The 124,794-nt window shown below is 37.1% G+C and overlaps 1 protein-coding gene across 5 annotated transcripts; it reads right to left on the bottom strand.

Moving 5' to 3' along the window:
* Window positions 1–11,728: 11,728 nt before the first annotated feature.
* Window positions 11,729–86,819, bottom strand: ANO5 (anoctamin 5). Of its 5 annotated transcripts, none has more exons than XM_088145839.1 (22): window positions 86,688–86,819; window positions 69,708–69,778; window positions 63,860–63,907; window positions 60,815–60,859; window positions 57,916–58,029; window positions 45,112–45,180; window positions 42,847–43,131; window positions 41,493–41,606; window positions 40,492–40,607; window positions 39,680–39,814; window positions 39,251–39,356; window positions 39,099–39,159; window positions 38,212–38,363; window positions 36,378–36,455; window positions 34,881–35,103; window positions 33,931–34,100; window positions 32,968–33,065; window positions 31,846–31,976; window positions 29,099–29,304; window positions 27,924–28,105; window positions 26,101–26,206; window positions 11,729–18,404 (listed from the first exon to the last, which is right to left on the bottom strand). In XM_088145839.1, exons 1-22 carry the CDS (start codon window positions 86,746–86,748, stop codon window positions 18,180–18,182), a joined length of 2,796 nt encoding a protein of 931 aa, XP_088001965.1. In that variant the 5' UTR covers window positions 86,749–86,819; the 3' UTR covers window positions 11,729–18,179. The 5 variants fall into 5 exon arrangements, with proteins under 5 accessions (XP_088001965.1, XP_088001961.1, XP_088001962.1 ...); XM_088145835.1 differs by lacking the exon at window positions 36,378–36,455 and adding an exon at window positions 35,840–35,914; XM_088145836.1 differs by lacking the exons at window positions 36,378–36,455; window positions 63,860–63,907 and adding an exon at window positions 35,840–35,914.
* Window positions 86,820–124,794: the final 37,975 nt, after the last annotated feature.

The following is a 124,794-nucleotide window of genomic DNA, read 5'->3' as shown; positions in this document are numbered from 1 at the left end:
AAAAATTATTAAACGTGAAGTTTCGGGTAACCCCTGCTCCTTTATCACATAGGTGATCGGCTTGAATAGCATACAGGTTGATATAAAATATGTTCACACTCTTATATTCGAATTTGTCTCCTGGTACTTAAAATACAGCTTGTTAAGATATTTTATAATTAATAAAAATCTTGTCAGTCCTCTTAATTTGTTGAGATGAAATATGGCTAGAACCAAAAATCTACTCACAAAGTTATTATACTCCTGAAGGCTCAGCCTCATTTCTTGTTTATCCAACAATGATTTTCTGTAATCTCTTCTTATAACATTGATATTGTAGCATTGGGGAAAGTGAGATTATGCCTATCAATGTGAATATTCAAAAATTTGGTGCTGGACATAATAAAGAAAGGGGAGCAATAAGTGTAATTGGCCTTGTTGATATATTCTAAATAGATATTTGTTTCTGTGATAGAAAGATTTTACTAAGGATGCCCTCTGGTGGAAGGACAGTGGTGTTTGGCAACATTCTCTCTCATTAATTTACGATGGCATTGATTCTGACAATTTTACCCGGCCTTTCTAAAATGGTATACATAATTACATTAACATGTGAAATGGGAACTGTTTAACAAAAAAACAGAGTGGGAAAAGTTTTAAAGTTCTATGCATCATAGTTTCCAAGCAAGTGATTTGATTAATCTTATTTATTTAATATCAGATGTTTCCTACTTTAGCTATTTCCTTAATTTGCATTTCCTTTCCCCCCCCCCCCTTAATTTGTACTTAAGTGTCTGCATTGGGGCCCCTTTAGCAAACCTGCAAACAAACAAATCTCTGGATGCTGGAGAGTATAGTGTATAATTCTGCTAAACTTTTAAAAATTATAGTGCTATTGCTCAGTTAAAATAATCTAAACTAATTTAATGCACTGCTTGGGAATATGGGGTAATTCTTCTCAATTGGTGCATGCCAGCAGCATTATTTTGTACATACTGATATTAAGAAAAATTGAAGCATTGTCAGAATTGCTGTATGATTAACTGGGTGGCCATTAAGATTTTAGGAAATTATTCTAGTTGATTACTAGTTGTACATGTAGCCCATTCATATATTTTATATGCTGGAATATTCTCTCTCTCTCCCTCCCTCCCTCTTTTATGAAGTATTTAATACTGAAACATTTGGACACATGCTGTTTCACAAGTTACTATAAATAAAAAAATGTTCCTAATTAATTGACAGAGGAAGAGGAGAAGACAACAGATGTCATTGTATATCTTTCATTCTGGTAATTCATAATGCAATAATAAAAATCATTTGTTTCTAGATGACTAGGGTTGCTTGTACTGCTAGTGTTCCTGTCTTTGTTTCTACAACAGGAGCAGTGATGCAAAATCTCCATTCATGGTAAGAATATCAATATCATCTTCTAGGAGTTCTTAGACAGCATGATTCTAGATTCTACTTAATCCATGGACCCTTTTCAGTTTAAGAATAAATTTTGGAAGCAATTAAGCCTGCAGAGATATACATATTTGCCAGGGAATAAGATCCATCATTATTGTTCTTATTTCTGAGTAGGACAGATTGAGAAGGAATTTTCCCTTGTATTAAGCAATGTACTGTTTTTGCTGATTCATTGTTACCAATAGCTCTGTCCTTGTACTTCTAGCAGAACTCAATTTTTTAAAATTATATGGGCTAGTGTTTGTTTGTTTAAACTGCCTACCATATATGTAACAATTGAAAAAGTCTCATTTATTCCATGACAGGTTACACTGAAAAGAATAGGAATAATAAATAAGTAGTCAGTTGCATAGAAAATGCAACACTGGGCTCAATCTCTGAAAAGACAAGGCTTCACAAGGACAAATCCATCAATTAATTGAGCCAATGATGCACCTGATTTCCATCTTTGGGATTTTTTTTTTAATGATTGCATCCCCAAGATTTATAATCCAATAATTTCTCTGATCTGTGATGCTCAATTGTGGAAGAACCTGGGAGTTTCCTTTTCACTACCCCTTTTTAACATCGATGTTGCTCTTTAGGGTTCTATTCAGAAATGCAGTTTATCATCTGTACCTGGTGAACAGAATTCTTTGTCCCTTCACCACTAAAAAATAAAGAAGGTTATGATAAACAGTGCTCATGCTGCAGGATTAGCTTATTTTTCTAGCCTGTTTATCAGTCTTGTTTACACATTCAATTTGAATGCAGAGAATGAAGAATCTTCAGGTGCTAAACATGTACATGTGATTTACTGATTAATCCCTGTGTGTGGAGAAGAAAGAAAAATACCTTGATAATAGTAAAACATTTAAGAGGTTCCCCCTCCACCCAAATACAAAATTTGTGATTGTACTGCATAGAAGCTGCAACAGGCTTTCCTAGACTCCATCATAGTAATCTCTTAAGTGATTGCAGATCTCACTTAAGTCATTTAACCAGGACCGAATAACAGTGGATTTAACAGTTAAAACAACAGTAGATTTTGAATGTTATGTTTTTTTAAAAAAAAGATAATTACCAGCAACCATAAAACATTTGTTGTTTCTGTTTTGTCTTATTGTTAGATCAAATTTGAAAGTTTAGAATTCATGTTCTCCATATAATGTAGAAAATGTTCCTTTTCTGCATCCCCAACTTTTATTTCTTGGTGAGTCAAATGCTAAAGTGGGTCAGTGCTAAAGCACATATTTCTAGAGAAAGGAATTCATATATCCAAAGAAACAAAATGAGTCAATGTTCTTTCCACGCAATATAAAGCAACAAAAATGACAAGTTTTAAAACGTTTGAATGAGTCTGCAATTCAATAATTATGTATGCTGCTCTCTTATATATACAGGTAGTCCCCAGTTTAACAACAAGTTCCAGACCCATGTGAGTTCTTAAGTCAAATTTGTATGTAAGCTGGAACAGTATTATTGTATAATAATGTATGAGTAGTATTGTGTAATGAACATGAACCATTGTGTATTTCACTCAAACCATTGTGTATTTAACTCGAATTCTGTTACAATAGGCTGTGTTTTTAACTATGGGTCATCCATAAACAAGCTCTGCATAGTCAAAGCTATGGTTTTTCCAGTAGTAATGTATGGCTGTGAGAGCTGGACCATAAAGAAGGCTGAGCGCCGAAGAATTGATGCCTTTGAACTGTGGTGCTGGAGAAGACTCTTGAGAGTCCCCTGGACTGCTAGGAGGTCAAACCAGTCAATCTTAAAGGAAATCAACCCTGATTGCTCATTGGAAGGATCGATAATGAAGCTCAAGCTCAGATATTTTGGTCACCTAATGCGAAGAGAGATCTCTTTGGAGAAGACCCTGATGCTGGGAAAGATTGAAGGCAAAAGGAGAAGAGGACGGCAGAGGATGAGATGGTTAGATAGCATCACTGAAGCAATGAGCATGAAACTGAGCAAACTCAGGGAGGCAGTGAAGGACAGGAAGGCCTGGCGCAATATGGTTCATGGGGTCACGAAGAGTCGGACACGACTTAACGACTAAACAACAACAACAACATCCATAAACCTGGTGTTCTTAACCTGGGGACTACCTGTATCTACCCAGTATTGTTCCTCTTCTCTTCCCAAGGACAATGTTTAAAAAGTGCATTGTTAAAAGTGGTTGGAGGAATATAATTGATTTTTTTTTAGATCATCAGTAATGAATGCACCAGAGTTTTATATAAGTACAAAATATCAGGGTGGCAGAGATTTGCTGGCTTCTAGATAGGGCATAGCAAACTGGATGGCAAGAAGAGCTGAAGCACTAATTGCTCATTCAAGTGTCCCAGTCACTGTCCAGATTACTATTAACTTGTTCAATCTGGAATAAAGGATTTTTGAAGTGTTTGTGGGAGATTAGGACAAAGCACAAAGCAAATATGTCATCTGAATCATGGGATGATAATTATCCAGATTTTGTAAAAGGGCTTCATGGGAGGGGTGGCGAAGGACGAAACTGGTGAGTTCTTATTCTCTTTTGAACTGTTTCCATATTGAGAATCCAGGTGTTTGAAGGAAGACAACTGATGTTTATACTTCTTGGAAGCAGATCTTTTGGCTGCTATTGTCAATCATCAGATCTATTTATTCTGTTTCCATAAGGCATGGCATAGCAATATAATCTAATTTAATTATGACTGTCATTTGCAGTTTTCTGGTCATGTTCTGTCCACTATAAGTAATAAATCATTACCTTCACATCAGCTGCCAACAATTATATCAATATCAAATATTCCTCCTCATCACTTAGCTTCATGGTAACCCCAAATTTGAGGGGTAGGACAGAGGTAGAGAAAAACTGACATCCAATTAGGTACAGTGTAAGGGATGTTTGAAGGCCAAATGCTGTAGGATTGTGACAATATCTGTAACTGTCCTCCCCCCACCCCAAGAATGACCCAAAGAGCCACAGTTACATCCACAAAGTCATTGCCACCCTGGCTGTTTTGGGCTGTGATAGAGCTGCCTGATACAACCTGCCCCCCTTCCTTCCAGAGTTCCATTAGAGAATTCTCAGAGGCTTTAAATATGTTTTGTGGATAAACTATATCACATTTTGGACACTCTGGGCGACACGACCGATGCATAATCAATTATGTGGGTGTCTAACAACTTTTCTTGTAGTTGATTGATATTGATGACAGTGTGCCATAAAGATGGTGTCTACTCTTAGCAACTATATAGATAGTTCTTCTCCAGGATCCTTCAGGTCTTCCAATCGTGCACCCATCATTGCTGTAATTGTGTCCATCCACCTTGCTGCTGGTTGTCCTCTTTTTGTCCTCTTTTCCACCTTTATAATACTTGAATAGAGTTCTCAAGAGACTTGTATAGTTAGATTGGATGAATTTCAATCTATGACATCCAAGATGTGTACAACCTGCTTGAAGCATCATACATACCCTTACATACATACATACATACATACAACTTGCCTTGTGGATTCTTGCCCTACTTGACTTGTAACCTCTGGTCAGGAGATTATTAGAGATACCTCAATTATCATCATAAATCTCTCTTGGAAAGAGAATACAAATGTCTCCTTGTTTAAACCAATTCTAAAGATGTCTTCATTGGATCTCTCAGTTGTAGGCAATTATAGGTTATAGGCCACTGTCTAAGTTTCTGTGAGTGATTTCTGTGTATTCAGAAATTTTAGCTAGGAGCATTTATCACCTCTGGAGTATGCTATCAGACTTCCCTTGAGGCAAGTCTCTTGGACTCATAGTATATATAATTATCTTTAAATCTTTATCCATGGCTAAATGTGTTTTTCATTCTTTTTACTAAAACACAAAGTTAGTACAGGTTAAAACAGTCTAATACAGCCCCCCCCCCCCAAAATCAAACTTGGATACTATAACTGATTTTCTGCAACAAATCTTGTAAATTTAATTGCTTAACAGGTTTATTTGACCCACTGAAAATTTGAACAAAAAAAAATTCAAATTTGGATACCATCACTAATTTTTCGCATCAAATCTTGTAAATTTGATTGCTTAACAGGTTTATTTGATCCATTAACAAATGAATTAGGGGTACCTGAGCTTGTCATTTTGGATAGTTGAAATGGCTTCAGCATCAGTTCTCCTTTTATGCTCTTTCTATTATATTATTATTGAATAATTTGTGTCTTACGTTTCACAGAAATGTACGAGCAGGTCACATGAGACTTTCCCCCTCAAACTGTAAAAGGTTTCTGGGTTATTTCATAGGTAGGGGTGTGTGTGTGTGTGTGTGTGTGTGTGTGTATATTTATGTATGTATGTATGTATGTATGTATGTATGTATGTATGTATGTATAATCTCATACTCTCAAATATGATCTGTGAACTGTTACTTTTATACCACTTTTGACTTTTGGAGGTGTGCATATTTAAGAAACAATTTAAAAATGTATAATTGGCACTCCTGATTTCTAGTAGTACAAAGTCACAGGGTCAGGTTGGAATGTAGGATGCTCCTCCTCTGACCTACTACATTTTCTATATTTTATTCATTAATATTCTCATCCAAATTGAATTGTGTATGTAGGGGGTCCTATCTTGTCATACTTCCATAACTGAATAAGGTGGTTGGTACAATTGTGGTTTCTCAGCTGTAGACAGTTGTGGAGGAAAGATATTACCTTCTCTAGTTTCAAATTGTCCTCAGAATTGACTAAGGCAGGAGATTCAAACAATTGTAGTACTGTGGAACTCCCCCTGCCCCAATGATAAATGAACCCATATGACCATCCCAATAAAACCAATAATTTTATTGGGACTAGGGCTGGTAAATAAAATAAAATAAAATACCCTCCCCCCAAAAAATCAATGTTCTATCTTTATGACGGATGAAACAATGACAGAACTTTGCAACCTCACACAATCTTTTCCTTGGAAACAAACAACAAAGCAGCTAAATTCAAAACCATACCACTCAGTGTATAGGATGCACCCATCCAGTCCTGTAGAAGCCCTAAAAACTGAGTCTCATCTTTCAGCCAGCCATTCTCCTGAACTGACACTTTTTCTCCGGACCTGCAACCATGAAAACATCTCAGCCTCACCACCAGATTACCCAGGCAGAGGAGGAGTGAATTCTGATAATGATCTGCTCCTGCTGAAAATGTTACATTGTCTAGGATCTGAATCCTTGCAAGACCATGATCTGGAACTCTCATTTCAAGTATGATCCAGTTTCATGTGCAACTGTCACAAATGCCTGGGATTGGATCCCTACAAGACTGGAGTCTTGAGACTTATCTGTCTGGATAAGTGCCTTTTTAAGCAGAGTTCTGGAGATGACCCTCCCCAGCATAGCTCAAGTCACCAAAAACTGTGATTCTTTCAAATTTAGTCATAATTGGAATTGTGACCCACAATCTGAGCCCCCCCTGGACTGTTGAGACTGACTTGGTAGGCTTAACTGATGATCTTTGGGGGGTCAACAGTGTGCATGTACGTAGATGGGAAAGATCAAGGAAGCATGAACTACAGATTTCTATAAAGTATATTCAATGCTACTCTGGGCTTGGGGTCTGGATGTGTGGTAGGGCCTCTGCAGTGGTTGTGTTAATTGCTGCTGGTGGTTTTCTCTACCTTGGCTGCTGACTGTACTTGTATGTTTACACACACACACACACACACACACACAGAGTACTGTGCAAAAGTTTTAGGCAGGTGTGAAAAAATGCTGTAAAGTAAGAATGCTTTCAAAAATATATATTGTAATTGTTTTTATCAATTTACAAAATGCAAAGTGAGCGAACAGAAGAGAAATCCAAATCAAATCAATATTTGGTGTGACCACCCTTTGGCTTCAAACCAGCATCAATTCTTATACTTGCACACTTTGTACACTTGCACAAAGTCAGGGATCTTGTAGGATTAGACTCGGGTGTATGATTGACCAATTATACCAAGCAGGTGCTAATGATCATCAATTTCCTATGCAAGTTGAAACACAGTCATTAATTGAAACAGAAACAGCTGTGTAGGAGGCAGAAAACTGGGTGAGGAGCCAGACTCTGCTACTAAGGTGAGGCTGTGGAAGACAGTTTCATGTCACAGGTCATCCACCATGGCAAGACTAAGCACAGCAACAAGACACAAGGTAGTTACAGTATCTGCAAAGTAGTTAGCATCTGCAAAGTCTCTCCCGGGCAAAAATTTCAAGGCTGGGGTTTCAAGATGTGCTGTTCAAGCTCTTTTGAAGAAGCACAAAGAAATGGGCAATGTTGAGGACTGTAGACACAGTGGTCGGTCAAGGAAACTTAATGCAGCAGATGGAAGACACATCATGCTTACTTCCCTTCAACATCAGAAGATGTCCAGCAGTGCCATCAGCACAGAACTGGTGGAAGCCAGTGGGAGCCAGGTATACCCATCTACTGTCTAGAGAAATCTGGCCAGAAGTTGTCTTCATGGAAGAATTGCGGCCAAAAAGCCATACTTCTGACGTGGAAACAAGGCTAAGCAACTCAACTATGCACAAAAACATAGGAACTGGAGTGCAGAAAAATGGCAGCAGGTGCTCTGGACTGATGAGTCAATATCTGAAATATTTGGCTGTAGCAGGAGGCAACTTGTTCGCCGAAGGGCTGGAGAGAGGTACAATGATGAGTGTCTGCAGGCAACAGTGAAGCATGGTGGAGGTTCCTTGCACGTTTGGGGCTGTATTTCTGCAAATGGAGTTGGAGATTTGGTTAGGATCAATGGTGTCCTCAATGCTGAGAAATACAGGCAGGTACTTATCCATCATGCCATACCATCAGGGAGGCATGTGATTTTCCCCAAATTTATTCTGCAGCAGGACAACGACCCCAAACATACAGCCAATATCATTAAGAACTATCTTCAGCGTAAAGAACAAGGAGTCCTGGAAGTGATGGTTTGGCCCCCACAGAGCGCTTTAACATTATCAAGTCTGTCCAGGATTACATGAAGGGACAGAAGGATTTGAGGCAGCCTACATCCACAGGAGATCTGTGGTTAGTTCTCCAAGATGTTTGAAACAGCCTACCTGCCGAGTTCCTTCAAAAACTGTGTGCGAGTGTACCTAGAATTGATGCTGTTTTGAAGGCAAAGGGTGGTCACATCAAATTTTGATTTGGATTTCTCTTCTGTTCACTCACTTTGCATTTTGTAAATTGATAAACATAAACAATCACAATATATATTTTTGAAAGCATTCTTACTTTACAGCATTTTTCACACCTGCCTAAAACTTTTGCACAGTACTGTATACATATAGTTTATAAATAAAAATGTATAGAGTTTTTAATTGTTAGCCACCCAGTCATGAATTTGAGATGGGCTGTCATTTATAAGGAAATACATACATACATAAGCTTGGAAACTGCAAAAGGAATTTATCACCCTTGTGGTGGTGATTAAGAGTCTCTTTGAATTATTTGAAATACTTCTTCCCAGGCTTGTCATCTGGCCTGAGTCGATTCCAAAAGCAGCTCGTTTTTGATGTCTATTCTCCCTTCCATTCCCTTCTCAGCCCTCCCTGCAATCTCTCACCATTTATTTCTACCGATTCTTTTTGTATTGACAGCAGCTTTCAATAACGTTGCCCATAGTATGTTCATGCATCATTTGGTAGATTTCAGAAGAGACATTGCTTTCTCTCTCTATCCCTCTATCTCTCAGAAGATTTCAGCTAGTGTCACATGGATACATTTCCTCCTTGAAACTGGAGTTTTTGTAAAGTCCCTCCATTCTGTCTCCAATGCAAAGATTATCAAAGGAGTTGGAATTGCAGTATTAGCTATTTACCAGTGACACTCAAAATAATTTTTCGGTATCATTTTCAAGAATGCTTTCTTGAAGGTCTGCCTGCAGTTGATGCTGACTGGTTACTGGATAATGAACAGAATCTAGACAAGACAGAGCTGCTTAATGTGAGAAATCAGTTAGAGAGAGAGAGAGAGATCCCTGTTCTGGACAGAGAAACGTTCTTGCAATGGAGTTGGTATGCAGTTTAGTCTATGCATCTGCGTCCACATCTTAATCTAGTTTCCTAACTGCTGGGAGCACCTTTTACCAGCCTCTACTGGTACAGCAAGGGCATTCCTTCCTGAAAGAAAATGTTCTTTAAAATGTCACTTGACTCTGGGATGTGGGCTCACATAGGGTAAAACCACGGGAGTATATGCTGACATAGTCCCCCCCCCCCCCAGGGATGCCACTGGTGGTACCCAAGCAGCAAACCCAACTGTTCCTTAGAGCCCAACTTCAACCAGAACATCTCACATCTGGTTATCTGCAGAGAAGAGCCTCTGATAGTCTTCAAAGACTCAGGGATGACCACAGCCACCTCCCCCTTGACCCCCCTTTCCCTGGGGTTTTGGATGATGCAAAACCTGAAACTCCAGCAGGCATAATTCCAAAAGAGGTATGCGCTCCTCCTGGCTCAACCAGATCTCAAACATGTGAGGTCAGCACCCTCATTCATAACATCATGAAGGCAGGCAGGTAGGTTTATTATGCATCAACCTGGCTTTCAGCAGCAGCAGCAATGCCCAGATCCACTAAGGATCCAATAACCAGGCATCAAGGGTAGAAGAGGCCAGACAGCAGGCTGCTTTCAAACAGTAGGCCCAGTGTCCCCGAGGTGACCTGCCCCATGTTCCCACCATACCTTCTGCTATTCATCCTTTGTGATTTTCCTGCGTATCCTCAGTTATTCCCACTCCTACTATTCATTCTCTACTTCCAGGCAGGGCACACATGCCCAATCACTCTCTCACTCCCCTCCCACCCACCCAGTACCCTGACAACCCACCCTGCTCCACAGGTGTCCAAACCTGGCCACACCTGCCCAAGCACTCGGTGGCTTCAAACGAAAACCAGGATCAGAACCAGAAAGCAAGCCACAAGGTTCAGTGAACCAACTTCTTGGATGTATTGAGGACAATTTATGAGCTGATCTCCTTCAACTCTGTGAATCGGGGCAGGCTGAGAATGAATTCTGCATGCAGAAGTACCAATAATTGGACAGGATAGCTCTGATTAGCCAAAATAATTGAATGACAATGCTCAACTTTAAACAGGAACTTCTTTGATGAAGCCCGCCCACTTTCTTCATTACAACACATGGGCTGTTGCGCTAGAACAGAGTCCAAAGTTCTCTCACCAAAGTCATGCTTAGTTACATATCCCAGGCTAATTAAACTTCCAGATCTATAGATAGGTTTCAACACATACTTTTATTAAAAACATTTTGTTCTCTGCTCTTCTACTAAGTCTCTAGACTAGTTTACAAATGTCAGTGAGATGGTGTGCACTCTTACAATTTAAGTAACATGACTAGAATGAAAAGGGATTGAGAGGGAAGGAGAGGGGAAAAAAATGAAATGTAATTCTTAATGTTACACTAGACTGAATTAGACCAACAAGGAAGCATCTCATACTCAAAGAAACTCTTTACATCTTCTTCCAGGTAGTTTTATTCAGCACCTATTCAAAACATCCTTTCCCCTCATGAAGATAAATACACTGTCTGCTCAAAAACAGAAGGTACATCTAGGAAGATGACATGTTGCAAGGTAAGCAAACACGTGTCATTTCTGAACTGCACATAATGTACGTATTGAGATTACTTGACAATAAAAAACCCAACAGAATGTTTATTGCATCTCTGAAAAAAACATTAACATTGCTGTAATATTTTACTTTGAACACCAAGATTAGTATCTGTAAGAGCTCTTTCGGGAATCATTTGTCAGACTTCTGTTTCTTCTACTCACAAGCTGAAATGACATCCATACGTGGAAGAACAAATTCACATTTGATGCAGCAGTTCTGTCTACTGCAACTATGTACTGCAGATACATAACGCACGGAATTTCTAAACACCAGTGGGTGTGTGCAGAGGTGGAGGGAAGTTGCTTAGCTTACTCAGAGCTGCTGGCAGTTAAAGAAGCCACGTTGCCCAAATCAGAAGACAGAAATCCACAATAAACATTGCAGAAAACTCCCACCTCTCTTTGGTTGATAATACTATAAGCAGAGGTAGATGTCTCTTCCTTCTCTTTTGAACACTTCTGTTCCAGCAAAGATTTTCATCATTGCTATCATTCACTGTGGATGAAGCAGGATGAGAAACTAGACAGCAACAAGTAGATTCAGTAGAATCAATGGATGGGTCTAAAGATCAAGAACAATTAATGAGATGGAATGGATAAGAAATAAATAGGAGTGTAGTTCTGTGTTCTTCCATTGTCATAGATCCAGAGTTTGGGATTTAAGACAGAAATGGAACTAAGAAACAACACAATCTTAAAACATGTATTGTAAGTATTCTATTACTATTATAAGTAGAAAATCAAAAAGCAGCACAGGAGTTCAACCCAGAAATAGCTTCTTCCTCAATATGAACAGAATCAACCTCTGCACCCTGTAAAATTTCACTGCTTTGCTGCAAGTTAGACTTGTAGTTCTCATTAACCACAATATATCTAATTTCTTTCCCTAACTGGGGGATCATTAGGTTAATTTGTCTAATACTAATTCATTAACTCCTAAAGTGCATCAACTTCACCTACACATCTTGCATGATTCTTTGGTGAATTTTATTAGCATACATTTACTACAAAATCCCTATTATGCATTTTGCTGGCATCTTTTCTGATGCTTTTGGAATCATGGAATGTTACTTAATATGTCTGTATATTAAGTTAGTATTCATAGGAATCCAATGTCATTCTATATGTAGTTATTTGGACAAATGATTGTTGCTTTTACTGAAATGTATTAGCACTGGGCAAATCTTTCAAGAGATGTTTTGTACATGTTCTTTTATGTTCTAAAGCAGTTCTTTTGAAGGATTTGCACAACCTTCATACTTATATAGCCTAGCAGATTAAAACACTGATTGGTATTTCCTAAGGTATTCCTTAGCTGTACCTTGCAACTACCCTTCTAATTATGCTAAAATTATGCTTTGTATTAGAAATAAGGAGAAAAGTGTTATCAGTCAGATATATTCATGACAGCACAGTGTCTTTCCTCCCCCCCCACAATGTAACCGACAGAGAAACAAAGGAAATCCTGTTCTAGCTATTTTCCTTCATTATTCTCTTGGGGATGGATTGATTTTCTCTATTCTCTAATGAAAGAAGGAAAACAGCATTCTGAGTAGTCTAACAGAGTAGCTTAGTATTGTTTGGAATACCTATTGCTCTGACCAACAATTATCAGACCAATAGTCTCATGATATCTCTAATCCAGATATTTTGGATAATTTGTCCTTGAATCCCAGCCATCATGAAGGCTCATAGCTTTTGCCAAGGGTGGACAGAAATGCCTTACAACCAGGAATAGAAGGGGTTACAGCGTCATAGGCAAGATTGTCTGCAGGGGGCAGTCAAGCATCATGGTGGTGGCTGCAATCACATGTACAACACACATAGAAAGGGCAGGCCTTTGCACAGTTCCAGGTGCCATTTTGACTTTCACCTCCTCTGCAAATGCCCTGATCACGGGCTATCTCCAGTTCTTCATTTCCTATAACAAGGCTCAGGATCACCATACATCCTATTTAGAAGATGACTGGACAACATGCAACTCTGGGTATAGCCCCTAAAGCCCTTCCTAAAGTTGCCACAAAGCTACAATGGCAAAGAACTGCAGATATAAACAAAATATTTCATGGTCAACATGTCACAGAATAAGCTGAACACATTTGCTACTGATGTCACTTCCCCCCTCAAAAAAACCTTACTGAATTATTTGCATTTTGAATCCAACTGTTAGCCAAAAATCCCACTCACTGTATTGCAGACCTTATCATGACAGCGACCAGTGTACATATTAGAATTTTTATAGGAAAGAAATGACACAGACCTCCTCAGCTAAAAAGCAAATATATTTGGGGTCTTTTTTCCAAGATTCGACCCCCATCCCCACCCCCTGATTTGAGATGGGTAACATAACATAACCAGGTTCCATTATAATACAATTAAGAATCAACTGTAGAAGATACTTTTGCTTTGCTCACATCTTGTAGCACAATCATTTTCTGTAAGAAGTATGTGACAATTCACAAATCATGCTAAGCCATGGCTCATTTAATTAACTATCTTTATTAAAGTAACTGAGTTCACGTCAGGCTAATCCATATCCTGTGATTTATAAACCACCATGTTTGGGATCCCCCTGCACGTAATAACCAACCAAACAAAATAAAGCTAGATTATGATTTTGTGTGATGTGTGAACTCAGTCTGGGTAGAGTATGACGGCAGTGGGGGGAATTCCTGATCATAAGCACAAATTCAAATAATCTTATCATGTACTGTACACTGTTTATCCTAGGAAAGGAACATTCCACATTAAGATGAAATATTTGGTAGTATCTTTAACTTCATTTGAATTCTACTTGATATATCATAGATTGTGAAATGTAGCATTTTTTTCTCATTGAAATATGGCTATTATAATAGTATTGACAGAGATACATTAAGAGTGAACTTACAAAGATTTATATGTTTTACAGCAGGTGTATGACTGGGTCAAGATTGGGTCTAACATGCACTAAAGGATATCATATGTATCCTGCTTGCTTAATTGTGGCATCTAGTACGTGAGCTCCATGCAGTTTGCATTGCTTGGATAGAACTGCAATTAGTGTCAAGATAGAGACTAAATCACGGTTATCAGATCTGAGCTAAAAATAACTGGGTGACCATTAGATGACAGCAAAGCAATACTGCAAACTAATTTTGCAGAACAAAATGCGCATATTTTAAACTATCATAAGATGGTGTTTGGACAGCATTAGTGTGAACCATGGGAGAATATGGATTAACAACCAAACACAAGATGACAAGTCGGAAATTTGTCCAAAGCAATCCACGCTAAAATTATGCAAGCAGATGAGAAAAAGTATTTAACTACTTTTACTTTAACTAATTAAAGTAAAAAGACACTGATAGAAGTGTATTATGTATGCATATTTAGGGCTACAGAAATCTGGATGACCACTAGAAGGCAGCAAAAAGATACAAAAATGTTGAACTCTGGTGCTAACAGTCAACTGGATGTTGGCAACCCAGATCTGGTGGTCCTAAAATTGGCATTTTATTCAATCACTCTTTTAAGATGTGATAGGTTGAGTCCCACTTTCTCCTTCTTCCCATTCTTCTCTTGAAAGCAGTTTGTTCAGAAGATGCATGCTGGCCATTGAATTAGCCAACTGCTGTTCTCAAGAACTCTGGGAGAGCTGCCTCTGGTTGCAATTCCATACACACAAGAAAGTGATTGTCAGTGAATTTAATGGGTCTCATTATAGACTCAGACATACAGATTCAAGGAATAAAGTGGTAGCATTTATGTACAAACTGAAAACCAATTATTCTTTTTCAAATGAACCAACTGAAATAATTGTTCAAAAATATGGTGCACTATGTAGCGACTGCTTTGGTTCTGGCTTTGGGACACACTTATGGCTTGTCCCATAATCTACTCAAACAGCAAGCCATGCAAATAAACACAGTCAGAATAAATTTATTTTAAACATTATTCACCCATTCCCCTGCTTTCAGTTACCCTGGACAGAGGACAGAGAAACAATAAGCATCTGCTTTTGTGAAATTTCAACTGAACTTGTCAAATAACAACATACAGTAGAATTTGATACAACCACATATTATTTCAGTCTTTTTCTCTGCATCTCGTTCCTTTTAAAAAAAAAAGTCAATGTAGCACAAAATACTTAGAATGACAAATTAAAAAGTCAAACAAACCCTACATACATTGACACCTGAAACAAGAATAGTTTTTAATGATAATTCATGAAACCAGGATAGTGTTGATTTTAAATGCACTGTTTGCTGCACTTTGTTACAAAGCATTGTGACGAGGATTTACATATGGCATTAATGCAAATAGTGCACATTCTCCGTTTTGCTTTACAAGAACATTTGTAAAGAAAGAACCAGTGATGTTCAGTTATGAAGTGCATGGGGTGATGGCTACATAGGTAGATTTCTGGTGATTGCAATGCATCTTTGGCAAACTGAAATGCACATTATGTATTTTTTTTCTTAGCTATACATACACTTTTGCACTAAAATAGTATTCTTTAGCACATTAAACTAATCACAAATAGTAACAAAAAAGTAAACAAGGCTGTTTAAGGATGCTAAAAAATGTTGATTCAAAATGTGTGAGAGATAGTAGTTAGTTCTCAGTACAATTCAGAGCACAGAAGTTATTGTCATACCATTTCCCAAACATACACCCAACACCATAAATTATGCATTGATTCTATGACCTATGCATAAATAAGATACTGGATGAGAGGGTAATGGTGATTTGTTCTTGTAGGGATTAGGCAGCTGGTTATACTAATCAGTACTCTAACACACAGGTTATGGCATATACCAAAGGTTCTCTGTATTTGCATATGAAAAGGTGGAAGGTTCTGACACATTTGATACCAATTTTGATCTAATCCAAATACTACTTTCCTCTGATGCTATGTTAACATTATTCAAAACCTATAAAATGATTTTAGTTCCTGGAGACTTGGGCAAAGAAAATCAAATGACAGACAGCATCACTGCATAGTCACTTTTGGGTCTTGTACAATTTAGGCAGCACTGTAAACATAAATCTGGGAATGCTGCGTCTATCAATCAAAAATAAGAGGGCTATTGTTTTCTCTGAAAGAACATTTTCATTGATTAAAATATTTTCCATAGTATTTGGAGCGTATAATTCACCTCTTTTACAATCAGAAATGGAAATTCTGGTTCACATGTTGCCTGGCATTTCTTTTTCAGTATTTAACAACTGAGCACAACTTACAGAGTACAAGCATTTTACCATCATGAAATATTATGATGTCCAACATGCTTCATTTTGACTGACAGAATCCAGTAAGGTTTGTATTTCTTGGTTATCATTCAGTTGGATTATAAAGAATTAACCCAACTGGAAGTTTGCAAAACTTGTCCTGTCCTGATAACTTATTGACAGACATGGTTAAGTATAAAAGGTGCTATCCTCATGATACCTATGAACTTATTTGTATATCACATTATGCTACATAGTTAAAAAAACTAAACTTTTTCACATCCATTCTTTCTTCCCGTAGTGAATATACACAAGGCACTAAGCAATGGTAAAACAGACTTGGCGATAAAATTGTAGTGAATTGTCAAAAATAGTTGCAATTCTTTAAAATTATATAACAAAGCAATGAAACCAAATGTAAAAGGCTTATAATTAGTTTTGCATATATAAGACACACTAAATAGATAAATAAGGCAATAAATCTGCAAAATCATTTCAACATACATACCCCTTCTAAGGATATATTTCTTGACAACATTCAAACAATCACAATTTCTTAGTATTGGGACTCTGGCTATACCAATGGCAGGATCTTTCATTCATTAAATATTAAGAAGACATACTCTTTACAAACACAAACAGATAAACTTTTAAGGCAGAGTCACAGCAAATGGCTCTGTTGATAGCCCTTCTTTGAAAATATAATGCTCTTTTAACTATTTAAGGATTCCTGGTTTAGTGGGCAAAAATTCATATCATTTCAGTGATTTGGGTTTTTATCAAATACATTTCCAACTTAATTTCATATTAATTTTGGTTTTGAGTTTTGATTTAGAGGGCAAAGTAATCAAATTTAGTACTCTAATTAATAATCTATAATTCAATTATTTAAGCCTTAAAAAGATCATACAAAATAGACTGTCTACCTCAAAAAGGTATTTGAAGGTGCAGATTTGTGTAACAGAAACACATTCATGATATGTGCAAGATTTTCCAAGTATTAAATGCTCAAATACCTTACGAAGACCAAAGCTAAAAACAGCATGACAGTTCCTATGAGCAAGCAGAGAATTACAGAATAGTAGTTCTTTAATACTGAGCAAGGCATCTGATTTTCTAACATTGTATTTAATTTACCTCTTGGTTGATGCTTTCCAAAAAGGCTTCTCTAAGATACATAGATTTGCTGTGCTAAACCCTCTCAATCGCATCAAAGTTAACAATTACTACTAGACTGACAGTGACTTTGAATTTGGGAACAGGCATATTAAAATGAGAAAGGGTCACCATAATCTATAGTGTACCTTAAAATCCCAAGACAATGATAAAATAACACAATTTCCTTTCCATCTCTAGCACCATGAGTTGACAGTGCAATAAGTGGAAGACTTCACATCAGACTCTTAGCCTTATCATTTGATTTATACATACATATATAAAAATCTGGGTTGGGAGAATTCTGTGTCTTTCTTGGCAACTCCCCAAACCTCATCATGGGGAAGCCCTCATCAGACTTGGCAGTTATGACTTTGAGCCCCTGCTTACAACATGGAAAACTGGGAGTTATTCATTACAAAAACACTTAAGACAATAGTATTTCCAAGAAAGCATACAGTTTTACAAAAGCAAGGCAGTGGAAGAGAGAATGCAGTGCCATAAGCTGCAGCCTGTTTTTCAAAGTTATAGAGCCAAAACAAAGAAAAAAAAAAAAGGTCTGTTGACTGCCCAACAGCCAAACCGTGTTGTCTCTTTCTTAAATATTTTTTGGTTCCACAAATAGATTGATTAAAAATACCGGATAGCTTTCAAGGCTTACTGAGCAGAGAGCTCATTGTAGATTCTGAACAACAAAATTTCACAGGCTGGAATTCCAGGCAAATAGTCACTCTTCAAGTTACATCACCTCTGATAACTCCACTCTTCCTTCACTAGCTATGACTTCCTTTTCCATGCTGGCACAGGTCCTACCTTCACACAACTTCTGCCTCAGTTTATTGAGTTCATACTCATGTAAGATTTTTTGTGTTAAGTACTTCTCACGCTTTATTTTGGCCTTCACCTCGGAGGGGACATCTGGAATCATCCAGGCCACAAAGAATTTTACAATGAAGACAACATGCTGGAGGATAACATAAAACAGAAGGATGTATGAAAAGAGGTTATGGAAACAAAGCATCATTTCTCCTCCCCGTTTTAAACATTTGCAATGTGCACTTGGACAAGTGAAGTTTAGCACCTCTGCAACATTAAAGAAACATAATGTTTTGTGTGATTGCCAACCTTAGTAATGTACCAGTGGCTGGATAACTGGTACAGTAATCTATAAAAGAATGCTCCTACTACCATAAAAGTGTACACTGAATCATTAAAAATTAAGTGGCCTCCCTCATTTAAAATCACTTCTGACTGAGTTCTTAACTCACAAAAGGAGACTATACAGATTCTGAAGGTCCAAGTTCAATGCAACAACTGCCATCTTTCACATACTAACAGCAAATTCAGTTGTCTAAATGCCAATCTTTACGTAGTGAAAATGATCGTGCTCAAAAGCAGGTTATCAATAGACTGTAGAGAACCCCTGACCTTGCAGAACAATGCATATGTATGTGCATGCATGGTGACTGACACACATACATGTGTTATAAATGTGCATGTGTGTCAGTCACCATGTATGCACATATGAGTGTATTAAGGGGGACTCTAAAATAGTCCAACAGGGACTGAACATGTTCAGTGACTGTAAAATTTTGACTGGCTGCTGAGAAGCAAGCCAGAACAAAGAAGGAATAGAATTGTGGATGCCAAAATGACACACACAGTGATGCCATCATGCAAATTCTGCCTTTATGTATTTGCATCCAAACACAATCACACATATTTTGTTCCCTTTGTTCCTCTACTCCTTCTGCCTCCGTTGTGGATACCCATGGAAAAGAAAATGATAGCTTAGAAATTGCATGGTTAGATAGCTAGCAGTCTGTGGAAAAATACTCCACAATGCAACTTTCTGTCACAGGTCTCATTTTAAATATGCTGTTATTTACTGGGCACCTAGAAAATTAAGGATAGTAAGTATGCATGTGTGTGTATATGTATATGTGTTAATGTATGTGTGCATACACACACACATGCATACATATATGTGTACATTTTCTGGAAATGGTTTGCCATTGCCTAAGGCTGAGAGAGAGCGACTGGCCCAAAGTCATCCAGCTGGCTTCCAAGCTTAAGGCAGGACTAGAACTCCAGCTTCCCCATTATTAGTCCAATACCTTAACCACTAGACCAAACTGTCTGTCTGTCTATCTATTTACTTACCTACCTACCTATTCATACATACGCACACAGGTGGCTCCTTGTTATATCCACGTGTCATTGCTGCTGCATGAGCTGCACTAGTTACCAGTCAGCTTCTGGGTGCAATTCAAGGTGTTGGTGATCATCTATAAAGCCCTTCATGGAATAGCGCCTGCTTATTTGAGGGACCACCTAACTCGAGTTAAGTCTGCCTCTCTGGCATGCTCCGGCAGAGTGGGTGCTCTGCAGGCCCCCTTCGTTAAATAGTATCTTCTTGCAGGAACAAGGGAATATGCCTTCTCTGTTGAATCCTCTGCACTCTGGAACAACATCCACCCCCCCCCCCCCAAGATATATATATGGGTCCCACTCTGCAAGTGTTCTGGAAGCCTCTTAAGACCTAGCTCTGTTCTCAAGCCTGAGATTAGGGTTTTTGTGATGCCTATTGAGTCTTCTTTACATTCTATTTATGTTTTGTCTGGCCAATCTTGTTTCTAAATTAGGCATTTTAAATATTATAAGCCACCCAGAATCTTTCTGGAGTTAAGAGGCCTCAAAATCCAATATGTACATATATACACATGCACACATACAGTCAGGTTCAGAAATATTGGGACATCGACACAATTCTAACATCTTTGGCTCTATACACCACCACAATGGATTTGGAATGAAACAAACACAATGTGCTTTAACTGCAGACTGTCAGCTTTAATTTGAGGCTATGTACATCCAACTCAGGTGAACGGTGTAGGAATTACAACAGTTTGCATATGTGCCTCCCACTTGTTAAGGGACCAAAAGTAATGGGACAGAATAATAATCATAAATCAAACTTTCCCTTTTTAATACTTGGTTGCAAATCTGTTGCAGTCAATCACAGCCTGAAGCCTGGAACGCATAGACATCACCAGACGCTGGGTTTCATCCCTGGTGATGCTCTGCCAGGCCTCTACTGCAACTGACTTCAGTTCCTGCTTGTTCTTGGGGCATTTTCCCTTCAGTTTTGTCTTCAGCAAGTGAAATGCATGCTCAATGGGATTCAGGTCAGGTGATTGACTTGGCCATTGCATAACATTCCACTTCTGTCCCTTCAAAAACTCTTTGGTTGCTTTTGCAGTATGCTTTGGGTCATTGTCCATCTGTACTGTGAAGCGCCGTCCAATGAGTTCTGCAGCATTTGGCTGAGTGTGAGCAGATAATATTGCCCGAAACACTGCAGAATTCATCCTGCTGCTTTTGTCAGCAGTCACATCATCAATAAATACAAGAGAACCAGTTCCATTGGCAGCCATACATGCCCACGCCATGACACCACCACCACCATGCTTCACTGATGAGGTGACATGCTTAGGATCATGAGCAATTCCTTTCCTTCTCCATACTCTTCTCTTCCCATCACTCTGGTACAAGTTGATCTTGGTCTCATCTGTCCATAGGATGTTGTTCCAGAACTGTGAAGGCTTTTTTAGATGTCTAATCTGGCCTTCCTGTTTTTGAGGCTCACCGATGGTTTACATCTTGTGGTGAACCCTCTGTATTCACTCTGGTGATGTCTTCTTTTGATTGTTGACTTTGACACACATACACCTACCTCCTGGAGAGCGTTCTTGATCTGGCCAACTGTTGTGAAGGGTGTTTTCTTCACTAGGGAAAGGATTCTTCGGTCATCCACCACAGTTGTTTTCCTTTGTCTCCCGGGTCTTTTGTGTTGCTGAGCTCACCGGTGCGTTCCTTCTTTTTGAGAATGTTCCAAACAGTTGTTTTGGCCACGCCTAATGTTCTTTTTTTTTTTTTTTATAAATTTTTTATTTTTTACAACAAACACAAACAAACAATAACATAAAAAGCATAAAAAAAACCATCTTCCATTTTAAACCGTGTGTCAGCCAGTTACCAATCATTTGTGCCATCCTTTCATAATCTTCACTCATCATTTATATAGAATCTCATGTCATCTATCTAACACATATTTATATATTTATCAATTATCAATTATTATTCATTTGTTACTAGTCTATAACACCAGCTTTCATAATAGGATTTATATCATTTTTATCCATTGATTATATATATATATATATATATATATATATATATATATATATATATATATAGTAATTTATATCAGTTTGTCAAGTTTCTATTATATAATTTGCTGATCTATTACATTACTATATCTTTTCATCCAACCATTGATAAAACAAATCCCATATCATATAGAATTGTTTATCTTCTTGCTCTCTAATTTCAAATGTTAATTTACTCATCTCTGCACATTCCATAATTTTCTTAATGACTTCCTCCTGCATAGGTACTTTTTCATTTTTCCAATTTTTAGCAAATACAATTCTAGCCGCTGTCAGAACATTTACAATCAAATATTTCAGTTCTTTACTATATGTTTCAGGTATAATTCCTAATAGGAATATCTCTGGTTTAAAGTCTATATGTTGTTTTATCATTTTTTCCAACCATGTGTGGATTTTAATCCAATATCTTTTAGCTTCTGGGCATGTCCACCACATATGGTAATATGTACCGGGCTTCTGATGACACTTCCAACATTTATCAGACTTGTTCTTGTACATTCTCGCAATCCTTGCTGGAGGTAAATGCCACCTATAAAACATCTTATACAGATTTTCTTTATATGCAGTTGACATTGTCATTTTATAGTTTTGAGACCATAATTTTTGCCACTTCTCTAAATCAATTCCGTATCCAAAATTTTTCCCCCATGCGATCATTGTATCTTTAACCTGTTCTTCCTCCATCTTAAATTCTAGTAAATGTCCATAAAGTTTTTTAATCACCTTTTCATCAGTACCCATCAAAATTTTGTCTAAAACAGTCAGCTCATCATAAATACCTTCTGCTTTAAAATCTTTATCGAATCTAGATTGTATTTGCAAATATGAGAACCAGTTCATTTTTATACCTTGTTCTTCCAACGCTTGCATAGTTTTAAGTTCACCCTTTTCATTCAATATCTCAGTATATCTAACTGTTTGTTCCTTTTTATATGTTATTGAATAAGAAAAGGCTTCAATAGTGGATATCCATCGTGGAACTTTTAAATAATATTGTCTTCTTGTCTTCTCCCAGTTTAAAAACAATGCCTCTCGAATATAATGCCTTCTAAAGTAGCCCTGTGTTTTCGTTCCCTTATACCATAAGAAAGCATGCCAGCCCAACAACAGGTCATGTCCCTCTAAGGTCAATAGTCTATTATTTCTTAAAGTTATCCAATCCTTTACCCACATCAGATTTGTCGCCTGATAGTATAATTCCCAGTTAGGCAAGGCAAACCCACCTCTTACTCTTGCATCTTGTAGTAATTTAAGCTTTATTCTTGCCTTTTTACCCTGCCAGATGTATTTCAATACAATTTTATTTAAATCATCAAAAAACTCTTTCCCTAAACGAATTGGAATTGTCTGGAATAGATATAAGATCCTAGGCAATATATTCATCTTAATAGTGGATATTCTCCCAATCATTGATAATTGTAAATTCTCCCATTTTGTCAGATCTATTGCAATCTGTCGTTTAAGTTTAACATAATTATCCTCCTTCAATGTACTACATCTTGGTGTAATATATATCCCTAGGTATTTAACCCTGTTTGTGACCTGTATTTCCAAGACTTCTTCCAATTCTTTCTTTTGCCTTGCTAACATATTCTTTGTTAATATCTTTGTTTTATCTTTGTTTATTTTTAATCCTGCTACTTTTCCATATTCTTCTATCTTTTCAATTAATTTAGGTGCTGTTTCCAGTGGGTCCTCTAGTATAAATACTAGGTCATCTGCGAAGGCTTGCAATTTGTACTCTTCCTTTTGATCTTCATTCCTTTTATTTCTTTCTCTTCTCTTATATTCCTGTTCAACACTTCTAATGTTAAGACAAACAACAAGGGCGATAGTGGACAACCTTGTCTCGTCCCTTTTGTTATGTCTATCTGTTCTGTTAAATCTCCATTTATCATAATTTTTGCAGTCTGCTTGTGATATATTGTTTCAATGGCTTGGGTAAATTTTCTACCAAAGCCCATTTGTTCCAATTGCAGTAGCATAAATCGCCAATTCACGTTGTCAAAGGCTTTTTGTGCATCTAAAAATATCAAGGCCATTTGCTTTTCAGGATGTGCCTCATAGTATTCCAATGTGTCGAGAATTACTCTCATGTTGTCTTTAATTTGTCTCTTTGGCAAAAATCCGTTTTGATCAACATGGATAAAGTTATTCAAATATCTTTTTAGTCTTTCTGCCAATATTGAAGCAAAAATTTTATAATCTGAATTTAATAAGGATATAGGTCTATAATTTTTAACCTGTTGTGGGTCAGCGTCCTCCTTTGGTATAAGTGTAATATATGCTTCAGTCCATGTTTGGGGTATCCTCTTCTTTGTCATAACCTCATTCATAACTTCCAATAGTTGAAGGCTCAATATGTCCTGGAAGGTTTTGTAAAATTCCACTGGCAGTCCATCTGGACCCGGGGCTTTCCCGACATTCTGCTTTTTTAGAGCTTCTGTTAATTCCATCATAGTTATATTCCCCTCTAACATTATTTCAATGTCTTTAGGTATCTGAGGCAATTTCGCTTTCTGTAAATATTGTCTTTCTTCTTCTTCTTGTACATTCTCTTGATAATGCCTAATGTTCTTGTTATCTCTCTGATGGGTTTGTTTTGTTTCTTCAGCCTAATGATGGCTTGCTTCACTGATAGTGACAGCTCTTTGGATTTCATCTTGAGAGTTGACAGCAACAGATTCCAAATGCAAATAGCACACTTGAAATGAACTCTGGGCGTTTTTTTTTTTATCTGCACATTGTAATTGGGGTACTGAGGGAATATCACACACCTGGCCATGGAACAGCTGAGAAGCCAATTGTCCCATTACTTTTGGTCCCTTAACAAGTGGGAGGCACATATGCAAACTGTTGTAATTCCTACACCGTTCACCTGAGTTGGATGTACATACCCTCAAATTAAAGCTGACAGTCTGCAGTTAACTCACATTGTGTTTGTTTCATTCCAAATCCATTGTGGTGGTGTATAGAGCCAAAGATGTTAGAATTGTGTCGATGTCCCAATATTTCTGGACCTGACTGTATATAGATACATATACACTAGGCTAACTTTTGTAGGTGCCTAGTAAATAATAGTATATAATTTAGCAATAATTAGCAAGTAGTAAATACTAATGACAAAGAATAAAAATGAGAATTTATTTTGCAATTTATTGACTTATACTTTTCATGTGTTACAGCCACCCATTCATAACAACTCTGGGTAAGTAGGTAATTCCTTCATAATTAAGAGTCAAGTTGCACCAGGATTTCAACTCACTTATTATGAAAGCAGCCAAAATTGTTAAGAGGTGGAAAACAAAAATTTAATTCTTTCCCTATTTTTCTTTCCTTAAGAAAAAAGAAAGGATTTCTTTAGAATTAATGAAAACTTTCCAATTACTCCCAGGTTCTAAGGCCATTCAACTTCTACTTTTATAATAAAAATTAAGCAGGTTAACTGCATTCACACAATTAACACGATAGTCTCCCCTTCCAGGGCAGATGGGTGGCATGTAAATTTAATAAATGAAAAAAAAATTGTCTTCTTTAGGCCTAAAACAGTACTAATTTTTTCTATATATTCCAGCTTCTTAGAAATGCTTGCAGTCCAATATTCCTGGTATGAATGTAAGTGAGCACAAATGAAAAATATTCCTTGCTTGTTTTAAAAATAGATTCCCTTACCACGATCAACATAAAACAGGAGAGTTCCCAGTATATTCTGTTTGCAGTGGCATCCTGTTTTACACTCAATGTATGCAACTGTCACAGCTCAAAGGCCACACCAGAGTTTCTGTGGCATGTGAATAATTGCCCTCTGAAGTTGGCAGAGCCAGGATCCATTATGAGAAGAGAATTCTCAGGAGATTAAAGGGGAAAAATACTTTTAAATCCATCTGTTCCCCCAAATGCAAAAAAAAAAAAAAAAGTCCTAAAGGTCCACAGTTGGGAGCCAGAAAATCATTCTGGCAGTCTACATGTGACCCCCAGACTACATTTATTTTACCTTTACCCTACACTGTATTTTTCTAGCACTATATGGTTAGTAGAATGCTGTGTGTAAGTCCTCAGCATTTTGTTCTGATTTTTAATAGCTATTTTCATAACCAAAAAAAATGTGTACCATCAAAAGCTCCACTTGCTTTCATTAAAATTAAATTAAAATTTAAAATTAAATTAAAATTAAAATTAAAAAAACAACAACGCTAACTTCAGACTGACACTCTAGCATATTGATTTCAGGAGAGGAGTAGAAGACATCAATTATAATAATAAATATACATATGCATATATATATATATAAAATTTGTCACTGCCCAAATGACTCTGGCTGGTTTACAGAGAAGATAAAATCAATTAAAAATACAATATAAAACAGTTCTGAATAAATAATAAATATTTATTTATATATTTAATTTGATATATAATTTATTTTACCTCCATAATAATTATAAAAGCCATTTTTGCAGCCAAGATGTGCCAGAATTGCATTGTGTGCATGTATTGCTTCTCATGGTCTGGTGGATATCGATAATCCCTGTACCTGTTGAATATAAACATCTAAAGGTGAGGGGCTACACTGAAACAGACAGATTACAATTGCTGTGGCATTTACATTCATATAAAGCTGACAGTTAAGAAGACTTTTGATCCTGATTTTAATGTTTTGTTTTTTTAAGTACAAGATCTGACTCATGTCTATCATTTGTTCAGGCATAACAAAAGCCAAGTGTGAGAATATATTCACAGAAAAAAAAATACACATATTTAAAGCTATCATAAGGTGAAGTTTGGACAGCACAGTATTGCAAAATGAAACATGGGGTGGCAAAAATGAACAACCGAAGACAAGATGGGCAATAGGAACTTTGTTCAAAACAGTTTATGAAAGTTTCCAGTGTGCAAGTTAAATAGGAAGATTTAATTGCTAAAAGGCAATGAAATGTACTGCATAGGACAAGTATATGACCATTAGAAGACAGCAAAGAAATAGAGATAGTGGTCACCAGGAGAGCTACGTCATAGATATGGCAACCCTTTCATGTTACACTAAAAGCTATGGGAAAAACTATGCAAAATCATGTAAAGTGGGAACCCCATTCTTCTACAGGCACATAATAAGGCATGTGTCCGACAAGAATGCTGGAGAGATAGGAACTGGGACTACAGGGGGATATCTGTGCCTAACAGTAGTTCACATGTGAATTATCTTTACAAAGGCCCTGGAAACATGCACTGTGCAACACCCATCTACCCCAATTTTATGTGCGTTTCCTCTTAGACCAGCTTGAGATGATACAAAGGATAAACAAGGTATTCCTACTAAAAAGTGCAAATCCATATCAAAATGCGTGGGGAAGAGGAAGGCGCAATGTCATTCCTTACATTTTTTGCACATTGCTACCAAAGACGGAAGATTTGTTTTGACTATAGCTTGTGGAATAAGCTAGAATCAATCTGGCACTTTAGCAAATTTGTTTGGCCAATTTCTCCAGACTCCTAGCAATAGTTGAGGATTTGTGTGGTTGTGGTAGTGTGCTTTTTGTTGACTGATGGATGGGGTGTCTGTAGAAGAGACCTGCAGTGGGCAACTTTTAGATTTGGGGAGGGCGGTTCTTAAGTGTGGGATTTTTAAGATATGGAATGTGTGTTTCTGAATTTTCTTCATTGGGTATATCCCAACTTTGTGTATTTTGTTGTAGTTTATGAGAGCAAATATGTTGTTTTGACTTCCGGGGAAACAGAGTTTAGCTTGAAGAAAATACCCTTTTTAGCTGTATTTGCCCTGTGGCTCTGTAGACTGACAAAGGTTCAAATGAGTTACAAATTCAAGCCAAGAATAAACCAGTTCTGAGTTCAAGATTGCTTAAAATAAACCATGGTTTGTAAACCAACTTCAAACTCTGCGGTTGTCAAACAAACTAAGGTCTGTTGTCTGAGATGGATTCAGATAATTAAGCTGAACAAACTGTACCTTAGCATTACATCTGAATTAAATGAATGAAAAATTTGAATAACTACATTCCCCTACTTCTATAATTGATACTTTTGATACTTTTCATATTAATTATTATAAACGCATCTTGTCTGCAGGCACCTCCGCTGTCACACAACTTGATGGCTAGAAAGCCTCTGATTCAGCTCATAAGAGGTCAACAGAACACAGGCAAAGATCAGAAAATCACAACCAATATCACATGTATAATTGTTAATTGTTACTATGAAAACATAAAGTACAAAATAGATTAATTACAACTAACCTGCAACTGGTAAATTTGCCTGGGTTCTGTTCAGGTCTGTGTTTTTCAGGAAAATCTGAGATTTGGAATACTGAAAGGCTATTATTAATGTATCCAGTCATGGGTAAACCAGGATCCGAAAAATAGGCATAATAGTAAACCAATCGAGGAATCATATCAGATGTGAAGGCTACAATAAATGCCTGCAGGAAACAAATGGTTCTTTATGTTAATTTAGGTATATTTTTTATGTTCTATGCATATAATATCTGATTAACTTCTGGGTGGCAAAAGATAATTTGGTTTACAATTGGATACACTGCATGCCATGTCTATGTTAATCTTTCAAGTAGGCCAGAACTACTGGCATTGAAGATTTAATAGGTTTTTGCCCACGCATACCCATACTTACCATTAGTGACCTACCATAATCACAGCAAGTACAGAAGAAAAACAATAACCTCCCAGAAGATGAAACAGTCCATTTTAATTTAAAAAGCCTGAGAAACACGAAGACTTGTTTCTAGTTCAAGGACATTAGAGTAGGAGATTGGCGAGCTCCATCCTCAAGTGATTTTGCCACATCCAGTTGGAGAGATAACTTAATTCTTGCTTGCTAACAATGTTGGTATTAATTTTAATTTTGTGTCTCAGTATTTTGAATGTTATTTTAGTTCTGTTACTTCCCTGAGTATCCAGCTGAACATAAAAGTGGATACAAACTGAATGAATCAATCTGTGGCCACAATTCCAAGTTCATTAAAATGGAAGCAAGGGCCTTAGGACTTCTGCTCTAACTGAAGCAAAAAACAATGAGATATGATTTATTCATGAATAAATAACATTTAGTTCAAGTTAAATTTATCTAGACAGAAATCCCATGGTTTACATTTGTTTCTGTAAGGAAACCTGATTATGTTGGAACATGCTCATTAGTCAAAGGATGGCAGTCTGTGGCCCTCTGGATGTCAGACATCAATTCCAATTTTGTCCTTACTCAGGGAGATGCCTGTACCGGACCAGTAGCATCAGAAGAACCACAGATTGCCTATCTCAGGGTTAACCGCTTTTTAGAACTATAATGATGAGGAATGGATAAATAAGAAATGAATAAAGAAGCACATTATTTTTAAACTCCAGCTGTTGCAAGTGTTCTTATTAATAGTTTTAGATATTGTTTGGCTTTGTTTACTTACATTTGTGACAACAGATAAGATAGCCATCCCATTTAAGATTTCTTGCCAAATTCCTATGCTATGAGCTTTGGCTGCCACAGGCCTTCGATACTGAGTTGTAAGTTTCCAAGAATCAACTCGAATCTCCAAGATGTTGTTCATCAGAGCAAGTAGGGGGGCCAAAGGAAAAGAGGCCACAAACAGAGTAATAAATCCGAACTGAATAACTATAGGAATAGAAAATAGCAAATAAGTAATTGAATGAAACCTATGAAAAATTATATTTGAGATTTCTATGGTTAATGATATCGGAAACATTCTTAGATAATCAATAGAGTTTAAATGGAGGAAATATTCCTACATGAAAAGCAGTATCAGATGTGCAAAATGTTTTGACCTCAAAGCAGGACATACTGTTCTGACCTCACCAAAGTATTCCAGCCTCAGAGTATCCTGTTTCAACTTTGAAACATTTTTCATACCTCCAGAATATATGTTCATATTAAAATAGATGAGTCTAAGTTAGCAGTAGTTATTTATTAATAAAACATATATACTGATTTGAACCTAAAACATATACAGATTGAAACTTCAGAATGTTTGATTTCAACATATGGTTTAAAATCTGTTCTCTGAAAACCCCCCCACTTTTTAATTGAAGTCTTTAGCATAATCACCCAGGATATCTGCTTAAAATTAAACCAAAACCTATTATATGTTGTCATATCCATATTCATACTTTATAAGGTTCCTTATTTTAGGTTGTAGATTGCAAGTTCCTTAAGGCAGAATAAAAAAACAAACCTGATCTTTGCATCGGGTTTTCCCTGAGTACCCTCCAGATGTGTAGACCATATTCCCCTAATTACTGCTGAGCTCTACTTGTTGAAGTCCACACATTTGGAGGGCACCAGATTAAGGAAGGCTATTTTGTACTCTTACAAGCCATTCACCCTGCTGCATAAACAAATACAGATTTTAAAGATGTCCTGAGCTTATATAATTCTAGTTGCTCTTGCTGCATCCTCACTATAAAACCATTATACAGACTTCTGTTTTCTTAAAACTGAGTGCCTCTGTGTGGCCAAACCTGGCATTATGAAAGAAAGTTCCATTAATCAAGGACATTCTTCTTTATCATGAATAAAGGGTTTAAAAAAAAAATTATTGCATCTTTTTCTGAATTGTTTTAAAAAACATTTCAGCTACTTTACTTTCTGCGTTTAATATCTAAACAGTTTGCAAATAAGGCACGATACAATGGCCACATTAACATTTTTTATATTTGTTCAGGCAAAAATACAATGTAAATCCTCCTCCCTTTCTAACACTCCTATTGCTTTTGAACAAACTGCATCCTTGAACTGCTATATTTCAAACATGAGAATCATCTCATAATTCAGTTATACCTATTAAATGGTATTTGCCTCCCTGCAATTAGAGTTCAAACTTATCCTATTTATTTCCACAATGAGAGCATTAATGCAAGAGCCATGAAATGTGTGAGTCAGTGTCCTGATTGTTCATTGAGCAATTTAAATAAGACCTGGTTTAGTTATTCTTCCACTCACTCTTGCAGTGCACAAGTTCTTATCTGATGTTATTATTTTATTATTCAATGTTTAATGTGCCAGCAGTTCACTGTCCAGGTTATACAGACCATTTCCCAGAAACCAAATCTCTTCCATGAACAACACTCAGACAACCAGACATTCACCTGGAATATTATTTCTCTTTCCAGCATCCTTCAATGGATTGGATGATCTATGATATTAACCCCATCTCATCCCCTAGTTTCTTCAGTTTCCTCCCTAGAACTTCAAAGTCTGCAGGATGTAAGTGTAGCTGCTTAGCATTTCTCCCCTTGTGGATGAAGAGGAGTGCATATCTTCCAGTTGACTTTATGAGTCTTGGATTTAGTGTTTCTCCAGTGCTATTTCTTAATGTATGTTTTTTCACCTTTCCCCCCCTAAAATACTTTTTTTTTTTTGAAAGCTAGTGCCCTTTATATTAATTTCTTTCAGAATCTCTGACCCTTTAAAAAAATATGAACTTGTATGTGGTATTTTCCCCCTTCAATTTGGAAATTAATATTGTTAGGAATAATACTCCCACTCCCAGTGATCGAGCATGAAACTGCTGTCCCAGTTCAATACCAATGCAGGAATACTGATCATTTTCCCTGCTCCCTAGACTGAAAGAAAAAGCAGACACCACTGCTAGAACCCCCAGAGATCCATGGAATCTCTGAGCACTCTATGCACATTACAGGTAGTCCTTGTTTTGTGACCACAACTGGGACCAGCAACTCGGTCATTAAGCGAAGTAGTTGCTAAGTGAAGCCATGACTGTGCTTATGATCTTACTTCAGTTTTCCTTTGCTTTACAGACCTGCGAATGTTGTAAATGCAAGGACAGGTCATAAAGTTATTTTTTTCATCACCATCCAAACTGTGAATGGTCACTAAATGAGGCAGTCACTAAATGAGGACTACCTGTACATCTCTTTTTACATACAAGGCTACTTTGGAGATATTTTGAGTTGGGCAGCACCTAAATCTAAAAAATAAATGCATAAATAAAGAAGAAATATTTTATAAAGAACAGATTTGGCCTCTCTTTATTCCAAAGAACAAGTCAATGCTACCACATGTAAAGGTGTATGTGGAATGCTCTTAATGCACATAGCATTTCAGCCAAGAGAAATGACCTAGAGTATTATCCTTATCCACTACACAATACTCCTTTTCATTGTCTTTTGTGTTTACCCATTTCTAGGTATTCATAGAAGAGCCCCAATGCTCCAAAGCTCTGCAAATCATGGTCCTGCTCCCATCGACTGTATAAATTCTCTGGGTTGCTCCTCGCCTTCCGACGACCCCACCAATTGCAGATCCAACTGAACAGTGGAAAAAGAGAAGTCACTGTTGCAATAGTTTTAGAAAGCAAAATGATATACTGCATGTATGACACATGTATTTTCAAATATAGTGGTACCTCGGTTCACGAACTTAATTCGTTCTGCAACTCTGCTCGCGACCTGAATTGGTCGCGACCCGAATCAAATTTTCCCATAAGGTTCAATGTAATTATGGTTAATCTGTTCTGACCCCTCCGAATTTGGTCGCAAAACCAATTTTGGTTGCGACCCGAATCAAATTTTCCCATAAGATTCAATGTAATTACGGTTAATCCGTTCTGAACCATATGTATTTTTTTTTAAAACCACAAAAATATGACACAAAGTACAGTACGAAGAGAGAGAACACTAACCTTGCTCGAGGTGACTTCTGGCATGGAGGACAGGAAGGCGGGTGGGGAGGCGGTTATTGCTTGGAGGGAGAGTCCCCCTCCCTACAGGAAGCCATGACCACGTGTCACGGCAGCGAAAATGGCTGCGGATCCTGTTCGTCACCTGATCCGGCGTTCGCGAACGGAAGCAAAATTTTGAGAACGGTGCTGTTCGTGACCCGAATTGGTTGTGAACAGAAGCATTCGTGACCCGAGGTACCACTGTACATTTGCTATAAAAATGACTATCCATCTTTCATGGTTGGAAAAAGTTACATTCTAACTCCCATGATTATGTCTATGTAGAACTGAACAGCCTAGCGGTGTCAGCTGATCCATTTCCTGCCCTCAAGCCCATGCCAGCTTCATTCTTCTATTACTCAATAATTTGGGGCAATGTCTGAAAAAGAGGCTGTTGCACACCAGTAGGCTTGTGATCTGAAAGCCTGATAATACAATAGTATGAAGACACCTGTAAAGATTATGTTGATACGGATTCCTTAAACTTGCTAAAAGAGATGGCAGAATTCACCAAATATTTAATTACCTCTGACTATTTTTTAAACATGCAAATAACTCAGTATTAAGGCATCACTTACGGGACTATAGCCTCTTGAATGTTACCCCAGATCTGTTTGCCAGCCATGATAATGGTGAGCTGGGTTGTCAGTTCTATCAAGCATCCTGCAGGATCACACTGATTGAAAAATAAAACAAAATGCAATTTGGTATGCCTATGTAGTGATGGGGACATACACAAGACAGAAATTATTTCAAAAACCAATAGGAAGTAGGCAGCTTGCCTTTCTTATAAGGCCTACTTCCCTCAACAACAACAAGAACAACAACATTCCCCAGGGTTTAGCTATCAAATGACTCGGCAACAGAGACTTCACAACTGATGTCAAGGAAATGCTACTTGCTACTGGATTCAGAATGGGCCTCAACCTCATCACTAGTTAATTGTCTACAATCATCAAAAGACAAGACAAATCTTTTGGCAGCTCTTCTTTTGAAGAATCAGAACATGTAAATGTGATGGAGCCAGGTCAAGGGGTATCTGAATATTGCACCAATAACCCATGCACACACACACAAAGACACGTTATATTTGGTTGTCTGTTAGAAATCTATGGATAATTTTCCATTTCTGCCTTTGTACTTTGCCTATTCTATCTTTAAGTTTTCTTTCCCATGCAAGTCTTCAGAGCTTCTGTTCTTGTCCTCATGAATGCAGTTGGGAAAGAAACTTGTTCCCAACATTTTCTCAGCCTCACAGGTGTTGCCTTTAAAAATGTCTGGATCATGTTGAATTTAGTTTAAAAAAATAATAACACAACGTCTGTTAGGCTTCCCCTCTGAAGGTACAACTGTAAAAATATTTTCAACAGCTTATATTTTTCATTTTTAGTAATGATGTAAGTATCTTATAAATCTGTGAACTTTCCCTGTTCAGAAAGTGTTTTTTTCCCCATAATGTTTAGTTTTCTAGACTTCAAAGCAAGACATTCAGAATGATTGGCAGTTTTTTCCCCAAATTCATTTTAAAAGTTACTACACACCTCTTCATTTCTCCAGCGACTGAACATGTATGTATAAGAACCAGGATATCCCACAAATTTTCCTTTGAAAAAGGCTACATAGAAGCATGAAGAATAGTAGTTGACAAACTGAAAGAGGAACATCTTCATAGTGAGTCTGTTTTCATATTCAAAATGGGTTCTTGGTATTTCTGCAAGATAAAATAAAGAAGGATTTAATTCTCTTTGTATCATGTACAGCATTAAAGTTTATGAAGCCTTGGGAAAGGCAGACAATATACTTCAATACTACAAACTTACTTCTCTGGGAGAGCAGTTGCAGAGCTATGAATTACATTTTGCCCACAGAAGGCAACATGTACAGAACAGGGACACAAAGTCACTGTCACTCCTAAGTGACTTAACTAGCATAAAATGGATTTGTAGAAGTGAATATTTGTTATAAGATTTTTCTTTCATACACAATATAAATATAAATAAATATCTCATTTACACAAGCAAAATAATATTTGAGAGCAATCTCATGAATGAACCTCCTTGCCTTTTGCCAAAGGACAAATCATGAGAAAACAGAAGCAATTTTGCCCAAGTTAACTCCTGAGTGCTCCACTTGCAGTCAAATAAAATTATTATTAACACTGTTGACCTGACAGCTTTAAGGAAAGTACAAGCTAGGATTTACAAATCACACAGCTGGAAAGTAAGTCAGATAGTCTAACAGCAAAGCCATAGGGGATAAACTAGCCTTCCTCAACCTGGCATTCTCCAGATAAGATAAGGCTAATAGAGCCGTAGGATCCAAGGTTGGGGATACCTGACATAAAACAAGAACCCAAAACCTTTTCCCAAGAATTTTAGGCTGACAGAGAAGGTTATGCATGTGCTGTTTTCATGTACTGATGAATTCAGCCTATACAGCAGAGGGGCAGAAACATATTTGTTCAAGCTCAGCCATCATGCAACATACCTACCCATATCTGTGATCCAGATGGCTATCCTCTCATATAGGAAATTCAGTATCATAATGATGACAAAATTGAGGAATGATGCAGTGACTGATGTTGCTAGTTGTGGTGTCAACAAACCTCGAATAGGTTGCAGGGTTTCTGTGGTCTCCATGATGCTGGCAAAAGCAGCATAGACTGCAAGGCGGTAAACTATCACAGCTATCATGCTTGCTATGATTAAAGATATCTGAGATAACCACATAAATTAGACTACTCAGGATTTGAAACCAGAGAAATCAGTTTCTCATGCAAACTGCACATTGTGAATAAACGTACAGACTGTTCCTATAAAGACTGCAGAATATAAGCAGAAGAAGTATCTCAATACTTCTCCAGTGCACATGCCTGCTTCCTCAATGGAAGTAGATCACTTGTTTTTACTTTTATTTTTTAAGTAAAAAAAATTAGTTCTTTCTGTTATCTTCTCCTTTCTATACAGAGAAGTATCAAACATGCAGTTTACATCTTTTTGCTAAGGCGCTATAGTCCCAATGGAGCTGTAACATTAGTTTTTTTAAAACTTTTACACTAATTTTAAATGTGCCATGCACATTCATGTAAAGCATACCAGTGCAATTCTATCACATAACCCACCAACAAGAGTTGGAAAAACATTATGTAGATGTAGTAGCCACATGTAGATTGCTATTTACAACACAGGTATCAGGTAAATCCTGAAGGGATTGTCATCAATAATACAAAATATGAAGTTATTATTTAAAAGGGAAAAAGGTACTTAGGCTGTATACTCTGTGTTCATTGACAGCAGGAAAATAAAACTGGAAAACATTAGTTTGAAATCCTTGAAGCAAGAAGCATCGGTGAAAGAGATCCAAAGCAAAGAGCGCGATTCATGCATGTTAAAATTCAAGCTTAAAAAGTGATCAGTGTCTTGTTAGGCTGATGAATCAAAAAGAGCTCACCCAGAACAACACTGTAGTTCCTGAGATGCAGAACCGTATAGCCTGGCTAGTTAGCGGTAAATAAGGTTCCAGCTCCTGAAACAGTCAAGCAAGCACAGCACTTTTCACCACCCACAGTCATAGTTGTACACAGACCACTGCAGAAAGCAATGTCAAACATTAGGAAAAAGCAAATCCTGTATCCCCTCCCCACGAATGCACAATATGGCACATTTCCTCTTATGGGAGAAAAACAGGAATGGAAGACTGAATGAGATGTTGCCCATTTACCAGGTAATCCAATTATCTTTTTTTTTTTTTCTTCCTCCTTTACAATGATTTTATGAACAAAATGGTCCTACTTGAAAGTTGAAAGCAGATTTCTTTTCAGTTATCAGTATTAATTGTTCAGGAAAAACAGATATACTGAATTGGGCTAGGTATTCCCATTCATCGCAATCCTCAATGTTCTTATGCTTCTTTTTCCCCACTTGAAGAAATGGCTCATTTTATTAGTTTTGCCACTCTAAGCTGCAGCGATTGCGCAGCCCTCTCTTACCCAAAACAATATTCCAAAGTACAACAAGCTCAGTTTTCCATAGTCATGAATGCTCTTCCTCTTAAACAATTCTAACTCCTAAAATATCAGACCAGAAAGTTGAAAAAGGAATAATTAAAGAATGAAAAAGGTTCTACGGAATATCAACTGATTTTAATGGGATTTTGGACTGGTTCAGATAATCATATCTTGGCTTGAAAGATATGCAGAAACTCTTGCCTATCTTTGCAATCTCTTCACATGTTTTATTTCTGGGAGGAAAACATTCCAAAGGGTGGATGACAAGGCCAATTGTGTATGGCCTTGTTACATTCTCTCATATAGATCAAGTATCCAGATCCCAAATATGAACATAAAGACAAAAAGAAAACCAAAACTTTGTATACCAATGGGTGAATAGTGGAAAAGTGATAGTGGAATTGTGACTGGACAGGAAAAATGAAAAGGCACAAAAATAGGATGGGGGAGAATTAATCTGGCAGTAGTTCATGTGAAAAGGATCTATATTTTTGCCCGCACCTAGTTAAACATGAGCCAGCAATGTTATGCAGCTGCTAAAAATGGCAAATGCTATCTTCGGGTGGGCGCTATCTTGGAGTGGGAAGTTATTGTTCCACTCTACTCTGCCCTGGTTGTACCTCCCTTGGAATACTATGTCCAGTTCCGGACACCACACTTCAACAAGGACACTGATGAGCTGGAGAGAGTTCAGGGCAGGGCTTCCAAGATGGCAAGGATCCTGGAAACCAAAACCTATGAAAAACAGTTTTAAAAGGGCTGTCTCACAGAAACGGAGTGGAATTCTCTATGGCCCCTGAGGGCAGAACCAGAACCAACAGGTTAATATTATAAGAAAGGAGGTTCAGACTGGATGTCAGGAAGAACTTCCTAATTGTGGAACAAGCTGTCAGGAAATGATGAGTTTCTCCTTATTGGAGGTGTTCAGACAGAAGCTTGATGTTCATCTGCAAGAGATGCAGTAGATCTGGCCCTGAGCAGAAGACTGAACTTTTCCAGTTCTATGATTCTAAGATTCTGTGACTCCCATTCAATCCATTATCTGCATGGCTCTTCTGATTCACATGTTAACTGAGAAACAGAATTGGATAGCTAATGTAATTATGCATTTATTTCAATCTGAATCGCACTCCCACAAGTCAACTGCATCCACTTAACAATGATAATACTCTGCTTCTTAGCTGGAAAAATATACCCACATTCTTGGACTACATCACCAATACCTATCCCACAAAAGTGGAAAAAGCAGTGTTCTGAATATCACAATTTGGTTAGCTTCAATGATACCCTATAGCAGAATTTCTCTAGATTTAGAAAACTAGCATGTTAGGGAGAAAATTAAATAGGAACTTTCTTCCTAATATTATATCTCTCTGTATTTAGGTCCTACTTTATAGCAGTAAAGTAGCATCAAAATAATAACTATATCTGCATATTCCTTTCTGAATAGCTGAACCAGTTTCAAGATAACAGCAAATTAGTTAAGTATCCCTAATAAATGATCACCTTTGAGGAAAGCCTGATAAATCCAGGGTGCCCCTGTTACTAGAGTTCCCAGATATTAATCTAAGCACTGATATTAAAAATGCATCTTGCACTTTATCAATTATATAATTATAAAACTTCTTAAATCAATACACATCTATATTTTGGCATAAATTCATATTCCTACAGTAGCTGGCATATTAAACTGAACTAGCATAGTAGGTGCTGAGAGCAAGCTCACTAAGGGTTTTCCAAAAAAAGCTACTTAAATCTTATTAATTCCACAACCTCTGAATGATTTTTGTCTTCTAAGTAAGCATAACAAAATTACCTGAGTTACTGGATTCTTCCTCTTTTGTGTACATTTTGCTTCATACTCTGGTCTAAGTTGGAGTTGTTGCTGTTCTTCCTCAAAATCAACTAAATCCCACTCATATTCAAGTCGGGCTTGTCGTCGCTTCCAAAATTCCAAGAAAAGTGTAACTATAATCAAGAGGGGTTAAGCAACATAACATTACTTAATAAATATTTTGAGACAGCATAATCAGAAATACAGTTTCTACTCTGTTAGTACTTACTTCTACAATTATTTATTTACCAAAAGGAGGAGGAGGAGGAGGAGGAGGAGGAGAATTATTATTATTATTATTATTATTATTATTATTATTATTATTTGCCCTAGAGAAATGATAGCTTTTTATTATGAACCTTAATATTATTATATCAACAGGATCTCAGCTGGTCAGGACTAACCAGTTGCATTAAAGCATGACTAAAATCTTATGCATCTAATTCATGGAATTTCACTTAATAAACATATTTAGGGAAAGGTTGCAACGTTATAGAACATGTTCAGCATGCAGGCAAGAATATCATGCTGAAAACCTTGTCCCTACCAATCAACTGACAACAGTGGTTTAACTCAACTTTCCAGCTTTCTTTCAGATCAGTAATGTTTACAATTTCTCAGAGTAGTTTAACAAAGCCTTGGATCCAGAGCTGTTTTTCTGTAAATGGAATGGAATCTGATCGAGCACAGAATATTCAATTATTTATTTATTCTGTGGAAATTTTATATCACTCATTTAAATGACTGTGAAGAGTGTACAAATCAAAACATAAAATATAAAATTACCTCTGGATAACTAACCCCCAACTCCTTAAAATTAATTCTGAAAACATTAACAATGAAACATAATGACAAATGAATATACTCACCCCAGATGCCCATAAATATTGCAAAAAAGAGGGTTGCCACATTGTCAAACAAATGGGAGTACTAGAACAGAAACACAGGCATTTCCATTGAGTAATACTTGAAACGTTAAGTGTGTATTTTTGAAAATACAAATGCAGTAATTGTTACAAACCTGCGAAGACTCGCAAGTAGAATTCAGCCTCCAGTAATCACATTTTCGATCACATAATGGACACATGATAATTTCTCCACCAATACTGGGACTACATATTTCTTTGCTAAAGAGGATGAACGAAGATGTGGCATATTGAATAAAACAGATTTAAGGGATAATAGTGCTTGTGTGCAATCAGAGTTAACCTCTGTCTTTCGATACATAGTAAGAAACTGTATCCTAGCCATAATTATGGCATAGGTTACATAGATTCTGTAGCTGAATCATAGATTTATGCTGAAATATATGCAAAACAGCTCATAGGATTAGGCTGGAATTTTTATCTAAAAGCACACATTTAAAAAAAAGAAGAAAGCAAGAAACGGAGACTTCATCATTATCTGATCAATATAACTTAGCTAATGATGCTTTGTCGATTATACTTACCTGCTCATATTTTCATTCATTGTGAACAAACCATACAGAAAACAAATAGAGCCAACAAGAGCTGCAAAGAACAGCATCTCAGTATAAAAACCCAACCAGGCAAAATAGATTCCAATCTTCTCTCCGTAATACTTCCTGCAGGAAAATAATCCAAGAAAAGCAAAGGCAAAGCTAAAAATAACAATAAAGGGCAAAATGTGGATATAATGCCCCAAAACATACCCCAAAGGATAAATAATCCTCAGTTTATTCATCACCAAATATTCTGGTGCTAGACCAGACTGAAACACTTTGAATTATGATCAAACCAGGTCTCGTAATTATTTTACTATATATTTCTTGGTCTTTTATACTAGGACTCTTCATACTTCAAAATGTTTTGAAACGATGGGCAAGCAAAACAACTCTTTGCTATCAAAGTGGTCTAACTTTTTTTTCAGACTTCCACATGAGCATGAAAAAATATGGAAGTGCTTAAAGGAGTCAACTCTGTATCAACCTTGGCAACTTTAAGGTGTGTGGACTTCAGCTCCCAGAATTCTCCAGCCAGATCCAGCTCTAAATGACTCTTAAAAGAGTTGCAATATTTTTCAGACTTGTGTGGAACCTGGGAAAGAGATGGATTAAAAGGTGCTGTGCTCATATATGGTCCAAAGCAGGTCTCCCAAATTATTTCTGAAGCATACACTGCCTGATTTTATATTATATTCCATATATAAAGGAATCGTTTAGAAAAAAAAATACAGGCATATAATATAGCATATTTCTAAAAGGGCCCAACTCCCATTAATATACCAGGGACAATCATTTACCTGATAAGATCCAAGGGCTGTTCCTTGTAAAACCTAGGAAACCTGGCCCATTCCCTGTATAAGGTATATCTTTCATTTTCACACTTTGGATCATTCAACTTTTTCCAATACTGACACTGAACCAGTGTGAAAAAATAAGAGAAAGAAGAAACAAAATAGATCAGTAAATTACAACATAGTTTCTCCAACAATACTACTGTAATATACAAAATAAATGTATGGATGTTTCAATGTTTAATACACTAACGTCATCCACACATCCGTACAGAAAGAGAATGTATGTATTTATTTATAGCATTTATATGGTTGCCCAATTCCGACAATGTGACTCAGAAAGAGAAGAGAAGAGAAGAGAAGAGAAGAGAAGAGAAGAGAAGAGAAGAGAAGAGAAGAGAAGAGAAGAGAAGAGAAGAGAAGAGAAGCATACAACAGAGAAACCAAACTACACATTTCTAGGTGAATATAAAGTTGGGGTGAGTGGCAATATTCAGCTATTCATAGCATGAGAAATGGTTTGTATATTTGTTATTTTATATGAAATTTGGAGAGTTATTCAGAATCACAGAGTTAAGTGATTCTGAATAAACAATTATTCCTTTTCACTTCCCTGGGAGAAGATTAGAATTAAGAAGACTGCTCTCCAACACAGTTATATGCTTGGGCTGTACAGTTAAAATCCCTCCAGTGAAGTGTTTAGTGCTTGCCACCAGAGGGCACTATAACACTAAACTCTAATCCTGCTGTTGTCCATATAAGTGGATATTGTTCTTTCCCTCCTCCTGATTTCACTTTTCCTGAGGCATTTGCACTTGTTGTTTTAGAATACGTACATGCCTTCACACATCTTTGATATAAACAATTTCCATAATAATATTCACAATTACAAAAAAAATATGGATACCTGCCTAAGAAGGCAAAGGCAAATGTATCCAAGTATTATTTACAAACAGAGAAAGAAATAGGAAAATACTAGAAACTGAACGAATGACTAAAATGCCTACATCATGAAGAGGGTAAGCAGCAGTGTAAGTGCCGTTATTTAGCAGCCTTTTGATTCCAAACTTCTTCTTTCCTTCTTCTGTTCCATACGGGCACCTTGTTAAAATATAAAAAACCTAAAAGAGAGGGGAAAAACAATCTCCGTATTTAAAATGATTGCGTCACCAAAATATGTGAATATAAAACTTTTCTCTTCTTCATGCTCCCCTCCCTCCCCCCAATCCAGTTAAAGGTATTTTATTTTAAGTAATTCATGTAAGATTGGGGCAATCAAACTGATGTTCTCTCATGATTTTCGTTCCACCTTATTAATGATAACAGATTTAAGAGATACATCTGGTGTATCTCAGGGTGCTGATGTAACTGGAATACAGATTTTGGTTGTCAATCAAAGACACTTCAGAGGGGCTAAAAGTCTTGGATATTAGGTGATATCCTGGGATGCTTATATCTGCCATGTTAATATTAATTGGTTACTCATACTAATTATTTGATTAAACTTTGTGCTCCTTTCTAAAGTCTACTTAAATTACAGAGGAAGCAAGTTTTCCCCAGATAAATGTTGCTTTGCAGAAATGTTATTGTTCTTGCTGTTTCATTCTTCCAGTTAGGAATCTAAACAACTGAATAGCCTCACTTCCTTATGTTTTTCAATACCTAACTGCGCGAAGAAGTAGAGAAACAATGTGAGTCTCCTATTATGGATATATTCATTTGATCCTGTGAAATTGTGTGCCTGTTAGGACTCTGCAAACCTTCAAAGAGCTGGCTTGTTTGATGGTGCTTCCTCCATTGAAGCTACATGGAGAAGCAATGCTCCTCCACGCTTCTAAAGGGCCAAGCTACTTGCTCTTCCATTCCAATAATGAGAAAAGACATGAAACACTCCAGTGAAATAAACTGTTAATATTGGCAAAGAGCACCATCTTTGCCTCAAATTCTGGCTCCGTCAACAGGTCTAGAAGTTATGGCAGTGTTTTGGCAACACAGTAAGCCAGGTGTTGGGCTTAGCTGAGAACCCTTTGCTTGACCCTGCTGAATTTTCCCATATATGGGCCTTGGGCAACTGCTAAGCCATCCCTTGTACCATCCCATTCAGGGTAGTCCTGTCATTTAAATACAAAGGGCGGGCCTTTTCTGGCTAGAATAACCAAGGGGAAGAAAACGTATGCTGTTTTAAGCTTGTGGGTTTTTTTCTCAAAAGAAAAAACACCACAAATCAGCGACACATACAGCATTAGGGACAATCTGACAGCAGTCCTCACACACGTTATGCTAGGTGGCACGTTCCCATCTAAGCCACAAGCCTGGCTTGCTGCATTGCATGATCACTGAATTGGTAAAAGAAGTACTCACTATTCTGTTTCTGACAGATGGAGAGAAAAACGTACTCTCATCATCAATGAGGTACAGTTCCTGTCTTTCTTTGCTAAATGGTGCTGTAAAGTAGTCGGGTTCAGGGTGCATAACAATCTCAGGTAGCCTAAATGGCCAGAATATGCAGTCCAAAGGGTTCTCTACTGCACAGGAAATATCATTCTCCTTGATGGGCACTTTGATGTTCAGCACTTCAGCGTATGTGATCAGAATTTCCCATGGGGCATGAATCTTCACAAAGTAAGTTTTGCCGTTTTCAGACTCCTGCAAATGAAATGATAAAGGCTTGATTGTAAACTAAGCAATTGGCCTCCAAAGGTATGGTGACGGCTACAAAGTCTAAGAAGTTGGGCATCTACTCCTTTCACCCCTAACTATGTATAACAGGGAAAGACAAAGTCCTGTGAATATTTCCAGTGTTCACCAGGCTCTACTTTTCTCCCAGCATGCACTGATCTTGCTGTTCTTCTGGGGTGATTCATCCACAATTGGAAGAGGTCTGCAATATTTCAGAAAGAGTCCAAAACGAACCATCCTTGGAACAGCCAAGTTGAAAACCATCTGGGGGCGGGGGGTGTCTAGAACATTCTGGGACTGGAACGTAGAATTTTGCAGACAATTAATACTTAAGACCTGCTGTGGCTTCTAAGCATATGCACATAAAATACACATCCTGAAAACAAGAATACTTCAATCATAATGGGGTAAAAGTGGCCTTCTAAAACGCATTGTACGATACATCCCTAAGTTTGCCATTCACTTCATTGTACCGCTTTTAGAACCTGAGACAGAAAAAAAGTTAACCACACTCAAATCTTGCTGAAATCACTAGGATTTACATTTTACTTTACATTACATTACATTTTGGATTTATCTCCTCCCATCTCCCCCAATGGGGACTCTGGGCAGCTCACAAAGTACACCTACAATTACACCTATTCTAATACAACTACAGTGCAACCCTATTCTATTGTGACCAGCAGCGGTCGCAAGGGAGTCAGCTCATCCGGGCTTTCTTCCACCAATGATCTTCCTGCCTGTCACATAGTCACATCGAGTGTCCAGGGTTTGTTCTTTTTGTCGATCGGGTCCAGCACCGGTTCCAGCTTCCCTGCGCAGGCACCGCCGGTTCCTCCCACCGAAATGGGAGTACCTACTCGCAGATGGTACGCTTTCAAACTGCTGGGTGGGCAGAAGCTGGGGACGAGTGACAGGCACTCACCCTGTCACACGGAGCAGGCTCAAACCGCTGGAGTGCTGATCATTTCTGGCCAGCAAGCTCCAGCGTCATTAAGCCCCTGTGCTACCACGTTCCCTTTTTTAAATTAGTTATCACTAACGTCATTAGAATTATGGAAAATACAGGAGAAAAACAAAGACTAAGAAAAGCCAATGTAAGGCTGTTAGATGAGAATTCTATAGATTGTCTTCATACTTGAAAAGATAAATGTAAAGGGTCCTAATTTTCAGCTGTCCTAGGAATTTTTTTTTCCCATATGGATGAGACTTGGGGACCACTGGGAGGGGGAAATCACTTTTACATGGTACCTTAAATACAGAATTAAGAATTGAGAACATTAAATAAGGGCAAATTAGTTAGTAGCTATTGTTTGGGGGGGGGGAAGGAGCAATTAACTTGTTAGATTATTCTCAATTACGAACTCTCCAACCTTCATAACAAAAGCCAGAAAACAATAAAAAATGCCAGCTTTTCAAATGCAGCAGTGTTCAACATTGCACTTTTTCACAAAATGTTCTCTGAGCATTTATGCTCAAATCCTTTCTCTCCATGCAGTTGCTGGTTATTAATCTATTTCTTTGAGATTTTAGCAATATCACCTGATGGTAACTGGGCAGAATTTCACCCAGTAACAAATACCTACAATCAGGCTTTCCTGCAGTGGAATTACCTCTGTTATCCATGACAGACATAAACATATGGTACAAAATGGTGCAGTCTCCCATTATCAGAAAAGCAAAGAATATTAACGCAATATCTCATAAAGCTGCAAAAGGCACAAATCAATTGTGGACTGCCCTTATGTACAATTGCTTCAGGAAGAAACTTATATATTTTTTTAATTATTGTCTATTACCTATAATGACGTTAATATAAAACAAACAAGTTAAATGTGGTACTCATGAAGCAAAGATCACATTGCCCAGCTGTTCCTAGTAATTCTCATTGCCCCCATATTTTTAATCATTCATTTTAATCAATAACAACCCACAATATTTCCTTACCTTCTTATCTTCAGTTTCTAGTTCCAGACCTGCCTTTACTAGATTGTTCTCAAACATTCGCCTTCGATCCTGAATAAAAGCAAATAGCTGTTTACTTTTTATTCAACCAACGTGAGTATTTAATACATATCAACTTCTAAGCAAAGCTATTTCGCATCACCTTTACGAATTATGAGTTACCTTTCTCCAGATCAAAACCTGTAGGAAGTCCATACAAAATATGCCTCCCCCCTCAATTATAAAAACAAATACAATATTAAGCACATTCTTGATTTTTGTGTTTTGTTAACAGGAGTTAGCAAATTAGTTCTAGTCCTCCCTTAGGCATATGGGTGGGTGACTTTGGGCCAGTCACTCTCTCTCAGCCCAACTCACCTCAAGGGCGATTGTTGTGGGGAAAATAGGAGGAAGGAATATTAAGTATGGTTTGCCACCCTGAGTTATTTATAAAAATAAGAAAGGCAGGATAAAAAAAAAAAAGAATGAAGGGTTGGAAATTAGGTCCTTATGAATGGATTTATAAGCCATGAAAGGAATAATACTTTTCTTTCTTCTTTGTCCCCTTAGTGTCTGGGTGTGACTGACCTTGGAGTCAGTACATTGCTATGGGTGCTGCTGGACTACAGATATCTCTTATAATGGTGCACTATGTTTTCTAACTGAAGGCTGCTGGTTTCATATTTAGTGTGCGTGTGTGCGCACGCACGTGTGCATGTGCACACCTTCGAGTCAGTTTTGACTCTTGGCAATTTCCTGAACTAGTCCCTGCAGTTTTTCTTGGCAAGATTTTTGGAAGCGGTTTGCCATTGCCTTGTTCTTCCTAGGGCTGAGAGAGAGTGACTGGCCCAAGGTCACCCAGGTGGCTTTGCGCCTAAGGTGGGATTAGAACTCACAGTCTCCCAGTTTCTAGCCTGGTGCCTTTAACCACTACACCAAAATAGCACTCTTCTTTAAACTGAGTCAGGTTTTTCAAATCATCTTCAATCTGCTTTGCCCCTATTTTCTTTGGTGCTGTTCCATTGTGTGGACCGCTTTCTCCACATAATGTGTAAGGAAGGTAATGTTTTACCATTCTGCATACATTTCCAAACCAAAACAAACAGTACTAAATATATTTTTATTATCTTCTCTTCATTCTCCCAAGGCAGCTTCTGCCGACATGCTAGGTTATAAACTCTTAATCTCTACCCATCCAACATGGCCAAGCAAACTGGAAATGGCTGAAAGTTTTATTCCAACCAATATGAAGTATAGCAGTTTGGGGATGGCTTCTCTAGAATATCAGTTTCCAGTAAGAATTTTAAATGTAGCATTTCTTTACAAATCTGTTTGGGAAGCCATTTTGTGAACCTCTCACTGAATTTCTGGTTTAAAAGTCCATAGATCTAGATGTTATGCTCCTTTTTTCTCTTTCCCTATATGTTTAAACATTTGTAAAGGATACCTGAGAATTAGATTCTAATATTCAAACATAAATTTATGCCCCTATAATTTCTGTTTTATACACACTCAACCATTCACTAGCAACATAAAGCATATGTGTTTTCAGACTTTTTTGATTACCACTGAGTTCACTTGTTTTTCTTCCTTAGAAGATTCGCTGATTTCTGTGGCTTTTATTCATCTGCATGTGTAGGTGCATATATATTTGTCCCACACATGCACTACTTCTCTCTCTTTATATAAAACAAAGCAATAAACACATTAAAAAAATAAAATAGGACTACGTCAAAGAAGAGCAAAACAGGATTATGTTGTACCCTCTTTAGTGCAGAGCAGGTGAAGGTCCCCCTCCCCCCAATCCAATATATTGCACAACAATATATTTGCAATCCAAATATATTGCACAACAAGCAGAGTACTCATGGGATTGTGCTGTCAAGTGAATCTTTATAGGCATCTATCCAGAAGGATTGGAAGTTTAACTTCCTTTGTGTAGACCCATTCCAATTTTTCCTGATGATAATAACTGAAAGCAGCTACCTAATAAAGCAGACAGAATTCAGATGAAAGTAGCTAAGACTTGTTTAAAGAGATGTAATCACACACTGCTTACAAACCAACAGTGTTAACTGGAATTTTTGGCCTCTTCTACCTCCTAGAGTGCTAATAACAAAGCAAGCTGTAGTTGCATTAATTCCCCATGGAGAAAGAGCAAAGTACCTGGTCATTCCTAGTCCAAAGACAAGGTGTGGCAAAAGTAGGTGTAGCACTGTGATATGGAATAACTATTTATTGGTGCTTATCTGCAATTTAACAGATAACTTCTTTTATAGGCATGCCCATCCCAACTTCATCCTCAAGGTAATAGTTAACAGTGATTCATAAGCACCATTAAAGTAAAACAAGTCTTTAAGTACAGTTCTGTACTTAAATTCTGGTGAAAAATTAATTGATTTAAATCTAAAATAAGTTTATGTTATCTAAATAAACTATACCTGCTGTCAGGTAGCAATACTATTTGTTGCTTACATCACAAAAAGAAATACAAAGATAACATCATTATAACCATAATGTCAAGGTTTCTTATACACTGATTTTCTTTGGATAAGCCTCAAAAACCTTCCACTCGTTGATTATTTAAGCATCCTACACTGTGAAGTATGCATTCCACTGACAATTAAATTAAAGCTGTCCTATTTCCCTATACAATGGCACAGTCTGGACTGCAGATAGCTACCATTTCATCTAGCAGTAGAACAACAGATGATTTGTGAGCTAGATTTTGTTGTTTAGTTGCTTCTATTTGAGATCACATGGACCAGGACTGTCAGTAATGGCTTCTTTGAATCTTGTAAGCTCCCGCTTGCGAAATCAGTGATAGTATCTAACTAACTTAGGTTTTTGCCAACCTCTTTTTCTATTGATTTTGTTTCTTCCAAGCATCAGGTTTTCTCCAAAGAGTCTTGCTTCCACATTACGTGTCCAAAATATTTAATTATTCATTTTTGTAATGAGCTGTTTCTACTTCAGTATTGAATTATTTATTCTTGCTATTCAAAATACTTTCAGCACTAGAATCCATTCATCTTCTTTGTTTAGCCATTCTACGATCAGCTTTCACAGCCATATGTTATGACTGAGAAGATGATGGCACTGATAATACTTGCCTTCCTTGGCAATTGAATGTCTCTTCACTTTAATACTTTGTCCAGATTTGTCAGTCTTTCTCTTAAGAAGCAGATGTCTTCTTATTTAGTGGTTAGTTACAGTCACTATTCCTGTGGGGCTTTAAGCCCAGAAAATACATCTTCACCTATTTGCACCAGATTGGTACTTCTGGTTGACATATATTTTGGGTTTTTTTAAAATAATGATTGGCTTTGGCACTCTCAACATTCAACTTTGACATTCTTTAAGTCTTTCTTACTTCCAGCTACCAAAGTAAGATATCTATAAAGATCTTATTAGCATAGCTGAACTACAATTTTAATTCCAACTTCTGTCTCTAGTCAGCATTTTTGCATATAAATTAAATAGATAGGGTGGCAATATACTCCTTTCACAATTTTTTTTTACAATCATTTTATTAAACATTTACAACAATATCAACTAATACAAACTAAAAAAGAAAAGAAAAAAATAGAAGGTGCAGAAAGGAAAAAATAGAAAAAAATAGAAAAAAGAATATAGTAAAGAAAAAGAAAAGAAATATATAAAGAAGTGACTTCCCCCTTCATCACAAGTATAAAAAAAATTAGTTGCTTATCTCCTCTTAAAATACAAATGATCTCTTCTTCCCATATCCCATCTTTTATCTATAAACAAATCCATAAAACCTTGTCATTTCAGTCCTGATGTCAGCAAAACTCCATTAAGGGTTACCAGAGATAACAACATATCTATTTTCAATGACAGGGCTAAAGATGTATTCCAAGATATTATTCCACAACTTTGTATCTCTTCTGAACCACTGTTTTGTACCAGGTTTCAGCTGGACTTTGGAGTTTTGAGGGAAAATAGATTACATATTACAAACCACAAACTGGTCATCTCTTTATGGTCTGATGCAGCTGAAAAAGCCCCAAGGTCATGATTCAATGACTATTGGAAGGGGGAAAAGATAACATTCACTAAGTTTGGGGAAACACAATTGAATCCAGATACAACCAGAATTCAGGTTCAACATGCTTTTAATAGCAGCAACATGATGTATTTATGGAGTGCATATAAAGAGATCAGAATCAAGAATGTTGGCAAGGCAGTTTCTCTCCTATAAAAAGAGAAACTGGGGGGTCGTCACTTTGTCAGGGGCCCTGTGTGCTATGGTTCTAATTCATCCTCAGTTCCAACTTGACATATGTACAATGTGCTAAATAGGTGACAATTTATTTACAATGTAAATATTATTTACAATGTAGATTAGCCTTAGACAACCGGGAGTAGAACTTTTCCTTCCAGGACAGATGTTAAGCTAGATTGTAAAATTAGGAAGACTTGGTATAGCCAATAGGCATATGCAAAGCACTTCCAATGTGTTCCAGGTGCAGCTATCAAAGGTAATCTCTTTTGCACTTGAAGCAAAGCATCAGAGGCAATGCAATCTGCCTTACGAAGCACAAAGGCAGGCCCAGTTGTCAATCCGTATGCTACTGGTACACAGAAAACCACCCTGGGACTAAGACATTTCCAAACTTAAGTGGCACACTTATTATGAAAAGGTACCATTCTGTTTGCAGATCTGTTTTGATGGAATGATTCAGCTGACTCTCCTTCAAGCTGAATGACTCCATAAAAGGGTGGAACAAAACTAGCAGCCACGTACCGCTGTTATAGTTATATGCTCACTTTGTATAAATTTATAGGTGCTTCAAAAATTGTACACCTGACCTGTGCAAATACATTGCCAATGGAAAATAACACTTTATAACTTTTTGAAGTTAACTTTTTGGAAAGCTTGCAAAAGCTTTAGTCTTTAGTAACTAAAGTCTAGTTTTCAAAAGACTTTATTCTTTCCTTTTTATATTTTTCCTTTTTCCTGGGAGAGAAGAAAGGATGCCTTCATTCATAGTACAGTAGTTGTCTTGAAATCTAGCCCTTGTTAAGAATGGTCATGTCAAATTGCACACATAGACTTGTCCTAACTTCAAAAAAAGCGTTAGCACAGAGAACCAAGTAGGTATATTTAAGAAAGGGCCAGCGAGCGCTTCAGATGTCAAATCCCAGGCAAGTCACTAAAGTACATTATCTTGTTTTTCCTTATCCAACAGGGCTGAGACCAGCTTTTTGAGAGTACTTAAGCTCCTGATTTTTCCCCAAATTTTGTTACTCTTAGATGTTCAGCACAAAATAGTCTAGCAGAGTTTTTTCAGAACAATTTAAGTGTTCCGTTAGCATAATATGAATGTAAAACAAAGGAAGCACACAGATTTCTAAAATATGCAGCCATCATATGTTTCCCCAAGAATGCTTCTATTCTTAGTATACAGAACTCTGCCAAGTCCCTGTGCTACAGAAATACAGTATAGTACAGAACAAAAATATACTGGCAGATATTTTATGGTACAGAAATGCACTATATATATATTGTCTCACCAATTATGTAACTAATTAGATACATTCTAAACCATATCTAAAGCTATCCTTCTAAGATAGCTTGTGAAGATAAAAACACTCCAACTATAAAACACAGAAAAAATTGAAAAAAAAACCCTCCCAACTTATAAAATAATGTGGTCAAAGCTGAGAATCTAAAAAAGAGGAATAAACCCATCATCACAGGATATTAGTCAATTCCCAGGAATATACTTTTGATATTGGGAAAAATCAATTAAGGCCAATATCATCCAGTTAAACATACATTTCCTTCTACTTAGTCAAAAGTACTTGATTGCTCTGCTGAATCCTAAATACTTGCTCAGATAGTAACAAAGTATGTTGAAAAAGTATCTCATTACTTAAGGAAGATTAGGTATGTTTTTCAGGCTTACATGAATTTTGGGGGGTTAACACCTCACGAAGTGGCAGAACTTAGCTGACCTTGGAAGTTAAGAGGAATTGGCCTTGTTTAGTATTTGAAAGGGACACCATCTGGAAATTCCCAGGCTGTTCACTAAACTGGGAAGTAAAAACATTAGTCACCAGAAACTGAGTTCAACTTAAAGGCATCTTTGCTTTTTAAAAATAGTATAAAACAAGAAGGAGCTTATGTATGTTTCTGAACACACAAGGCTATGTTATGAATGAACATGAGGTAAAAACTTTATAAACAAGTTTCTAAGATTTAGTATTTGTGATGAGACAGATTAAATCCTGAATTGCTGTTAATAATAATTTATTAAATTTATATGCCGCCCGACTCCCAGCAACTCATTACAATTGTTAAAACATTTAAAAACAAAGAATAGAAAAAAACTCACAAAAACAGCACAAGACAGAAGAATAATGACGACAAAGAAAATAAGCCTAGAAGAGAACAGAAAGGAAAAAAAGGGGCGTTATCTACCCCAAAGGCCTAGGTGAAGAGCTAGGTCTTTAAGACCCTTCAAAACACCAGCAGAGTGGGAGCCATTCGGATCTTGGGAGGGGAACCTCATTCCAGAGGGCAGATGCTGCTACAGAAGGTGTGCTTCTGGGGTCCCGACAGGTGGCATTGTTTAATCGATGGAATCTGGAAAGCACTAACCCTGCCAGTTTGAACCAGTTGGGCAGATAATATGGGAGACAGGCGGTCCCTCAAGTAACCAGGCCCTATGCCACGTAGGGCTTTATAGGTAGCCACCAGCACCTTGAATTGCACCTGGAAACAAACTGGCAACCAGTGCAGCTTGCAAAACAGAGGTGTTACATGGGCATACTGAGGCATGCCCATCACTGCCTACGCCACTACATTCTGGACCAGCTGAAGCTTCTGGCTGGTCTTCAAAGGTAGTCCCATGTACAGCTTGTTGCAGCAGTCAAGCCATGAAGTGACCAGGGCATGAGTGACTGTCTGAAGGGCCCCCTGATTTAGGAAAGGGCACTACTGGTGCACCAGATGAAGCTGGGCAAATGCCTTCCTGGCCACAGCTGCCACCTGCTCATTGAGCAGGAGCTGTGAGTCCAGGAAGACCCCCAAATTGTGCACTATCCTTGAATGGGGAAGTGCAACCCCATGCAAAGTAAAAGTTGGAATATTACCAGATCTGGGTGGTCCAAACACTCACAGCCACTTGGTCTCGGTAGGACTGAGTCAGAAATAGTTCTTCCCCATCCAAACCTGCACAGCCTCCAGGCACTGGAATAGAACCTTGACAGCGTCACGTGGCTGGCTCAGAGTCAAAAGATATAATTTGGTATCATTGGCATACTGATGATACTGAACTCCAAACTGTTCTATTTTGCATTGTGTGGACCTAAATGATTAGTAAAACCCTTTTATTGTGTAAAGATAACATAAAACAAGGACAAAGTTCTCAGTCCTACCCATGGAGATAAGATTATTTCTGCTCCAGGTAGTCCTTGAGTTACGACCACTTGTTCAGCAACTGAAGTTACAATGGCGCTGAATGAGAGGGACTTAGAATCAGTCCTTGAAGTTGCAGCTGTTGCAGCATCCCCAGTCACATGATCGTGATTTGGGCACTTGGCAATTCACTTGCAATTATGACAGCTGCAGCATCCTGTGGTCATATGATCAGCATTTGCAACCTTCCCTGCCAGCTTCCCAGAAGCAAAGTCAATGCAGAAGCTGGCAGGAGGTTGCAAGTTGCTCCCATCACTTTTTCTCCTGAGGAGCTGCCGGGTGGCATGGGGATCTCATACCACCCACCTGTAATCCATAGCACCTGCCTGTGGCATCTGCCTGTGGAACCTGCCCACCTGCCTGTACTCCATAACACCTCCTCACGACACCTACCTGCCTGTACTTCGTAGCGCCTGACCATGGCACCTGCCCACCTGCCTGTTCTCCATAGCACCTGCCCGCCTGTACTCCATAGCGTGCACCTGCCTGAGCTCTGAAGCACCTGCCTGTGGTGTTCACCTGCTCATAACTGTCACCACCAGCCTGCTTGCCTGGGGACATAGTTTCAGCAGCATAAGCAAGCACTTCTGGATTCCCACCTCTTCCCACATTGTGGTCATGTGAGGTCCTTGCTTAATTACCTGTGCAGTCCTTGCTTAACGACAGCAACGGGGACTGTTGGGATTGCTGTTGCTAAGTGATTTAGTGACAGAAATTCCAGTCCCAATTACCGGTATTAACTGAGGATTACCTATGTATCATTTTACAAGCTTTATGAATAAGGAAATCCAGAGGACTCTCAGCAGGTTTTTAAACTACTCTATTGGGCCAGCACAGGTTTTAACTGAATTGAAAGACACTAATTGTAAAAAAGAAGGACTTGCTGACATACTGTGAATTTCATAACATTTTCATGCTTATTCTTGGGTATATCTAGCATACGATCTATGCCAATACAGTTAATTTTTGAAAGTATTTAAATTGGAAATGAAAACAAGCCATACTCTTTTAGAAGGCATACATCTATTCTAAGGAATTTCTTTCTGAATGTACTACTCTACAGAGCTTTTCTTGCCACACAGCAGTGATTCCTTCTAATGGGGGAAGGAACATGAAGGAGGGACAAAAAGTAGTAGTTCCCAATTCAGCTACCAAAACCACAGTACTGTCATTGATTTAGTCTGACTGAAGAGAAAATGGAAGAGAGAACTGAAGAAATACTAACATACATCACATCAATCATTCCACTGTCCGGAAGATCATCTACAAGTGGAGAAGATTTCAAACAACTGCCAATTTGTCCAGGCCAGACTGTCCCAGCAAGTTCAGCCTGAGAGCAGAAGGCAAGATGCTGAAAGAAATTTCTAAGAACCCCAGAACTTAATCTCTTGACCTACAGGTAGCTCTTGTCACTACTGATGTCAAAGTACATGAGTCTACCATTAGAACGAAGCTGCACAAATTAGATCTACAATCTTCTTCTGTGACAGGAAGAAACCTTTGCTGTCCAGAAAGAACACCAGGGCAAAACTAAAGTTTACTCATGAACACTTAGGCAAAGACCAGGACTTCTGGAGCAATGTGCTCTGGACAGATGAGGAAGAGATAGAATTATTTGGCTACAGTAGCAGAAGATTTGGTGAAAATCTAATACAGTGTTTCATCAGAAGAACCTGATACCTTTCTGGGTGAAAAATGGTGAACTAGCACATCTCCAAGCGGAGATGATGACCATGGCAAGGACTGAAGGAACAGCGAGTAGACCAGGCCCATGGAACCTCTTTGGATAAGGAGAGGACAGAAGATTGCCCACTTGTGCTCCAAACAGCAGTTCCTCATGAGGACAGTGCAGGACAGAGGTTCCCCATGGGTTTGAGCACAGGGAGCCAAAGGGAATAATCATGCTCTCAATCACAGCAGAGCCTTTTAAAGGATACTGAGTTTGCTAGTCTCACTTTCTAATCACTTTTGGAAATTGCCTATTTAATTATATTAAGGATATTAGAGATCTTCAAAATGACAAGTCTGAAGAGCCACCTGGTAAATTTGCCTTTGTTCTTGAACAAAACAAAAATTAACTATAAGCTTAAGAACTAAGAAATAGACACAAACAGCAAAAAGCTAAATAAGAATTTAATTTAAGAAAGATATAAATGGAAAGATATAAAAATTTGGAACCTTGGAATTTTTGCTAAAGATTTGGGAAAAAGTTAAATTAATAAATCATAACTTCATGGGAATACCACTTTGTTTAGTCTATAAAACTAACAACAGAGATTCAATCCTTTATGATTTCAGAAATTAGGGGGGACTGAAGGCTTCAGGCAGGAAAAGAAAAGGTCTGCCTCTCATATTTGAATTGGAGAGTATAATTGTACACAATTGCTGTGAAATTTGAGTCATTTCAAGACACTTTTGAAGAATGGGGACAGACACTTGTAGCTACAATGGCCAAAATAAAATTTACTTACATGAATGGATTAGTTACAAAAGAAGAAAGGAAAGTTGTCAAAGAAAATGCTTTGAAAGACTTACAGGATGAAGAGGTGAAACAAGCTTATGGAGATTTACTAGAAAATAAAGAAATTGTGGACTGCAAGATAGAGATGACAGTTAAAGTGGAAATACAAATGACAAGCCAAGATATTGACCTGGATAACAACTTCTTGATGGATTTACAAAAGAGGGTTGCTAAAGCCTTGATGCAACTAGAGATGGGAGAAAGAAAGGAAAGAAGGTTAAAACCTACGACAGCATTTGAATGGATCAAGGACTAAAATTGTTAGAGGCAAAAGCAAGGAATTTAAAGTCAGTTTGTTTGACCAAGGTTAAAACGAGATATAATTTGATAAAGCTCTAGAACTTTTTGCTAACAACTGGACTGAAACGTTAATGATTTATGGATTTGTGAAATGGATGAGGGATGGGCTATGGGAAGAAGAGATAATATGCATGCAACCTTATAAGGGCGGGGGGGGGGATATTAAGTTTGCCTATACTTTTGATGCAGACTGGAAGTTACTTCTCTAACTATTTCTCTTTTCTTTCTCCTTTAATCTCTTTCTGTCTTTTCTTTCTTTCCTTGGACTTTCTATTCTTTTTTCTTTTCATTTATTTTCTCTCTTCTGAATTTGGCTTGTATTTTCATTTATTATTTTTAAAACTTTTAATAGAAATATGAAAAAAAAAAGAACCTGATACCAACTGTAAAGCATGGTGGTGGAAATATTATGGTTTGGGACTGCTTTATTGCATCAGGGCCTAGGCAGCTCACCATCATAGAATTCACTATGAATTCTTCATCGTATCTGAGGCTGCCTGAGGATATGAGACCATCATCTATCAGAAGAGTGAAGTTCAAATGAAAGTGGACTTTGCAACGTGATAATGATTCTAAAGATTCTAGTAAATGCACCAAGGAATGACTGAAAAAAGAAAGAAATGGAGGGTTCTGGAATGGTCAAGTTAAAGCCCAGACCTAAATCCCACTGAGATGCTGTGGGGTGATTTGACACAAGCTGTGCATGCAAGAAGCATCTCAAACATCACACAGCTGAAAAATTTCTGCATGGAGGAGTAGGAAAAAAATCCCTCCTAGTCAAAGAGACTGGTAGACACTTCTAAGAAATTCCTTCTTGAGGTTGTTTCTGCCAAAGGGGGCAATACCAGCTATTAGAGCCCAGGGTGTACTTACTTTTTCCACAGAAGGAAATGGTATATCTGTTAATTTTCTGTTGAATAAATGATTGCAAAGTCAGTTTTTCAGTTTTTTGTTTAATTATATAAACTTTATCTTTATATACTGTTGGAAGATAAAATATTGATATACAATTGTATGTTAAAAAAGAAAAAAAAACTTTACATGGGGTATACTTGCCTTTTCATATGACTATATGTGCAAGATGCTTGTATATTGTAGAAAGTTTACAGGATGCACCAGTTATGAAGCTAAATAAGAATGTTATTTTTCTTAAAATAACAGCAAAACTGTAACAAGAAACTTACTCCACTGGAATACAATTAAGTGTACTACTCCCTTCTGAGTAATCTACAATGTGTCACTATCTGTTTCCCACAGGAAACCAAAAAAAAAAAAAGGGGGGGGGAGGAAAAGTAAAGAAAAATAGCAGAAAAAAATGAGGAATATTAAGGAATTGTTTTTTACTTTTTTAAAACATAAAAATAGTTCTGCTAGATCAAATTGAAATTAAATATAGGCATACCTCATTTTATTGCATTTTGCTTTATTGCATTTCACCAATAAGTGTGTGTGTTGTTTTTTTTACAAACTGAAGGTTTGTGGCAACCCTGCATTGAGCAAGTCTATCAGATGATGATTAGCATTTTTTAGCATTAAAGTATTTTTAATTAAAGTATGCACATTGATTTTTTAACCATAATGCTATTGCGCATTTAATAGACTCCAGGATAGTATAAACATAAATTTAATATGCACTGGGAAACCAAAAAAAATTATGTGAGTCACTTTATTGTGATATTCATTTTATTGTGGTGATCTGGAACCAAATCCACAATATCTCCAAGGTATGCTTATAGATCTATTTGACTTCCTATATTATGAGCACAGCCAGATGCCTTTGAAAAGCATATGGTCAGAAATCTGAAAAACTCATGAGGGGATGAAGTAACCATGACTTATGTGTCTGGAATTTGAATAATTTTTCAACTGTACAAGCTATTTTCATATACATCCAGGGAATTTTTTCCCATATCACTTGTGGTTACTTTTCTCCCTATCATGATGTCTCCAGGTGTGCTGGATTTCAATAATCCTTAGCCAGGGGAATTATGGGTTTTGAAGGCCAACATATCTGGAGGGCACTAGGTAAGAGAAAGATACCATAAACTTGTCTATGTCTGTAGAAGCGTCTTCTAGCCCCAAAGTGGCATGAAGTGCATCAGCAACATGAGCAGTGCTGCCTGTAGCATGAAGCATCTTGTCAAGGTGCAGGGCCTATAAGAGAGTGCTTAAGCGTGCAAGCAAAGTGAAGCAGACTTTGGCAGGAAAAAAGAATTTAGCTTTTTTCCTTGTTGTATGTAGCACAACCAGCATTGTCAAACAATTTATTTTAACATTACAGCAACATTTACTTTATAAGAAAAACTGATTGCAGTGTTGTAGAGATGAAAGGAATTAATATTTTCAGTGAAAAAAGCACCCATTAGAACTGTGTCATGACGTTTATACAGGAACAGATACAAACTGACAACAAATTACAGGCAAAAGTAACAACTGCATGGACTTGGGACCTTCCAGGCGAACTGTTGTTGTTATTAAAAAAAAAAAAAGCAAAATTAATTATGTCCTAAATTCAGAAGTCACCATAAAAGATGCTTACCACTTTTTTTTCTCCATCCATTTTTGGATCATCCACATAAGTAAGTACAAAATCTATTCTCCGTGTACCATCTCTGAAGAAAACAGAATCCTTGCTTTGGTGCCTCCTATCAATCTAGAGAGATCAGAAAGCATATTATCAGTATTCATGGATGCTAAAAGATGACCAAAACAAAAAACAAAAAAACCCACACATTTAAGTTTTTTTCGAGCTTTCAGTTCCAGAAAAGAACTATTGCCAAATAAGGTTTTAATACCATCTATTTTCACAGATAGATATTTGCAACACAGTTACAAAATATATTTTTCTTATATTTGCACAGCCAAACACTGACATGACCGACTCTCTTCATGAACAAGCAAGCACAAATGCAGAGACATTTGCCACAATGAAGTCAGTCTTATAATGACATTTATTAAACAGTAACATCTGAAGCCTACAGTGTGTCTCACACATTCACCATTCAGTAAAGAAGCAATGCAACGTACATTGGAACGATGACAAAGGGCTGCTACTTTGAAATGCTTTTTTATGTTGCAAAAGAATTTTAGTCCCAGGGTAATTTTGTATATTTTGCTGTATATGTGATAAAGCGATAACATGTGAAAGCAGAAAGCACAGAAGCAGCTCCGAAAATAAAAAGTAAGTGCTACATTATTATAGTTTAGGAAAACAAGATGTGCAGAAATGAAATCTACCTGACAGCAGATTTTATGGGAATGACCATACAAAGTATTTACAATCGCACAGATTTGGGAATATTGCTTTTTAAAGTTTTTTTAAAAATATTTCTTACATTTAAAAGGAGATTAGTAACAATCACACTGTAATAAATTTGAGTAAATTCCCCATTTGTTCATAATTTACTTGCTTTTTCTGAGCTTCAAAAGGAAATCTCTGGGTCCCCCTCCCTCAAAAACAAAAAACAAAACCCTAAGAAAATTCCAGGAAAAAAAAAATCCAGAACAGTTCCTTGTTGGTTTTTTCCTACCTCCTACACTTCAACGATCCCAGGTTGCCTTTCGTTTATATACTGTTTCTGTGGGTGGTATTTGGGGGGGAATGTTGAGAGTCATCAGGCTTTCTGCGAACAAATGGATACCTTAAGTTGGGGATTTTGACTGATTCAAGGTCTTCCAATGGTATTTGATTGGAAGAATAAACAAGGGAAAGGAAAGATTCAGGTGAACATACTTTGGAGTCAAACCAGTAGGCAGATTTTTGGCTGTTCTGTTAGTTGAGTATTTATCCTACTGAACCTATTACTGTTATTAAGGTTAGGGTTGGTAGTGGCAGAGAGGTCCAGCCTTATGCCTCTGCTCTGGGGGTGCCACAGGTCTTACTCTTTCCCTGCTCCTATTTAACATCTACATGAAATCACTGGGCAAGGTCATCCATTGGCATGGGGTTAAGTATTATCAGGATGCTGATGCTCCATTACACAGCTTTGTCTTAGGTCACATGATGCCACATGACACCATGAAGGTGCTTTCTCAGTGCCTGGAGGCTATGCAGGTCTGGATAGGAAAAAACTGGCTTTGTCTGAATCCTGACAAGATTGAGTGGCTATGGCTTTAGGGTCCCCTTCATCTAATAATTTTATATCATTAAATCTGGATGGGGTACACTCCCTCAGGCGGAGTTAGAGCACAATCTGGGTCCTCCTGGATTTGTGGCTCCTGTTCAAGGAAGAGGTGGCAGCTGTGGTTAGGAGAGCCTTTGCACAATTACATCTTATGCACCACTTGAGCCAATTCCTTGATTGGCAGGCACTGCTCATGGTCACTCATGTCTTAGTCACCTCCCAACTGTACCTCTGTAACACACTTTACATAGGGCTGCCCTTGAAGAGCATTCAGAAGCTTCAGCTAATCCAGAGTGCAGTTGAATGTGCAATACTGGTTGAGTAAATGTACGGGACTCACCCTACACATATAGGAAGGTCTGCTATGAAGCTGAGTATAGCCTACAGAGGAATTTGAATTCAATACCTCATATTTGATACCTGAATTATTAATACCTATTTTTAAAATGCTAGAATTCCCTAAGTAGCCTCTTATATCAAGATTATCCCAATGAAACATTTTTCCTGGCAAAATATACAGTATTCATAAATTTGTTGTTGTTGTTTAGTCGTTAAGTCGTGTCCGACTCTTCGTGACCCCATGAACCATATTGCGCCAGGCCTTCCTGTCCTTCACTGCCTCCCTGAGTTTGCTCAGTTTCAAGGGGTTATAAAATAAGGCCAGAGGACGCAGTGGCACAGCGGCTTAATGACGCTGAAAACTGCCGGCCAGAAATGGTCGACACTTCAGCGGATCGAGCCCAGCTCCGTGCAGCAGAGAGAGCTCCTGTCTCATCCCTAGCTTCTGCCAACCCAGCTGCTTGAAAGCATCCGCAAGTAGATAAATGGGTACTCTCCCCCTGGTGGGAGGAAAAATGCTGGCGGTGCCTTGCACGGGAGACGGGACCAGTTGCCAGTAATGCGGAAGCCGTGTATGCCCGAAAAAGATGTGAAGCAACAGAAACCCTGCCTCCTGCGCTCGCCAGCTGGGCTCCGCTCTAGGAAGGAGGCAATGGCAAACCACTTCCGAAAGATCCTTGCCATGAAAACTGCAGGGACTCGTCACAGAATCGGCCACGATTGAGTGCAGATAAAAAAAAAAATAAGGCCACCATATCATTCGATAAAACAGGTAGCTACATAGGTAGCCCTAGGATCATATCCTTGGACATGGACTTCTTTCTAGATGTGTGAGATTTATATTTATCTGTTTAAGGTACAGGCTAAAATTCATTACTTCATCTTGTTCCCAATTAAAGAGAGACATCACATGGTGAAGCTTGTTATCATTGCAGTCATCCAAGGTGTTAGTGGTACAATTTGTCAATGGTTTACCCTGAGACGTCGCTTCAGGAACAGATTGAATCTCCTTCCAGACTTCTGGAATAACAACAGGGAGTTAACATATAAGCACACTATCCAAAAAACCCTAACTCTGCAACTGCAAATGATCAGGGGACTGAAACAATTTTTCCTGGACTACGGGACAATTTTAAAATCTGAAAGGAAAAGAAGGACAGGATATGTCTATGTAGGACTTCAAGAAAGCCTTTTACAAACTGGTGCCCTCCAGATATGGTAGACTGCCAGAATTTGCAGTCCTGCCGTCTTGGAATGTAATCTCAACACATCTGGAGGAAATCAGATTGAGGAAGGTTGCTCTAGTATTCAGTACAGACACCCGTAGCTTTCTTTGGAGATGTAGATTCATTGTTTCTGTAACACTTTCATATTATTCATGGATAAATGCAAAGTTACTGATTTGGATTCAACTGGTATTACAATAAGAATGAATCATAGTTGCATTTATAGTCTTCCCAAGTTAGTTATTATACCTTTATATAAAGATATCTCTGAAGGAAATTGGATTCTTAACAGATGAAAAAGACTCATTTTCTGAACCTATCCAGACTAAATATTTGGTAATCAATCCATATAACAAAGAACAATATTCAGCTATGTATTAACGTTGTTACCAGCATGGAAGAGTTATATTCTCCAGGGCCAATGTCCAACTTTTTAGTGTTATGTTATAATGCAAGTTTAGTCACACGTTGTGCCCTTCATCTTAAGAGGGTTAGGAGCAGCTATAAGCCTTATTTTATTCCTGACTTTAAGTTTCATCAAATGTGATAATATTAAGTACTTGACCCTTCTTATCCATAAATCCAAAATAAAATATAAACCCTTAACAGCTACATTTATCAGTATTTAGCATACCTGGCATTAACCTCTGAGGCTAGAGAAAGAATTCTGACTTAGGAGGGGGAACCTGATCTTGGATAAACCTCCACTCATCTCTCAACAACTTCTACAACTCTAAAAAATGTGGCCGGGTCTGAACCTAGAAGTCTAGAGAAACTGAAGGAGTCACGTGCTCCCAAACCTCTGCCATGAGGGGATATGATTCATTTGTTCATTTTGCAAGGAAAAAAAAAAATAGCAGGAAAAATAGCAAATGCTATTCCTTTCTGGATGTGTATGTTGCCAGTATATTGCTAGAAGGGTGATAGGTTCATCAGAGTTTTTTTCAGTTGCAGTCTCATATATACTTACCTACTGTACTCCAAGGAACTTCATTCTCAACAAACATGCACGTTATGGCATTGCTATGAAATTAGTATATAGTTATGATCAGAATCATGAAAATCCAGCATTTAGTACAACCGCAGAAGGTGATATGCAGCATCCTGAGGAACTTAGATTTCCTTTTAAGAAAATCAGTAAGTTGCCCTTAAGCAAAATGTGCATGGTCAATGGCCAGAGAAACCTCAGAACTGGACTTTTTAATACTGTACTATCCTTTGTGCCTCTCCCAGAGGAGAAAATGCCATTAAATTGTTTCTGCAATGCAGGAGGCTTCCCACTATAACAAAATATGCTTTGTTAGATTAGGATCTTACATTAAATAAAAGTTGTAATCACACATCACACATTAATATATTATACTATTTACACACACACACACACACAAAACAATGGAACATTCTGTGCTGTTTTATCTCTCAATTTTTTTCAAGTTATTACATATAAACCAGAAGAATATAAAATTTTCTATTATACTTTTGAAAAAAGCACTGCATAGTTTAATTATTTTGCTATATTAAAAAGTTATACAGACCTTAATAAAACATTTTCACCAGTCTTTCAAATACGGACACATGCAGAGAACACATATCTGGATTCGGTTACTTTTAAGATTTACTTGCATTTTCTTTCAACATTATTATAATACTTTTTGCCATTTTTTAGGCAGTAATAAGGGGGAAAAAAGCCCGCTACCAGATCAAAACTATGCAGTATATAAAGGCACTGAAAGACCCTTGGCAAAAGAAAAGCATATTAGTAACAGAAACGCATATTAGTAGGATACTACCCAATGCAAGGAACAACAGAAGTCACCTGACAGAATTTCACTCTGAACCTGAAAGGGATACTACGTTGGAATTTCATTTAAGTTACTTGTAAAAGAAAGGGAGGGGCATTTTAGGTGTATTTTTCAGAACCAAGTGAGGCAATAATATGATAATGAAAACAAGGGTATAAGCAGATACAGTTTTATCCTGCTTTTACTCATTAGAAATTGTTTACTATATAAACTGTATTATACCTGCTTGGACTTCAGCTTTCAAACTATTCCACTCAGAATCCAATTGCCCAACATATAGACTTGATCCTTCAATGCAAGTTGCAGGGAAGTGATGCACCAGTAGTTTCTTTATTTAGAAAGTGCATGCAAATTTTCATTGTTCTACAAATGAATGTGATATTAAGAAACAAGCCAAAAGTTCTGCTAAAATATGAAGGGACAAGCCCAGACCCTTAATGTAAACTCATTCCAAAGCAAACCCAAAAACTAAAAAGAAAAAAGAAAAGAAAAATAAAAACCTTTCCAGTTTTCAGTGTTAGGCAGAATTTTACAGAGATGTTTCCTTTATTTTCTGTATACAAGTATACGTTTAGTGATCTTTTCAAAAATCCTCCAGTGGAAAATACTAGAGAATTAAAGTTTTGGCGAGGCAATTAGCAGCATTTAAGCCATCACCCCTTATGAAACTATTATTTCAGAAATGCAGAACCCTACAGAACTGGTTTACTTAACCTCTAATTTTTCAGATGCGTTGGAACTGTGTTTTCCCATGTGGCTGGGAATTCTTGTAATTGCAGTCCAAAACTTCAGGTGGCTGCCATATTGAGGAAATCTGCCCTTATAACACCTGACTTTTGAAACATAAATTTGGTACTTTGAAGTATCTCAGGAAAACTGGAAAAATCTTTTTTTCCCTCTCTCTCTCTTTTCTTTTGCTGCATTTTGGCAAACAGTACAACACAATACCATCCATGCAGGAATATATAACCACTCCCCCTGTAGCTGCTTACCCCTTGAAGGTCAGAGATGAGCAATGTGGTCTCAGTGGTACTTAGGCCCTGCCAGTGGCATCATGGAAAAATATAATGCTGTTAGTGTTGTGCAAAAGCAGCAGGATGCTTATAAAAATGCAGCGACCATAAAGCTCTGTGGGGTTTTTTGTTTACGTTTCAAAGCTGTGGTGAGTAATTCCCAGTTTAATTATTAAGAAAACAACCGATCAGTTAGGCCATTTGTCGTCTTTTACTTCCTTAGACAGGACAGGAACCTACAAATAACTTACGTTTGACATGGATTTTCTGTACCTTCCCAAACATTTAGGATTATAATTTTTAAAGCTTGCTATACAAAGGTGAGACACTATATTTTGGATTTGATAAAAATAGTGTCATGGCATTTTTAATCTCTTTAAATATATTTATACAAATTTATTTCACTTAGATGTTCAATTTTTAGGTCTAGCAGCCTTTTGAATACAATCGATATTACCATATAAAACAAAAATCTAATGCAAGAGGCCTCAAGATGTTGAATTCAATACAAAAAAGTTATTTACATAATTTAATGCCAGTAAAAGACGCTGCTACAGCAGTTAAACATAACAAAGTGAATTACATTGATATGCGATGGTGACACATAAAAAAAAAAAGAACAAGAGCTTCAGGTATTAGTTTTAAACATAAATAGGGGACTTGAAACAATTGCCTAGATATATTAGCTTCCATTAATCTGTATTGGGGAATGGCTGAAATGTTATTAAACAAGGATTTTTTCTAGCGATCTTTAGCAAAAAATTAAATTAGACTGATGTTATTAGTTTGCAATTGAGCATTTTTCAAAATGCTTAAACAAATGAACATCTCTGTATTTTCACAAATTTCCATAAAATAAAAACAAAGAATTTGTTGTAAAAAGCAAAGTGGATCGTGTACATATGTGGCAATCTAGCAGAACTAATTTGAACAAAGCATACCACTTAGATTGTAATAAATATTATGAATACTATGCATTCTGCTAACGGCATTTCCATCATTCAGCTTGTAAGCAATATAACCTGCTGCCAATAAACTAGAATTAAACAGCTAGAATTTTTTTATAGTATTTTACTTAATACTATAAATGTATCCAGCCTTTATACCACTAGCAAAAATGTACTTTTCTGGAACTTGAATTCAAGAATTAGGTTTTTACTTTCAGGTTAGCTATCTGAAACTGAGTCTTCTAACATTTATCTCCTACTCCCTTACAAGCAAATATGCTGCAGCTTAAACTGAGACATCCTGATTAGCTGTAACAGTTTTACCTTTTGATGTCTACATTACAGGTAGTCCTCACTTAACGACCATTCGTTTAACAACCGTTCAAAGTTATGATGGTATTAAAAAAAGTGACTTAAGACCGGTGCCTGAAGTTATGACCATCACAGTGCCCCTGCAGTCACATGATTGCAATCTGGGCGCCTGGTAATCAGCTTGCACTTACGATGGTTGCAGCGTCCTGGGGTCACGTGACCGCCATTTGCAACCTTCCCAGACGGCATCTGGCAAGCAAAATCAATGGGGAATCATGTGATTCACTTAACGACAGTGTGATTTGCTTAACGACCATGTGATTCATTTAATGACCTTGGTGATTTGCTTAACGACTGCTGCAAAAAAGGGTTGTAAAATTGGGTTTGGTCACATGATGATTCATTTAATGACTGCATTGCTTAACAACCTAAATTCCCTTTCCAATTGTGGTTATTAAGCAAGGGCTATTGCATTTTTATATTCTAGTGTTCTTTTGTGCCTTCCTCCATTTCCACAAATCCACTTCAGGATCTTGCTGCATTCTCTGATGCTCCCAGTGAAGCTATCCATGCTGTTCTCCTGTTCTTGCTGCTCACCCAATCCTCCACCTCAAACTGACATTTTCCAAGATTGCTCTTTGCCTTCCACCACCTTGTCCTACAGCTGTAATCCTTCACCTCAAACAGAAGCCATCCAATCTTGCTTTCCACTTCCCCCTGACTTATCCTGATGCTCCACTTACCTACCTTAAATGAAAGCCATTCAAGTTTCCTCATTTGCTTCTAACCCCATTCCACTCCACTGTCTATCCCAAATTGAAACATTTCAAGCCTGTTCCCTGCTTTCTGCCACCTTCTGTTACTATTCTTCACCCTAAACACTGATTTCAACCCACCACAATCTTCACTGCTTTTCCCTATCTTGGTCCCTTCCCTGCCTCCCATCTCTATTCTTCTTTTGCTCCTCTTTTCCATCTTTTACTTGCTACGAGCACTGACTTGCTTCCCTATGCTGCTTCCCCCCCCCCCTTCTGTAGATTCCCCTCACTGGAACATTACCAGACACTTTTTTCTGTTGTTCTTGTTATCCAGAATATCCACTTTCTGGATGCCATTATACTCTTTTCTAGGCATGAAACAGTTTAAATATTTTTTTCTCTCAATTTTACTAGAAAAATAAAATATGAATAGAGGAAATAAATATTTATCTTAAACCTTAAGGGTTGTATACTGGGAGAAACTAAATTATTAACATGTAAAACAGCCCTGTTCACTATAATTTTAAATGGACTTGCTCACTTTTGGAGCATAACCCTTGTCATGCTGCTCAAAGGTGAGTTCTGACTTACAATGTTGTGCATCCTGGATTTAAACTGGGAGTTTATGGAGTTAGCAAGACTCCATACCCTTTGTAACACCATTACATGCTGTTTACTTAACAACAACACAGGTAGTCCTTCAGTTATGAACATTTATTCAGCAACCATCTGAAGTTACGGCAGCACTGAATAAATGGTAGTTACAACTGGTCCTCAAAGTTCTACCTGTTGCAGTGCCTCCACAGTGACCAAATCAAAATTGGGGCACTTGGCGATTGGCCCACATTTACAGTTGGTTGCAACATCCCATGGTCACATTCTCCTGCCCTGTGCAAACTGCCTCTGCTTCAACTCCTCCCCCCCATCTCTGCCATTTTGGCTGCCCTGCACTCCGCCACCTACCCTTGCTGCCCGCTGCCACTGCCACCCCCAGATGACCTTTGCTATCTTCTTCCTCCCACTATTGGCCTGTTGGAAGTGCCTGCAATTTCAGCGAGGGGTGAAGGTGAGCCCAGTGTCAACAGACCCTACCTGCAGGCCCAACAGCTTCCAATGCGAGCTGCAGAGCATGCACTGCACCTCCAGGAAGCCCTCATCCCTCCGCTTCCTCCAGTTCTGCCACCACCCTGAACAGTACCTTCTGCACAGCCACCACCTTTGCCTCTATGGCCTGTCCTGCTGTGCTTTCCATGGTCTGCAGGCTATTGCTCCTTGCGCCAGTGGCGGAAGACAGGACTCCTCCATCCACAGTGCCGCACTGCCTACTCTGCCAGCTCTGTCCTGCTGCCTTCTCCCTAGCTGGGCCTGGCAAGCTGCCTTCAGCAGATGAGGCTCTACTACCCTGCTGCACTCATCATGTGCATCCTGGGGCTGCGCCCTCACCCAGCTTCTGGATCCTGGGCCAGCAGCAGGAGGAAGAAGATGGCGAAGGGCAGCTGAGGGCAGCAGCGGTGGGGGCAGAGTACCAAATGGCCAAAAGAGCAGAGATGGGGGGAGATAGGTGGGTGGGGGGAGCTGAAGCTAAGGCAGTTCATGCAGGGCAGGGGAAATGTGAGGTCCTGGCCTAACAACCACAATCTGGACTACAGTCACTAAGCAGCACAGTCACGAGATGTTTTTCTTAATGACCATGTCACTTAGCAATGAAAATTCCACTTCCAATTAGGGTCATAACCTGAGGACTACCTGTCCTATTTTTTGAAAAATGTCCCAAATCTTGCATGGTCCCTATATTCTCTTAGGAAATTTCAAGACAGTAAGTATGAAGTCTGGTGAGATTTCAGACATTTAAAAAATCAATAATTATATATATTAAAAAGTATATATCTTTGATGGCTCACAACTGTACAAAATTGCATTGTGACTTCTAAGTCTGAAAAAGTTGTGAATCCCTGATTTAAGGAAACAAACTACATGTATAACCAGACTTCTCCATGCATATAATTTGCTATGTTAGTTATTTATATAAAAATGCATGTAGAATCAGAGGTGTTTAAAGTATTCCCACCTTCCCTTTTTTATCCACATTTAGATAAATATCATTTTTATCTTTTGATTTTTTTAGAATTATATAATTCATGTTATCATATTCTAGTCGATAACTCCTTCCATTCATTCATTGCATTTCCCACAGCCCTGAATGTAAACTATGAGCACAAGCAAGTGTGCAAATCAAAGCAATTTTTATTAAGTGGTTCCAAATGAAACAGTACATTTTAATCTCTTGGCTTGGTAAGGAATGTATACTATGGGAAAGAGATTGCTTGGCTAATATGGTGATTAATGTAAGACAAGTCAGGCCTCTTCAAAAGTTTATCCCCTTCCATATGTAAATTCCACATCAGGATATGGAATTAAATTTGTAAAGAGAATCAGATCAAGACAGATGACAGAAGTATGCTATTTGCAGAAGACAATATTGGCAAGTATTTTTCTCTTTTACTTACTTGCCTTCAAGATCAGATCAACTTTCATTTCAGACTTTATGTAAAGGAAGTTAAGAAATGCATGTCATACTTCCATTTTCATAGTTGGAAATTCAAATAGATTTAGGTTGACTTAAAAAGCAGTCCTATTATTGAAAGTTCGGGAAAGTTAAGATATCCTAGAGGTTGCTTTCTGTTGAGGGAGAAGAGTTGAGGCTAAGCTTCCAATTATATTTGCATGGGGAGAAGGCTACCATTAATTATTATCTCACTAGCTCTTATAAGGGGAATCATCTGAAATGAGAGGTTCCAGAGACACGTATGAACAGGAACTGAACACACAAGAACAAGTTTCTCCATTCTCTAGTTTAGTTCAGATAGTCTGGAGCAGAAAAAAGAAAAATCTTTTCTATTATTTAGGTGAGGTTGCCTGTTTGTTTTTAATATATCTGATAGGTGAGGGAAAGGAAGTTATGGGACTAATCTAATGATCCTCTGAAAATAACAGGAATAAAGGAGAATTAATATAACTGGTACTATTTTAACTAGCTAAAAAAAGTGTGTTTAATACACACTTACATGAATGACTTAACCTGCAAGGAAAATAAATTAATTCAAATTAATGGTAAGAATGGGAAAATGAACATGAGTTACATACATTCCCAAACTGAAAAAACATTTTCATTAGCAAAATAAATGTGGAAAATAAATGCAATATTTCAAATGGTTAGCAATGAAATAGCTGAACAACGTTACAGATTCTCCAACTCTCATTAATAATGCTTTTAAAGTAGGACTTAGTACTGCAGAACTCATTCTGGAATAAAATTTAGATCCCTTATTGGATAACCGACAATTAACATGTTGTTGTTTTCAATCTGGTACACATGTACAATTTCATTCTGACAAACCATGATGATGATGATGATGATAAAATATATTTTAAAACAACCCTGCTCAATACAGTGTCCTCCAAATGTATTGGCTTGGAACTGAAGGAACTGAAATCTTTTTTGAAAAGCACCAGATTATGAATGGCTGCTTATCAGTGTGACTAGTGCTGCACTACAAACTGCTAATTGCATTTTGCTTGCAAGTCAACAAACTTAAATTCTGCAGGGGCACAGCCCAAAAGAAGTCATAATCTTATTAGTTTAAGTGCATATTTAAATAGTATTTTTAAAATAAACACTAACTTAAAAAACATACAATTATGGTTTGAAAGGATAAGGATTAGCAATGTTTTTGGTTATCTCAGGTAACTTCCATCAATATTAACCAATCTCATTTCATAAAGCCAATTATATCCACAATTAACTCTTACCTCAGAGTTGCCAGGAAATTCTGAATCTGCATTTGATGTATTTTCACACAAAGGCCCATTACTTTCTTCTCCTGAATAATATAGAAAAAAAGTATGTTTACTTCTTATGTTTCCTATTTTAAATATTGTTTTCATTTATTTATATAAGATACATAGGCACACGCAAAGGCCTTTGTTTTTAAATGCACTAAAATACTAAGCAAGCAAGCATCATCTACTTCTGCAGCATCACTCAAATAATGCAACAGTAAAACAGTGGATTGAATTTCAACCTTAATTTTAAGGTGACAATTTTCAAATGCCTATGAAAGCCCAAATGTCTACACACTTGCTATCTTTTATCTTTTACTGAATTTATTGTAATTTATTTGATTGTTGTGAGCCACCCACAGTCATTGGAAGTTGGGCAGCATACAAGTTTAATAAATTAGTATTATTATTAATATCAAAATGATTCTAACAAAAATGCTAGGTTAACGTCCCTGGTAGAAGTATTCTGCAACCAGAGGGCCATTACTGAGAAGCCATTCTCCCAAACAGCCAACAACTACTTCATCTTTACGACTGAAATGTGTACCTTCTATAGTTGCACAATTATAAAAACATCACTGGAAGAATAACTCTGCTTTCATTTCTGAAGATCAGTTCCAGATTTTAGCAACTATATCCTATGAGGGTTTTAGTTGTATATAAAAGATTAGTTAAAAGAAGTAAACTCTTAAAAGGTCTCTGTATTTATACTTAGAAATTCAATGGAAAGAAGGAAATATAACAATGTAACTAAATAATTAGTTGTTTATATTAAGTAACAAGTATTTTAAAAAGTCTGCAGAGATGCGTGGCTAACCAAGAAGCTACATGCTAACACAGTTTCGCTTACTCAAACTAATATCAATCAATTTATTATTACATTATTCATTATAATCAACATGCCACACGAATAGTCCTTAAAGAACCAATTAATGCATTCTAACCTAGAGTTGAGAGCCAGTTTAGTGTAGTGGTTATGGCACCAGGCTAGAAACCAGCAGATTGTGAGGTCTAGTCCTGCCTTACGCAAGAAGCCACCTGGGTGACTATGTCTTACTCTCTCTTAGCCCTAGGAAGAGGGCAGTGACAAACCACTTCTGAAAACAGTAACAAGACCAGGAGTTGTCAGGAGACTAGTCCAGGAGTTGTCAGGAGTCAAAACTGAATCAAAGACACACTCACAAAAAGAAAGAACTAGAATTACAATATATACATTACTAAATTAATTCAAACCAACTAGTATCAGGATTTATTGTTGCTTCATTAGATATGGACAATATGTTATATCCTTGAAAACCTTCCTGTATCTTTGAATGTATGAAAGAGTCTAAAATTCTGAAAACAGAGTTAGATTAAACTTCTATAGCGACCCCCTCCCTGTCATCAACAGTGTAGCTCATGGATGACTTCAACGACATTTATTTTCATTTTAGATTAACCTCAGTTTGCTCTGTCAGCCAGACTCAAATGGTAGTTAATTTTAACAGAATTGATGAAAACAAATTATGTCAAACTCTAGTTACTGAAGTTAGTTATTTCATATTGTTGAACTAGCTATTGTTTCAAATAGCCATAGCTACATTTATACAGAAACTGTGCCATGGCCAAGTTTATACAAAAACTGTGCCATGGCCAAGTTTATACAGAAACTGTGCCAAGTTTTACTTCCAAATTTTAATGGGACAATTTCAGGTCAACTTTAAAGGGTAGAGAGTTAAGGTGAGTATGTGGGTAGTGTGCCTGCTACTCCCATTCCTACCATAAAACTCCAAAACCTCATTCACACACACATGCACACACATCTTTTCCATGATGTAATTACACCACTGGTCTCCCAATGCTCTCCACATGATTCAGAGGCCAAATTCCAGTTCCTAATACTGCCCACCTCTGTGACTAGTTCATTAAAAATAAATAAATAAATAAATAAATAAATAAATAAATAAATAAAAAGTGGTTTTTAAACCTAATCAACAGGGAGGAGAAAGAGGAAGTTTGTTTTTGTTGTTTTGTTGCTTACTGCTATTTGCTATTGTTGTTTTTTAACCATATTAGATATAACCTGTAAGCTGTTCAGATCTCTGGAAATGGAACAGGATATAAGCTAAAGTACTCACATGTAGGAAGATAAGGCTGAGGCTGTAAGTCTCACCAGCTGACAATTGGTACTAATGGGATGGGGGCAGGTCTAAGCTGGGGAGTGGGGCTGTAACTTACAAATGTGGGGAATTTGCAGTGGGTCACCTGACAGACCTTTGGAAATCATCTATTGTCCATGGACCACACTTTGATAATAATTGCTATAAAGCAATAGAATAGGGTGAACCTGTAAATTGGAACAATTAAAAACAAGACATCCCTTTGCTGAATGGAAATTACTTGTGAGTACATAATACATTTATGGAAAATACTGCCTGCCTGCCTGCCTGCCTCTTCACCTTCCAACAGATGACAATGGCTATAGTGTATTCACAACCCTGCTTCTGAACAGTTCTGAGATTTTGGCAACTAAATGGCACGTCCTTAAATTACATATAAAGAGGGGAAATTCAATAAACAATAATAAAAGGTGATAATACAATATTATTATGTGTATTATTTCTACAACAAAATATGGTTTACATTGTTCTTTAGAAACTTTGTTAAATTGCATAGAACAAAAAAAAGCATTTTGGTTTCCCTCCTCTTGGAACTGCAGTCAGGCTAATGTCACAATAGTATTTCAAACCATACCATTCTAGCAGAAATAGCAGCTTATGGATGTGGTTTAGATGGGCAATAGCTCTCCAGTATTGCTTAACTTTTGGTTAGGTCTTCCTCTGCTTAAATCTTTATTTCTATTGCTTGTTTGGTTCTCAGTTCCCTTATTGACAACAAATCTCTTAACCTCCTTGCCTAGCTCAGTGTAGCTGAGTTTACACATCTCCTTAAACAATGGTTTATTGCAATTTATTAATTCATTATATTTTGTGAAGCATAGTTGATGGTTTAACATTTTCCAATGTTTATATGGTTTGTTAAAAAATGCATGAGTAAAGCAAACCATAGTTTTATATGATATGTGAATCCAACCTTCACTCCTAGCTAATGGATATGAACCATTAGACGGCGGTGTTTATTGTGAAAAGTTATTAATTACAGAGACATCATAAATTGGCCTATTCTGAATGGAAGTCCATTCTATTAGGATATATGTAATTGAGGCCGCTTCTGAAACTAAATCTCACTCTTGTTCCCTGTTCTCCCTGTCCCTTGTTCTCTTGTCTAAGGCAAATTCAGGAACATGTTTTATCAACATAGCTGATATGCCAACTGAATCCCTTTCAGAAAGATGTCCATCAAAAGATGGTACATGTGGTGATAACCTCTAGGCTTGAACACTATTATAGATTCTACAGGGGCTGCATTTCTGCCTAGTTTGGAAACTTCAGTTGGTATAAAGCCTGACAGGTTGATTTGGGGAAGAATGCCAAAAAAAAAAAAAAAAAAGTACACTGGTGCTTAAAGTTGGCTGCCAATTCATGTCTGGACAAATACCAAATGGTGGTCATTACTGCCTTACACAGATTAGGCCAGTGTTTTTCAAACATGGCAACTTTAATATGTGTGGACTTCAACTCCCAGAATCCCTCTGCCAGAATTCTGGGAGTTGAAGTCTACCCATCTTAAAGTTGCTAAGTTTGAAAAACACTGGCTTAGGCCATTCTACAGGTAGTCCTCGACTTACAACCACAACTGGATTTGGAACTTCCATCACTAAGTGATGTGGTTGTTAAGTGAGTCATGCCCGATTTTATGACTTTTTTTTTACCATGGTCGTTAAGTGAATCCCATGGCTGTTAAGCAAATCTGGCTTCCCCTACTGACTTTGTTTGTTGGAAGCCCCCAGGAAGGTTGCTAATGGCAACTACATGGCTCTGGGATGATGCAACTATCATAAATACATGCCAGCTATCAAGTGCCCAAATTTTGATCACATGACCACAGGGACGCTGTGACAGTCATAAGCGTGAGGATTGGTCATCACTCTTTCCAGTGCTGTTGTAACTTCAAACAGTCACTAAACGAATAGTTGTAAGTCAAGGACTATCTGTATTTGAGACAGCATGCCTCTTTCAATATGACCCTTCATCTTTACTGAGATCATCTGAGGAAATTAGCCTATAGTTGGCATAAGTTATATACCAGGGATTTGGGTTTGGGACTTCTCAGTTGCTGAACTAATTGTTTGGAATGCACTCCCTATTAGGTTTTTAAAAGGCTCTTAAAACACATTATTCTGATTAACTTATTAACTTATTAATAGTTTTACTTGTTTCATTTTGGTTTCAATTGCTATTTTAAGTGTTTCTAATGTCTGGTTTTAAATTTGTTCTCTTTATATATGACCAAGAGTTTTTACCAGCTAATACTATACAAGCAAAATAACAAACAAATAAGTATTAATGTGGAAATCACCTTTGTATTTCCTATTTTTAAAAATTCTAGTATACTTTAAATAAATAAAACTAACATTTAATTTATATCCTAGTTAAACTGGGAAAAGATCAAAGAAGCAACTTCCCCAAAATGAAGTGCTTCAGACGTATTTGGTTATGATTTCTACCTCCCTCAGCCACATAATCCTTCAGGATTGTGGGTGTTTGAATCCAACATATTTTATTTCTGAGGTTAGTTTTAAATTTAGAAATGTAATCTTTCTCTCCTTGAAATCATTGTGAAATCCCCTTTCCTATTTAATTTTGGGTTACACTCATGACAAATTAAGAACTGGCTGTTAGCTTTATCATAGCTTTGTTAGGCTTTTTTTTTTTTTTTTTTTTTAAGTATCCATTTTCTGCATATAGTTGTCAGACTTGCTCAACATTTGCTAACTATAGCTTCTTGGATCTCCTAACTTGTAGTTTAGAAAACATCTTTGAACAGCAAACCAGAGATCAGTGTGTAATTTTCAAAGCCAAACTAAGAAAAAGAAATTAAAGGCCAATGTTAAATTTATAGGCAGTAGCTGTCATAGGCAGTTTTAACATCTTGCCATATTCTTGATAATTCTGAAATGTTCCTGATACTAAAAAAGTTCTGCTGAGAAAAAATATATCATAACTTGGAATGCCAAATTATAAAATAGCACACCTATAGGATTCCAGGATTCCTTAAGAGTCCCAAAGAGCATATTCATATCAGAAATATTAGTTAACAAGGTAAAGCATTGATCAGATCAAGAAATTCCAAATAACACGGTAAGTCATGTAACATATTTCAGGATTTTACTCCAAGGTACCTGAGGTACTCTTTGTTTTCAATTCTCTCTTTTTGAAATTAGTCCTGAAAATCATTAAATTTGAAACATGCTTGGGAAAAGATTCTTCAACAATATATATTTTGAGACAGAAATGCAGAATCCTACACTACATGGGGAGAAAACCTTCCAAAGTTAAAATTTCAAAAGAAAAGTATTTATTTGATTTTTCATTCATCTTTCATTGGAAGCTTGTACTTTCAAAGTTTTAAGGAAAGCTTGATCTCACTTTCCAGTATTTCCATACATGCATGTATAAATTAATTATACATAATAATCATGTACCATCAAGTCAATGTCGATTCTTAACAACTATGTAGATTTTCTCCATGATAATCTGCCCCTAACTTTCAGGTTTTCCAATGTTGCACCCACTGCCACTGTAACTGAGTCTATCCAACTTGCATACATACATGTATACATACATTATATTTCTATTTAGACTGTGTGATACAACAATTCAACATAATTCACAACACAATAGAAGCACTGGAAGTAACCAAGACAGGATAACCATACAACCCTACATGCCAAGGCCATCAGCATACATTGTAACCTAGCCCTGGCTAACAGCCAATATACTCTACAGAGGATACTGATATGGGAAAATTAGAGAATATCCAGCACTGTGCAAACCATGGAGTTCTAAGAAAATATTACAATAGCGAAGACATTACTAGTGTTTAGCTGTCACAGGAGTCAGGAACTGATGGATCTAGCATATCTTCTAGAAATGAAAATGAAATAGGAATCATTTGGGGCAACAAAATAGCTCTATCCGCTGAATTCAAAATTGCCTCATCCCATCTCACACCTCCCTGTATGCCCCTTTCAGAAGTTTCTGCTAGCTAATATCAGCAAGAGAATGAACACCAACTATCTGCTTGGCAACGTGTGCTATAAAATTAAACCAAAAAACCACAACCTGAAGCCCTTTAAAAAAATTCCATATGCCCTCCCTTTAAGAAATTCCATATGAATAATATTCATGTTTTAATGTTGATATATTTTATGTTCTTAAATCATATGAAAGGACAACTTTATGCTCTGTGAATCTTTCTGTAACTGTAGTGATAAGGATGAAGGGGACGCGGTGGCGCAGCGGCTTAATGACGCTGAAAGTTGCTGGCCAGAAATGGTCAACGCTTCAGCGGTTCGAGTCCAGCCTTCGCGTTAACAGGGTGAGCTCCTGTTTCCTCCCCAGTTCCTGTCAACCCAACAGTTTGAAAACTCACGTGAGTAGATAAATGGGTACCCTCACTCCGGTGGGAGGAAAAATGCTGGCGGCGCCTTGCAAAAAGGAGTCGGGAGCAGTTGCTGGTAAGCGTGAAAAACCGTGCGCGCCCAAAAAGGGCGCGAAGCAACAGAAACCCTGCCTCCTGCGCACGCCAGCTGGGCTCTGCTCTAGGAAGGAGGCTCTGGCAAACCACTTCCGAAACAACTGCCTTGAAAACTGCAAGGACTCGTCCAAGCAGTCACTGCAGAGTCGGTAACGACTGAGCACAGATTAAAAAAAAAAAAAAAAAGTGATAAGGATATTACTCCATTCCATTCCCTCCTTGTAATGCAATCGAGTAAATAAGGGAAATGAACAATCTCTAATCAAATTACTGATGAGCACATACATCATTTTATCACCTCAGTCACTTGGTTAAAAAAATAATGTATTTAATTTCATATTTTCAATATGTATACACAGAGAGTGCTACTATGAGCTGGATACATGATAAACACGCAAACATAACGTAGGCATCATCCCAAGGGTAGGTTAATTATTCCATGAGAGATGTTCAACAAACCAAAAATACATTTCGTTAAGTACTACCCTGAGAATAGTCATTAGAGCTGTTCTTGCTTCAAAACTGATTCTGAAAAATCATTTTGAACCCAGCGCAAGTGTAAGACCTGTCAGGCTATTCATGAAATTAAAAATGCCCTAGATTTAAAAATCATATTAACTAATGAGTGGATTCCTTAAAATCTGATTTTCAGCTTGAAAAAGAAGCCTGAGGTTCTACACTCTTGTGAAGCGCTTATGAAAAATTTCTGAAATGCACACCACCCAAATGCTCAGTCTATTTCATGTTTACTGGGAGACTGTGGAAGGAATAAGTTAACACATATAACAATTGCCATCCTTAGAGAGGTCTATTATACCAGTTTCATTAACATGTGCAAAATGATTGGTATTACATAAGCTTCATGAAATGTTCATTCAGTTTTCTGGGTAGCCCTACGGAAGTGGTTTATGCCTGGTGACTGGAAACCCCTTATGGACTTTTTGCATAAAGCAGAAAAAAAAATAAACTCATGATCTATGGTTTTGATAATTAGATTGGATACATTATAGAAAGAAGAGAGTCATGATGTAACTTTAGAGAAAGAGGTAAATCTACAAGTGTACTTATAACTGCTGTAAAGATCAGAAGCCACTTTTTACTTTTTTCTTTCTTTTCTGTCTTTCTTCTACCTCTTTTTTTTTTTTGCACTTTAGTTTTCTCTTTTATTTCTTCTTTTTTTTTCCTTCTTGTCTATTTTAGTTTGTATTAATTTTTATGCCTGCAACACTCTCACCCGAGTTGATTCAGAAGAATATCAATAATTAAAGAATGGTTTTAATTCTTGAAATTGTTTGCTGCCCATAGTCACTTGGATTGAGATGGGCGGCTATAAAAATTGCATGCATGCATGCATGCATAATAAATCATGGTGGATGGTATTGAAAATCACTGAAAGGTCAAGGAGGGCTACCTCCATCCTGTGCCCCCCGTTGATTATCAACATGTACAATCAATGCTGTCTCAATACTGGTTCAATCCTACCTGAAACTGGACTGAAAGGGGTCTAGATAATCCACTTCCTCCAAGTCCCATTGGTTGGCAGACTGGCCACCTTCCCTAAGAAAGGAAGACTGGAAACCTAAACTGGATGAAAATTAGCAAGTTTTGTTGGATCCAGCAGTGGTTTCTTGAGGAGTCAGCAGACCATCATTTCTTTCACTTTCACTTCAGTTGTACCCTGCACTTCATTCCAGGGCCAGCAGGATCACCCCCTCTCTCAAGGAAACATTTCACATCACCTAGATCCAACGACACCATCCCACTTTATTCCACAGCCTTGGCATTCCTTGCTTCTCTCCAAGTTCTAACCAGGCCCAATCCTGTTCAGCTTCAGAGCCCAGACATGGTCTATCATCTGCTGAGCTGCTGAATGTAAAAACAGGTTAAGGGTTTTACATGGTACAGCCATTTAGGGGCAGGTTATTGAAGTTACTGGACCAAGCTAGCCATTTCTAAGGTGTAAAACTCTTCTTCAACATTAGCTTGACTTCTGCTGACCTTATATACACATCTGTGAAGTTATCTTTGCTATAGTACAGATACAGTTTCTACCGTCACATTCTGGGATTCTGTTCTACTTCCCCAACTCAGCCAACAGCTATGGAATTTCATAACAGTTTCCCATCCAAGTATTAACCAGGCCTGATACTTAGTTTCGAAATCCAACAAAATCAGCCAGCTGCTCCCTCCTGACGAAGAGAACAGAGCTACAGGTTTTAAAGTCACTACCAGGCTTTCGATATTGATGTTTATCTTAAGATCCCATCAGCCCAAACCATCAGCCCAAAATACAAAGTTGAAGATAAGTCTTTCATCAGTTGCATTTCACTGAAAGCCTTGCCCAAAAGGGAATACAGGAAGAAAAGAAGGAAAAGCTAGCTTTCCATGATACTATGTAAAATATTGACCACATTTCTGCTTGATGTGACACAACAGCACTGCTGGAAGGCAGGGTTTGGTTATAATTAACAATGAAAGGTTTCCTCTCCTTTTTCTGTAGGGGATTGCCTTTTGATCAAGTTAGCAGAGATGGAGATGATTATTTGCCTTCAATATTATATCCATGATTTCTGGGTATAAATTTATATGAGCAAGGTGAAACAGACACAGAAACATATACCAACAAATACAAAACATGATGAACTCTATCTTACAGAGAGGAAAGATTCCAAAGTGTTGGAAAGAGGCCAATAAAAAGAAGAATGAGAGTATGCCTCAATGTCTAGAATAACTCTGTATTTAAAAGTAAATCTGATGAAGAATTTAATTCCAAATGGAAACTATTCTTGTACTATAATCTTATACAAAAAGCATGCCACGTCCAAAATTCGGAGTTTAGGGTTTGTATTTTAATTCTATGTACAATTTGCAGCTATAATGTATTGTTTACCGTCTACAGTCTTTCTTAAACGACATGAATGGTGTTAACTAAACATTTTAGCTCAAATTCAACATTATAAAATGGATATAAAATTTCTTATAATATCATAAGCTTCCAATAATACCAGTTCTTTGTGATTTTAGATTTGTTGTTTATCTGCCTATTTCATCACCTGCATTTGATTCTTCTGTCTGTCTCATTTATTTCTCACATTCTTTCAAAAGTATGAAACATCAAATGGGGGAAAAAACCCTAGAGTGGGGGGGGGGAACCAAATACCAACAACTGACCCAAATTTGTCCCAATATAAAGACTTCTGCAGAAAAATTAATCAAGATTTTACACAATTTCTGCTATTCACAATTCCAATAATCTGGAATTTTCTGCTCCAGTTTTACTTTTGATTTAGCTCTAAATTTCAACATTTTGCTACAGTGGAATACAATATATTTTGCTCAAATTAGTTTTCATTGGTAGGTCCCTGGCTTCCTTGACCTTCCAAAATAACTATATGTCATCATGGAAAACAGGTGTTGACCTAGATTTAAAATGGAATCATTTATCAGCTTAATGTTTGATCTTGCTTGGCCCTGGGAAAGCTCAGCTAAAGCTGAAAAAATGGACTCTTGATAGCAATATTCAGAATTATTTAATTACAAAACCAACCCCATACATGGTAGGTCTGTTCAGAAGATTTTGCCCATGCTAACTATCTAGCCAATATTCTTTGCTTACATGACACATTAAAACATACATTAGCTAACCATATTTTAGCCTAGCATGTTACATATATACAGCCTTATGATTAATTTATGGATCAATGTATCATTAAAACCCCAAAAATTGAGCTGTATAAACCATAATTAAATTAATCATGACTTAACATATGCAAACACAGCCATAATCTGTGTAGAATTATTTGCTATTATGCACTCGTATCTCACTCCATTCCAACATGTCAAAGACAAGAAACAACATACTTGGGACGTGAGTTTCAGAACCTCTACCCTCCTGCTCACCTGAGGCAAGAAGAAATTCCATCTTTGTGCAGAGCTGAAAGGAAATAACTTAGAGGAATATCTGTGTGGTGCTATAACACAATTGCCTACAATACTTTTATTGGCCCTCAAGAGACTACTATACCATTCTAAAAAGCAGATGAACCATCAGAACCCTTTAGGTTAGTTTATCTTAGTCCTTCAATGATCTCTGACCTGGAATATGACTTATGTTGAATAACTGCAGTTTCATTTTTTAGTACAAGAGAGAAGAAGCGAGTGGCTGTGCTTCCTGGCTTTATAGAGATATACATAGAGTCACCTTTCCTAAATTTAAAGAGATATGCAAAGCAAATGTAACACCATTCCAAAGTTTCTTTTGGAGACAGGCAGTCATAATAAGCTAAGGAAGAGCCCATGTTTTTAACCAACAAACAGAAAAATAAAGAGTAGAGGGGTCAAGCTATACAACTTTTGAACATTTATCTGAACGGCTTCCCAAAAGCTTTACTACTTATTATTTACTACTTATTATTTACTATAAATAAATCACTACCATGTTTCATTGAGGCTGTCATTCAAAATGGACACTTTAAAAGGATGACAGATGGGGACTAGCTTGGAGAGATTACCATAAAACAATAGTTTCCATTTTTCAGACAGCCATGGAGAAAAACTTCTCCTCTATACATTCTACTACTCCCAAGCTGAGGGAATGTATATCTCTATGCAGTTACGTGACTGGGAGACTATAGTTCCATGCATTAGTATATACAAGTGTTGTGAATATGCATGGGGGTGGGATGGGGTAAAAAAGGCAAATTACAAAATGTGTGTTGTGATGTGAACTCTATCCCTTTTCTACTGGCATACCTTGGCAAAGAAGGGTCAGAGAATGTCTCTGGTGTTTACTGGTATGATGCTTGTTTTGTACTTTAACAAAATCTTGACTTGTTGTGGATGCCTCTGGTGTTTACTGGCATGATAGAAAGAAAAGTTTTGTTTGATATTAATTGGCTCCAACATCATCAGAATAATTTAATGCATCTTCAAAGTATAAAATAAACATTACAAAAGCAGAAGGCCAAAGCTTCTAGAAAAAAAAAATTCAATTTGTTCAGACATAATCTGCTTCATCTCTTGAACAAAGAGTTTGGAGACAAAACATGACCTCTTTACTGTTGATAGGAAAAGGACAAGGAAATTACTATTACAGTTTTCCTAAAGGAAGGGTAGTTAAGTGCAACACAAAATTAAATGTAATGATTTTTTTTTCTTTTACAGAACATGCTTAATAAAAGCTTTTAGAATTCCATCAGCTATGCACTTTGTAAATATTAACCTTTCCCTTAGTCATAGAGAAATAATTCCATTACAGACTGCTTCAGGAAAATGACTTGGAGATGCTATAAATACTTTAGATGATGTTTTTAAGAAGTGAAATGCTTCTCAAATCATCCTACAATCAGTGCAGAAAATACATTTTCCAGTGCAATGACAGTAACATATTTTTACTTTCAGCTTATGCTGGATCATCTCATCCAACTTATAAGGGAACTAACAACTGTGGATACATAACAAGAAAGGAGGAACTTTTTAAAGCCTTCCTTCCTTCTCATTTAAAACTGATGATTGGCATACACCAAAAGCAGAAGTGTACCCACAAATGCTCTATTCATTCTTCTACCAACTCAGCTGCTTCTGTAGGTGTCTATCAGCAACAACAAGTTGCCTTTATCACTTAATTTTCCCCATTATATACATGGCCTCTGAAGAACAGAGTGACTTTTTTTCCTCTTCACTATTCCATATTTCAAACTTAAATATAAATATACACACACATTTTGTAGGCTGTTGAATTTGGCTGATCGGAGTAAAAGTGTGAACTTCATAGGCAGAAAAAAGAAATTTCAGTACCAAAATTATCTTGTTCACTGCACAGGCAAATAGCATATGCTGATTGCCTAACAGAAGAACACCTAGTATAACTTTACCTTTAAAATATTTATATCATCCTTTTCATCATATGACAAGTATGATATAAATATTAGACAACTTAAAAAGCTAAGATGAAAGAAAACACACACCCACACCCACACCCATACATGCAATCAATATAACAATACATTTACAAAACCTACAATAAAAAATAACATGAAACATAATAAAATGAAAAGCCAGAAAAGGTGGGGAAAGTATATCCCAGGAAGACTGCAAATAATTACAGGAGGAAAGCAACAAAGTTGGCTTTTAAAAAACAGAGGATTTCCTGAACAGGAATGTTTTAATACTGAAGTGGGAGACCAAACAAGGAAATGCTAGGCAAACCTCCCTAAATAGAAAATTCCAATATCCAGAGAAAGCTGCAAAGAAGGTTCTTTCCCTTGACCAAGCAAACATGACTTTGGGACTCACAAGAAAACCCCTACAGATTATCCTAATAGTAAGCGGGCTCATCCAGGATGAACTGTGATAAATGATATACAGCTAAAAAAGTCAAAGTGACTCTGAAATATGTAGAAGGCCAGCATGCTGATACACTGTCAATACTGAGTTGTAATTAACTTGGATATCCAGTAGGGAAACCAGGATCAGAAGGAACCTCCCAACAACATGCCCTTGTTTTTAAAGGAGTCCAATCTTTTCTAGCATGAGCTTAAGCCATAACTTTTAAACTAGTGTTCAAATACACAGCTACCTTGCATAGATTATTAGCTTCACTTCACTTATTAGCTGTCATCTTGCTCATCAGTAATACTGTAATATGTGCAGGATTTCCCAAGATTCTCTGGAATCTGATTATAGATGACACCTAGCTGTTTCTTTACTAACTAGTTGCATTAATTTCAAATTTCCATATAGCCTTTCCCAATGGCAGTGACTTTTTTCCATTATAAAAAAGCAACTATACCCTTATACTAATGCATGCGCAATAAAATACCTGGACCAGGCAATTATTGGTGTGAAGTGAATTGCAAACAATAACTAAAGCAGCAATTTCTATGATCATTGCAGTATTTTCCATGTACAGGTGATCCTCACTTAACAACCACTCTCTTAGCGACCATTCAAATTACAAAGGAGCTGAATGAGTGGTACTTATGCCCAACTTGCAATTACGATGTTGTAGCATTCTGCAGCCCCATGATCACCATTTGCAACCTTCTTTGCTGGCTTCCTACAAGTTAAGTCAGTGGGGCAGCCAACAGGAGGTTGTAAATGGTGACCATGTGATGTCGTGCTTAACAGCAACTGGAATGCCAGAATTCCTGCTGTTAAGTGGCATGACCATGTGGGATCATGCTTTACAACCACATCACTTAGCAATGAAAATTACGGTCCCAATTACCATCATTAAGTGAGAACTACCTGTAGTAAATACATGGAAAATACATTAATAGAAAATACTGCAATAGCCAGTATTATATTATTATAATGTAGTAGATAGTTTGAGAACAGCTTGGGGATGCTTCAGTTCAGTGGAATATGACTAGTTTGATGCAACAGAATAGCATGGCTCTGGATCTAGAGATCATGTTACACTGATCCAAAACACATGGATACATTTTCATTTTGGTATGATAACAGTATGAAGTGAACTGCTGAACTTTGAAGTGACAGCTGAACTTTCAAGAAGCAGGAAAGAATGAATATTGATGCTTTTGAACTTTGGTGTTGGAGAAGACTCCTGAGAATATCATGGACAGCCAAGAAAACAAACAAATGAATCATCAAACAAATCAACTCAAGAGTTCTCACACTGACCAGGCTGAAATTATCATACTTCAGTCACATTATACGAAGATCTATCCCTCTTGAGAAGTCCATAATGCTGGGAAAGGTGGAAAGGAAGAGAAGAGGAGGATGCCCAGATGCAAGATGGTTGGAGTTGATTACAACAGCAATGTGTGGACCATTGGAAGACCTGAAGGACTAGATTAGGGACAGATCATCAGGGAGAAAATCCACCTATGTGGTCACTAAGAGTTGACACAACTTGATGGCAATCAATTTCTTACATAGCCAAAATGATGTTATACTTTAGTTACTCATATCTGATTACCTAGGCAAATAAACCTAATACCTTAAAGCAATACCTTCATACCTTAGGGCAATATGCACACCTATTTTGCATAAAGCCCATTGTTTTGCAACCACATAGTTGTAATTTATTTTCATGTTTTATCTTAAATATAAAACATGAAATTTGACAATGACATTAGGCCTGAATTGTGCACATCATGGGTTTGAATTTTAAACTATTTTTATCTCAGAAAGACCACGTATGCACCAAGGAATCACTGAGAGATAAAGAAATCCAAGTGATTAAAATAAGATGCTGGAGGTAAAGTCTCCTCTGAGTCAAACTCAAAACCTGGAGATTATTTTATATTTTATTTGTTCAATTTATATCCTGTCTTTCCTTTTGGAGCTCAAGGTAGCATACGTAGCACTTCCTTCTCCAACTTCTTCCCCACAATGACTCTGTGAGGTAGGTTGAACAGAAAGTGGTAGACCAAAATCACTCAGTGGACTTCTAGGACTGAGGATGGACTAAAAGCCTAGTTTAACCACTACATCAAACTGACTTCATGGACATGTCCATACAGTTTTCTTGGCAACAGTATGAAAGTGGTTTGATATAACTCTGTTCCAGAATGTTTTTACAACTTCGTACTTAGTCTACAGCTCTGGTATAGTTTGTTTCCAATCCAAATAGTTAGCTTCAGAGCTCAGATACAGTCAACCATCTGTTGAGCTACTATATGTGAAAACAGGTTAAGGCTTTTACATGGTACAGCCACCTAGGAGGAGGTTATTGAAGTCACTAATCCAAGCTGGCCATTTTTAAGGTGTTCTATTATATGTACAGTGCTACCATTCTGCTTTCCTCTCTACCAGAGTTAGGTAACCTGTCCTTTCCAAATGCTTTGGATTTCTAATAACTACAATTGGCATGGGCAGTTGTTGTAGTTCAATACAACTCTTGGACAACAGGTAATCTACCCCTGCTCCATCATCTTCTCATATAACACCTTTAGTACCTGAAAATACAATTTGCTTTAATATCCATTTCATTACCTGTGAAAGTGTCCTCTTTACAATCTAACTGCTCAGTGCAAAAAGATGATGCTACAGTATGTGGATTAAATCAAAATCTGAGAAAGTATTACTAACCAGTCCAACTGTAGTTCTTGGATTTAAGATTGAAACACTCAATGTGCTTCTTGGACACTAACAAAAAGTTTAATAATCCGAGTATTCCCAATTAACATTGTCTAGGAAAAGAGGTACCATACAGCTGATACTGTAGTCCTAGCCTAAGGCAGATAGATGACTTGTTCCTGCATTATCTTTCTCCAGTGAGGACATCATAGAAGACCAATAGGAGAAAATGTGCAAAAAGGCCACAACAAAAACAAAAGGTTAGCATCTAGGGAGGAAGAGGAACATAAGGCCGTCAAGTTGAAGGTCTAAAATAACTTCTGATGCCAACAGGTGAAATGGCCATTTGAAATATTCTTGGGAAAGATAGGAGAAAGCCTTTTTCCCAATTTCATTAAGGGTTTTTTTCATCATTTTATTTCTTCCTCACAATAGCATATCTCTCATGACTCATGATTTAATGCTTTTCATTTAAAAGGGACTGGACAAACCCTAGGCCCAAATTAAATCCACTTATGAGGGACATCTTTTTGTCTCAAAATCAACAACGACAAAACCCAAACCTATTTTTTTCTGGTGCAATCTATTTTTTTTTCCCTAGCTGTTTTTCACCGCTCTAAAATCACTGAATGCCCATAGAATTCAGACCTACTTCACTTTCCATTATTTCTACTAAACAGAAAGCAGGTATACAGTACTATCTGTCCTTCAACGATCTATTTACACGTGTATGGGTGTGCATTCTTGTAGAACAATGCAGGAACGATCATCTGAAGCGGCATTTTTGAAGTGAAATCGCCCCTTGCAAATGCCAACATTTTAGGAGGGTGCCGCCCTCCCGCCATGGCCTCCTGGGAATCCTTGCTTTTGTTCGTATTGACTCCAGAATCGGAAGTTCACCGATCTTCTTCCCCACCACGGCGGTCGGCTGGAAAAAGCACGCCTTAGAGCAAATACTTTTTTAGCAAACATCGAACGGCAGCATTAACAATCCTGGCCGGGACTGGGCTACGCCATCGCCCTACCCAACCCGGATCCTGCCGCTTGGTTAGCACCGTTATCTCCGAACCGAGAAGGCCCCAAGCCTTCAGCACCGGGACAGGGAGAAGAAGTGGAAACGGCGGGGCTGAGGAAGCCCGGAGATTCCCAAGCACTGGCTGAACAGCTGCCGCGGCGAGGTGAAAGGACAGGAGAGTTTCTTCTTGGGCAACCTTCTTGCAAATTAGGGAGCAACGAAATCGCCCGCCCTCCTCTTGGCCTACTCACCGTCGTTGGTCTGCCCCATCTCGATGAGTGTCTCCTCATTCTTCTTCCCCACGCGGTTCATGGCTGCTTGAAAGAGGCTGGCTGGAAGGTTAGCAAACCAGCCCGCAATCCAGATCCAGACTGGAAAGAAATGGAGAGCGGGCCAGACTGGCCGGGCGCGAGCGCACCACCCCTTCCTTTGTCAATTCCTCCGCCTCTTGCTTATCTCTCTTCCCTGGAAACTCGGGGAAAGGAGCATAATTAGTCTCTGTCACACAAACCGAAGGCACTGTGAAGGAGATGGGGGTGGGCGGTGAGGGGAGGATGGCTCAGAGTTTTTAAAGGGGAGGACCTAAAGACTGAGCAGGGAAGTCAAGGAAAAGGCTACAACTGAGTGAGTCAGGGTCTGCGTGCGCGCCCTGCCAATGTTCAGTGTCGGATTACCCGTGTAGTTTGCGTCACGGTGGGGACAGGGGGGAGGGCGAGAAGAAAGAGGCACCAAGGCTCGGCGTTTTGTTCACGCCGTCTTGCTCTCCTCCTCCCCCCCCCTTTCTTCTCCCTGTCTGATCTCCACCCTCCTCCTCGTGAGTCTTTGGGTGCTGATGCTGCTTTGTGGGTGGAACTCTTTTTTTTCAGCCGGTTCATTCCACATCTACATTGCAAAGAGTATTCAAAAGAGTTGAGCAGTGGCTGGTTTTCCAGTTCTGCTTCCCTCAATTCTTTCTGCTTCTCAAAGAGGAGGGTTTTTATTTGCTGTCACATGGCTCTTTCCAAATTGTATTATTATTAGTTCATTCTTATTAATCGACAGTGACGACTTAACAAAGGAATAGAAGGTGGCATAAAAATTGTTTTGGGCTAGTCACTGTTTTTCTTGTTTAGCCCACCTCACAGGAGAAAGAGTGGTTATGAGAAGCAGATGGAATATGAGATCTTGCCAGTTAGAAATTGCAATATGCTAAAAATCATTGTGTGTATTAAGGCCTTCTGAGATAGTCTGAAACTTTTTGATGTATGTGAGTCCAGCAGTTTTGGACTCTATACTGTTGGTGTGGTTCCATTATTCTAAAACAGCAACCTTGAAATCTGTATCTGAGTGTCCTGGGAAGTTAAAATGCTCTGATATTACAGGTACTTTGGCCTTGTTCTGAGTCATGAGGTTAGTAAACTTGATTTAAGATATGACCTTATTACCTTTACAATAGCTTCCCAGGGATCATTGGATAAATTGCTTTTCCCTCTTCAGAGCTGGAATGAGGGATTGGCCAGGGAATAAGAAGTAAGGCCCCCATAACTCTCTCCCATGCTGCAAATTTCTAATTAAGCATACTTTGGTTTTTACTGCTATTATATTATATATTTATCTGTGATGAAAGTACTTGCTATTTTTTCCCTTCAGAAACAAGAATATGGAGATGTGACATATTTAAGATTGATTGCTATAGAGAGCCACAAATGTGACCTTGGAGAAACTATGATGGCAGTTAGAAAAACATGAAAGACAGGAAGAGAACATTAGAAAGAAACTTACATTGACTCTGCCTTAACTCTCTTGGTCATAAAAGGAGGAGGGAAAACTCAGGCTTTCGAGATTCTGTTACTATAGCCTATATCAATAAATATCTTGAGGAGTCAGTTTCCTGACCTGGCTTACCTTAAGGGGCTGACACTTGTTACAACAAAAGCATAACATGTTATAAATAGCATAAGATAGCATAAACCATCTGCTATCATGCAAATATATTTAGTTCCAAAAGGTTCATATATGTAACTCTGAAAGGTATAACATAAAACTCAGCTAGGAGAATCTTCAATAAACAAATAAGCTAGTCGTTCAGACTGGCCCTATTTATATTTCCCAGATCAGTATCATTTGTAACTACTATTTGAAACAAAGGAGAAATTGAATAAGAAAAAGGTAAACAAAATTGTTTGACAACTTCAATTCAAAGCATGATGAAATATGGCTGGTATTAGAAAATGTTAATTATTAAATGAAGTGATAAAACAGTATGGGTCATTATAAATGTCCTACAAGCCAAACAGATAATTTAAAACACTATAATTTTCTGACTGCTTTAAGAGCATTGTGTAACATTTATGTAAGTTTCAGTTCCAAAAGACTGCATCATTTGAGTTGTGAACACACATCACAACAAGTCCAAACAAAGTGAGAAGATAAAGATCTAGTTACTTGGAAGATCTTCAGAGGAAAAAGAAAGATCCGATATTGTGGCTGTTTATTTCATAGAAGTATGTAGAGTGATTAGCCAGAACCTTTTAAAAATATAACTAGTCCACAGTGTTCATGAACTCTGGTCATAGGTTATTAACAATATATAAGAATGTGGTAAGTGGTTCCTTGGATCCAATCAAGGTTCTTCTCAAGGCTACCATTATGTGGCGAGCAACAGCTTATGAGATGCATCTTGAAAACTTATAAGCAGAATATGGTGCAATATGTAGCCCCTCTGTCTCTGATGTCAGTTATCTCTGAATTTAAAGTTTTCTACAGCTGCCTGTAGATCTGTGGGTGATGTCTACTGAACCTTCAAATATTTCAGATAACCAATCATTTGACAATACACTCCCAATTTGTCCTAAATTATACAGCTGAAATGAAGAAAATTTGTGTTGTTTTTTTATGGAAGGACTACGAACTCCATTCATACTGGGTAGTTGAAACAATTTCCTCGGTTCATTTGCATAGCATTAATTAAATAATTTAATGTATTCAATGTATTCTACAGCTGTATGATTTTAAAAAAATGATTTTGAATGTGTATCTTTTGCAGCAGATGTAGTCAGTGGAAACTAGCTTCTGGTAACAACAACAACAACAACAACAACAGATCGTGGATTGTTCAAAATAGAAGTCTGCTCAACTATGGCCTGGAAGATTCATGCAACAATCACAGCCTACTTGGGGATGAACTTCTATTTCAATAAATTTTGGTATCCAATTATTTCCCAGTGGCCCTTTTCTCTCCACATATCCTCAGCTACAGTCCATTTATAATCCTGTTATTCCCATGTATATAACTCAGTTAATTTGCAACAGAACATCACAATTTTCTGACACCAGGAAGTTTAACAATAGGAGGTCATATATATGAAAAGAATTCTGCCATAATTTTTTCCAAATCTCTTATCCTTCTGTTTCCTACCTGTAAATAAATGGTTGTATTCAATGTGCAGCTGTGGTGGCCAGTTGTGAGCTAAAATCTCTTGATTATAATAACTCAGATATGAATATGTTATGGAGATCATCCACTATATGGCTTATAGGATGAAACAGTTGATAAGATACATTTCAGCCACTGTTTTATTTCTGGCTTTGTCCCAAATCATAATCTTGCACTTCATCCTGGTGAGTAGACCTCTGAAGATGAAAGATAATTACACACTTAAGTTTGTTAAGAACTGTTGTACTGTTTCGTGCTAAAGGTTAGCACCAAATCTACAGTAGTTATGGGGTTTACCAAAGCTAAGGACCAAAAAAAGACAGTCAATCTGCTTACTTTGTGAAGTATTAAATGCTACTATTAATATCAAAAGGAAGATACAGGAAGAAGACTAGTTAATTGCTTGCAATTCTCTGAGTTATATTTTATAAGCCATTTTTAAAAAAATCTATTCATGCCTTAAATGTATTGGATTCTTCTGTTGACACAGTAACTAAAAAGAATGACAGGACCCCACAAAACATAGGCCAAGAATGCCAGTAGATGCATTGGCTGTGCTGGCCTACTAATTATAGGCTACTCACTCGTGACTCTACCCAGTAAATTCTGCAAGGAAGCTGCATGGTTATTCTGTGTATAATTTGTCTAACCTTCTACAATTGTTTTTTTATATATATATATTTATCCAAATAAGTAGACTGCTGCTTGTGGTTTTCCCCATTATATTATCAGATTGTAAGTGGCTCAAGTTGGTTTTCTCCCTTTACCTACCCACACAACTGTAGAATGATCTGTTAAAACTACGCAGTGTGATAAAGTAATGAGTTTGTTTAGTGTGCACGCAGTTTCTTGCTACTATGTCCTTTTGCCATTCCCAGTTAGGCCATATTTGATGTGAATATTGCAAATATCTTTTCACATATCCAGCCATCTTATAAAGGGGGGGAAGGGGGGTGATGATGATGATTTTGAAGTGGTTTGTTGGAATATGCAGCCATATTTGTCTTTTCACAGCATATTTTTTGGATACTGGAACTTGAACATGAACAAACAGCGATAGATTAAAAGATGTCTGTCATAAAACAGAAGAAATTTTGGTGTTCTTTTTTCATTAGCTTCATTTTGCATACATCCCACCAGGGCTGTGGAGTCAGCACATTAAAACCTTTGAGTCTGACTCTGTCTCCTTCATTTACGGTACCTCCAACTCCTTTAATTATATATCAATATTGGAAATAAATTATAAATACATTAATTATGTATTTCCTGTATAGACTGCAAGCATGCAACATACAAGGCATTTCATCACTGCCAACGTGAATTGGCGGGCAACTTCTTAGACCCCTAACCTGTTAAAGTTTGGGTCTAAAGGCTATAGCTAAGATATTCTGGTTTTTAAATTTTATTATTAAAGAAATTACAAACATTCAGTATCCTTATAGTTTAAACAAAGGATAAAAAATAAAAACAATGAGGTTATATTTTTATCAAAATATACATTTTGAAATTTGGAGAGAACTTGAAATTAAATATATCCTGAAAAATATAGGTTAATCAAATTATTATCTATGAAATAGGAAATTTTAACATATTTATATTATATACAATTTAAACTTATTAGGAGTTGATACATTTTTATCGACTCCAGTAACCCAAGTATTGCTTCCGACTCCAACTCTGAGTCCACAGCCCTGCATCCCACCCTGCTTTGTATTAGAATAAAGAAGTTATATTTTGATTATCCAGTCACTTTCGGATTCAAACAATGCTTGAGGTAGGGAAGCTAAAAGTCAGCAATATTTGGTTGTCGAAAGACAATGAGAGAGAGCTAGTATTATTTTTACATGTTGGTTTTAAGAGAATGTCCAGAGTTTTAAAACAGGTTGCACTACTTTGGCAATGGACAAGCTCTTAATCAAAAGTTTTCAACATCAACTAACAAAAATAAGGAATATTAATTAACAGCATATAAGCATTTTGGTAAAAAAGTCCTTTTTTAATAATAAATTGCTATATTAAGTGTTAGACAGTTTGGTGTAGTGGTTAAGACACCAGGCTAGAAACCAGGAGACTGTGAGTTCTAGTCCTGCCTAAGGCATGAAGCCAGCTGGTTGATCTTGGGCCAGTCTCTCTCTCTCAGCCCTAGGAAGGAGGCAAGGGCAAACTGCTTCTGAAAAACCTTGCCAAGAAAACTGCAGGGACTGACCAGGTAGTTGCCAGGAGTCCACACTGACTTGAAGGCACCAAAAAAAAAAAAAAAAGTTATGTAAGTTTTTTGTTTCAATCCCATGGCAGCTAGTTAGGAAAAATCAGTCCCCAGCAATAATAAATGACTTTGAAAACAGTAATAAAGTATGTTAAAAAGTCCCAAGGCAACTAACATAATAGAAGATAATCAATGAATATTAAAAAACCCTATAAAAATTAAAAGTTAAGGGAAGATAAATGGTCTTAAAAGGCAGCTAGTAAAAATATAATTGAATTAAAAATTCATAGTATAATGATGTGCATCAGAGAAAAATGAATCAGGACCACTGGGACAAGTTTTTTTTAATTAAAATGTTTTTAATTTGCTGTTGAGTGGCCTTTATGAGAGAGGACATAAGTATAAGGATTCCTATCAATCAGGCAATCCAATCTCCTAATTTTTTATAACCCTAGAGCACTTTTGGATCATACAGCTGAAATTCAGACCCTGAGTCCCAAATAGGTTGTCCTGTTCTATTGCTACCAATGGCAATATCTGTTGTTATAATCAATCATAATATGTATTATGCAAAACAGATTAGAAGGTTGTTCTTCCCAGTAGCCAGTATGCTTTCATAATCTCCAGGAAAGAGTTATCATACACATATACCATCAATATTTCCTTTAGAAATGAGAGCAGAACATAAAACTGATATATTTTTAATGCTATGCAAAAGGATTTCTTTTCCTTTTGTTCCTCTGCTTTTGGCAAACAATCACTGTGATATTCCTAATTTTCAATATGTTCACAGCTAGCCATTGAGCAATTTATTATTGGTAGTATTATTATTATTTTAGTTGATGTTGTTCATTTTGAAAATCTATGCATTAAAAAATTCCTGCCATCTCCATCAATTGGTTTCACTAAGTCTGAAGCTCAAGACCAATGAAGGAGGCATATTAGGTATATTATGTATATGTGTATATTATGTATATATTATGTATAACATAATAACTAATATTATGTTCAGTAACTTGCTTTTTAACTGCATTAAGCAAATTATATTACAGTATAGAACACGTAGTTACATGGAGCCAAGATACACTTCCTAACAGTCTTTGCTACTCAGCAATAAGGACAGTAACTAGGTAACTATTTTAGTAACTAGAATTAATACAAAATGCTGCTTTTTTTACTAGCTCTTCCTCTCAGAGGTTCTGTGTTGTATTTTGCAGCACAGAACAGCAATTATACACTACAAATGGCAGGAAAAATGCATGAAAAATATTCCTCTTAACAGATCCCCCAAAGCAAGAGTCTGTAATCATTTTTATTGAAAACATTTCAACATTGAGTATTTTCTGAGACTAGAATTTGCTTTAAAATGCACAGTGCCCTCTTCTGGCCAGAGTGCAATTATATTTTTTTATTGTTCACTACGGTGTTGTTACAGTATATGGACAGATAGATCAGATATTATGGAATTCATAAGAAAGACATGCATTTCTCAATCTCTGAAACTCACAGTGCACAGCTTTATAGTGAGTTTTGACAGGATTCCCATTTTCATATAAAGGATAGGAATTAAATAGCAGTTGGGTTAAAGCCAAAAAAAGACTCAACTGGCCTACAGCTAGGAATCGAATTTAGTTTCCTAGCTTCTCAAACAGGTTCTGCTACCTCAGTCAAATTACATTCACCTCCCTGCCATATTTGTTCTGAAGAAATCCTTTTTTGTGTGTCAAACTGACTTACCTTTGGCTATCCAAAGATAGAGATTAGTTTTTGTCCCTGTCCTACCAAAAGATTCCAGAGTAAGATTCTGGCATCTTCTATAAGATGCTGCAGCATTGGAAAAGCTGTTTTAAATTATACATAAATTATATCTACAACTATAAAGCATAAACTATTAAAGATTGTTCTTATAATCAGCTAGACCATATAGAGGAGCAAAAATCCTCTTAATTAACACTTGTTTTAACAAGATGATATTAACGAGATTTCTAAAAGGTGAGCCTGAGAGCTGCTTGCAATCCTATACTTCAAAGGAAATTCTGTTGAGTTTAATTATTCTGTTGAGTTCTGTATTGTGTATTTGATTGCAGCCTAAATCCATTATTCGGCAGAGTTACAGTTTAGATATTGGCAAAGACTTGATATAAAGAATCAGTATTTGAGCATTTGGAGAATCCAAAAAGTAGTCAACTGGATTTTTGACTTTTGCTGCCTTAGCTCCTGCTTAAAAAAAAAAAAAAAAAAAAGCTACAGTTACATATTATATTTAATTTGCCTTTCTACTATGGTATTGATATCTTGATCTTGGAGCAATTAATTGAGGACATCTGTTTATTTTCCTTTATAAACATATGGTCCATTATTGCTTTGACCAAGTTTTCAATGTTATATGATGGCAGTCCAAATCACTTGTTCTGGCCAAAGGTATAACAGCAATTTATTCAACTTTAAAAGATAAAACTAAGAAAAATGTTGCTAGTATATATATATTTATTTATTTACAGCCATCAAGTAGAAGCTGTAATCTTGTTCTAAATTGCTGCAATAATTTGGATGGCAGGAGATGGGTTAAATCAGATAAAATAGTGCATACCATAAAAGAAAGAGCTACAATGACATATAACCTTTAATTTCTTACATTTCAGAGAAAAACCCAAGTAGCTCAGATGGACATTCTGGAAATGAATATTCTGCAACTGAAATAAATGAGTTTTTGTTGTTCACTTTTTATTAAGTTTCAGAAAATATTGAAATAAAATTAAAACTAAAACGTGGGATTCAACTATCCTGATTAAAGTATTTGTTTCACTCATATTAATTGATTGATTGATTATGTGCCGTCAAATTGGTATCAACTCTTAGAGACTACATAGATTTTTTTCCATTACAATCTTGTTAATTATACATGTTAAATATTTAAATCAATAGTTCACTATTCTGTATTTGCTAATTACTGAATTCAGTTTTTAAAATTTGAAATTTATTTGGAAGAAATTGCTTACAGTAACTACTAGCAAATTAAATTTATTTCTCTAAGATGGGGAATCTGGAACAGATAGGTTTAATGGGGTCAGAATCATTAGAAACCTTCATGGAAGTTGCAATTTTTTTATGTTAGGGAAACTACAAATTAATAACTGGGCTACTCAGATAATATATTCTCATGGGAACTAATGCCTTCTCAATACAGGACAATATTGGACTGCTCTGAAATGACAAAAAAATGGTCAGGGAATGGGGATAGATCTTTCAGCCATCAATCTAAGGAAGTAATAATCTAAATGTCTTGTGAAGAGAAACTACTGCTTGAGACAGACATTTGTAAAGCTTGAGATAGACATATAATCTCTTCAAAGGATCCCAGCATGTAAATTTTGGAATGTACAATAGTTATATCCAGAATCCAACTTCATCCATAACTTTTATAAAGTTATATATGCAGATATCCTACAATACTATAGCTAAGACTATAAAAAAAGATCAGATAAAGTATTTCTTTATGTAGTGCATAGTTACACCATAGAGTTTGCTACATTATGATGTGGTACCACCAGCCACCAACTTATACTGGTTTAAAAGAGGATTAGGTAGATCCGTAGAGAATATGCTGTCTGTTCAGTAGCTGGCCGGCTGGCCAACCGGCTGGCCAGCTGGTCGGTCGGTCGGTCGGCCGGTCAGCCTGCCTGCCTGCCTGCCTGCCTGCCTAAAAAAGGAGAGACTTTGTGACTTCTTCACTCATCTCGGAATTAGTCTTCTGAGCTAGATGGGCCCTCAGTCATCTTTTAGAGCTTCTATCATGAGCCACAATCTTGTAATATGACTGGAGTCAGCTAAAATGTCACTTGTATGTTGGCTTCTATATTGTCCAAAAGTTTTTGTTATTGCAAGAGATTAAATAGAATAAAAGGTAAGGCAGAAAAGGTCAGGCATAAGATATTCATTTAAATAATTTGCCTTTTAAGGCACAGTGTCTTTATGAAAGAGGAAAGAACCACTTCTCAGTGGTCAACTTGCAGTATCTTCTACCAAATTTCACCAGGCAGCATGTAGAAAGCCTAGAAGGGGTGATAAGAATGATAAGCAATGCTTTCCACAGGTTCCCTGACGGATCCTGCAGCAATCATTCACTGAGTCTAGTGCAGCAAACCAAACCATAAAGCTCCAGGCTGTCTCTTGGTGGCTGTCTCCTTGGCATCTCTCGGGGAAATGCTGGGAGTTGTTCAGTGATCAATACGTTTATGGTGATTTTAGCAAAATAAACTGTCTTCCCTTTTGACAACCAGGTGATAGTTTTTGGTGATATGACTATTGTTTTTTTTTTTCATAAGGATTCGTGTGGCTATGTTTTATTTCTATGGATGGCATTCAGCATGAACTTAGACACATGGTTTCTCTGGCATAGGAAAAAAAATGAATCTGGAAGAAAGTTTATTTTACGTGGCTTGAATAATGTTGCACTTTCTTCCCATGATAACTCAGGTTGAGATTACTGTATAGGCAACAAGCAAATTGAGAACTATGCATTTCTGTTTGTTACACATTATACAAGAATGTACAATGAAGTATAATGAATCTTGGGGAATGAAAGAGGCAGGCAGCCTTGGAATACATCTGATGAACAAGCAGGAGAGAAGCCTACTTCTGTATACATCAAATCAAAACAATGTGTTCATAAACCTACCTTCAGTTGCCTGTGCCTTGTCAATTGGACAGCTCTATTGAAGAAGTCTTTTATTCATTTATATAGCTATCACAAAGCACAACGCTTTCTAAAATCAAGGAGTAGCACCTATATTCAAGTTTATCGAAAGAATGATTTATTGCAGCCAGAACAGCAAGAAATTACACAGTACAGCTCTTTCTGCAAACAACTCTTTTCCTTGTGCTTTTATTCCCCTGCTAAAGGATTTTGTGAAATGCCAGTCAAAGGAAATAAATAAATAAACACCCCTTATGACATATAAACCTCCTACACTTAAGAGAACTCTGTCTTAGGGTAATGCAGAACTTTCTAAAGAATATTGATCTTTTGCTGTGACTAAGGTTGAGTTCTGAGATATTTTTTATTATTATTATTATTATTACATAAAATATGTCTAATTTTGCAGATTCATGCAGTTTGAATTTCAGTAATGCTGCTAAAAACTTAGTATGTTAATGTTTAGCCTTGAGAAGAATTAGCTCTGAGAGGAGCCAGAATATAAGATCCATGCTTAGATTGGAATAATTCCAGAGAAAGATTTGTGGAACAAAGTAATCGGGTATTTGCAGAGGGAGGTCAAAAAAGTCAAGATGGCAGTCACAAACTTGTGATCAAAGCCCTGCCTCTTTTTTATGTGCATAGCAGTTACATGGTTGTGGCTACCATCTCAACATTTTGACCCCCTCCTGAGCATCCCTGAAAGTAATAATTCATTGTAATTAATAAGAGCTTAAAATGTCCTGGCCACAATGATTTTATAAAGCATGCTGTCCTTATTATAAGTGTTCAGATGCCGAGTGCTGCTTGTTAATTTCCTTGTAACAGGTATGCCATGGTTTACTTTACATGATCACTATCATTTGCATCAGTCTATTCTATACTTGGACTTTTCTTAGCTGCTAAGAAAAAGTTTCCTCTTTAGAACTTCTTTTCTTCATTATTTTCTAACTTTTCTCTGCAGGCTAAAAACTTATCCAGTAATGTTGAGCTGCCATGAAAATGATACTTAGGATATTTTACTTGCTGCTGAAATATTTAGAATGCTAAATATGCTTATATCAGGAATGGGACTAGCAAGAATTGGAATTTTACATATTCCCCACCCAGACCCCGTTCTGAATTAATATACCTTTCCCCATTGATTATGCCTTCATTACTTCCTGTTGTTACATTTGCTTTATTTTCTTCATTTATTCTGCTTTTAATGACACAATAATGACATTTTGTAACATGCTTCCACTGTTTTCCATGACTTGTCACTAATTTGCCTGCTATTGCAATAACTTTTAAATTGATTCTCTTTTTTAATGCAGTCTTAATTAAATGGTCACCCTCCATTAATGATATTATTTTAAATTTGTTTGGGCTTTATACTTTCGTTTTTGACTCCTTGTACCTCACTCAGAGTCTGTTAGGGTTAGGGCAAGCTGTAAATATTAAGAAATAAGAAAGAGAGATCAGCTTGCTACAGCAATCTAGGATGAAGGGATAAACAAACGCAGCTTTCACGCTTGGATTGGAGAAAGTTGATTTACATGTTCTTCAATTTACTATTTGACTTGCCATTTCTTTGATCTACAGTATCTCCTAGTTTGTCACTTAGTCCTGACTTTGGCCCTAACATTGGGCTTGCTTTTTGGCCCTGCCTCCCTCTGGATTCAACTTCTAGTATAGGCCACAGATCTTGTTTCTTAGTTTCTAGTTCTTCTCAGAAGGCAGCCAACAGCACAGTGGTCCAATGCCCATTCTGGCCAGCCAATCCTGGAAGACTGGTACTAAATGCTGTCAACAGATCTAGGTTCAGTATAAATGCTTAAACACCTCCAAAATAAGACCTGAAGCCAAATTGAGGTGAACCAAATCAGCCAACCCTGCTTGGCGCCCTTCGGATGCTGCAACACACTTGAGAACTTGGTCCTAAAATGGAAGATTTGAGAATGAACAGAAATTCACTAGCCTAGAAAGGATTGTGTATTTTCCCCTGATTAAGATATTCATAGTTCACTTTTGTAAGAACTCAGTACTGAATTGTACAAACCCTTTTAGCTGAAAAGTAGCATGCAAAATTCAAATGTATTAATAGTAGTGACAGTTGTACAACTGTTGTTCAGTTGCAGTTTCCTAGGGTGGAAATAAATGGCATAAGTAATATCTCTGCTTTCTGTGAATATGAACGATAGAAACAATGTGGCTTTCATGGCACAATGCTCTGTGGTTACAAAATGGCTATCAGTATATATCACCTCAGTGATGTATAAATGGTATGAAGTTTTGGAAGTGATGAGGAAAGGAAGAGACTGGAAAAGCGTTACAGGTTAATGAATCTAATCTTCTGTGAAAGACATTTTCCTTCAATTTGTCTCCTTTCACTGAGCTTGCAGTAGGCACCTAAGCTGTATTCCTCAAGGACAATCATTTTCAATGCAAGAACTCAATTTACTCATCTTGTGTTCTGACATTTCTAGAAACCTATAGTATTTCATTTTTCTGGAAGGGAGGTATGTTAAGCATGCAAATTTGACAACAGCAAAGGATAGAATAGTTATAAAAGAAAGCAGCCAAGCTCAATTTTTTTTTTTTAAAGGAAATGAGAACATACCAGGGCAGGCAACAAAAATAAACTGAAAGTGAATGTAGGGAATATATTCCATTTATAGGCAGCTTGGCAAACGTTTAGGCAAAACATCTCCTGTATCAGCAACTGCACATTATTCTTTAAAAGATGTATATCCTGACTTTATTTCATACAACTCAATGTAATATATATAAAGCTCCCTCTTCATATTTTCCCCAAAACAACAACCCTATGAGGTGGGTTGGGCTGAAACAGAATGACTGTCACAAAATCATCCAGCCAATTTGCATGCCTAAGGACTAGAACTCACAGTCTCCTAGTTTCTACTCCAACACCTTATCCACTATGCCAAACTAGCTGTTTCATATTAGCGTAGAAATCAACAATGTGACACCCCTTTAATCTCTAAGAAACAACTTTGTCTCTAGCGAATATATCATTTTTTGTCCAAATCTTTTGAGATATTCAACAAAACCACCCCAAATCTCATACGATTTCAGAAGATTTTGTCAGTCTCGTGAAGATCTTGAAATATTTTGGGTTTTATTTTGTTGTTTTTCTGGACCATCATGCAATAGTGTGCAATGATGCCTGTGGGCCAGGAAATATGATTAACTCCACATTAACAGTTGATCAAATGTGGTTTAGGATTTTTTTTTTTAGATTGAATGATATACAAAGTATAGCTCAGATGCACACTATAGATGGCTGTAGAAATGTAAATTATTGAAGGAAGGGAGGGAGGGAGCTGAAGCCAATCCTGATTCTCTAGTAAGAATCATATGCCTGCACACACACACACACACACACACACACACACCCCATCTAAAAATATAGTGGTGTGCTTTTGTCAAGACTTTTAGAGCTCCTAGTCTGTGATTCTTTCCCAGTGTTATGTCTACCCTGTCTTTGTTGCTGACCTTTGGACTGTCTTCTGATATAGCCTATTATATGGAGTGCTACTTTTATAATATTACATAGAGACTTTACCGACATTGTTTCTTTGTCTGCTGGCCTGCGGCCTCCTAGCAGTGGCCTCCTAGCAGTGGAATGATTCCATTGGTACTGGCTCCTGCAATCTCCTTGCACCTAAAAATACTTCAGGGAGACCCTCCCCTGCTTTATCACCCAGCTTTGAGAACCAGCCATTTCCTCCTAGTGATCTACCAGCCAGCCAACACTATTTTCAACTATCTATACTAATTAACATATTGTTAATATTTTAGAACAGAGATGCAAACTAACATCATGTCATGGGATACCTCCCCTTGCCATTGGGGTACCCTTCTATCATGAAAGTTTCCTGTGCTCTAACAGATATCCAGAAATCCAACAGGAACAAGAAATCCAGGAATTTCATCTGAAAATCAAATTAATACTATTTGTAAATATCTAAAATCTTCCTATTGTTATTTTAGTATCTATACATGAAGTCAAGGTACTTTCTATTTGCATAATGGTTCAGCTTAAGAAAAGAGCAATAAATAAAATTCCTGGATTAGCCTAGGGAGTTTTTTTTGGGGGGGGGAGAGGAGGAGGAGAAGGAGGAGGAGGAAGAGGAAGAGGAAACAACATGCTAACGTTTCTCCATGGTAAAACTTTTGATTTTCTGGCTACTGCTGAATAGCTTTGGGGAAAAAAATCTGAAGAGTTATCAAAAAAGACTGGTTTACGCCAGGTCTATTAAATATGCCTACAGCAAAAGTTTCTAATGCATACCCTTTTCCCTTTTATCAGTCTCAGCTTTTCAAGAATGATATAATAATAATCATCCTCTAATGCAATACTGGTATTAAAGATGAGGCAGTTCTATTCAGCTGCTCTTGTACCAACCTGTATGAATGAACAGAATAGATTTACATAAACAGTTGCAGTTCAGTAATTCATACAATTTATTCTGATCCACTATAGCATTAGGAAGAATAACTGTGCTGTTGTGAATGTATGCCCACTAAGCATGGGTCTAGAATAAAGGTTTGGTTTCTTTTTATATACCTTTTTTGTTATTCCTACTCAAATTGCTTGTTTTTGTTATAACTCAGATCTTGGCTGATACATTATATGCATGTAGAATACCCAAACGTTGTACACTAGTTCTTTTTTATCCTTTTAGTTTTCTAGGTGAAAATAATCTGAAATGGTCCAGAGTCCTGAGTCTTGGATTTTGTCAAGATTACCATAGTACAGCTAGTTGAATTCCTTAGAAGAAAATATGATGGAACTCTTTTAGATAATCTTCAAGTTCTGAGATGTGTTACATTCATAATATATTTGAAGGTTGTTGTCTCTTTATCACCATAGGGAAATAAAGGACCACTATTACATTTGACAAATTTGAAATATAAATAAACAAATAAATAAAAAATTAAACAATTTTTTGGCAATATATACATCTTTACTTATTTTCTAGCTGAAATATAATAGCAATATGAAGATCTGTGGACTAAACGTTAATTTATTGGAGTTTGGCTTTATGCCAGGTGGGAATAATTCCTTTTTCTTTTTTCTTTTGCATCATGACTAGTCAGGCTTTCTGCTGCCCTGCTTTGACTGAATTTTCTCCGCAATCTCTTTTTCCAGTTTTGCTGCCAATGAAGTTCTCAAGAGGCTATCCAGACCAAGATAAAGGGAAGCTTTCCAAGAGCGAAGAGATTGGCTGAAGCTAGCACTCACCATGGCTAAGGTCTGTACCAAGCTTCCAATGTCAAGAGTCAGCCAAAGGACATGGCAAATATTATCAATAATAACATAGAAAATAAGAATATGAAATATAGACACAAGGCTATAGATTATGTCTATCGTTATAGATGGCCCCAACCCTGTTGGCTTTCAGGAAAATGGTGAAGACCTGACTTTCCCCGTAGGCACTGGGGCCAGGATGTTGATAAAGCTGGCATGGGGTGGATGGATGTAAGCTTTTATCAAGGCTTCATCATAGTTTATTGTTTTAAGTGGTTATTTTATTTTATTGTGTTGTGTTTTTATTTTGTTTGCCACCCAGAGTTCCTTTTGGAAGATGGGCAGCTATATACATTTGTTTAATAAATAAAATAATGTAAAGGGTCACCACCACGAACAACATTACATGCCTATCATTCATCTAACTATCTTCCCAAACTAGCCTATAGCTATGGGATTCTTGATAGTTGCCACCAATGACTAGCCACGCTCAAGTCTGCTTAGTTTCAGAACCACGTGCTAAAACCAAGGTATGGGGATAATACGGTGCCTATACTAAAATATCTACATGACTACCAGTTGCCCACCTGGTACAATTTAAAGTTAGAAATATCTTTGGGACTGATTATCTATGGGATCATCTCTCTCACTATGAACCTGCTCAGTTACCCCAATCATCTGGAGAGGCCCTTCAGAGGATGTGTTTGCTGCAAGAAACTAGTTATTGGATGTGTGGGAAAGGGCCTTCACTTACCTGTGTGTCTCCCAGACCCCTAAGGAAATGTGATAGATTTGCACTCAGCAACTATTTAGGAAAATCCCAACTCTTTCGCCAGGTTTTTAATTACTAATTATTTTAATGACTTATTTAAATTTTGATTTCAATTGTGTTAATGCTACATTTTATATTATGTAATTTTTAAAAATGGTTGTCAGCCACTTTGGGAATTAGAATAACCAGGTAGGGTCTAAATTCAATTATCACTAAAAATAGTAAAAACTCCCCCTAATGACTCTTACCTAACTGGGGTGGATTCATATTAACAGGGGAGACTATTCCATATTGGAAGTACCATTATTGAAATGGCCTTTGTGCCAATTACTGGGAGCATGATCTAACAGAAGAATGCAGTGGTTAATAAAATTTGTAAAGCAGAATGTTCTGGTACTTTGATTCATAGCCATTCTGGGCATTCAAGTTCAGAATCATGACACTAACAGTGTATTAGCTGAAGTAAAATTCTTTCAGTGCTAACATCGCGTGATCCATGCACTGGTATCAATTATACAGTCACATTTACTCCAATGCAATCATATAAACTTGCATGAGTACAATAAACTAATTTTCATTTGATAGTGATTAATGTTTCTTACAACTGCCAAACAATGCTTTAAAATATTTTTAAAAGCAAAGTCTGATCACTCTCTTAGATGACACACTGTTTGGGGAAATATTATCCCAGGACCAGCAGGGGGCACTCACAGATTGTTTTGAATGCTTGGTGAAAGCACAAGGGCTAAATTCAGCTCTGGGAAAAATTTCAATAATTCAAAAATCCCCTAGAGAAATTGTGGAGTGCATTGTGTGAAGCTTTAAAACAGTTCAGCTTAAGAAAAAAAAATCTGTTTTCACTCCTATTCATTCTCATTACTTTTTGCTATAACATTAAACATAAATTCTGTTGGATAATACATTGTAAATCATATATTTGACAATGATTGTATGGTCACATAAATGTGCTTTCGATTTAGGTATCTGCATAAACTATTATTCCTGGCATACTCCTTCCTCTGCTCACTTCTGTTGATTGTGATAAATAATAGTTAATTCTTTCCTAAAACGGAAGGTTTTTGTCCCCTATGGGGATTTTATCCTTTCTGTGAAAGAATTTAAGATGTTGCAGGGGGAGATATCACTTTTTTTATTTTTGGAAACAATCCTGCATTTACTTATTTATCAGGGAATAAGCTCCACTGTATTCCAGAGGAGTTAGTACTGCTTAAATATGCACCGTGAGCAGCTGTGTTTCTTGAGAAGTGTCATTATGGCTGACACCAAAATTGACTTTTTGCAATATCATCAGAGGCAGTAATTTGCTTTTTACTGCCAGCGATGGAAGGAATTTTAGTTTTCATATTCCTTCTATGGTTTTATTATTAGACGTTTACTGTGCTGCATTCTGGGATTTTTAAATCTCTTTTCTTTAAAGAGTGGGAATAGAACACCTGTAATAATGAGAGAAAGGAAGAGACTCTCGGCTCACCTGCCAAGGGGCCACTGATTTCAAGGGAAGTTCTGGAACCTGACAGAGCTGTTGCTAATCTGATTCACCCTTTCCTTCAGCCAGATTTGTCAGCGTCTGTGTGCAGCATGAAAGAAATGCATTTTTCATGGCTTATAGATTTATACCTGTAAACAACAATACGGGGTTATATCCAGTTCATGCAACAGTGATAGAAATGTATAGCCTGCCTTTATCTCCACAAAGTGTGGCTGAAAGAGACTGAATGGCCCCAAATCACCCAGGATGATCTGCTCTGGATCTGAATTTGATGCGTAATTTACAGTATTGATTTAATATATTTACTGTCTATAGTTTTTTAATGAGTTGAACGGTGTTAATCAAGCATTTTTAACTTAAAATTCAACAGGGACAAGTGGGTTTTGATTAGAAAATGGCTATGAAGTATCTTATAATATGAAAAGCTTCTACTGATGCATTAGAATATATTCGTTTTATATTTCACACTTGTTGCTTCTCCATATTTCACTACTTGTATCTGATTTCTCTGTTTTATATATCTCTTATACGCTTTCAAAAATATATATAGTAATAAAATGGAGGGGGAAAAAAGAATCTGGGTCTCCCTCGTGTTAGTTTAGAACCCTGACCACTTTTATTTATTTATTTGATTGATTGATTAATTAATTGATAATTATACTACTGTAATGGTACAATTCATATCACCTCATTCTGTAGTAAGATGAAATATATAATTAAAATCAAATTATTCCTCCACAGATGTAGAACAAACTTTGTTTCATAAGCTAAAATTGAACTTGCATAATAAATCCAACTAACATACAATAAATGTTCAAGTAAATTCCAACAGCCAAGATAATATCCATAAAAATTTTTAATCATTCATTCAACAGCTTCTGCAAAAAATAGTTAAACCTAACCCAATGATTTTTAAATTTGTAGAAAATATTTCACAAAAGTGGGGCATGAAATAACAATTCTTTTGAATTTTTTATTAATTCAGGCTGTCATTGAAAGACCAAAGGGAGCTAATTCACCAGTTTCACAAAGGTCTGAAGATAAGATGTCACAAATTCTAATGAACAAAAGCAGCAATAGCTGCTTGGTATTATCCTAGTGAGCACACCACCTTATCCTCCTCATAAAACAAGTATTTTGCACATTCCCCCAGTATGTAGCAGCAGACAGTTCTTGATCTCTTTCTAAAAATCTCCTCATTTAGAATTTAAAATGTTCAACCCTTGCTTCAGGAATGGAGGAATGTTAAAAAAAGAAAAAAGAAAAACATGCTGCTTTAACTTTATTGATACACTATAGTACCAAGGACTGAAGAAACTCTGAACCCAGACTTGCATAGACAGAACAATATTTATATCATTTAATCATTTAATATTGTAGAAATCAAAGCAAGTATGCAAATATGATACAGTTCAGTTCAAAACACACTTAATCATCATAAAAACTGGCAGGAAAAGGCAGAAAATATAATGACAATATGAAGTCACAGATAGGCAGATCTAAAGAAAAAGTCTTCTGCAGAACTTTGGATTTCCAGACAATTTAAGGTTTTAAAGATAAGTACCAAAACTTCAAGCTGGACTCAGAAACCAATAGTCAGCTCATGTTGCTTCTTCAAGAATGGACGTATTATAATTATGCTTTGCCATACTGCTTACCAGCTGGAGCTTTTTGGTTTCCTTTAAGACTGGCCTCACATACAACACATTATATTGCTTTTCTGTAGCAGCATCTGCCCTCAGGAACAAGGTACCCCCCCCCCGAGATCCAGCTGGCCTCCACTCTGCTGTTGTTTAGAAGACCTGTGAACACCTGGGTCTTCACCCAGGCCTTTGGCAAGGGAGAGTAAGACCTCTCACATCATTGTGCTTGCTATCTTTTATCTTTATCTTTTACTGATTTTATTGTAATTTCTTTGATTGTTGTGAGCTGCCCAGAGTCATTGAGAGTCATGAAGCATATAAGTTTAATAAATCATCATCATCATCAGTCATCATCATTTACATGAGGCCACTGGGTAAGATCATCCACCAGCATGGGATCAAGTATGAATATAAGTAGATGACATCCAGCTTTATATCTTGATCCCAGGCCAAACGATGATGTACAGGGCCTGTCACAGTGCCTGGAGACTATAATGGTCTGGATGAGGAAGAAGATGCTTAGGTTCAATTCCGGCAAGAGCAAGTGGCTTTGGTTTCAAGGACCTGCTGTCACAGTGATTTACCTTCTTTACTTCTCAGTGGGTAGCACTGCTCCAGGTAGAAATGGTATGTAATTTGTGAGCTCTCCTGGACTCTTGGCTACTGCTCAGGAAGGAGGAGGCAGTCATAGCCATGAGGGCCTTGGCACATCATCTATCTTGTGCACCAGTTATATCCCTTTCTGAATCAAGAAGCCCTTCTCATAGGCACCCATGCCCTAGTTTGGACTATCGTATAGGGGTACTCTTGAAGACCACTCAGAAGCTACAATTGGTCCAAAATGTAGCTACACAAGTAGTTATGGGTGCTTCGTATCTCACCTATGTAGTATCACTGCACTCCAAGCTGCATTGGCTACTGATGGGCTTCTGGATACAGTTCAAGGTATTGGTTGCTACCTATAAAGCCTTCATGGCTCAGGTCCTAGTTACTTATGGGACAGACTTTCTCCTGTTCTTTTGGCCTGACCCATAAGTTATGGAAGAGTTGGTGTGCTCTAGGTTGCAGCTGTAAAGCACTGTTATCTTATGGGACTTAGATGTGCTTTCTTGGTAGCTATTCCAGACCTGCAAACAGTATGCCCCAATTTGTATGGTTTCAACTCTGTTGGGCTTTCACAAAGCCATAAAACCTGGCTCTTTTGTTGAGTCCTGTGGTATGATGAAGGTAGATTTGTGTTGTTTTTCTCCCTAATGTGTGCCACGCACTCCTCTGATTTTGTCTGTTTTTAAACTTATTTATCTGATATTTTAATCTTATGGTGTAAGCTACCTAGAGTTACTCAGTAATGGAGGTGGGATAGAAGTTGACACATAAATGTAGTGTAATGTAATAGTTATTGTAATATAATATACTCTATATCTCCCCTCCCCTGTATTTCTTGCTAGAAATGGGGAAAAAAGAGAACAATGTCTTTCATCTGCTTAATCAATGTATCAATACTGCAATGTCTGTGAAGGCATTCTTGATGAATTACATTCCCATAATAGAAAGAAAGGAAGTCAGATATTTCCATCAGAGGTCAGCTTGGAGCAAAAGGCCCAATAAACATATAGTAGTTTTAAGAAGTAGTTAGGTTCCTTCAGAAAAGACTAACTCAATGTCCCATGTTTCGAGATGGGTGGTGGTGGTTGGGGAATGTAACTGCTTGTTCCAAATAAAGAAGTTCTTCCTCTCCTCCAGTTCCTTCTTTAAATGTATTCACCTGTGCAGACATTTCAGAATAGGTTTATCGTCTAGAGAATTTCTGGTCTCTGTATATGCTGCTTGCAATGAGACAGATGAAGAGTTATTAATGGCAAAAGATTACTCTATAAAGTTTATGGTCATAGTCCTGCTGATACAAGCAAATACTTTCCATTATATTAATGTCTCATTTAAATAACACAATGCCAAGAGCTAACTTTATGTAGAATTTTATCATAAAGGAGAGAAGGAGAGAGAGTGGGATTTCTACATCAACCACCAACATACTGTTAATAAAAGGTCATCTGACATTTAAGGCTCAACTCAATACCAGTCTCTTTTATAAGCAATGATTAAGTTTATCAATTTTTTCAATGCAGTAATAAAGTCAGAAATTACATGGGTTGAGGTTGAATGCTCTGGCAAATCAAATAGAAGAAAAGATTAAAGTGAATTAAAGTTAGGAAATGTTCCAAGACATCTAAGCAAATGCTGCATGCCAGCATGACATTTCTTCCTATGTGGCCTGCAAAAATTTATCTGCTGAGCTGATTAGCTGTTTCTCCCAAAAGCACAGATGCAGAACTAGTCAAATTCCCTTCCAAGCCAGTCACCTTATCACAAGCTGTTTGACAAAATACCTAATCAAGGCCACTGATTTCCTGTGATCCCAGAAAAATGGAAATAACTACACAGAACAGTCTATGCATACTGCATAAAATGCAGTGCAGAAATTACTTACAGTGTAGCCTTTGTTCTATGGTTCTTATCTAAGGAGCATTACATTTTTTCTCCATTCCAGATTTAATACTGGGAATAGGTACAATTTTGTCTCAGCTATAAAATGCAAAAGGAGGCAAGATTCAAGACAAGGGTTTTCTTACTAACAACAATCCTGAGGGTTAAAAGAAACTGTAAAAGTTTTAATTGGAAAGTACAGATTGGGACAGATTGTACGGTTCCATTACAGAAGCTTAAATGACACCCTCAAATGTTGGCAACTCCCACTAACTGCATATATATGTTTATTAGAAGTGATTGGCCACTGCCTTCTTCCCAGAAGTATTTTTGATTTCCCAGTGTGGCCTCTAGCCCTGGAACTCCCACTCTGAAGCATCTCTGTTGAACAGTGCAGCCTTGTAGAAATCCTTTAGAAGTTTAAATAAATCACATATAAGATGAACAGGGAGAGAGGCTATATGCTAAATCACATATAAGACGAACAGGGAGAGGCTATATGAAAGGTAAAATTTCTTTTACCCTTTTTTAAAATAGGAAATATCTATCTATCTATCTAGCTGTCTGTCTGTCTGTCATCTTTAATTAATTAATTAATTAATTAATTAATATTTATCTATTTTAATTCATGTTTATTCTGTTCTTATTATAAACTGCCCAGAGTTACTCTGCAGTGAGGTGGATGGTGACAGATTTGAAAAAAAAAAAGATAGATAGATAGATAGATAGATAGATAGATAGATAGATAGATAGATAGATAGATAAATCCCAAGTGCTTCTCAACCTCGGTAACTTTAAGATATGTAGACCAATTCCCAAAATTCTGGAAATTAAAGTCCACACATCTTAAAATTGCTGTGGTTGAGAAACAGTGGTCTGTCTGTCTGTCTGTCTGTCTCTTTCTTTCCCAATACATATAATCAACCTGGAAGAATTGGATGTCTAAACAATTGATACTGCCATTATATGGGGGGGGATTTTTTTAATGTAAACAATCATGCTTCACCAAAACCAAATTTTAGCTGTGTAGAAATGGGATGAAAACTGATTTTTTAAAATCATAGGAATAGCTGTTGCCCTTCTTTGTGAGTCCTTGCTTTAGATGTTGCGCTGTTCACACTAGCTAACTATTTGTATGAGGTTATGCATGTAGTTAATTTATAATAGTAAACCAAACGTTCTGGTCTATGTCAGGTCCCACACCCCCATACGATCTCTTACTTATATGTAAATTCAGTACATATCTACTCAGAAATAAGTCCTATGGAGTTTAATGGAGCTTGCACTCAGGAAAATATATGTATGTTGTAGCACTCCTAGTAAATATTAAAATAACGCATTCAGGAGGAAGTTAATGCAGAAATAATTTGGACATGCAAGAAGCTGAGGTTTTGATTGTTTAATCCAGTGTTTCTCAACCTTGGCTACTTGACAATGTGTGGACTTCAACTCCCAGAATTACACAGCCAGCATGCTGGCTAGGGAATTCTGAGAGTTGAACTCCACACATCTTAAAGTTCCCAAGGTTGAGAAACATTGAGTTACCCTGTTTCAGGTTAGAGGAAATGAATGAACAGAAGGTTCTGTACATGGCAGATGAAACTATTAAAAGGAAAGACTTCACAAAATAGACAAATTATAATGATTGAGTTTGAAGACAAACTGAGGAAGACAGAAAATAATATAAGCATCTGGAAGACTAGATTAGACAATGTAGTCAAAGACGTTTTTTCTATTTGTTTCTTTTCATACTGCAAAATGTGGTACTCAGAGGAAGGAATCAGCAATATACAATGCAATTTTTTTTAAAAAAATCTCTTTATTGAATGCACCATGCATGATCACATCCTATACTATATAGAAAGATCTGATTTATGGCCTTGGTAGCTATTCATATGGCTGTTATTCAGTTGCATGGCAGTTTAATATTACTGATTACTTCATATTAGCAACATGACAAATATCCCTGATTAGTGTTCATAGGATTGCTTTTGCATTGCTCCATCCCTCTAGCTAACAGAATTGAAAAGATAATAACTACGGCTTCCCTGTCACATCTTGGACTAAATAGGATTGCTAGAAGTCTCATATCCTAATCAGTTCATGAACCTAGAATAATAAGATCCAGAGATTTGGAGAAACATGCCAACCATATTTGTAATATGAATGCTCTAATCGTTTCAGTTTTTTGGTAACAGTATAAATGGATGCTCGCATTTACCTTTTCAGGGAAATTGACTGAACCAAATAATCAGATCAGATGAAAATGTTGCTTCAAAGGAAAATGTTGCTGCATTTCAGCCATTTCTTTTCTTTTCTTTTCTTTTCTTCTCCTCTTCCAGGTTTTGCAACATGGAACGTTGGAGCAATGCTTTAGAAAGTTGGAAGAAATTATACAATATTATAACAATTATAATGTTTCATCCTTATACTTCATTGTTTACTATGCATTAGAGGACACATTCTGCAACTTGGTTAACTGATAACTCACTAGAAAATCAAGTTATAGCTATAAAAGTCTCTACACGGGGCTTTCTATGAAGACCACTCAGAAGCTTCAGCTGTTCCAGAATGCAACGGTGCAGGAGGTGATTGTCCATGTAACACTTCTGCTTTGCAAGCTGTACTGGTTGCCAGTTTCCTTCCAGATACAGTTTAAAGCGCTGGTCACTGTCTATAAAGCCATACGTACATGGCATAGGGCCTGGTTACTTGAGTGACTGCCTGTCTCCCATATTACCTGCCAGGCCAGTTCAATCTGGCAGGGTTGGCATTCTCCAGGTTCCATCGATTAAGCAATACCCCTTATTGGGACCCCAGAAGCGTGCCTTCTCTGTAGCAGTGCCTGCCCTCTGGAATGAGATTCCTCTTGAGATTCAAACAGCCCCCACCTTCCTGGTATTTCGAAGGGCCCTGAACATGTAGCTCTTTGGCTAAGCCTTTGGCAAGGATGACTGACGCCCCTTTTTTTCTTTTCCTTGTTCCCATCTGGGCTTGTTTTCTCTGCTATCTCTGTTCCTTTGTTTTGTTTTGTTTGGTTTTGGGTTTTTTTTTTTTTTTTGGTATTGTTACTTGTTTTTAAATGTTTTAACAATTTGTAAACCATCCAGAGTCACTGGGAGTCAGGCAGCATATACATTTAATAAATTAAAAGTTAATCACAGAACACTCTGAGAAAACAAGGGTTGACTTCCCTTTGCCAACAGAACTTCCTTTATGCTGTGAAAATAATCTTTTCTCAGGTTTAAGATTAGCAGATTTATGTAACGGAGCTTAAGTTTGAGTAAGCTGATTTGATGGTATTGAATGGAATAGTAAAAAGTTCAGTCCTGGAACCTGTGCTCTTCAACAGTTTTATTAATAAATAGGTGAAGAGGTGGAGGAATGTTTATCAAGTCTGCAGAAGACACAGAATTGGGAGGAATAGCTAATACCCTAGAAAGAAATTTCCAAATTGATTGTGATAAGTTGGAGAAATAGACTGAAGATAACAATTTCACAGAAGCTCTGAAATAAAAGATCAAACCTTCACAGCTCTTTGTTTGGAGCACATGCGTGGGCCAGCTCAATAGCCCTATCGTTTTCAATGGACCACAGAAAGGTTTGTTGGAGGCTAAACCAACAAATCAATTATATTAACATTTTTTTTTTTAAGAAGGGAAATATGATGTAATTTTAAAGAGGGAGGAGTGAAGATTTGTTTGCTTGTAACTTTTGTAAAGGAGATTGGGAGTCGCTTCTTTACATACTTTTCCTCTTTGCTTTTTCTTTCTTATACTTTTCTTACTTTCTCACTTTATCTTTTCTTCTTTGTTCTTTTCTTTAATTTTACTCTATGTTTATCTTTCATATCTGATAAAAATATTTAATAAAATTATTATTAAATTTTTTTTTGAAAAAAGTACTAAAATAAATATAGACAAGAAATTTGATATAGAGAATTAAAATTTCCTATATTACAAAATCAGTAGTCTAGGGCCTTAAGAAATGTTAAGTACATTTTCTTATGAACTTAAGATATGTTTTCTTATGAACTTAATTCATCAAAAATATATTTGAGATCTATTGGACTCCTTAGCAGATGTTTAAAAGAGGTTGGTTGTCCATCCTATGTTGGAGATGCAAGAAATTTGAAGGAACATTTGTGCATGTTCTTTGGTCATGATCCTTGATAGCTTCTTATTAGTTGAATATTTTTACTTCGGTGAATCAAGCTGTTAAAAGTCAATGAGTTACTAAATTATATTTCAGAAATAAGTTTCAGTGTTGTTTAAAAATGAGTTGTATCCATTATTATACATATGTAATTACTGTTATATTTGTATTGTTGTATTGGATTTATCTTCTTTCTTATTTGCTTTATCTATTTTTATATCTTGTTTTGTTTTATTGCATTCACATTTTTTTCATTTTGTATTACCACTATCTATCCATATAGTTAAATGTTACTCTTGGAGAAACTGATGGGAGCAGTATCAACAGGACTGGAAAGAGAAAGGACTAGATGTGGAAATGGTGGTGAGAATAGTAGCACAGGGATATGAAGGGGCCTTGGTGCCAGCAACAATTTCTGTGGACTAGACTGCGACTGAATAAAATTATAAGTGAGTTTGGAAGGCAAAGGAATTCTAAAGAACACCTTTGGTTAGGTGTTCAGATCTTGGTTGCTGAGTAAGAGCTGGTGAGTGGTGAATGTGTTCCTGTTTGACTTGATACATTGTGAGTAATGCATGGATAGCAGGGTGATGTTCCTTGGGGAAGGCTGTGAAGGGTTTCATATGTTTCAAATTGAGGAAGGGAGGTGGAATTTGGTAGATTGAATTGATTTGAAAGCTCAAATCAATTTGATTGGAATAGTTAATTGGAATATTTGAATGGGTCAATTCAAAGGCCCAATTCAGTTTGGAGAAAAAGATCTTTGAAAGCACAGAAGCTCTTTTATTGGCTTGTTTAACTCAGTTCAATGCATTGATACAAAGTATTACATTATTAAGCTTCCCTAATTTGAATCAATGCAGTCAAGATTTGCACATCCATACAAAATATTTTAGGACAATCCTGAGAGCATTTTTCCTACTTAATTTTTCCTAGTTTTGTAAAATGTTCTCCTGTTTATATAGTCCTGTTTTCTAATGCCTTTTAAGCCCCATCTGTTATGAAAGTCCTCATCTAAATGGAAAAGAAGAACTTTTTAAATTAGTTTCCGATGCAGCATTTTTAAACGTAGTTGGTTATAAATAATTTTATATAGAGATTTAATTGACCTTTACAGATGCCGTGGGTTATTGTATCAATGTATTCAGCAAAGAAATGATTAAATGCAGCCACATCTTGCATTCTAAAGAGGCAGGTAATTGATTCTTTATCCACAGAGTGAGCCATTTTACCCCCTCTTCTGAAAAAAAATCACATTTTTTCCCTGCATACCTGAGAGTTGCCTCTCACAGAGAATTTTAGATGATCAACATGCAATCTTGATGTTTGACATCCATAGCTTCCCTCCCAGAAGATTCAACATAACAGCATGTATTTATATTCCCTTGGCAAGTGTTAGAGACCTTGCTCATCCTACTTTAGAACAGACAGAAATTATCTTGTGCTGGATGTTCTTAAAGTAATTTCCTTTCTATGGGTAGGTTATTCAACACATGCTACTTTTTTTATCTAATTAAGATAGTACTAATACTAATACTGGTACTAATACTGGTTGCCATCAGTTGGACATCCACCAAGACATTCTGCTGTTTTATTCTATTAGATTCATCAGTCACTGAAATGCCTGAGTTCTCTGCAATGCGGAAGCCTGTGCTAACAAAAGCTGTGATTTTAAAGCTGCAGAAACAGCTGAATGTTTTCAGGCTTGCATTTAGCACTGGTCATTTCACTCTGAATTACAGGGCTCTACATATTGATTTACTATTCCCAAATGAGAAAAATCATAGGAAAGTCATAAGAATGATATTTATTTAAATTGTAGCCCAGTAAAGGAGGACAATGACCATAACTGCTGCTTTGTTGGCCTGGAACACATTTATTTAATGAGACACTTACAGAGTAATTGGGATTAATCAAATAATCTCCAATTAATTGGATGGATGTGTGTGTGTGTGTGTGAGAGAGAGACAGAGAGAGAGAGAGAGAGAGAGAGAGAGAAAGAAAGAAAGAAAGAAAGAAAGAAAGAAAGAAAGAAAGAAAGAAAGAAAGAGAGGCTCCATAGGCCAAACACAATGTTTTATTAATTAATACTTTTTTCAGAGAAAATGTTATTATACTTATGAATGTTCAACACTGTCAAATTAGAAAGAAGGTATTTAGAAAAAAATGGCACCAATTCAAGTATTTAATGTAATTTATATAATTAATTGTCTATGGGGCCTGGCATTGAGCCTGTAAATCTACATTTATTGTATGCACATGGGTATATATTAAATTCAATGAAATTTATTTTGATGTAGGGCTAGTTCATGGAATAAGTCAGAATTCCAGAGCTTCCTTTCATGTCGCATTCTTCATGAGTGATACAGTAAGAAAACCAACTCCAGGACACCTCCAGGACACCTTCAGCAAACACTGATAGAAAATAATCTGCATAGAGCTATTGGTCAGCTGCCATGTCTTTTCCATTTGCATCTGCTAATTCCACTTGTTGTCATCATTTCCTTTGATTTTATTTAATGATTGTCTTTCCATAGTGCAGATACGAGAAACGCATACTTGCTACCGTCAAACTCTCTGTATAATATTAGGGAAGTCCATTATTTTTTTGTGCTTTTATCTGTGTAACAACATCCTGCCAACTTAGCTAGCCTTCATTAGCCATTTCTCAGAGGAAGTAGAAATCTTGTCTAGCTGGTGTGAACAACATGCTGCCCCACAGGCAGTCTCTAGAATAGATTTCTACAGCCTGTTTCCCATCTGGCAGAAGGTACATGATATGCTGTGATCATAGTTCATCAGTACCATGCCAGATGGGATAACAAGTCAGAGAGCCTCTAGAGTCCAGAACAAGTCATTGTTGTTTCCATTTTTCAAAAGGGTAGTCATTTTAATCTGTTGCAATAAAATCAGTCAAGAGTCTTATGACACCATAAAGCTTAAAGTAGCTTATTAGAGTGTATGGTACTGTGCTGAGTATGTCCACTTCCTTAGGTTTTTGCATCTGTTGAACTAGATGGTAATCAATGAAACCTTATGGATTAATGAATACATTAGCCTTACAGATGCCACATTTTGGGGACATTTTTGATGATTCAGTTGTAAAAAGAGCCTTGCTCTGGAGGCAGACCCTCCTACCTAATTTGGTTCCTTGATTTTAGGAATTATTTTATTGCATAATTTCAATAATCCTTATAGTATCCATGCAATATGTGATATAACATTGCACTGAAACTAGAGGAGAAAATTGTATAATTAAGGCCACTCAATCAGTTTTAGCTAAGACAAAATGTGAAAAAAAGGGATATTCTTTTCTCCCAGTCCACAACTGTACGCTCAGACGATATTCTTACTGGGTACCATTTAGCAGAGAGCAAATCCCTCTGATATGGGGTTTATTTTTAAGCCTATATGTGTGTGTATGAGATTTCAGCACTATGCTACATCAGCTTAATAAGAATATGTATTGTATTGTCAGCACTGGAACAGGATAAGGTAGATAATTGCTAACATAAGATTATTTAGTGAACTTTCAGTAAAAATTTGAACTTTCAATGCATTTGTTCATTCATTCTGTTATGTTTACTGTATTTAAACCATATCATATTCACAACTATTTCCTGAAGTTTTTATGTTATTCTGTGGCAACAAAGCCAATAAAATTTATTACTATATAAGCTTTTGTAGACTGGAGCTCACTTCACATCCATTGAATTATATTTGTATACATCCACTTCTTATTTTTTATCTCTATATGCTCACTTTTTATTTTTTTTTAGTTTTGCTTCAATATGCACACATACACACAAAGATACACTAATTACAAAAACAGAGAAAACATAACAAAAATATGTCAGATATACATGGTTGAAAGTGGGTAATTATATACAGTAAATGGAATAGAAATGAAATATGAAAATATAATGTCTGCTTATTATTTACTTTATTAATAGTGTCCATTCTCAAAGCAACTGTTGGGTAATAACAATGGTTTACTCTTGAATAGTTGAGCTACAGGAAGATAGCTATTTTTAAAAAAAAAAAAAAAAGTCTCTTAAGACATTGGAGATATTGTTGAACATCCTATAGATTTCTAGTTCAGCTGGTTCATGTTGAAACCTTTCTATAAAGATCTTTTGTTCAAAAATACCAGTGAGAGAGAATTCTGAGAAGCTGAAATATTCCCTGCTAATTTTTTATGTCAGATTAGTCCTTTTGGGTAGGGACTAGTCTGTTTGTCCAACGCAAGACATAACATATACAGTATTACTTTCAAAGTTAACATATACAGCATTACATTCAAAGATAAGCAATTACTTGAGCTCCCTATGTTGTGAATGATATTTTTAGGTCTAGTAGTAGTATAGCTATATCAATAACAGTGTTTTTAGGCTGGGATGATTGTCTATAATTAAATTCATGCCTATATCTCAAGGTTCAAAAAATGAAAGTGTCCTTTTCCAAATTATGCAATTCCTTCTGATATTTCTGAATGGAATTTGATGTGGCGTCACTGGAAGCTGGGTAAAGGGTTTATTTTAAATAAAATAAAATAAATGGTAAATTAAATAAGCTAGCTATTTTTTAAATATATAATTTTTATTGAAAGTTTTTGCAAAAGAAGAATAAAAACTACAACAAACTAAATTAGAACAGAAATGTTGAAAAAGAAAGAAAGAAAGAACAGAAACAGTCAAAAGTGCAATAGAAAAAGAAAATAGAAAAAAAAAGCAAGTTATAAAAAGAAATATAAAAACATGAAGAAGTGGCTTCCGATATTCTTCACAGCAGTTATAAGTAAAATTATATTTTAACCTCTCTCTCTTAAAGTTATATCCTGACTCTCTTCTTTCTATAATCTATCCTATCTAATCATCAAAGCCATAAATCACAAGCTCATTTTTTTCATTTTTACACAAAAAGTCCATAAGGGGTAAACTAGCTATTTATTGATTCCATCACCCTGTGTGTAATTGCAGAATGCTCACTGTAAAACCCTCATTAGGCATTACAACCAAAGGCAGGAATTCACGCAGAATCCTTTTTCTTGAGGTAATGAGATGCTTGTTATATGTCCTCAGGTATACTGATAAGACAGCAATTGTATGTTAGTGCATGAGCTCCTGCCATGAAAGGACTATTTTTTGAGTCTAATTGGGGTGCACAATAAATAAAATATGTCTCTGGCCCTGAGTGTAATGCAATTCTTTAAACTATCTTTTCTTAAAGGACGATCAATCAGTCATTGAGACGAGTTGTTGTTTGCACATCAGGGTTTTCTGTTGATGCCAGTGTTATCTTTGAATGGGTAGGTACTACCCATGAAAGAGCATCTGTCTTTTTGGACTTATGGCTCCTGCTGAAATAGCAGGTAGAAGCCTTGGCTTGAGGTAACTTTGCCCAGCTTTGACTGCTGTGCCTATAAGCAAGTCCTGGTGCAGGATGACCTAACTACAGTCACTCATTACCACCTGTTTGGGCTACTGCAATACACTTTACTTGGCAGTGCCCTTAAAGACTACTTGGACACTGCAAGTGGTCCAGAATGCAATGGCCCATGTCCTTATCAGCTTCTGGCATTGCGAGCCCATACCCTGGTTCTGCAAGCTCTGCGCTAGTTGCTGACTGATTGCTTGGTTTAATTTAAGGTGCACGTGTCGACCTATCGATCCCTTCATGGCTTACTACCTAGATTCTTGCAGGACCATCTGCTCCAACTAAAATTGACCCAACCCACTAAGTCTTGTAGGAAGCAACTGCTTGTATCCCTTACATCTGAGAAATGGGGGACTGGGAGGGGGCAAAAGTAGAAAGTGCTGCTTTTCTGTCCTGTGGTGATGCTCTGGAATGGCTTCCTTATGGAGATCTTACTCTCATCCTCTCTGCTGGCCTTCAGAAAAATGGAATTATTCTGGAGGGCATTCTTTTAACTTAAGCCTTTTTGTTTGCTTGCTTGTTTTAGTTGTTCTTGTATGCTGTTCTTATGCCTTCCTTAGGGGTTTTATGATGTTCTTATTTGTTTTCTTGTACCACGATGTTTAAACCCTCATTATACCATGTAGTTTGTAAGCCACCAAGAGTAATAAGATTGCAGTGGGGTATAAGTTTAATAACTTCATAAATAATCATTAGCCAAAGTGAACAATAATATGATAAAATACAAAATGGCTTTAATCTATCACTTCAAGCTCCTTTGGATTAGTTAAACTGATTTGGACTTCTCTCATTCCCAAGTTGTCTGCTGCAGCATTAAATATCGACTGCTTAATGAACTCCTATATTTACTTCTCACCGTATCTGAAAGCAGTCTTTAACATTCACCTCTCCTTTGTGTGAAAGAAACCTGTGTTTGCACCTGAAGAACTGAAGCAAAAATACTAAGAACTAGATGGGGGATTTGCCCTTTAAAAGCCTATACCTAGTTTGACAGGGGAAGCTCAAGAGGAGCATGGAATGGAATTTCAATCACTTGGGCTATATGTCACATTACCAGGCTGCTTTCATCCTCATTCTTTTTAATCTGAAACAGGGGTGGGGGTAGGGGGTGGGGAGAGAGAGAGAATGAGAATTTAAAGTCTATACAAAATATTTTGGATTCATTTATTGTTATATAACTTGCATCTTTTATCTTGCTTCTCAGCCTATATCTTTCATGTTTGGTCCATCTGATTTCTGCTTTCCTATCAATCACCGGGTGCTGTCTTGGCAAGAAAATTATTGGGAAATTTTTGTTGGTTGGTTGATTTGCTTTGCTTTTATATCATATGAGTGAAGTTCTTCAAGATGCCAAATTCTGAAGCTTTTGTTTTCTGGTTTCAAACTACAGATACTTTCAGAGAGACATACATTTGCCAATTTAGTTTTGTTATTGTGTAATGTGACCTTCAGGTGTGGAAGCAGTTGCTCAGTGATAACAATTTGCCACATTCTCTGTCCTGAAATGCAGCTCTCTGAAGCAAAGACACTGAGGATTTGGATCCAACGTTCAGAAACTTATCAGGAGACATTGTCTGCAGTCTGTGTCTTCAGAAGATCTCTTTCTCTTACTCTCTCTTCTCTTCATTAACGTCTTTATCTTCCCTTTTGTTTTCCTCTGAAAGACTTCCAATGGAAGTGGGCTAGAAGAATTCCACAAATTAACCAACAATGTTCCCCCTCACCCCACATAACCTCTGAACAAATTCTGTAACTGAGACATGTTCTCTGAGTCTTCAATTCTTCCCCCTACTTGTCCCCAGCACAAAATAGAAATCTATATTATATCAGTGCAAGAATTCAATTTCTTGCTGTCAACAGTAATAGATGTGCTAAACTCAGAAGTGGATCTCTCTCCTAAGACGGGTACACTTTTCTGTAAATATAAATATAAAATCCTTTTCTGTGGTCAGAGATCTAATCTACATAGATGTCTCATTGTGAAGGAAATAGGGACATATCCACTAGGGCTATTGATTATTGGCTATTGGAATTACTCTTATTAGATATCTTATTTAAGTTTAGTCTTTTCTTCCGACATCAGTCAGGCTCAAGGAATATTAGTTACCTTTGGTTTGGCTTAGTTAGTTTGGTTCTTAAACTTTTTGAAGTAAAAACTGAGGCATAGGCTGTTCCTCATTAATTGTTTTTTTTTTATTATTATTTTTTATCAGCCTGTCTTCTGTTCCTGAGCTGGCTCTCTGGGCTGAAGAAAGACCTCTGGAAAACTGACTGAAAAGAAGACAGTCTCTGTTTGGACAGATTAAGAAACTGTACCTTGGAAAAGGCCTCAAATCTACCCATTCCTGCAACTGCAATGAATGAAGATGTGGATCCCTTTGTAAGTATAGCAGGCTTTCAGCCAGCTTGTTCTCCCTTTCCACAACTCCCTGCATGATTGAAAACATCAAGAAATGAGCTACTTGACAGTAAGCTGGAGGGAAAGAGAGGAGCCGGGCAGGTAAGGGCAGAGGAAACAAAAATAAGAAAATATATAAATAGATACAATTTATGAAAGTTTTGGCATGAGCCAAGTGTGAAGAAACTAGCCTAGGAAAAGAAAGAATCAGTAGTCTGATAAAAAAAGCAGTATAGTCCTTTTAGAAAAAGGGGTCAGTTCATGGGCCAAGATGAAGGCTAGGGGAAGTAAGACTGGAAGATATTAAAATCACCCTCCTGTCCATATTTACTGGTCCACACTGTTTTACAGATTTCTGTAAAATAGAATCTGAAAGTCAGTAAATTCCAGATTTATAAAGAATTCATCCAAAACTTATTGATTTCTGTAACTTTCTTCTGTATTATAACAAATGGTACTTTGATTTCACTTGAGATCCATCCGATACTATCCTGGCTTTATCTATCAGGTTTAGGTTAGGTTAACCTATTAGGTTCTGACCTAATACCATTTGTCCCCATTTGGTTTCCAGGTCCTTTCCCAATTTGGAGTGGACAATATTTTTGGAACCAAATCTTGCTATGTCTAGAGCAGGTTGAAGACTCATTGCAACAACATGGGGAATGAGGATAGAAGCCCTAACTAGCCATCTATAACTCTACTCAGTTGTTAGGTAGCCGTATGGAAAGGTTTCTTTTTGATTAATATTTTCATAATTAGTCAGGCCACCTCAGTAGCAATAACAAGAAACCTACCTTGAAATATTTGTAGGAAGTTAGAATGGTATCTCAGTTCATTTACCAGAGATTTATGGGAATTATTCAGCCGAAATATTCATTAATTAAGCAGATAATATCAATGCCATTGACCTTAGTTTGTTATTCATGGTATTTATCTATTTATTTATTTAATCTATCAAATTTACATAAGGCTGCCTGACTCCATAGCAACAGACTCCACAAGAAACTATGCTTTATTGATAGTAACAGAATCCTGAAAGCTGGACTGTATTTCCCCATTCCTCCCTCTTATACTCCAGGGAGTTAGGATGGAGCCATTTTGAGTTTCTTTTTAATACTTGCCTTTTTCCCAGGCTTAAACCATGTTTTTATAACTGTTGCTGTACAGTTTCTACAAAGTCATCTCTGTGGCTACTTACTGATCACCAGCACATTAAGCTGTTTTAGAAAGCCAGGGAAACAACCTTGAAGCAAAGATTCAGAAAATAATACATAAACAAAGAGGACAGAAGCATTCCTTAAATCCCGGGAAGGGAGATAGTTATAAAGAAGAGACTCAGGCTGCCTCTTTCATAATTCGCTGGAGTTAATGAGACAGGGGAGGAGAGGCACAGTCCAGCTTGCAAGATTGATATCAGTCCTTTGAGGTAGACCAGATCAGGAAACACACTCCACAGGAAGACCCGAACCATACTTTATTGAGATAGGCTATAATAACAGAATCTTGCAAGTCTAATTGTGTTCCTCCTCACAACTGGTATACAAGGTGAGGAGGCTTTCCTGGCCATAGCTACCACCTGCTCTTTCAGCAGGAGTTGGGCATCCAGGAAGACTTCCAAAGTGCACACAAGTTCCAAATAGGGAAGTGCTACTCCATCCAATACAAGATGGAAAAACTCTGGAATCAGGTAGCCCAGCCACTCAGCCTTGCTACAATTGAGCCTGAGTCTGTTTCTCTGCATCTAGACCCTCACAACCCCCAAACATGGGGACAAGACGTTGCAGCTTCACTTGATCAGCCAGGAGTTGAAACGTACAGCTGGGTATCATCAGCATATTGATGATACCTCACCCATGCCATTGGATGACCTCACCCAGTGGCCTCATATAGATATGTTAAACAGGAGAGCCAAGAGTGTTGAGTCCTGTGATACAGCCTCATCTCCTACATTGTTGGCAGTTCACTCTGCTATAGTTTAGTTTCTACAATTAACATTTCTTTTATATTTAATGATTTTTAAAATGTAAATATTATAAATTATTTATGTACGTGCAGAGAAGAGAGGAAGCAACTTTGCTGTGTGCCTGCTTCTGTGATGAAAAAACAGTGGACTCAATTTTTGTAGGGAATTAACTGGCCTATTTCCTTCTCCTATGAGTGAGCAGATAGCAGAACCAGTATGACTTTGTGCTGAAAGTACAGTAGTCCCTAAGCTGGTTATTATCCTTTGAAAAAGCAGGGAAGAAACTGTAAGGAGCCATACAGTGGGTATATGAGAGATAGATTATGAAATAATGAAGATCTCGTATCAGCCCTTTATTGTCTAATATCCTTTAAAATATCCTTTAAAAGCTGTACAAGTTGTACATTTAAACTATGTGCCGTGTGAAGAGGTTCTTCCATTTGTGTGTCCTGAATCTTCCAGCATTCTCTGTTGTGATGTCTGTGGGTTCTAGAAATACTAGAATGTGACAGTCATCTCCATCTACTTTGTCAAACCGTGCATAATTTTTATGCAGAGGTGGCTAGTAACTTGAATGGTTTAAAACAGGGAAAGCTAATTAAGATATATAATTGCTCTGAATAGTCCCTAACCCTAAGAGAAGGGTGGGATACAAATATTTATGTAAAACTAAAATTATATTTACTATCTATTGTATGCTTATCAATTAGAGAGGTTTGGAAATATGACTGGGAGGGCACTGCTGCAATCATATCTCCCCTGTGGGCTTTCCATAGGCATTTTCTTGGTCACTATAGGAACAAAATACTTTGGTCTGCTCCAGCACTACTCTTACATTCTTGTGTCTGCAGCTGCTGCTTCAGCAACTAGAGATTACATGCTCTAATGGAGCTGTCAGTGTGCTGCCAAAGCCTCCATGATCCCTATCTGACCCTTTCTTCAACCAGGAGACAGATCTCTTTTGGCACTGGAATGCATTTGTCAGTCAGAGAAATCAGCAATTCTTCTTGGACTCTTCTCTTGGAACACATTTCTCTTTGGAGGTGGGTGTTTATACAGAGTTCCCAAAGTTCATATCTGAACTTTTCTGAAGAACTCTGCTTGTGCCTCTAACAGCCACAGTGCAGGCAGAGAAAGTGAAGAAGTATTGATCCTGACTAGGCTGAATTTCAGGACTTTATGCAGAAAACTAATTCATAGCCAGTTCCATGATCAATGCAGGGAAATGGCCATTTTAAGTGTCCTTCCCCCATCAGCATCTGTGGAATTGGAAATGTACAAGTATGCAAGAGTGGCATAATATTTCTTGAAAAAAAGGACTCTCCACTTTCTTCCACCATTTTCTCTGCTTGAGAACATTCTGGCACAGGGGCAAGGACATCATGGAAGGTCAGACAAAGACTTTTCTTTTTTATGACTGTTCAAAATCTAGCTGGAAAAATGGTACCCTCAGGACTGTGAGCAACTTACTGGCCTATAGCCCATCATCAGCCCAGCCATCCTTTCTTTCTATAAACATTGTTTTATACTTAAACTAACTGTTTTGTTGCAGAGTAAAATCCCAAAACAGAAGTCAAATGCTACTTATCAATGAGGTATGTGCATGTTTGCATGTACAGTATATACAGTACATACACACATGTACACACACATGCTCATATGAGAGGGGGATAGAGATTTTCAGTCCTTACTGTTTTCTTTTTCACTGCCTGATTACAATGCATTATAAGAGAATCAAGTCCTTTTACATTTGATTTTCAGCATAGCGTTTTGTGTTGGCTACAGTTTCTCTCCTGAATTTGATAACAGAGATGTTCAAGAAGCAAGAGCAGAATGATTTGGTTCTACTTTGATAGATAGTACAGAAAATGATTGTCTAAACTACAAAGGTAATTGCAATGCAATCCTGAAATCAGGGTATGGCTTTCATTGACTCTGCTAAGATTTGATCCAACAAGGCCTAATATTTCTTCCAAGGAATATGCTGTGCAAGCATTCAGGTATGTATGGCTTATGATTATTGACCTTGAGTTCTGAAGTACTTGGAAGGCTAGCTATCAATACAAATCTATGCTCTGGTCATGTTCCATTTTCCCAATATCATCAAATATACAGCTGATCTATTTAATTTTTATTTTTATTTATTTGTCTAATTTATATAGCCATCCATCTCACAAAGCCAGTGACTCTGGCGGCATACAACAGAACTAAAACAATTAATAAATACCCAAAACCATTATCATTATTATTTAAAAACATTAAAAATTATAAAAACAGAGATAATACCAAAAAATAATAATAGTCAGGGAGATGTTAATAATAATGGAGCCACCATACAAGTCCATCCGTCCCTTTGAGGTCCCCAGAGCTGCTGACATAAGCAGGTCTTGAGGGACCTTCGGAAATTCAAAAATTATGAGGCC

The sequence above is a fragment of the Python bivittatus genome, unplaced genomic scaffold (genome assembly GCF_059951505.1).
Source record: "Python bivittatus isolate LINGU-HERP-01145 unplaced genomic scaffold, Pbiv_v1 ctg000480_np1212, whole genome shotgun sequence".
In the NCBI taxonomy this organism is placed as follows: Eukaryota; Metazoa; Chordata; class Lepidosauria; order Squamata; family Pythonidae; genus Python; species Python bivittatus.
This window is presented reverse-complemented; position numbering and strand designations above follow the sequence as displayed.

Coding starts and splice junctions, on each gene's coding strand:
- ANO5 (XM_088145839.1), bottom strand. CDS start 86,748: ATGAACCGCGTGGGGAAGAAGAATGAGGAGACACTCATCGAGATGGGG. Junction 45,181..57,915: donor TGGATGGAGAAAAAAAAGTG/GTAAGCATCTTT, acceptor GCTTTTATTCAG/GATCGAAGGCGAATGTTTGA. Junction 38,364..39,098: donor AATATTTATGGGCATCTGGG/GTGAGTATATTC, acceptor TCTTGATTATAG/TTACACTTTTCTTGGAATTT.